This window comes from Catharus ustulatus, chromosome 6 (genome assembly GCF_009819885.2).
Source record: "Catharus ustulatus isolate bCatUst1 chromosome 6, bCatUst1.pri.v2, whole genome shotgun sequence".
In the NCBI taxonomy this organism is placed as follows: domain Eukaryota; kingdom Metazoa; phylum Chordata; class Aves; order Passeriformes; family Turdidae; genus Catharus; species Catharus ustulatus.
The window spans coordinates 32,807,202-32,928,211 of NC_046226.1; the positions used below are offsets into that span (position 1 = coordinate 32,807,202).

The 121,010-nt window shown below is 37.8% G+C and overlaps 2 protein-coding genes across 7 annotated transcripts; one reads left to right on the top strand and one right to left on the bottom strand.

The window, feature by feature from the left end:
- Positions 1-20,489: 20,489 nt before the first annotated feature.
- On the top strand, positions 20,490-36,239 carry THBS1 (thrombospondin 1). Its single transcript, XM_033063515.1, has 22 exons — positions 20,490-20,625; positions 20,780-20,874; positions 21,597-22,174; positions 22,642-22,717; positions 22,966-23,162; positions 23,334-23,459; positions 24,951-25,044; positions 25,401-25,574; positions 25,950-26,126; positions 26,422-26,595; positions 26,751-26,878; positions 26,994-27,146; positions 27,629-27,847; positions 28,337-28,444; positions 28,817-28,976; positions 29,364-29,482; positions 31,133-31,367; positions 31,747-31,974; positions 32,169-32,440; positions 32,896-32,993; positions 33,104-33,243; positions 33,893-36,239. Exons 2-22 carry the CDS (start codon positions 20,805-20,807, stop codon positions 33,898-33,900), a joined length of 3,534 nt encoding a protein of 1,177 aa, XP_032919406.1. The 5' UTR covers positions 20,490-20,625; positions 20,780-20,804; the 3' UTR covers positions 33,901-36,239.
- A 1,442-nt stretch (positions 36,240-37,681) lies between these two features.
- FSIP1 (fibrous sheath interacting protein 1) lies at positions 37,682-115,919 on the bottom strand. Of its 6 annotated transcripts, none has more exons than XR_004418308.1 (14): positions 115,702-115,919; positions 115,126-115,238; positions 114,599-114,785; positions 113,625-113,774; positions 112,095-112,267; positions 111,132-111,216; positions 108,900-108,998; positions 105,976-106,067; positions 105,194-105,301; positions 101,689-101,853; positions 98,606-98,743; positions 46,036-46,582; positions 43,164-43,226; positions 37,682-37,797 (listed from the first exon to the last, which is right to left on the bottom strand). XR_004418308.1 is itself a non-coding variant. In XM_033063495.2 (13 exons), the coding sequence occupies exons 2-13, from the start codon at positions 115,159-115,161 to the stop codon at positions 43,222-43,224; spliced, it is 1,749 nt and encodes a 582-aa protein (XP_032919386.1). In that variant the 5' UTR covers positions 115,162-115,238; positions 115,702-115,919; the 3' UTR covers positions 42,741-43,221. The 6 variants fall into 6 exon arrangements, 4 of the variants coding, with proteins under 4 accessions (XP_032919386.1, XP_032919388.1, XP_032919385.1 ...); XR_004418307.1 differs by lacking the exon at positions 37,682-37,797 and adding an exon at positions 42,302-42,700; XM_033063495.2 differs by lacking the exon at positions 37,682-37,797 and having other exon boundaries at positions 42,741-43,226; positions 114,599-114,749.
- Positions 115,920-121,010: the final 5,091 nt, after the last annotated feature.

A 121,010-nucleotide genomic window follows, 5' to 3' on the forward strand; every position in this document is an offset into this window, starting at 1 on the left:
CATGCCCTATTAGTACATTTTTTAAAATTAAAAATATATAGATGTTTTTAATTTAAAAACATTCTTCCAAAAAAATCACAACTAACCCAGATCTTCTACCATAAAAACAAGCAGCTACTATGGTAATTGGATTGCACCAAAATTTGGCTTTAGCTTGTTTGTTCTTATCTTCTGCCCCCCAACAAAAACAGCCTTGTAGCCTCTGCAGCACTGTAAAGGCTGGAAGTAAAATGCAAATCTGATGCAAAGATCATCAGTGTGCTGGCTGCAGAGTTTTGCACTGCCACATCAAGAATCAAACCCAGTTTGCCCAGACAGAGCCTCAATAGTCAGTCTGCTGCTACAGACTCCATACAGATCACATTTTGCTCCTCTAAGGACTCTGAATCATCCTATTCTTTTGTGTACTCCTCCCACATGCAAGGTCCCATATGAGGCAGCTTATCCTCCCCAACTAGAAAGGCTGCACAGAGGTTCCCTCATGAGCATGTGTAATATTGCTGCTGAATTGGCCAAGGATGTCATGCAAGCACCAAGAGACCGAGCACAAAGCCAGCCTAGGAGCAAAGAGCAGAGCTTTGGACTGCAGTTCCACCAAACTCTATAGTGTACCATGGGACAAGGTCAGCTGCTTCAGAGATTACTGACATGATCTGCAGATGATGGGATGCTAAGCAAGCAAAAAAGCATAGTTTTCTTGCATTGGATTTTCTCTGTCCTTTAGAAGGGAAAAGTTTTCTAGTATCCCTTATCATGCTGATTTTAGTGATTCTTCATTTGTTCAAAATTATTTTGGATCACTTTTAGAAATTGTGACCTGTGTAGGAAGGAAAATCCAAAGTTGTGGGGTTTATTTCAATTTTGTAAGAGTAATTTTGAGCATATATCAACTAATAAAGACAACTTCTGATATTATCAACTTACATTTTTTCTAAGATGGTTCAGGCTTTTCTATAAAGTATCTTTGAATCACTCAGGAATCGATTCACTAAGCTAGGGGAGGCAGACAAATGGTATGGAAGATGGTAGCACTGTCTATCATTGCACAGTAAGGACATTTTCCATGATACACTCGTATTAAATAAGGCATTTTACTGAGCCTTAACATTTCATGCAGGGATTGTGCTCATGAGTTAGTCATGGTAAACTGTGGGGAAAAAAAAACAAAACAGAAAGCCACCAGAATCATTACTCTCTTCTTCTTAAGTGCAGAATAACCTCTTTAAGGACTTGCCAAATAATTGAGATCATGCTTTTGTTTAAAATCAAAAGAAAAATTCTTTTAACTCCAAGGGAAAAATGTGTTAGCCATACCAAAAGCACTGCTTTAAAGCCATGTTGAAGGACAGGGAAGCACGCACTGGATTCCTACTCCATTTTAGTTTCATACCTGTGGTCTCCAAAGTTATTAAGTGAATCAATCTGCGAGGTCATTACTGATTTTCAGAGGGCAAAACAAATTATTTTTAGAACATTTGTTTTAAACCATGCTGCATTAAAAGGTGAAGTGAGTCTTCACCTTTTATGGTGAAGTCACATGCATTTTCAGTCTCAGGCGTATAATAAAAATTGGACTTGAATTTTCATGTTTTAGAGGATTAGTAACTTCAAAACTAAAACCAGAAGTAAGTAAGGTTTTGCATCATGCTGGGAAGCAGGCGCAAAAATCCATTTAGTGTGGCTTTTAATAGAAAATATTTTTATATGTCCATTTGTATTGGAAGAGTATTTGGTTCTACAACATATAGGTAAATCAGTAAAATTTCTTACAGATAATAAATTTGATATTATTTCCTACTGCAAGTTTATGGGAAACTAAGGTGGGAGGATTTTTGGCAGACGGAAGGATTTTGGGGGGTTTAAGGAAAGTTCATTTAGTCATCAGACTTGTTGAAAATTCCTGTTTTCAGAAAGCTCAGTGCTCATTTGGTTTTCCAAAGGCTTGTCCCTATTCAAGGGAGTACCAGAATTCAGCTGAGAATCTGATGAGCTTTAGGGAAGTCATTGTCTGATTTTTATAGATATAAAATGCAGTGTCCTAAAAGAGAGAAAATTAATAATCTTTGCATTATGGTGATGTTAAAAGATGACTTTGTGCCTTTAAATTCAAAAATTGTTGTCATACAGAGAGAATGTAATCTGGAAATAGGTTTATTAACTCTTTGAGGAGCAAGGATTCATGAATACATATTGAAGACCTGTATCAATCCATTCTAAAGATTTGCATTAATGCATTCTAGGAGCCCTTCTGAATGACACAAAAACAAAAACATTCTTTCCTCCAAGATATTAAAAATGTGAGTTAAATTTTATATATCAGAATGGAATAACATTAGCTTTTCTAATATTTTATAAATTTCTTCTGTTTTTTATAATTGCAGAGGTTTTGCAACAAGTTCATAATGTCCCAATATTCCTTTCTGTTACAATGAAGCATATGATAATTTCACTTGTGGATATGACAATCCTATTTCATATATGTCAATGTATACACATTTAACCTTAACAAGCCAAGGAGCCAATAAACTTTAAAAGAGTTTCCATCTAAAACCTTGTCAGACACCATTTCTTCTGAGCCTCACTCAACACAGCTGAATGCATTTAGGCTTTTAAAGTTTCACAGAAACTTTAAAAGCAGTAACAAACTATGGACTTCCTCAGTCCACTTAAAGTGACAATAGACAGAGAAAAAGAAATTAACATTTCAGGACTTGAACTTTTGCACTGGTGTCTGACTGATCGTTAACAGCTTTAACATTTGTTTAAAAGTAAGCAGACACATACCATAGATTGTGAAACAGAAAAAAAAATCCTGGGTGAGTAATCTAACCTGTAAGTTAGAAAGAAAGAAAGCAATGTGCTTATTTCTTTAAACCTTCAGCCTATGTTTGGTGTAGACACTAGATTACTGATGATTGGCAAAGGATTTGAAATGTATATATCTGACATTGCATAAATGAAAGGAAATGAAAAAATGAATTTTATCATAAATATTTTCAATTGCAACATTTCTTCTCCCTATGCCATCTCAGCGACTAAATGATGAATGGATTATGGTCATGGTTTAGAAATAGTACTCCCCAGTTTAGTGTTCCCATGGAGCCTCTCCAAACCATGCTGCTGCTCACTCACTCCCCCTTCCCCTCTGCCCTCCGGCAGGGTGGAGAGAGTTAGAAGCACAAAAGGTAAAGATCACAGGTTGAAATAAGAATAACATACTGGAAACAGCAATGAGATAAGAAAATGAATGGTAAGAGCAGCAATATTAATAACGAAATTGTATAAAAGAGATAGAGTGATTCACATGCAAAACGCTCAGTGTGGAGCCCAACCTGACCACAGGCATGACATGCTGACCTCTCCAGCTCAGAACCAGCACCAGCCAACTGCTCCCCCTGCCACTCTTACATGACTGGAAGAAACCCCTGCTCCCCATAAGAGACACCCTGCCCCTGGCAATGATGTACCCAGGGGTAGCACAGAATCACCTCTGGGCCCTGGTCACACCCCTCCTGGCTACAGCAAAAATTAACCCTGTCCTGAATGGAACCAGGACAACCACACTGTGCAAATGCTTTCTCCCAGACCCACTTTCAAGGAATGTGCAAGTTTGACTTTTTGAAAGATCAGTGAAGTCTTTTGAATCAATAAGCAAGGAGAAAGAGAAATGCCTGAAGTGAGAAACACTGGTTCCCTTTGGAGTCTGACTGAAGAGCCTTAAAGATGCCAGGGGCTAACTAGAGTTTTATGAGATGCTGTCTGTAGGAAGTGTTCTTTGGTTTTGTTTGGTAATCAAGCTCTTGCTTTGATTTTGGTACCTGAAGAAAAATTGGCACAGGAGACGTGTTGGTGCAGATTGGCCGGATTGTATTTCTGCCACTGGCAGACTTGGCTCAAAGGGACAATGTGCCCTGATCCTGTCACACAAAAATGTTATCTCTTCCAGCTCTTCACAAATTCTGAAACAAATTTTCTGTTGCTTTCTCAAGAAGCAAAATTAGCAGATTCACTGAAATAAAATATGTGATCTAGTTGCTAGTGCAAAATCACAAATGAACAAGAAATTAACCAAGCCAGCTACACTTAAGGTGAGAAAAGTGCAAGAAGAAACAGGTCTGTCAAACCTTTTGCAGAAGTTTAATACCAGTCTAACGTTTGTTCATGTATGCCATATACTGTAGCAGTTGCTTGACAAAGAACAACACTGGAACCATGCTATTCATTACTATACACTTGGTAGCTTTTTCTTCTCCTTCTTTCATAAACACATTGGCTGAGAATCATTGTTTTGCAGCTGCCAGATGCAATAAATTTCCAGCATACTCACATTCCTAGCTCTAGCTTGTTCTCAAAGAAAAGGCAAACACTGTAAAATTTGGTAAACAACTAGCCTGCAAACTGAAAACGCCCCTAAGTCCTGACTGATAATGTCCCTCATAGAGGATTGAAATCAATTTAAGACAACAGCTCATAATAAGATATTTGAGATATTTTGGCCAAGGAATGAAGGGGTACAGTGTGGTTTTCATTTCCCTGAGAAAAAAAAAATGAAGACTTTTTAAAATTAGACTTTTGATTTTGTTAGTTTTGTCTTTGATAGGCACAATGGCTAGTCAAGGGCATCACTTTTCCAGAGGCAGAGATGGACAGATACAGTTATGGCATGAAGGAAAGGATTTGGTGCATCCATCAGAGAACAACACCAATGAAACTTAGGAAAGGCTGAATTTGAATCCAGCATTTAGTGTTCAAGCTCATTTCTAGAACAAACAGTTCTGTTTTCTGTGGATGCTGAAAAAAATGGAAGATTCACTACAATGTGCTGGCTAAACCAAAGCCTCTTATTCTGCTCAGAAGTGGAAGTTCATTCAGGAGCCTTCAATAGTGCTGAATCCTGATTGAAAGCTCATAATAATGAGTGGGAGATTTCGAGTGGCTGGGAGTGTCTTTCAATCCAGATGAATTCCACTCTGTGCTTTAAATACTCCTCATCCTTCCTCCACACCTGCATATCAGCAAAGAGTCATGTTGAGGAAGTCCAGAGGAGCTCAACTGGAAGAGCTCAACAAAAGCTCTCTGAGAGTCCTCTTCCCCACCTTGTTAACAGTTTTCCTTTCTTCCTCAGTGTTGATTTTCCTTCTTGTTTTCCAGATTTTCCTTTGTTCATGTAATTTGGATTTAAAACATTCTGGAATTGTAATTCTTCACATTCTTGCCTTGAAGAATAAATAAAGATATGTTATTAAGATTCATACTCAAATGGACTAAATAGGGAAATCATGGGACAAAATGTGACAGTGATGCAAAACCCACTGTGTGAAAATCTACTGGGTTAGATGACTTTCAGAATTTCCTACGAATACCCTGAAACCATTCTTTAAACTAATGCTTTCATCCAACAGCTGCTCACAACTGGAGAGTTTATAGGTCTATTATAAGCCTGCCAAGAGTACTGTGGTCAAAGGCAAGTCCAAATAGCCTCTCCGAAAAAATCCACATTGGGAAAAAAAAGAAAAAAGTTTGATGTGTTTGGACAAAAAAAAAAAGCAAAAGAAAATTTAGTGCATAGCTAACAATTGCCATCTGCCATGCTAGAAATTGGTATTTTCACTTCCCAAGATAAAAAAACGATAGGCTGATATGAAATTCTTAGTCATGGCTGCAAATTACTATTTTAAAGGTAAAGTTGGTTCTGAGTTTAAACATTAGAATCTAACCTCAAATTAGCTGACAAATCACAACACTCAGAGTAAGAATTCAAAGAGACAGGAGGAAAGATGCAAGATCCTGACTGAATAGTAGGCCTTTTGCACATTTCCTGGCAAAGAAAAAAAAAGATAAAATGAAAAAAAATCCACACTACAAGTACAGGAAATGATTCAGCCTAAAAATTTAAACAACAGCCCAGAAAAGAAACGGGATAAATAAATATGCCAAATAAACATATATATTTCTGTAGTTGCTATCAAAACTTAAAATAAAACTCTCTCCATATTGAGGTCTCCACATTGAGAACTACCCATTATATAATTTCCAGTGAGGTCCTCCAGGAGCTGGGATCTGCCAGATCAGGAGGGGATTTGCCTAAGAGTTTTACATTGATCTCAGTTGTACTGAAGACCATATCCCCCATCATCCAGGTTCAATGATTGGACAGTGCCTCTTGGAAAGAGATTTTCTTCTGCTTTTCAGAACCACTTGGACTAGAAATCGGGATTACTCCCAGTATCTAGCACAGGAAAGGTGGACACAGCAGTTTCCTCAGGCAGGTCGTTCTGATTTTTTTCAGAAATTGGTCTCTGCAGGGTTTTTTGGCAGCAGCTCTCGATCTGTTGCCAGCTCAAATAACTGCCAGAAGCCTTTGACCATTGCCATTCCCTGTGCCAGGCTAATAGTCCCGAGTTTCTCTGCCTAGTGCTCATTCCAGGCCTTTGTGCTCTGTGACATTGTTATGGGACTCAGATCAGGCTCATTGATTCTTGCAAGGTAAACAGGTCCATAGACAATATGCTAAAGAGCTCAACTAATCCAGAAATAATCCCACTATTAAAGCTGTTTCTTCACAATGAAAATTAAAGGAGAGGGGGTGGGTAAAGGTCAGGACCAAAAATGAACATCTAATGAACGTAATCCTGCCAGACTGACGTGACATGCTGTGCTGATTCTTCTGGAGGGTGAGTAGGCAGTTGTGCATATGTGTGTATTTGAGAACACACACATCCTGAAGAATTCTTGAATACAGAAATGCCACCATAAATTATATATACACTGAAAAAAAAAAATCGAACATAAAAAACCCCACAGGACTGAATTTCACCTTTTTCTGGAAATCTCAGCCATGACATCTTTGGCACCACACCAAGAAAACCTTTACTTTACATGGAATTTTGTGATCCTAATTATTTAAACTTAATTTTGACCAGAGTTAAGATCCTGCACCAGTCTTCCCTGCTTGTCTAAATACCTAGTTGAGGTTGTTTTACTTCTGAGTCTATCACCAGAGTAGATCACTTTCTTTAATAGGGATAAAAGCCAAGTTTCCTTGCTGTCCAACGTCAAAAGCCACATGTAATTTTCACACACTTAAAGCAGAAATGTTCAGCAGGTTCAGAGTGTCACATTGGGCCTCTGCTCTAAAATCCAATCTAGGAAAGAGATCAAGGTATCTTGTCTTAATTCACATACAGAAGATACTTATAGTAAGTATTTGCTAGTGTTAACACATTTAGAAATTTAGGAAGGGAAATTCAGAAATTTAGAAAGTTAGGAAGGGCTTTTACTGAAAGGAAATTTTTCAGTGGCAATATGATGACAACTGAAGGATGGCATTTTGTCCATTGATTATCCCATTACAAGGTTATCAAGAATTACACACTGAAGAAAAAAATAAAAGACCATTTATCTTGTCATATGGAATGATAAATTATAATATTTGAAATAATTATGAGTGTCAGTGTGTATTTTTCAGTTTATTTCTGGCTAATCAAGGTCAATGACATTGTAAAAGACACAGCAAAGACCTCCCTTTATTATCCAGGACATACAAATACCATATAGATAAGCGTGGCACTCTAGAACATTTGCCACAGAGAACATTTGCCATAACTACCCAGAAGAACTTTAGAGCCAAAATTTTCATCTCCAGAAAATATGTTGACTTTCAGTTTGTCTGTGATTTTGAAAGTCACGGAATTACAGCTGTAAGTCACATTATACCATCAATGCTACAGCTAAATGTCCCTAAAAACCTGAGGTTGACCATTGTTTGAAGTCTTCTTTTACCAAAAGGTATAGAGGAAAAAATTAGAGAAAGTTTCTCTAACCCCTTGTCAACCTAAGATGTTTCAATCATTTTAGATATTTTTACTCTTACAATCTTTTCTCATTTTATGTGTTCCCGTCTCCTTTGAATGGTTACCAACTTCTGACCCAAATAGAACTTCAAAACAGACTTTTATTTGGAATAATAACCCTGCCTCAGAAAGCATAATACTATCTTGCTCAATTTACTAACTGCAACAAAACCCAATTAATGATTGAATTTATGCCAAAATGAAAATCTGGGTTGGTTGAGGGTTTTTGTAGAGAAACCTGTTAATGACTTCATATGACTGCAAAATTTTGGTCTTTGCAGATACATTTAGCCCTCAAACAAATTATCAGAGACAGGACCATATTCTAAACCAGACAGAAGAAAAAAAATTTAAAAGACCACCATCAGAGGAAAAATTACCAGTATTGTTCTCCAGCAGCAGAGCAACTGTTCATTTTTTGGCCATTGCAACACACAAGTAACCACTACTCTTCAGATGATATGACATACTCATACTAACAGTGATTCTCCTCCCATCTCAAGAGGATAATTTACTATTTCTTTCTGAGGTCTTTTACAAACCAAATACTTGTTCCCATTCTGCACATCCTGAGTGCTGATCCCAAAATCTTTTGCTAGAAAAGTGTGTTCTAGTGTATGTTCTTTTGCATGAATAATTTGTACAGTAATCTCCTTTCCTTTCCCCACATGACTGGATTAAAGTTTTATGGGGCACAGGGTAAGACCAAACAATAAGAATAATCTTATTGTCATCGTCACCAAGTTTCACAGCAATTCTGTTCTCATGTTTTCCTCATTCTATCCTTTTCCTCCTCCCTTTTTTAGACAATTAATTCCTCAACTTGCTGTCCCTCAGTCTGAAGTCTTCCCTGCTGCTCACATGAAACAGTGTAAGTTACTGACTGTTGAAAACTTCAGCTGAAATGCAGCCAGGTCAAGATGAGGTTATATAAAAGTTTAAAGGCAACATTTTTAGGTCACATTCTCAGCAGCACAGATTCCAAATGTTTCACTAAGCAGACTGCACTTAACACTCTAGCTGACAGTATCAATTAAATTAATACTGTGCCAATAGACAGTTCATAAAGTGCATTTTTACCATGCACACCATATATGCACATGCTGTACCATTCCCAGACTACCTATACAGCCAGGCCTTTATTTGAACTCAGGCACAGAAAGGAAAAAAGTTTAAAGTAGTTGTTTTTCCCAAAATGCTTTAATAAAAAAAAGATGGCTTTTCTTTCCTTCTCTGTGTGAAGATTACCTAATCTTCGAAATTACAAACAAAATTAAAAGCCTAGTCATTCTAAATACTTTATACTGTGCATGCTTATTTTCCTTTCTTAATATCATTGAATGTGCCAACTCCTACCACTGTGAAGAGTCCCCACTACATAAAACCTCAGTTTGATTTTTTCCGTCAGTAAAATGGCTTTTATGGTATTTTGGTAATGCATACTTATGACTGCAGATTTATTTGAACATTTTAGACATAAAACCTCTTTGTAACTCTTGGGAATGTATTCTATTTGATTGCAAATCCTGAGAAAACATGTATTTTTTCATAGCTTCGATAAATTGAGTCTATGACTGCAGCCATGAACGGATCAGAAAAGAGCAACAATATAGCTTTAACAGAAGGGCAAAACCTATCTGTCAGAAAAAAATACTATATTTTCCTTGTGCATTTCCTTAAATTATTTTTGAAGCAGTTTTCTAGTGAACTAGTACAACACATTACCTCCTATTTCCTGCTGGCTTCTGACAGGAACGAAAAATTGATTTGGCTTCTACATGGCAACCAAAGCAAGGGAAGGGCAAGGCTCAGATAGGTAGGTAGGCTGCTCATCCTCTGTACTCCTACCAAGTGTACTTACAAATGTTCTCTTTCTTTCCTTTTTCCTTTCCTACTTGATTCTAAAGTTACTCATCTTTATGTGGAAATCTCTGTGGTTGGTTGATTGCTAGACAAGTTTACATTTTAATAATTGCTTATGCAGAATTATACAAGCTGGGAAGGCAAAGAATCAAGAACAAAACCAACATTCCACAACAGGATGAGCTTCCAACTGTAGAAATAACAATGGTAATTAAAAAGGAGTTTTGCAATTATAAAATTGCTTTAGCTATAAAAAGGAAATAAATGAAAATACTCGTGGTGTCGCTAACATCATTGCATGATGAAACAACTACAAGCTAGTGTCCTTAAAGCATCATTTACAGGAGAAAGAAATAGGCCAACAAACTCTAAAAATAGTTAGATTACCATACATTAGCTAGCATTCCTTCCATAAACATATCAATACATATATTATAAACCCTGTCAGAATTTTATGGTTAGAATTGATATGCCAGCTAAAAACCTCACAACCTTTATACACATAATTTCTGCATTTTGTTTTTATGTATTCAGTTATACAGTCCTCTTTAACCTATTAACATACTAGTAACTTGTTTATATGTGAAGAAGTTCAACACACAGAATGTGTCTTTTAAATAAAGAAAACTCATGTTCCATCTGAATCAAAACATGATGTGGCTACCAATACATTCCCCTTATTGAGGATGTCCTTAAAGGAGAAAAAATGTATTTTGACTGACAATCTACTACATGTGAAAAACATGCGGATCATCATACAGTCAACAGCAGCTAGCTCATTCAGGGCTAGGTCCCAAAATCATGGTCACAACTGGGACAGAAACCGCTGACAACTGGCACGTTCCAATCTGTTAAAGCTAGCCCTCTCCCACAACCTTATGGTCAGGTATGCTGGGGTGCAGAAAACCATGCAGAATATCCTGTTTCCAGTTCATATATTTAGATGCTTGCCTCCAAAATCAAGACCTGTGCTGCGCAGGGAATTTCTCCACAAACACCCAATTCCTTAACGCATTATAGGCAATGGGGTTTGAATTTATGTTTTTTCTTTTTTCTTTTCTCCCCTTCAGCCCTACATGGGCTACCTGACCTCTAGTAACACCTTCCAACAACAAAAAGAGGAAGTCGCCTACTTTTTCATGCCAATCCACATACCACATTCCACTGCCTTTTTAGTTTCTAACTCCTGAAAGCTCTGATTAAACCTGTCTTCCTACTTGTTTATAGAATGGCTATTTTGTGTGGGGTATCACTGGCTCAGAAATAAAACCTCAAACACAAAGCAACATAGAGTGATTTATTCAGCAACACAGGGGCAGTTTCTAGCATATGATGAACTGAAAAGCCACATGCAGCTTTGAACTCCAGAAACTAAACTTCTTTCTAATTTTTTTTCTATTTTTATCTAAAAGCTGAAATACTGTTTATCTCTCCCTGAGGAGATATACATTATTTAATTCAATATGCATATACTTTATCTGCTTATGTTTCTACAAGTGAGCTGGAGGCTTTTTTCTGGCTTGTGACTATTGGTCATACTCTGAAACATGTCCTAGCAGTTTCAGTTTTCTTGTATCTCTATGTTGAATACTATCCTATCTTTAGCATGATTTTAAAAATGTCCAGAGTTACAAAACCAGCATTTGGTTTTTTAGGCCTCTTTAACATATGGAGTATATTTGTAGGAAGAACCATAAGAGGAGAATATATATATACTGAAATTCACAGTTTTTCAAAGATAAACTCTGTAAAGTTTGAGAATTGTTTCTCAAACAGTAATTTAGTGATGGAAAAGAAAAGCAGAAAGATAAAATCCACAGTGTCCAGAAAGGACAGGCACCTTGGATCAAGAATGGCATCATTTAAATCTATATATGCCTGAGAATGTTTGCAAAGATACTGGATGTGCACAATTGCATGTAGCAGTCAGCAATTTTAAGGAGATTCTGCACTGATGAATTACACTGTTAATAAGTACATTTGGCACCCCTCTGCACTGGGAAACTACAGGTGGTTAAAAATTTCTGAGAGAAAACTGCAGCTGGTATCCTCAAATCTTTACTTTTATCAACAAAAAAATGTTAGGCTGCCAATGTGAGGCAGTACAGTGCTTTGTCTACCTGTTGAGGAAAAGACTGAGAACAAAGATTCAGTGTTTGCCTAAATGAACAATGGGGATAGTCTCGCATTAACTCTACTCACAGACTGAGCCAGCCAGACATGCACAGCTGTGGCACAGAGACACTGCTGGTGAGTGCTGTGCTGGAGTTAATAAGCATAGCTGCAAGGTTGTATATTTTACTTCAGACCTGTTGCCAAGACATAAGATAGTATGTACTCCTAGATACAGACACTCAAATTGCATTCCAGCTTATGCCTTGTTTATGCCTTGGCCTGATGTTTTCAGATAGGTTCCTTTGGACAAAATTTTCCAAATGGCCTTCAAGTTTGGACGCCTTTACCATTGCAGGAAATCAGGCTTATTCTTAGGAAGTAAATCGTTTACATTTGGCCAATACATCCAGGGTTGTTTTGCAGGGACACAATTTTGGACTGGCAATTTTTAAAAATCTTGTTTTCAAGAGCTTCCTTCATGCCTCTATTTTCCACCCCTGCAATTGAAAAATATAATTCTACAAATATTTAAAGAATATTCTTGAGTACTTCTGTAATAAATGCTCTAATACTGACAGTAACTTCCAAGACTTGCTGGCTTTCTCCATGCAGTTATTCTTGGTCTTCACTTACCTTAGCAAAGTTGGCTAAAACCATGTTGAGATGCAAACTGCTCTACCTTATAAACAGTCTTGTATACAAAAAACGAAGTTGAAATTCATCACAGGGAAGACCAACTCCTATATATATGAACAAGAAATTAAATATAATGCAAAAATAACTGGCAAGACAACAAAAAACATTGACAGGACTGGAGGTCTGTATTAAACCACAGGTAGCATAAAAACTAATGATATGACACTTTGCAAAACTAAAATTCAAGGAAAGAAAGAGGACACCACTGTCATACCAGTACGTGCTACAGGGAATATTCTATACAAAAGAGACTAAATTTTTCCCTAAGTCTTATAAAGGCTTTGGGTGGAGAATTTCATTGCATAAGAGTTTTTATAACCATGCTTTCCAAAAAAATCTAAAGAAAAGCTGGAAAAAGTCCAAAGTAGAGATGAAGAGGTTCAGAAAATATGAACTGTGAAGAGAGATTGAAGAAATTGACTTTGTTTAGTCTAGAAGGAAAGACATGATAGGAGGCTTTCATGCATACAAGATTGCTTGTAAAGGGATGGCAACCAATCTCTATGCCGACTGAGGGAAGGACAAGAAGAAATCAGTCATTTCCAATACACAAAACTGTACTGTGAAAGCAACTCTACAAGAAGAGAGATGTAAGCAAGTTGCGTGGGAAAGCTGTGAAACTAAACTGAACAAAAGGTTTACAAAAAACAGGTTGGGCAATTCGAAATGGTCTGCTGTACTTGAGCCTCTTTAAGCTCTCTTTAAGTAGTGGAAGGTGTTATAAGGTCTCCTTGGAGCTTTCTCTTCTCCAACATGAACATCCCAACTCTCAGCCTGTTTACATAGGAGAGGTTTCAGCCCTCAGATCATCTTCATGCCCCTCCTCTGGGCTTGCTCCAGCAGGTCCACAAATTACTTATGCTGTAAGTCCCAGAGCTGGATGCAGTACTTTGGTGGGGTCTCACAAGGGCAGAGCAGAGATGAAGAAATTCCTCCCTCAGCATGCTGGCCATGCTGGTTTTGATGCAGCCCAGGACATGATTTATTCTCTCTCCCCAAGTCCTTCTCCTTGGGGCTGCTTTCAATCTGTTCTCTGTCCAACATGCATTCATGCTTGGAATTCCCCTAAAACTGGTGCAAGGTTTTGCACTTGGCCTTATTGAACTTCACAAGGGTTGCATAGGCCAACCTCCCAAGTTTGTCAAGATCCCTCTGAATGGCATGCCAATTTGAGCTGTCTTTCTTTACTCAGAAGCCAATTTTCATAGACCATTCAGAACTTCCTCAAAAATGCTGCTTCTCTGCTGAATTTTTGTTTGACTGTGCTTGAAAACAGTTTCAAAGTTGTCAGGAGGATAGGAAGAGAGGAATTTGTTACACAGACATATCCAAACAGACACAGAGCATGATCACAGATGCCTCATCTCCTTACAAAATTCGGCTTTAAAAAAAAATCTAACCCCATTCAAATCATAGTCGAAATAATTTTTATTTATACATTCTCAGTTCCTAGGAGCTATTTTCCCTATCATGTTTGTTAGACTGAAGTGCTTGCTAACAAAGTGAGGCTACTAAAAGAATCTGCTAGGTTGAAACTCCAAGGCCCACGTGTCCCAGAGTAATTTCCTAGAGAACTTCCTAATATTGAGTGAAAGTATCCCTAGGCTGAACTACTGTTGAGCACTGCTTGTGCTTTTGTTCTATTTTTCAGGCCAAGTTTGGCACTTCAAAACGGTCATAAGAATTATTCCTCACTAAGGATCAAATTATTTGATGCCTCTAATGTTACAGGAGTGTCAGACTGTCCAATTTCAGTTATTATAAGAGGTATTATTCCAGAGAACGGAGAGGTGGCTGGACAGTAAAAAATATTAGGTTTGTTTTTTCAGGGGAAAGAGGGAGGTATGTGCTACACATCAGACTTTTTTTAGCGCCTGCCTGACTCTCTCCAGAACTGCTTACTCTACTCCACGTGCTGTGCAACTTGGCAATGCTACAGTATCAAGCAAGCTGCTAAGACAACTTTCTCAAAATTTCCTCCCATTCCCAACAATTAGAGTAATTAAAGTGGCACAATTTGGGAGACAACAGTAATTGATATAGATATAATGATATACATGATTTGAATTTAGAAAGCATGAGTCACAGCAGGCTGCACTTCTGTCATGGATTAACCCAGCAGGCACCTTAACTCCACACAGGCACTCACTCCCCCCATCAGTGGGATGGAGTAGAGAATCAGAAGAAAAACAAATAAAATCTGTGGGCTAAGATAAAGATTAAAAGGACAGAAAATCACAACAATACTGCTATTATTTATTACTGTTATAAGAATTAAAATATACAAGTGATGCCCAATGCAATTGCTCATCACTCACTAACCAATGCCCAGCCAGTTCCCAAGCAGTAAGCCACAATTCCCATGCCAATTCCCCAATTTTATCCTACAGCATGACACCATACTATGGTATGGAACATTCCTCTGGCCAGTTAATGCCAGCTGTCCTGGCTGTATCCCTTTCCAACTTCTTGTGCCCCCCCGACTACTCACTGGTAGAGTGGGGGTGAGAAGCTGAAATGTCCTTGGCTCAATATAAACACTACCTAGCAACAACTAAAACAGCAGTGTGTTATCAACATTATTCTCATCCTAATTCCAAAACACAGTGCTGTACCAGCTAATAGGAAGATAAATAATTCTATCCCAGACAAAATCAGAACTTCTAAGAAAGCCATGTAAGAACCTGATTCTGAAGAATTTTTGACTTTGTGTAAGCACATCAACAGGGCTAATGATGTATCTAAAATCTACAGGAATGGGAAAGGCTTTGCAGTATTCAACACAACTATTATGACCTCTGGGATAAAGAAAAGGCTAGATATGATATGTACCCATGTTATGCACCATATGCACTTTTCACCTCATGGATATACATTATATGCCTTGCAGTACCACTAAGTAGCAGACTGCTTGGGAGTTTCAGCTGGGGTGTGTCAAGGATTCTTACTCATAAATTTAATAGATCATTTTATTTGCTCAAAATAATCTCTTGGCAAGACATCTTACTTCCCTGCCCCCAAGGCATTGTTTGTAATAAAAGCCTGAAAATAACTATACCAGGCAATTTAGTTATTCAGTCTCCTTCAACATGAAATGGAATCTCTTCCAGTCTGTGTTCTTCCTAATGTGGTCATTCTTACTCTGTATGTGCATGTTGTGCAACTACTTCTGCATCAAACTGTGTAGAGACTTGTGCAGAATAAGGGAATGATTAAATGCCAGTATTCTTTATTTTACAGCTGAGTTGTGAAGTTCATCCTTTGTCTAGTCTTGTCAACTCTAGACCAAGTTCGTAAGACAGACTGTAATATAGATAGACCGCACTAACAGTTTTTGTGCAAGTAGAAAAAAAGCAGAGAGTTACAGATATTGTGATAACACAGAGAAATCAGAAATTACAAACCAGGCTTTTTATTTTATATTTCTGTCCCTTCTAGACACTCCATTTTAAGCTACTGGCCTTTAAGAAACTCCAGGCACATCACTTCCTAGCACAAAGTTAATCTTCCCCCTCATGAGCACATTACTGTTTATTCATCAATTCTCTTAGCTATTTTAAACACATATCTTTCAAGTTGTGTAATGACAGAACAGTTCTTTTTTAATATACAAGTTATTCGTTTTTTCTACCACATGACTGCCAGCAACACCCAGCTATGTATTGCACACATCTTTCAATGCCTTTTTTCCTGATGATTAGAAGACATTATGCAATATTAAGTAATTAATAACATTTTTAAGAGTGTTCTATCGAATCTACAATAATTGATTGCTTCTGCCTAATTAAAAGAAGAAAAGAATGGGGTAAAGATTTGTATATGATATGGTATTTTGCTAAAGTCTGGTTTCATGTTGTGGCAAAATGAGTATGTTCTGTCTTGTGAATAATACTGCCTGATTGTGTAATATGAAAGTAATGGAGATGAGAGATTCTCTGATAGGTGAACAAAAAGTTAAATCTCTTTTTCACTTCATCTGTGATTATGCTGTGAGGAATATAAGCTCTGCAGCTGCTTGTTTACAACTCACAAAAACACACTGGGACACAGATTGCTAACGGATGTAAATGAACAGCTTTCTTTCACTTCATAGGATCAAAGGTCCCAGTATATAAATGTACAAACATTTGGTCACCTCTGCTGAATAAAACATCTGAAAACACATGTCCACAAGTATGTCCACAAGAATTCTAATGAAAACCAAGGAAACTCTACCATGTGCTTGAATTTGAATATATGCTCTAATGATTCACTGACTAGAAATACTTCACCGAGGCAGGGACTAGATGCCTATATCTACAGTTACTTTTGATCTGTTACATACAAAGGAAGTACATGAAAAAGCCTTTTGATAGAGAATACTAGGGTTTTCCTTTTTATGCCTTCACAGACAAAAGAAACTAACTTGAACTCTGAAGTACAGTAAATGTTTTTAGTTTCAGGAATAGAGTTCAGGGGATTTTTTTGGTTCATGATGCAAATTCTAAATATTTCTTTAAAATAAATATTTTCTCATTCTATGGGAAAAAAAGGCTTTAAAATTACTGAATGGCCTCACTTTTTCTGGTGAAAAAAATGCTACTGGCATTACACTGGTACAAAACTATATGCAACCCTACAGGAAAATTATCCCAATTAATCCCTTTAAAGTATATGTTTCTCTTCAAATTGTAGTACACTTTGCAAATCCCAAAATTTGACTCTTACTGAACAAATGTGTTGCACACCCACTACAATTTGAAGAAATTAAAGCATTTCTCTTTTTCAAGGGGTAAGGGCTCAGCTCAATGAGTAAGCTATCTGTTAATCAGACACTGCAATTTCCCACTTTGGGAGAAGGTCTAATTTTGATGGAAGAACTTCAAAACCAAAAAATATCCAATCTGACTTGTGCATGCAGACAGATTACAGCTGTGATTAGCACACAGAATAAGCCTACAAAAAATAACACTGATAAGCAAGGTACTCTTGCATGGCACAGATTTGCCAAACAGCAATGTCCTGGATTCCACTCCAGAGGGGAAAGGTTATGCCCTGCATTGAAATCTACACTCCTCCAACAGGTATATACCTCCCCTTGGGACACAACCATTATCTTCCTTACTGTCAGGACAACAAGCACCAACAGAAGTCATGCCACAGAAAGTCATAAAGGGTGAAAGCCTTGTCATCTGACTTTAGCCACTGCCCTAGTTTCAGTCAGGACAGGGTTAATTTTTCACAGTAGCCAGGAAAGGAGGTGTGGCCAGGTCTTAATGTTATTCAATACCATCTCACAGCCATTTCCAGGAACTGGATTCCCATCAGAGGGAAAAATTGTGGCGGGCAAAACGCTTCAGTATTGTTTTACTTTCCCTCTGTCATGGGCAGGTACACCTTCTACTAGACCAAGTTGTTCAGAGCCCCATCCAGCACAGCCTTCCAGAGATGAAATAAAGAATTTAATCCTAGTATCTAATCTAAGTCTAGTCTCTTTCAGTGTGAAGGCATTACCCCTTTCCCCCACCCCACATGCCCTTGTATAAAGTCCCTCTCTAGCTCTTTCAAAGGCCCCCTTAAAGGTAGTGAAAGGCCACAATAAAGTCAATCCACAGCCTTCCACATGTTGAATAATCCCAATTCTTTAAGCCTTTCCTTGTAGGAGAGGTAGTCCATCCCTCTAATCAACTTGGTGGCCTCCTCTGGAGTCACTCCAGCAGGTCCCTGTCCTTCCTGTGCTGGCACCCAGAGCTGTACACAGCCCTGCAGGTGGGGTCTGACAGAGCAGAGCAGAGCAGAGGGACAGAATCCCCTCCCTGCCCTGCTGCCCACACTGTTCTGGATGCTGCCCAGGACACTCTTGGCTCTCTGGGCTGGCAGTGCCCATGGCTGGGACATGTCCAGCCTCTCAGCCAGCAGCACCCCCAAGTCCTTCTGGGCAGGGCTGCTCTCCATCTGTCCATCCCCAGCCTGTGCTGATACCAGGGGTTGCCTGACCTGGGTAGTCTTGTGGCCTGGGTAACCATTTGGCCTTGTTAAATCTCATGAGATTTCCATGGACTGGTTCCTGAGCTTGTCCCAGTCTGTCTGGATGGTATTCCATCCTTCAGGTGTGTCAACTCCACCACTCAGTTTGGTGTCATCTGCAAACTTGATGACCCCTTCCTCCACGTAATTGAGAAAGACATTAAACAAACTGGTCCCAGTATGGACCCCTGAGAGACTCTGAGCCCTTAACCATCACCCACTGGATGTGACCATCCAACCAGTTCCTCATCCAGCAAACAATGAACAGATAAGCTGTTCTTTCTTGTACCATTATACTACAGAAGCAAAATACTCTGTGATATATGATATTGCACTGACTATGCTTTTCAGTTTTCTGCTGAGAATACTGACTGCAAGAAGGGAGGAAAATTATCTCAACTTGCATAAAATATTAAACCTGTCTGGATTAGGGCAGTCCATGTATCTTACACGCTCTCTCTCTTGCTGATCTTTTAGGGTTTTTTTACAGACAGTGCTCTCATCATCACCATCACTTTTCTCTCAGTTCTTTATCTTGAGACATTTTAGGTTTTTCTTTAGTGAATCACTGTACAGTAAGGAGGCCTACTTCCGATGGTATACCTTCTAAGTAAAAGGGGCAGACAATAATTTTGGCTTGGCCCTAATATACACAGTTCTGCAGCTATCTCATTCTTTGTGTCAAGAATTTCCCAGAGCATTTCCTAGGATAATCCGTAGTGCAGTAATTCCTCCTCATACATTAGCCAGCACAATTGTCTGATGCATTTTACACAGTTCAGTCCAACTCAGTCACTGTTCACTCCAATTTTCCCTCACCACACACGCAATTGCCTGACTAGGTCCTTCTCGTTCACTGACACTCCACTTTCCACAGAAGCACATGCCAAGCATACAAAGGCCAGGGAATGCAGAGGAATTGACCATTTTTGGAATTCAATTACTTCAAAGCCGTTTCACACGCTCAAGCCACTTTTAATCATTCAAAATATGACATGATGTAGGGAAGCTACCTTTTAACCTTTAGATTTCCTGTTACCTGGAATTCATATTACGTGGGAAATTCTTAGCTGAAGAAGTGTTAGTCACTTTGTTCATTAAAGAAAGCTACTATGGGAGAGTCTCAGCTGCAGTACAGTGACAGTAATTTCATTCCTAAGGCGAAGTCGTTTGAGGGTCATCCCCACATACCTCTCTCCCCAGTGACAAGGAGAGGTGGAGTGGAAAGGAGACGGCAGGTCCCCGCTCCTCCAGCCTGCCGTCCTCTCTCCTTCCCCCTTGGCTCTTCCAAGGCTGGGCTAACGGGAATTCACGTTATTCCCCTTTTGTGACCCCAGTGTCCCGTGTGCTGTGTATTGGAACCAGTGGGCAGGCACGGAAGGTCTCATTAAGTGAACTGGGTTAATTAGGTGAAGGATGCTTTCACCAGCGCCTCGGGACAGCCGGAGGCAGCGGCGCTGGGCGCACCTCTCCTCCAGGGCCCCGCCAGGTGCCGGCGGCGGGACGCGCCCCCTGCGCCGGTGCGCAGGCCGGCCGCGGGCCGGAGGGCAGGCTCGGCACGCCGAGCGGGCGGCGGGACAGGCGGGAGCGGGTGCCAGGCGGGGTTCACGGCCGGCCGGGGGAGCTCGGGTCCCGGCGGCCTGGCCGCGGCTCCCGCTGCCGGCGGGTAAGGGATGGGAGCGGGCGGCGAGCGGGACCGCGGCCGGGAGCGAGGGAGGCCCCGAGGGCCCAGCGCCCCCTCGCGGCGCGGCCGGGCGGCAGCGGCCCCGCGTCCGCCCGCTCCCCCGGCCCGCGGGGCGCGCCCGCCCCCGCCCCCCGGCCCCTGCGGAAAGTTGTCCCTGGCCCCGGAGCCACCCGGCTCCCGCCTCCCGCTTCCTGCCCCGCCGCCGCCGATTGGCCCGCCGTGCGCCCAGGAATGCGAGCCATCCCTTTATAGCCACGCGCGGCGACCGGCGCTCGCAGAGTCCCGGCAGCGCCGCCACAGCTGCCTGCCGCTGCCAGCCTCCCGCGCCGGGACAGTCGCGGCACCCGCGGATATTGGCCGCCGGTACCCAGAGGCCGGCGCTGACCGCCCGGATCGCTCTTCCCGCAGGTAAGTGCTGGAGCGGCTCCCGCCGCGCTCGCTGTCCCGTCCGAGGGACACCTGCACCGTGCCCGCTGCGCAGCCTCCCTGCCGGACGGAGCCTCCCTGGCGCCGGTCCTGGGTGCGACGGCAGCGCGGTGACCTTCCTCGTGTGTGTCCCCAGGCTGCTGCACAGACAGACCTTTGCCATGGGGCCCGCGACTGCTCTCTGCCTCCTTCTCCTCGTGCTCGGCGGCTCAGAGACCAAGCGCACTGCAGGTAAGGCTCTGTGCTGGTACCCGGGGCAGTCAGGGAAGGGGGGACAAAATTAAAAAACTTCGGTGCCTGTGTCGGCAGATGAAGTTGTGCTCCGTGGTAAAGAGCTCCAAAGCTCTCAATGAGCAAAAGCGTTTTAACTTGAGCATCAGGTAGTTGGGAACAGGAAACTTCTCTCTGGTGTGGAATTTGTGTAACCTTCAGAAACAGGAACGCGGAGTCTCCAGAACTAGAGCATGTAGCTTGTCTACCTCTGCGCTGAGCAGAGGAAAGGAGGAACATGATGTAGGAACCGGCTGAAGAAGGAATGGGGTAGTAGCTGCCGTCTTGGTGGCATGAGAGAAGCTGCTACCGTACTGTTGTCACTCAGCTGAATTATGCCATGTCTGGTGTCCTAGAATATTGCAGTCTGGGCTTTGCTGTCTATTTCTGTGCTGCTAGAGTGTAATGAGGTGCCAGAATGGCTGCTACCTTTGTGTGTCAGTCAGCGGGTACCTGGCACTCCTGTGCCGACTGGCTCCTGTACAAGAATGCACATGTACTGCTGCACAGCAGCTCCTGGTGGGACTGCTGCACCATCAGAGCTACTGTCTGTGCTCTGATGTGAGGCACTGTGCCTTGCACGATGTGCACCAGGAGCCAAAATGTTAAGCAGTCCTGGGAGATGTGCACCTACTCAGCCTCTTGTCCTATTCTCATTATATTGTCCTGATTTCTCTCTGCAGAGTCCAGGAATGATGATAACAGTGTCTTCGATCTCTTTGAACTCATTGGCTTCATGCGGAAGGGAGCCGGGCGCCGGGCCCCCGGGGTGTACCTGGTGAAGGGACCAGAATCCTCCAGCCCTGCTTACCGCATTGAAGATGCCAGTCGCATCCCTGCTGTCCCTGACTCAAAGTTCCAAGACTTACTCGATGCCATCCATGCTGAGAAGGGCTTCATTCTCCTGGCCACTCTCCGGCAAGCCAAGAAAAGCAGAGGCACCCTGCTCTCCGTGGAACAGAAAGATGGCTCTGGTCATGTCTTCAGTCTAGTATCAAATGGCAAGGCAGGCTCCCTGGACCTGAGCCTTTCTGTTGATGGCAAGCAGCAGTTAGTGTCAGTAGAGGATGTCTTGCTAGCTACAGGACACTGGAAGAATATCACCCTGTTTGTGCAGGAGGACCGAGCTCAGCTCTATGTGGGGTGTGAGAAAATGGAGAACGCTGAACTGGATATCCCTATCCAGAACATCTTCACTAGGGACCTGGCCAGCAGTGCCAGGCTCCGTATCGCCAAAGGGGGAGTCAATGACAACTTCCAGGTAAGACTTTAACTTATGTTTTTGCCTAGGATTTTCAGTTATTTATACTCAATGATCCTAAATAGTGACAGAGACCTCTAAATCTACTAAACTTTACTGATGGAGTTTGAAGGGAAAAGCATTAGATTTGCAGGGATGGAACTTTGTGCAGCAATAACAAAGCCCTGAAGCTTCCAGACAGGTGGTTTCAGCTTCATTGCTCAGCTTCTTATATGAGATGCAGAAATCCATGGGTTTTTTCCTTCCTGCCTGGAGAGTCGCCAAGTCCTTACGCTTAAGGATAAGACTGTTAGAAAGCAGGGTTGGTTTTCATTAAGGAAAACAGAGCAATGTGTTTCACTTTTCTGTTTATCTGTCATGAAATTGCTCTGTAAGATCTTGCGTGGCCTCCAGTCTCTCCAAGTGCAAGTGGTGCTTCTTCCTCTTGCAGTTGCTGCAAGTAGCTGTAATTCTTCCTCTGTCCACAGGGTCTGCTGCAGAATGTGCGGTTTGTGTTTGGAACAACTCTGGAAACTATCCTGCGGAACAAAGGCTGCTCCAGCTGTAAGTTTACAATCTTCTGAATCCAGTGACCTATTAAAAATAAGATTTCTCATTACATTAGAAAGACAAGTTGAAACAGACCTCAGAAGTATGCTGACATGCAAATCCACGTTGCATAAGAAATAAGATTATATTTCTGCAGGCACCCTGATGAATCTGGTGGCAGCTGTTTAGCAGGTGTTAGCCTGAAATGATAAATGCATGTGGTATAAAATGCATTTACTTGATGTCTGGTTTTTTTTTCTTAGCCACTAGTGCAATCATTACTTTGGACAACCCCATCAATGGTTCCAGCCCAGCTATCCGCACTAATTACATTGGCCATAAAACAAAGGACATCCAAGCAGTCTGTGGATTTTCCTGTGATGAGCTGACTAATATGTTTGTGGAACTGCAAGGGCTACGGTCCATGGTTACAACACTTCAAGACAGAGTTCGCAAAGTGGTGAGTGACGGTTAACTTCATGGTACCTTTCATTAACTAGCACTTAGTGAACTAATTATAACCGACTTGTGAGAGCCTGTGTAAACAGCAAAAAATTTACTTTGACTTTTTTAAAAAAGGGTATTTCTGTATTTAATTCTAAATATCATCTTTTTGCTTCTTACCCCCAAGACTGAAGAAAATGAAATTATTGCCAAAGTAGTCCAGATCACTCCTGGAGCATGCATTCATAATGGAGTCCTGCACAAAAATAAAGAGGAGTGGACTATAGACAGCTGCACTGAATGTACTTGCCAGGTAAGATTCCTCATATTCACAAATCACCTGACTATAAACTCATAAATTGGAATTAACAGATATTTCTAAACAGCATGGTTTGTCAGAAAGAGTGAATCATACACAGAACTGGGCATACTAGAAAAGCCACAGAATTATTCCATTTATTTCATTCTACTAGATCTCTGCTATAAAGGCAGCTTCCATACCTTGTCTCAACAGCAGTATTCTAGAAAGTGATATGAAACATCACTCTGATATAGCTATTAACACTTTTAGTTTCTTTGATTTGGAGAATCCCTGTGTTCTTTACATAAGTCCATCAGTAAACTAAAAGTCAGCATCAACAGAATAAATGTATAGTACTGTCAGCTTTCCTAGATCTACCTTCTGTCCTCACTGAACCTTCTGCTGACTTAGTAGAAAAAGACATTCTAGTACTCAGTAAAGGCACTTAAACTTGTGTTTATCTAGAAGATACTTCTAGGTGTGTCCTGTTAGCTTTTACAGATTATATGGAACAGCAATCCCTTTTGGTTTTCAGTTTAGCTGTTTAAATCCCAGAATCACCTGGAAAGATACTTAAGCTTTGTGTTTCGCTTCTGCTGAATGTTGTAAATATATACAAAACATGCAGTTTCAGGGTTTCTTTAACCTATTTGCTTGTTCTATTTAACTATACCTTAGCAAAAGCATTTTGGAGTACCAGTGTACCAAAAAGTGGGTTAACTAGCATGCCACTCTTTAGAAACTAAAAGTCGACTATTTGTGTATGTGCAATACAAGGCAACTCATATTCTGCATCTGCTTCTTTAGCTCTCTACATCTTTTGTCTTGTAGTCACCAAATGATACTGTGACTTGCATTTGCCTGTTCCTACCAACCTGCTTACTCAATGTTAGCTGTAATTGCCTTAATATAGTAATTTACTTGGGAAGATTAAACAGTAAACATGAGAGCATTCTTCTGACCAAGCTGCTACCTTCAAGAAGCAAAACTACAGAATGCCCTTTAGCTCTTATTGAGATTGGAGGTGGGTGTTCTTACCCTGCCTGTTTGGCTTACAGATCAAAAACCTCTAAGTATAAGTTCTAAATTGCATGGTGCTTGAGCGGAGTCCACTAAACTCATTTTATCTTTGCCATATAATCATCTTAAATTCATATTAACTGAAAAGGAAGTTGGCTTCTCATTCTTGTTTCGTTCCTTTGAAGTCTGACCTTGTACTTTGGGTATCGCATAATAGCTGTTTACTCCAGCCAGCATCTGCTCGCTGATGAACTTCTGCAGAACCAAAACATTTCTGCTTTCGACTAAAAATAATGGGTGAGAATGCAAATAAGATTAAGTTTGACTGAAAATTGGGTTTTATTATCTCTAAATACAAGGGTCTCTGCTTTAAATATGCCACTGAGTCTTAAAGTTCTGCAGAAAAGGTCTCTGTTATTTACCCAGATTCCAGACATTGTTTATATTCTACTTTCTAACTGTAATTCTCTCAACTCTTTACAGAACTCTGCCACTATATGCCGGAAAGTGTCCTGTCCTCTCATGCCTTGTTCCAATGCCACCGTGCCTGATGGGGAGTGCTGCCCTCGGTGCTGGCGTAAGTATTTAATACTTTCCCAGTTCTGTAGCAGTTGGCCACATCTAACTAGACACATGCTGCTCTGCAGTATACCAGAACTGGATCTGCAAGGGTAACCTTGTAACCTTGTACTTCTGAAGTAGGTTAAGCTGATGTGTCTTTGAGGCTAATCACTTACGTGATACATGTTCAAATATTTTCTACAATATGCAACATGAAATGTTTGAGTTCATGGCCTTTATCTCATACAAAGAAGGAAGATGCATGTGGCTTCTTGAGGACAGTTGTGTCCTTTTTTGCGGAGAGAGGGGTGGGAGAAAAGATACAGAAGAGCATGTACCTGGAGTCTTATTCAGAACTGTATCCCTCTGCAGCTAGCGACTATGCAGATGATGGATGGTCTCCTTGGTCTGAATGGACCTCGTGTTCTGTCACCTGTGGTAATGGGATTCAGCAGAGAGGCCGTTCCTGTGACAGTCTCAATAACCGCTGTGAAGGCTCCTCTGTACAGACTCGGACTTGCCACCTTCAGGAGTGTGATAAGAGATGTAAGTACTTAGCTACTCAAACTGGTGGTAAAACAGAGGCTGCTTTTATTGGATGAATTTTAAAAGTAAAGATTACCATGTAGCTCTATCACTGGCATGGATCCTGGGTTTCTAGCTTTAAGGACTTGTATTAATAAGGTAGAGGGGAGCAGATAGTTAATGCAGTAAACAGGCATGTTTGGGCACTGCTCCCAGAACGAAATGTGATGCCAATTTAGGTATGAAATTTCCCTAGTTGCAAAACTTGATCTATGATAGTCAGGAGGCTATCCATTACACATGGAGTCTTTGGTACAGTCCTGGTACATGCTGTGTCCTAGGTGCTGTACAGCTGAAGTCTTCAGAAGCTATGAATAACAGAAATCTCTCTTATAGTTAAACAGGATGGTGGCTGGAGTCACTGGTCGCCATGGTCATCATGTTCTGTCACTTGTGGCACGGGCATCATCACTAGAATTCGTCTTTGCAACTCTCCAGTGCCACAGCTGAATGGCAAACCTTGTGAGGGTGAAGCAAGAGAAAACAAACCCTGCCAGAAAGATCCTTGCCCAAGTAAGTGTGTCCTGGTGGTAACCAGTAATTGGTAGCTTAAATAGGGAACATCCTGAGTAGTTACTAAATAAGCTTGTTCTGGTGTTCTCTCTTTAAACTTAGAGGTGGGCTATTTGAAATCTCACAGGTGTTTCAGATAAAACTATTTTTATGCCTTTTCCATGCAGTCCATTAGTTCTGTCATTTTTGTCAGAACAGTATCTGAACTGCTCTCACTACAAAGTCCTTAGTCAGGTAGAAACTAGTTGTAGCACTGAATTTAAAGCTATGCATGTTTTCTAACTTCTCCCTTTAGTTAATGGCAACTGGGGACCATGGTCTCCATGGGATGCTTGCACAGTAACATGTGGAGGAGGACTTCAGAAACGGAGCCGCCTCTGCAATAATCCCGAGCCTCAGTATGGTGGGAAGACTTGTGTAGGTGAAGCTAGAGGGACTCAGGTCTGCAACAAACAGGACTGTCCAATTGGTGAGTATCCATTTGCCCATAAACATCTGAAGGTTGTTGATAATCTTTAAAATACCTCAAGTGCTAGAGTTCTAAACCAGGATATCAGCCAAATACAGTACTGTAGAGCATGGTAAAGCATCCTTTATCATAACATTTCCTTGCTTGTTTCACAGATGGGTGTCTGTCTAATCCCTGCTTTGCGGGGGCTACATGCACCAGTGCCCCTGATGGTTCCTGGAAGTGTGGTGCCTGTCCTGCTGGCTACCATGGTGATGGTATTCACTGCCAAGATATTGATGAGGTAAGAAGATGATAGTTTGGCCCTTGAAAGGGAATGAAAGAAAACAGAAAGGGAGAATAGAATCACTCTTTTACAATGCTAACTGTTTTTCTCCCTTTTCTCAAACTCATTTCAGTGCAAAGAGGTTCCTGATGCCTGCTTTGTATTCAATGGAGTGCACAGGTGTGAGAATACTGAACCTGGCTACAACTGTCTGCCTTGTCCACCACGTTTCACTGGAACACAGCCATTTGGCCGCAGTGTTGAGGATGCTATGACTAACAAACAGGTATTGTCAATTTGAGAATTGTTCTGGGTTACAAAATCTCACAAAGTTTCTAAAAAACAGAAAACACCATGTAAAAAGACTTGAGGCATCTAATAAAACACCATCTTCTGTGATTCAGAACAGAAGCATTAACCAGTTTCTTTTGAAGATCAAAAGCAGTTTTAAGTATCGAGATCCTCCACAATTGTGGAGGGTTCAGAGGTTGCACATAATTTTAGGAGTTATTCAGGAGTAAATCAGTATTCACTGATACAGTTGTATGTGCCTCAGATATCTTGGTGCTTGGTTCCATTTGATAATACATAAGGTTTGAACAAGACAAATAATTAGTGCTAAGACTGGTTCTGGAGTTTAAGACCAGAAGAAAGCCAGGCATTTTTTTTCTTCTTTCCTGATTGATTAGGATGTCTTTGAATCTCTGGGGGAAAAGTGAGGGATAAAACAATGTTTTCAGTGGGTTTGATTCCTGTGTGGTCTTCTAGGTCTGCAAGCCACGCAATCCATGCACAGATGGAACACATGACTGCAACAAGAATGCCAAATGCAATTACCTTGGCCACTTCAGTGACCCCATGTATCGCTGTGAATGTAAACCAGGCTATGCTGGCAATGGCATCATCTGTGGAGAAGATACTGACTTGGATGGATGGCCAAATGAGAACCTGGTTTGTGTTGCCAATGCTACTTACCACTGTAAAAAAGTAAGTTTATACTTTTGCCATCTGACATTATAACAGCCTATTAAACTATTCTCTCTGTAAATAACCTTCTAGGGATAGAGGAGGTATAGGGATACCATATTCAGGACATTGTTAGGAGGCTCTTGCTGTTGTTGTATTGCTTTATATATTCTTGTGATGTGGGAGAAATGAATCCTGATTGTTGGAAATGTTCTAGGAAGATTCTAGTTTAGGCCCATACCTATGTCAGATTTGTTCTGATAGTAATCTCCAAGGGGAAGAAAAGCAGGATAAGATTCTCAAAAGCAACCTTTATTTTAAAAATTATTTAACTTTGACTTTGTAAGACTTACCACTGTAATGATTAGCTTTAATAGAGTGAATGACAGTAAGGTTACTCCTTCCTGATAGAGGTGTTACGATTTTGCCTCCTGATTAGATTTTTCCTACTCAAATCCATATTGTAATAATGCCAGGAGTAAACATCTCTGTGTACTTGTTTCTTTGTAGGATAACTGCCCTAATCTGCCTAACTCAGGGCAGGAAGACTATGATAAGGATGGGATTGGTGATGCCTGTGACAATGATGATGACGATGATGGCATTCCTGATGACCGGGTAAGGAAACAGGAAAGAAAAGCCTTGAATGTGGCTTTCCCATTTCCCTTCCCAAAGCTGGGGTCTAGCTTCTGACCTTGAGAGGACCATTGGAAATTGCTGGCACTGACAGCTATCCTAGAAACCTTAGATATGCATAACTATGCAGGCAAATTCTTTGCAGCTGTTTGAGCTTTGGAAGTCAATTTTCATTTTTCATTCAGCCATTCACACACTCATGCCAGCAATGGGTGTCTTGAGATAATAGCATCTGAATTTTAACTGTTTCCCCACCTTTCATTTCTTCTTTCATATAGCAGTACAAGCATAAGCAGAATCTGGTTAAAGCTTTAATTTAACTCTTTTAAAACTTGATTTTTCTCACTTTTGCAGGACAACTGTCCATTCATCTACAACCCACAGCAGTATGATTACGACAGGGATGATGTTGGTGACCGCTGTGACAACTGTCCCTACAATCACAACCCCGATCAAACTGACACTGACAACAATGGAGAAGGAGATGCATGTGCAATAGATATTGATGGAGATGGTAAGTGGCCTCTAATCACTGATGGTTTTCTAATCAGCCATGGATCAAATTAACCCAATGTAATCCTGATTTCCCACCAAAATTTCATTCCTGAACACGCAAAAGTTCCTTTGTGGTGATTTCAGGACATGAAAGCTACTGAAGGAACAGTTAGGGCTAATGGAAATTCACTTTGGAATATAAATGCTTTGGCACAGTTCAATTCTAGCTCCACTCTCACAAGGCAGTAGGAGCAGAAATGTGTAGCAGAGCTAATGATGAGTCATTGTTCAAGGCTTTTAAATGCTGTTCAAAATGCTTTATAAAAGGTCTCAAGAAGTGTGTGGTGGCTTTATACAGTCCTTTGAGGCATTTAGATGTCTGACTTCCATTCATGAACTTTTACAGGGGTGCTTAATGAAAGGGACAACTGCCAGTATGTCTACAATGTAGACCAGAGGGATACAGACTTGGATGGTGTTGGAGATCAGTGTGATAACTGTCCTCTGGAACACAACCCTGACCAGGTAAGGGATTTGAATTACATAAGTAGAGGACTGGTGTGCTAAAAAGTACAGCACGTTGTATGTTGTAAAAAATATTTCAACAGGTTACACCTGAAATTTGACTTGTCAAAAATCATTCTTATCACTTTCCCAAATGGTGCTTTTAGCAAATAACATGCTCTGAGTTTGAACCACTGCTAGGTATTTTCTGAAAAGTAGCTATAGTGAAGCTCTGTGAGACTACTGCATGTAGTTGTTGCCTAAACATTTCTCAGGTTTGTCAGCTGTGGTCATCCTCACAGTAAGAATATGCAATGCTTTGGGAGCATTGTGTAAAATGTGGGCAGTGAAACAATCTCTTCATAGCTGTAGTGCTGTGTTCACTTAGAGACAAACTTGTTCTTTAAACTTTATCCCTGAGATTGAAGCCAGCTGCATTTCAGAAGATAACTTTTTCTAGCAGTAAGTAGAAGGCAGCACAAGTTGCTCTCTCCTAAGAAAAAGGCATATTCTGACACTTCTAAAATTCACCTTAATAAAAATCCAGGGGGATCCAGACTCTCAGACAACTTACTGAGTCAAAAACTAAAAGCAGAAGTATATAAAGCCTGTGACATCCTTTCAGTTAGAAGACTAAGTTTAATAGCTTCAGGGATATAACTGGAATGTTTGAAGGGTTAGAAAAGCTGTTGCAAATCAGTGGAATGTAGTGTAGTGTGGCCATGCAGCCTAAAAGCAGTGTTACTTGAAGGATTTAAACAGATAATATAAAATGTTGTAGTCATTGTCACTTGCTTTACTACTTCCCCACTTGAGGGAGGGAATCACCTGAAGATCCTTGGAGGCAGCTCCTTTCAGGAAGATCCTTTCTCTTGTGACTTTGAAATTGTAATTATAGACTCTAATGGCTTTCCAAACACTATCCTAATCAAGTTCTAGAAGTGGAGATATTAGATTTCAAGTGCCAGAATTAGTAAATCCCACAGTGTCTACACCAGAGTCATCCACCTGTGTTCACAAGACTACTGGGCTAAATGTGAGGCGACCTCAGGGATGATGGGATTGTTTTTCTTAGTTCAGAAGCTGATTATGCAAATGACTGGCCAAAATATGTGATCAGCAAGCACACTAGTTAGTGCAGTCTATCACCCACCAACAGGGAACAAATGTCTTGACTGATGAATCAGGGGCATGAAGAGCATTTATGATAGAGAAAATTAGGCTGTGGTGCAGAAAATGTAACACCAAGCATCGGTAGACTGTTTCTAATGTTACAGTCTCTACTGACTAGGTACAGGGTAGTCCAACCCTGATTTGGCCCCTGAAACCCCACTGCTGCCAGGGAAGGGGATAAAGTACCCTGCATTCAGTATGGTAGACCAGTGACAGAAGAGGCATGTGGCAAAGGCACAAGATAGCTGATGATCACAATACTTTCTGATGCTGTGAATTCAAATTAAAACCAGAGCAAGACTAAAAAAAAAATAAAACCAGTTAGCACAGGCAGTTTTAAGTGCATATTAATCCACCCACTATATCCATCTTAGCTCTTGATAAAGCAAGCAGAAATCCCAATTAATTCTATGTATTAAGACTCCTATTTCAGAGACTCCTATCTCAGCCTTCTTTAAGTGGCTTTTTTAAATGTTGGGGTTTTTTTTCTTCTGACAGGAAGACACCGATTCTGATCTCATAGGTGATCAGTGTGACAACAACCAGGACATAGATGAAGATGGCCATCAAAATAACCTTGATAACTGCCCCTATGTGCCCAATGCCAATCAAGCTGACCATGACAAGGATGGAAAAGGTGATGCCTGTGACCATGATGATGATAATGATGGTATCCCTGATGACAAAGACAACTGCAGATTGGTTGCCAACCCAGATCAAGCTGATTCTGATGGTAAGATAGCCAGTATCATAATAACATTTTAAGATTATCTTCGAACAGTTTGATGCTAATTTTTTCCATGCTATTTAATGTTGGACAAAACTAAGTGAAAAAAAATCCCAGAATGTCTGTACCAGAAAAAACCAGAATGTTGTTAAAGTGCTTCTCAGGAGTAAAGATCAATGTAAAAATGACCACATATCCAACTTATTCCTAAGTCACACTATCAGGTTGGAGTGAAAGAGCATTTATGCAGTAGCTGCTTCTGTCATGTGTCTGCCAAGTACCTAGGCAGTCAGAGATCTGCAATTCAGACTTCAGTTCCCAAGCTGTAAGGCTCAGAAGCAGACAGTGGTGGTAATAAAATGGTAAAATTACTTTTATCCTACAGGTGATGGACGTGGAGATGCTTGCAAAGATGACTTTGACCAAGACAATGTGCCAGACATTGATGATATCTGCCCTGAAAATGTGGAAATTAGTGAGACTGATTTCCGAAAATTTCAGATGATTCCCCTGGATCCCAAAGGAACATCCCAAAATGATCCAAACTGGGTTGTTCGTCACCAGGGTAAAGAACTGGTTCAGACAGTCAACTGTGACCCTGGCCTTGCAGTCGGTAAGCGGAAAAATTTAACAGGCACCGTTGTTTGGGCTGGCTTGCTTTTTGTTTGTTTGTTAGTGGGGGGTTGTTTTGTTGGTTTTTTTAGTTGGGGTGGGGGAGGGGAAGAGAACCTGAGTAACTATTAAGGAGTTGTTTGAGAACTGTAAAAAAAGTAGCACCTAAAACTTTATTCCTTAATGTCCCCATAGGTTTTGATGAATTCAATGCTGTGGACTTCAGTGGTACCTTCTTTATCAATACAGAAAGGGATGATGATTATGCTGGCTTTGTATTTGGCTACCAATCTAGCAGTCGTTTCTATGTTGTCATGTGGAAGCAGATCACCCAGTCTTACTGGGACTCCACACCAACCAAAGCTCAAGGCTATTCAGGTCTCTCCATCAAAGTTGTGAATTCCACCACTGGTCCAGGAGAACACCTTCGTAATGCTCTGTGGCACACAGGAAACACTCCTGGCCAGGTAAGAGTGCCACTTACTATGTGCTGAAGTACTCTTAATGTGATGAGTACTCCAGTGTTATAACATACTCTTCTGCATAAGGCAGGCTGTTCTTCCAGCAAATTAGACACTTAGAGGGGGGCTGCACATGCTGATCATGTAGGTTTCTTGGCAAAGAGCAGTAGCTTTGTAATTTTTCCTAACCAAGCAAAAAATTGTATACAATTAATGGGATTGCTTGCTGCAGACAGGCTTTCCAGCAGCAATGAATAAATTGTTGCTGGAATTCTGCTGTAGGTTCCAATTTACATATTTAAAAAGTAAATTTAAATGCAGTTGATTTCTATATTTCTATCTTTAGGCTATTACAGAGCCTAATGACTTATTTGCAGCCTTTAATAATAAGGCACCTTCATGTCAAAATAACTGCCGTGTTATCTCTGGTCTTTGGTTTATAAAAAAACATTCTCTCATAGGTGAGAACTTTGTGGCATGATCCTCGTCACATAGGCTGGAAAGACTTCACTGCTTACAGATGGCGACTTAGCCATAGACCAAAGACTGGCTACATCAGGTAAGCATCATCCTTTTATCTGAAGTAAATATCACAGGAAAAGTGGGTGTCTGTGAAGATGAACCTCACAGGACCTTGTCAAAGATGGCTGAGCTGTTGTCTCTTTGTAGGGTTGTAATGTATGAAGGGAAGAAAATCATGGCAGACTCAGGACCAATCTACGACAAAACCTATGCTGGTGGTCGGCTAGGGTTATTTGTCTTCTCTCAAGAAATGGTGTTCTTCTCAGACCTTAAATATGAATGCAGAGGTAAGGATGACATTTCTTTTTAGAGATCCTATATAAATGAATTGGTGCAAGAAAGCTCAAGACTTAAGAGCTGAGAGTGAAAGTTCAGCTGTGATCTTTCATGGTTCAGGTTCCAACAAGTTCTGCAGGTAGAAACAGGACACCTGGATAAACTGTTCACACTTAAAAATTTAAATATGTAAAATCTAGTATCTTTCTGTTGTGTTATCTCAAAGTATCAGAAATCCATGTTGAGTTCCAGAAATGACATATATCTTGAATCTTCTTTGAAATCCTGACTAGAATGAATGAGCACATCTGACAAAATTTAGGGTAGAAATGCAATATATTGACTTTAGCAAGTAAAAAGCTTATTTGCTTAAAAATAAGCAAATCAGAAAGTTGTTCATATATTGCAGTCTTGAAGTTCAGTGGAGGTAAGTGCATAGAACTAGTTTCAGAAGTCCTGATCTTCTGAAATTGTCACTTCATTATGTAATGGTACTTCTTTGAGTTGGACTTCATTATCTAATTATGAAGTCCAACTCAAGGAAGTACCTAATTGAAAGTACTTCCAGTTTTCTCTACAAGTGTCTCTGGGCATTAATGACTTGGATATAATCATGCATAATACATGAAATATTTAAATATATATTTTCTTTTTTCACAGATTCATAATCACAAGATTGTTGGATTCAGAGACTATTTAAAAATGCTGGTAATTGCACCTTTGAAACGTTTAGCCTTAAAAATCCTGGGACCATTATATTATTCCTTCCTTTCTTCTTTCTGCGTAAATGTGGACTCGAAACACATGACCTGCCTCAAGAGAATGCTTTTGAGAGAATGAGAGTGAGAACATACTTGGTATCTGACCTCTGCTGAAGTGGAAGGAAACAAATGTGTCTTGCAAATGAGAATTGTTGTCACTGAACAAGCACACTTCTTTCAGTAGGAAAGACTTTTTTTGCTGTTTATCACAGTGCGGTGTCACTGCCTCTCTAACTGGAGGTCCCATGGAGTAGCATTTTGTAAAAGAACATCTTTGGATGTGCTGTGGACTACTTAACTGAAGACCTTTCATTATGTGGGGGAGAGGGGTTTTGGGTGGGAGGGGGAATTCTATGTCTTTCTTTTTTTATGGGGGAGAGAATTTTTTTTAAGTAAGGCTATGCTAATGTGGTTTACATCCATTTAACTTGGAGAAATTATTGTTTTTTATGTCATACCTTTCAGATAAAAACATAGCCTTACTTTATTTGTGGTGAGCTAGATCAGCTGCCGTACTAGGCAGGACAAAACAGATACCCTAAAACTAATTTGTGTCATGGCAGGGGGAAAAGAAAACTGGTACACTGGATCACACCAGCTTTGGGAAAACTGGGATTTATGATTAGATTCTGTTTTTTCCTGATTTAAATGCAGATCTTGCTTACCTTCAAATGTATTCTTTCAGCTGTGGTGCCAGAAAGCACCACCATCTCAGCTAGCACTGTGCTGTCCTTCAGGAAACCAGCACATGCTTCACTTTTTATGGTTAAAGAGGCACAAAAATAATGTAATAAAAACATTCCTTTTCTACATGCCATAGATGTTTTAAACCCCTCGCTTCTTTAGAGGGGAGGAAAAGGGGCCTGTAGATAAAATTGTAAAATATTTATTTTTGCCTATTCTTGATGTTATGACTGAGGGATTATTGATTAAAACAACAAGAAATGCGTCAAGACTATCCATCTAATCATTGTTACAAGTCTTCATGACTGTAAGATTGTAAATACAGATTATTTATTATCTCTGTTCTATACTGAAACTAGAGAGGGTTTAGTTGAGAAAAAAATCTTGTCTGGAGCAGATAGTGGTGATGTATTTGTTACAAAGAGCAATTTTCCCATAAAGGCTTTGAGGCGCAAGGAGAAGTGAGGGTGTGGGCAATGGGATGTTTGTTTTTCTCAGTCTGAGCTCAATGTTGGCTTTTCCTTTCTTTGTGCAAGGCAGTTGGTAGCCTGGCAGGCAACTGTTCTGCAGTGCTAAAATTGAAGTCCCTTTAGGTGGTAGCAGTTTCTGTCCCATCCATAGCACTAGAGATGAGGGAACACCATCCACCCTCTCTGTTTTCTCGAGTGTTGGGAAATGTCTGTGATGCTTTACCACTGGTCAGTGGGCCTAGCCCAGAGCCAGGATAGCTGCCCTGAGGAAATTGCAGTGAGAGGCACAAGGACAGCCCTCAATAACCATTTCATGGGCTCTTTGGGCCACTCTGTGCTCAGTTTGTAACTAGCGATGTGCAGCTACAAAGGAGGGAATTCATCACAGACTAGACAATTTCAGGAGCTCCTTGCAAAAGAGGGAGATGCCTTGATGTACATTAAAAGACTGTTTTCCCCAACAGAAGGGGCAGCATCCTTATACCTATAATATTTCCTTGTCTTTTCAAAAAACAAAAAGAAATGAACATGGTGAAAGTTTTACGTACAAATATTACCTCATTGTTGTGTGACTGAGAAAAACCTTTGGAGCAAGCAGAGTTCAAATGTCTAACAAACTTAAAGCTACTGTAGTACTAAAAAGTTAATGCTGTACATAGTCAAAGTTTCTTTGCAGAAAATGTATTCCCAGAAAGGAAATGGCATTGGAAAAAAAAATAGTCAAATACGATTTCTAATGTTGTATTATATTTTTTTCCTGTCATCTTGTATACCATTGCTTGTATTTTTATAAATTATTTTTCTCATTGCCATTGTAATAGTTAATCACATAATTGTGTAGATAGGCTATTTAAATAATTTATCATGAAATGCTACCTGTAGAGTTAGTATTTCTATTTTTATAAAAGGTTTGCACACTGAAGATTTTTTTGCTTCCCTCCTCCCGATGTTTTTTGCTAGCATAATTTTCTAAGAACATGCTTTTTTTTTGTAAACATTTTTAACCATTTTTCCATTCTAAAGTTGTGTAAGTTGTACAATAAAGCTTCTTACATACAAAGAACAATAAACCACCAAGGACATTTATATTTATACCTTTGTGCTCTGGTTTTATTGCTGTTTTGTAATACATCTCTGGATCACTGATCTGGTTTTTGTGCCAAATTTGGCTTGGATGTCTGATTCTGAAGGCTTCACTTGGAGATTTTGAGCCATGCTGCCCTTGATGCAGCCACAAGGCAAAACAGCCTGCGTGCCTGCAATCGTGCCCAGCCAGGCCTGCCCCCTTTCACACAAAAAGATACCTCAAACTATTGGCTATTTGCAGGGGCTGGTGCATTAGACTCTCACAGCTGAAACTGCTGGTGTGATCAAAGAGTGGGGCCTGGGCACACAATTGACTTCTAGAACATGCTGCTAAAACTAAGAACAGTCAAGGCTGGCTCCTCGATCTCTGCTTGCAGCAGCAGCTTGTCCTGTGCACCCCTTAGCAAAGGCAGGTGCTGTAATAGGAGGGCAGATACCCACATGAGAAGTGTAGTTAGGGGGTCCTGCAGGTGTGGAAATTACATCTCCTGAGGATGAAGACTCCTGTTCTATGTCACTATACTGTTGAGGGCAGTCCTGCATGTTTGATTTTTTCCCACTGAGAACAAGGAGAGCAAAGAACTCTTGGCTTGTTGTAAGGGGCCAAAAATTTCTGTCCTCATCAGTTACAGAACTGTCTGTTACAGAACTGTCTGCTTGACTTCTCTGGAATGAGATGGGGCAGTGGGAGTGCACTGTCAGTGTAACCCATCTGGTCTTACCTGGGCCTGCAGTACCCTATGTCCTGCAGGTTTGGTCTCTTAATTCTTCTGGCCTCCAAAGGATGCTGAGAAGACTGAGAACTGCAAAAAATCAGGATGGTTCCAAACTGGAGAAAGCTCTTCATTTTCTTGCAAGAAGGAGGAGATACCTTAAAGCCAACCAGTTTTCTGAGCATATATCTATATCTGAACATATCTATATATGGATATATGTGAGTTTAATAAAATTTGAAACAGAAAACTGCTGCTGCTGTGGGGAAGCCTTGGCAGCCCATTCCAATGGTCTTGTCTAAACCATGCCAAACTTTCATGCTAATTTGTTGTATGCATTTGTGGAGCTCTTCTTGTCAATACAATAAAATGGCAAGCCATGTGCTTTGTGGTAACCCACAGCTTAAGTCCACCCTGTTTTTGCTTGGTGGGTATGAATACAGCAGGACACAAGAAGGAGCTATAGTTGAGGTAAGTTAGGCCTTTACTTGTCTAAAGAAACAACTAGTAAAGAAAAGCTAAAGAAGAAGAACATGGAAGATTGCCAAACTTCACAGAGCAGAGAAGCCTGTGGGAGATTTGCTGTTCCCAACCTCCCTGGAGACTCATCAGTGGAATATGTAAGTGTGCCAACCAGTGCATGCCACTTCTGGAATTACTTGGTATTGGCCATCTATTTTTGCATAAGTAATCTTTTAATTTCATGCTATTGTACAGAACACAAGGTTTTCCTTCCTCAACAAGGTCTTCACAGAGCCCATGCAAATGCAGGACCTTAAGTTTTACAGTGGCCATCCGCATCAAACCTCTATTCAACAGGTGTAGTAGTTTAACCAGTAGGCATTCATAAGCTGTGGAGATAAAGACTGAGATAAGTATAGAAAGATCTGCATCTTAATGACAATTGTGCATTTTTCACTGACACTGGCATGATTTTTGCAGGGAAGTCCACAGTAATGGGTAGATTTTAAACATAAATTCATTTTGGAAAGGACTGTTGAGATTGCAGAAGTAAACATCTTTAAGTATTCACAAGGGGAGTTCTAGTTCTTATTTCTCACCTTTTCCAGAAAGCAAAAACAGGTGCACAAAGTTGTATGAATATATAAGCAGAGATATAAGAGCAAGAGAACTCATTAAAATCAGTGTTTGGCAAGCAAAAGTCTTAAAGATAAAATCTTCCCCAGGAAATCCATAAAATCAGACAAGAATCATAGAGAAACTTGGAATTTCAAATTTAAACAAATCCCAGGAAGCCCAGACATCATTTGTCTTTCATTTTTCACCTGCTTTCAAAGTGAAGAACTGCTAGCCTTGGCAAAACCTACCAGGCTAAACTGAGGGCTGCTTAGACTCTGAGTCCATGTCCCTTGATGGCTCTGCTCACAAAATGTGTATGGAGAGACCATTTTAGTGTTATTGTAAAATTAGGGTAGAATGCCTCCAGCAATGCCCTTCCCACCAAAACTATGCATACCAAATACACAAAGCAAACAATAAGAAAACAATGGCACAGATCAGTATTTCCACAAGAAAACAGCAGATTTTTAAGGGAAAAAACATTCTGAATACAGAATACCTGCCTACAAAGCAAAATTGTTCATGCACTTTAACACTCTGCAAGTTACTGCACACTCCAGAACATTCCAGTTTTCTGGGGGTTTTTTTAAGGATAAGAAGTATTGCAGATTCAGTTGCAAGTAGTGAACTATTTCACATAGACATAAATGACAGGGAGCCTTTTATTCCAACTACTGCATCTGGACTCCAGCCAATCCCTCAATGAAACGTATAATTGGATAAATGTAGGTTATGGCATTAGTAGTATTCAAGTGCCTCTATTCTATTTGAAAAGGAAACAGTTTTTCTGACCTTTAAATCTCACTACAAATAAAGGAGCAATTATTTCTCAATAAGTGCATCTGTTGAAAATTAAATTAAATTAAAGAAAAAAATCAGTTAGTATTTTTCCTAGCTTTCATAAACCCTCCTAACTTATCAGCTTCCTGAGGATCTGCCAAACCACCTTGTCTTGTATCTATCCTTCACACTGTGAGACTCCCAGAGGTGAAGCTCTTTCTTCATAAGTGAGGGAGGAAACACGTTTGGAAGTGTAAACTCTGGCAAATTTTTCATGTAAAAACTAAGAGAGAGGAGATCTTTTTCAAAGCTGTGCTTAGAAAGCCTTTTTAAGAAGCGTAACAAAAAGCTGCATTCTGGTATTATTTCCAGAAATTTTATCCAGCAAGTAGAGGGTTATAATAAAGTATAAAAATTCTTGCAGTTACTGAAATCACAGAAATTGAGCTGCAAACAACTGCCTCTCACATACCCATCCCTGACATGGAGGTGAAAAGGCACCCTTTCCAGCACATGAATCTACTGGCATACTTTTTCACATTTCTAGACTAGTCCCTGTTACTCTGATGACATGTTCAAGCAGCCCTTTCCTCTCTGATCTATGCAGCAGATAATTTTTGCACAGCCTGTTTTCACTCTGTGCTCAGCATGCCCACTGGCTCTGCAGGAGTTCTGCTCGGGAAGTGAGAAGGAAAGCATGCACTACAGATCCACTGAGCAGACACCAGCCCATGTCTGTCTTGGAGAAAGGCATTAGGCTGAGGATTTTTGTGGGGAGTTTTCTTCTTTTTTTCTTTTTTTATGATGAAACTGAAAGTTTCTTCACCCCTTGGTAGAACTACTTTAATTTAAACTTGAATTCTGGACATAAAAGAACAATTTCATTAATTTTATTGCTCTCTAGATTCAAGAAACTTTTTGATCTTCTTTTTTTTTTTTATCAGGATATTTAGTTTGTCACTTCTCTTTGAAATTAAAATCCCTCAACCACTCTAAGTCTGCACAATAACTTTAAAGCTGAACTTCTGATACTATTACAGAATACAGAAATCAATGTTATAATCCCTTAAAATATCCCACTCAAATGTGTATTTTCTATATTATATATTCAATTAATACATACAATTTATATATGCATATATACAAACACACAAACATAATGTTCACGAAAATTATTGAGCCACCTTAATTTTCCATTTTCATAGGAAAATATTACTAATTTTGTCATTTAAAAGGGCAAACTATGGCAGCATCAAAACCTACCCACTGGAGCACTGGCCACCATGAACACCAGCATTGTATGTGTATCACTGAGGGGGCTCTGTGACAACGACAGAATGATTTGGTCATGTACTGCTCAGCAATCAGATGCAAGCACACCAGAATCTTTTCTTCATGGCTATGTTGCTTTCACCAATATTATTTTTTTGGAACAAAGCATCTATCTGTGCTGTAAAATCATTGTGTGAAAAAAGATAAGGAGAACAGCATAAATTTACATGCACACAGGAAACTTCTTGTTCCTCAAACATCTCAAAGCCCAAAAATCAGAAGGATAACTTTAAAAAACAAACTCCTGTGCTCTGCTATGTTTTGGATTAAAGGAGCTAGAGAGGACAGTAAAGAAGTTCGTTATCAGAATATTTTGCCAAATACAACTTATGCTGAATGAAGGTATGTATTTTAAAAAACCTGTTTCCAAATCCCAAGTTAGGCTGAAAAAGAAAATTAATTTAAATATCTTAATCATCAGTGCTGCATCACTCCCTGAGGAGAAGCTGCCACATTCCAGTGCAGCTGGAATTCAAGTGGCGGCCCCAGTCGAGGGGTTATTGCAGGTCACAACACAGTCACTGGAAAAACAAAGAAAAACCCATGAATCCTCCTGGGCTCAACTTTCTTTTTACCCTGGTACTGGTGATGTTTTAGCAGATGACCTTATCACTATATTTTATACAATATCTCTGTTATCGTCCACCTCTGACCAATACAATATTTTTTCCAAACAATTTTATTTCTAATGCTTTTACTTAAAAGTGAAAATACAAAAAGAAAGGAGGGATTAAATTGATATTTCACCTGTAACATCAAGCAAAAAATAAAATATTCTCAAACAACTTGTTGTTCAATATAATGCAGTAGAAACCAAGCACAGATAAATATTAGGTCACTAATTTTTTACAGTCTCTGACCTTTGGGTACTGACCCAACACACCTCTGGAATAGTAAGCCACGAGTGCTAGGTCCCTGTGGTTTGCAATGACTACAACTGGTGCAGGGTGCTCAGCACTTGCCAAGATTAAAAGTTAGGTTACAGAGCTCCTGTTGGAATATATACTTCAAGCCAATACTGCTTATCCCTGAAATGACAGATGGGAATAAAAAGTCGTATGGCTTCAGGAATGTTGTCAGTCTGTGTTAGCAAGAGCAACCCTTAAGCAAAAGTTTTATTAGAGCAGCAAGAGATTCAAGATAAGAAAATAAAACAGGAAAACTATGAATTATTGAGTATTTTTCTTAAAGATCTCTACCTATTATACATGTAATCTTTAAACATAACTTAGATTTCTTCAAAAACTTCCCAAGCACTTGAAACACTGTTTTTGAAAACACAAGTTCCTTGTGAAAATAACAGGACTGTGGAAAGATTAGAGCCAGTAGACAGTTCCAAATGAATAACATACAGGCACAGAAAATACTCTTAAAAATACTTGTCAGTATTGCTTTAATCATATTTATGCTATCAAAATTACGACACAGCATTAATATTTTAAGGTAACAAATACATGTAGGGAAGATTTGAAAAGTTCCATGAAATGTGCTTACAGAAATCCTATGCAGAACATCTACTATCCAAAGGTTTGTTACTGCTGTTGAAGAACAAGTAAAAATATCAGAAAATAAAAAAAAGAAATAGGAACTGTTTGTTGCAAATATAATATCCCATTCAGATTTTTAACTAAAAGCAAGTTGATAAGATTCTGATCTCTGTTATATCCACACAACTACAACTTCCCCAGAAGTGTGCATCCACTCCTACTGGCAACTCTGTAAATTAGATTAAAATCTGGGCCATTATGTGCATTAATTTAAACATTCATATTAGATCAAGTAAATCCTATGCAATAACAGCCCATGAATAGTAGCTACAATTCACTATAGTTAATATTCTAGCCATACACCTTTTCTTGGTGAATGTTAAATGACTATAGGTGTAGGATCTGAGAAATAATTTGTTCTTTCAGGTCAAGTCACATGAGAGCTTGTGAATGGGATAAATCTGTTGAATCTTCTTTGTTAGAGTATCTCTCCCGACTTAAAAAAACTTTTTAAAAATAACAATTTTTTAAAATAATGTTTTCTTATTCTGACATTGCAGCACATGAAATGGAAAACTGACCATCAGCTGAGTAAATAAGACAAAAATCAGGAAAAAATACTAGTTAAAGACTAGACAATCAAAAACCTGTAATGAATTGTTACTATCTTCTCAAACCCAAACCAGCTGCATTACCCTTCCCCCATCACTGTAAGGTTTCACAATCTAGTAGCTGCTATGGCAAACTTCTAAATGCCTCCACAGGGCAAACTTCTGAATGCCTCCACTTTTACTCCCACCAAGCTTTCCTCAGGGGCTGCCATCCTTCCTCATTTAATTACATTTCTTAAGTAGAAGATATGAATGTTTGCTGTGGTTACCATTTTCCCAGACAAGAATCAGGCAGACCTGAGCAGACTAGTGCTGACGTTCTGATGCAGCAGAGCACTTGTGCAATTCCAGCCTTCAACCAAACCAGGGTCCAGCCAACAGACAGCCCCGGGGCAAAAAAGTGAGTAATGGGATGCTTCACTGAGTCAGGACTCTGAGTCAGGCAGGCTGCAAGCTCCTGCAAACTGCAGTGAGATAACAGAGGCCACGATTTAGCTAACTTTATGAAACAGCTAGACTCTATGTGTGTGTGTGAAGAAAAATGAAATTATTATATATATTTTATACCCTCTCTAATACAGCCCCATCAGTAAACACTAAACTACAAGTTCGGTTGGTTTTTTCATTTGTTGGGTTATTTTTGGGTTTTTTTTGTTTTTACAAACAAAGACATACATCAGACACACAGCTACACAATATCTGTGTACATTTCTTTATTAGGCAGAACACTCCCAGGAAATTCAATGAAATGCAAGAGTTTGTTTTGAAATCAAACTGCATCAATATATGATAATGACAATAATAATTACCTCTAAAGAAAAAATCAACTCATGAACATTTTCAATTATGATAATTTATTCCCATCAGGTGGCTTGATACAATATTGTATCAGTGTAATAACACTGATAGAGGTTTAGCTACACTTACAGAAAACAGTTGTGCAGAGAAGCATACAGCTGCTCTCGCCTCAAATTTCAATGTTCATTTAATCTGAAAAAAAGAAAAGAAAAAGATGCTGAGCTGCTGTAAGCACAACATTATTTGCAAGAAGAAAACAGAATGGTTTGTGATACAACTTCTGCTTAAAACTTAATATAGCCCCTCAATATAGAGGTGGAAATAATAATTTTTTGATCATACAAATATGAGATATAACAGATATTTCATATCTGCGTGTGGGCAAGTCTGAATTCTGTTAACCTCAGTAAACATCATCTTTGTTTACATACATATGAGCTGGGAATAGATTAGTCCTTCTTTCAAGAAACAGGAATTATTTATCTTTGAAGGCACACGAGAGTTTCCTTCATATATATATATGCATTATGCTAATAATTATGCTTTCCTTAAAATATATTTTTTTAATGTATTACAGTAACTGTATATCACAGACTACAGTACCATAAGGAATGCAAAACTGAAATTGTGATAAACCAGTTTCACACTCTTTTATTTGCCTAACCAGCACTACAAAGAATTTAAAACATATATAAAGTGGGCAAGAAAATCAAATTAATTACAGAAGATTATGCACACATATTTAAATATCCTTCAGAATTAAGACAATAACAAAAGTCAACGATGTAAGTATCACTTAAAAATTAAAATAACACCTGACACTTCTCATACCTTCATCTGCAGATGTATTTGCCTTAAACTGGATTGCACTGGGATCTCCATTTCTCAATACAATTAGCATATTTAATCATGTCTGAACTAACAAGCAAATTATCTACAGAATACGTTGAGCAAGTTTACAAATGTGATAAATAACACACCCTTTGGCCTATGTCCAGGACTAATTGCTTCAGACAGACTGAGTCACCTTCGTAGGAAACCAATTAATTAGCTTCTTAGTAAAAAAATGAAAAAAAAATTAAAAATATTTCCCCTCAAAAAAAGAATTGGTAAGCAAAAACATCATAAAACCAAGATGCTTATTAACCATATAGATTTCAGTTCTACATGATTAAACATTAATCGCTGTTTCAGTCACTATTGAAAACAGATAATCAAAATACCCCATTACATTACTCTGACACAGATGATTTTGACTCAAAGATATTTGAATTATTATGTGATAAATGATAACACATTCACCTTGTAGACTTCTACAATAAGATGTCTCATATGGAAATTCACTTAATAGTGAAAATCTCCTTCCTCTCTTGTGGAGTTAAAATACCTCACAGTGACTGTATCTACAGTTAATTGCTCACTTCAGTACCCAGTGGCCACCGTGCACAGTGCTTTCCTTGATTTAACATATCCCTCTCAAAACACACTGCTAATGGGAGCTGGGAGCTAGGTCACGCTTGGCTCTGACCGTGCTCCATCTGTTCGGACTACAGGAGAATTTTAATTCAAGTGAAGGTAGCAAGTTACTGAGATTTTCTCACTGCTGGTTGCCAAAGAAGCCTGGGGTGTAGTATGCAATCATGTTACTCCTGCATGAGCTCAGGTTGTCCCTGGCAGAGGGGATCTCTGTGGTGTTCCCCATGACCACCACTGCCACCCTGCTCTCCACTGGGCAGACCACTCTCTTCCCTTGTGAAGGGAGTTGATAAGTAACCTACCAGGAACAAAAAGCACTACAACCACTCAATTTTTTCTACAGGTGCTATTTCTATTCTCTTCACGTAGAAGCTATCACTTAAATCTCATAAGGGGAAAACAGTGCCAGTAAGTATGGATATTGACTTTGTCTGGAAGTGTAAAAACAGTAATAACAAGACTTCCTGCATTCTGATAGGCAGATTAACTTTGAAAAAATATTAACATTCCCCTAACTGCAGACAGATTAAGTACAAAGAATCAAAGAAAGTGTTGTGATCCTAATTACAAAATTATAACATAGCAGAGGTATATTAGAATGTTCTTCTAAATTACTGATGTATGTGACAAAAAAAAAAAAGTTTCTCTAAATCCAGAACAGATTACCAGTGTAACAAAGATCAATTGACAGACATAGCAAAAAGTATTGATTTCTAGTAAGATTAGATTGTAGCAGTATAACCACAAACTTCATACTGTCAAAACTTTTAAGAAAAACAGAATGGTTTACCTGCTTAAAATCTAGCTTATTTGAACAGTTAGCCTTCCAGGAAGAGAAATAGTTTTAGGTTAAAAATCTAAATATAGATTTAGATTACAATATCACTATGTAATTACATATAAGTAAAAAACATTAAAATGAGACATTTTCACAATCTTTTGATAATAGCAGACAGAGACAATATTTAATTTTTTGCTGGTTAAAGTCTATTCTTTTACCAAACTAAAAGTAATTTATAGAAATTGTTCGGTATTATTAATTCTGGTATCTTATGTGTGTAAATTTGAACTTCCAAAAAGCAGTTTAATATAGTCAGGACATGTTTGTTTTTATATGACCAAGTCTACCTTATTAAAAACTTTCATGAAACACATGGATTTTCATGTGCATTTTTTACCAGCTACTGCAAGAATATTTTCTCTCCACAGAACAGTGAACGTGACATTCTACTACCAAAAAGGTAATCCATATGTATTTTCAATACTGTTTTCCAGTTGACAGAATTAATCAACATCAGTGATATATTTCATAAAAATCCTAGTCAATTATTTCAGGGTAAGAATTTTAATAAACACTCTCTTATTTTGTGTGTATTACTTTTGGCACAGTTTTATGTTTTCTGAAAGAACATTCTTGTCCCCCCATAATAATCAGTGTGTATTGGTGCATACCTTTGGTGAGAACCTGCTTAGGTTTTTTCATTATAATCAAAAGCCTATTCTAAAGGGTTGTTAAGAGTCTCACCTCCTTTGGTTTGCAGTGGTATGCTGAGAATGTCAGCCTCTGTGGATGGCTCATTGTTCATGCTGATGCAATATAATGGTTCACCCAAGAAAGAAGGTTTCTTCAATCTTTTTATGTTGAGTGCTCTTGACATAAAGTAACCTTCAGTAATACTCTTATCTTCCATCTTCTGTAAACCTTCTAGGTCATCAGGTTCCTCTGTTTGGGCCAGTGAATCCTTTGATAAGTGACTACCAGCCAATGCTTTGCTGATATAGCAGCCAGGGATTTTGCTCTCTGCATTAACACACAAGCTTTTGTCTTCAAGTCCAGCCTTTTCCTGAGCCATTAACATCCCTACAATATGGTCTTCAACTAACATTTTGGAAAGACTAGATGTGGAGTGAAGAGTGGAGTCTTGACTTGTGTAACAAGGGGGACTTAATCCAAAAGAAAGAGATTCCTGAGACTGTGGCATGGTAACGTTACTTATTGTTCTCTGAGGCTGCATACATTCTTCCAGAAGGGTCTTAAGCTGCTCTTCAGAGAGGCTCGTTTGTTCTTCAGTCTGAAGAAAAGCAAAAAAAGGCGAGAATTTCTTCTGTCAAAATATAATTAATGAAAAGCAGTGCCATAAAACAGCTTGAGAGATACACTGGCAGAGTCCTTGAACAAATATCAATGTTTTTCAATTCAAACAGAATTTAAATATACATTTCCATAATCACAAAATTTATGCAGCATCCTCACTAGGTTCTAGATAGATTCTATGATGCAAGTTAGGAAAGAAGTCTGATGTCCACAAAGCACTGAGAGGTCTATGATTCTGCAGAGTCTTCCTTGAGATCTGACTGGGTTGTAATTACCAGAGCATGTAATTTTTCATATTTCTTGGTTTGTTGTGAATACATACAGACACATACATAAACAGACACACACACACACACACACACACACACACACACTCTTCAAGGTTTTAGTTAATGCAAACAAAATAGCACGTTGCTAAAAAGCTGTTGTGGTAATGCAGTTGGGGTTAGAAATGGTTTTAGACAGCACCAGCCCACGAAGAATGCCACATACTGACTGAAATATTCCCAGCAGAAATATTCTGAAAAATTCTCACGATAGAAATGCCACATAGTCTCTCTCAACCATGAGACACAAAGCACATCAGTTACCTACCATGGCAAGCATGACCCATGGCATGTGACAGAAGAAAGCTCCTGTCCTGTTCCGTAGGACAGTTTTAGTGCTTCCTTCAAGTTCACAGATGTATTTTTTCAGTTAATTTCTGATTCAGAGACTGGCACACTCCCATCATTTTTATCACACAGGTCTCCTTTATTAGACATTCCTTAAAATTTGATATTAAAGATGATGACAGATATTAGCTGGTTATGGTGAAGAATAGCAAAGGAAATTTTGCTTTAAGAGGTTAGCAATAGGCAGTTACTTCCAGCTTTTACAATCTTAATGATCCTGAAAAAAGAGTAGCACAATATTTCCTGACAATTTAAAGATTATAATGATAAGAACAAGACTATTTTTAGATATGTGTAATACATTTGCCCATTAAATAGGAGCTACAGAAGATATCATAATATATATAAAAAATGTTGGAAATGCTATGCAACATTTATTATAGAGCAAAATGCTTTGTACAGTCAAAATCTCAGTTTTACCCTACTTCCAAGACACAAAAGATCAGCTGGCACACTGATGAACCCTTAGGCTACAGTGATTTATGTAAACCAAAATTTTTATTCGTTGTGTAATGACTTTTATAGAGAATTTATTTTACATTGTGCTAGAGGATGAAGCTACTGTCATTTCAGAGCAGAGATCAATATTAGATGTTCAGCTGGTATTTTTTTTCGCTGAAGGTCTCTGATCCAACTACAGGATCCTGTTTGCTATATAAGACATGACTTGGTTACAGCCAAGGTACCACAGGGTATGTGCATTACACCGGAAAACTGATTATTCATGTTCATCAACGGGGACAGTTTTCAGTCAGGAAGGAAAGAATATTTCTTTGAAAAACTTGTGGCTATTAAAAATTACAAGAGGACACTAGAAGGTGAACAAGAACGGCATTTTAAGTTACCTTCAGTCACCATTCTGTCCTTGTATATTCAAACTTTAATAATGGCTAATAACCACTGCTACAGACCAAATACTGTACAGATCAGGCACTAACTGATGCGCATAAACTCAGCTCTATAGTGTTATTTAAGCCAGCAGTCTTTTCCTGCAGATATCTATTTCCTTCCCAAAGATATTCCAAGTTTCTTTCTTTCACATAAAACAGAAGGCAACTGCATTAAAGAAATCAAGATGTTAAGGGCTTTTAATTACTGGGGAAAAAAAGGGGAAGAAAAAGAGGATCGACAGATTATCATTACGGGTACAGATCTTTATTTAGATGAACACATAATCAGGCAATTATATTGAGATTCAAGTAATCTTGGTATCAATCTATGTATTTTTGATAATTTTTACTGAAATTAAACCACAAGCTTAAGTGCTTACATAGGAAGCATTCAAAATATTACATCTTCAAACTTTACTTAGTCTTCTCAATTTTAATCCCAGCGCAGAACACACTCACTGATGAAAATAATTAGGGAAAAATAATTAGCAGCAAAACACTATGATGAATGAAAAATGAAACATGAAATATTTCAAATTTTCACTTTTAATCTAAACCACTAGCCCAAGCTGAAGTCCTTTAATTTCTTGAAGAAGTATTTTAATTTGCAGGATAACATTTGTTTCCAAGCAGTGATTATCAGAATGGACTCACTGTAAGAAACAAGATGCATTCACACAGGAAGAGTATAACATAAGAGACCACTACTGGAAGCACAGCTGCATCGAGGGTATATCCACAGAGCAGATTATACTGTGTAAACATAACTATATTTGTAACACAGAAGATCCTCACATCTGGAAACCCACATGGATTCCCACATGGAAATGAGCGTGTGGTTTTACACTAACATATTTCAAAACTCTTGGCCAAGATCATTTGAAGCTAATTTTATGTTAATGACAGGGCAATCCACTCACTGCAGAAAGGAATTATGTATATGAAGCAAATGAATGATCAGTACAAAATTAAGATCGTGAGGAAGATTATCTTGCCCTGCCTTTCTTTGGTCCTTTTATTTCCCCTATCCCCACCCCATTTATCTGCAGTCCATTTTCCCTCATCCAAACTTTTTTCTTCTTTTTTTTTTTTTCTTTCAGGAAGCTCATATGGCTTGTATTCATAGATTTCCTTTATTATTACCAGAGGGAGAAGATTTAGAGCCTAAGGCATATGGGGTGGGAAATGAATATAAGAACTATAGAGTTAAAAGTTTGGGAACTAGTGGGCTTGTTTTTTCTCCACAGCAGCAGGCCTGCAGCCAAAGCAGACAGTGTAAAACATTTCTTTGTTCCTTCCTTTTTCTTTCTCCCTCTTTCTCTTTTTCTCCCTTTGGATATTTTGTAAGACATGCATGTAAAGATAAGGAAAGTATTTAATAAACCTCTCTAAAAATTACATTTTTAAATACTAAAGGCACACTGTTGTTTTCTTTTGCCAAACTCAAGCGACCATAGGCTTAAGGAAAAATACACAGTGGAAGAGAAGATAAATAGCCATCAGTCATCCACTCAGCAGCCAGGAATTTACATTGAAATGAAAGCAGAAGGCGCTGCTGTTAACATCAGGAAACAGAGTTTAGGGAAACACCGTAGGGAAAGACATCTCAGAAAAAAAGGCAGTGCATTTGCAACCAAATGAGTATTTGAACTCATGGAATTGCATAATACAACAACAGTATTAGGAGTCTGCAGAGTCTATATTTGCACACATCAGAAGCAATCCAGTCACAACCAACTGTAATAGTTCAGAGCCATGACCTGGAATCAGTAACACAGTCCTAGGGAGACACTGGTTTCTACATCTCCCAAGCTTTCACTCCCTTCATTGTAAATAATTTACAACTCCTATGCAGAATAAATACTTCAAGACATTTCTTTAAAAATACAAGGATATAAAATGAGTGTCATTCAAAATGCAGAAACAACCCACTAGACAAGGGAAAATGAGGTATCAGGTCTGGTTCCCATTAAAAACTAGAAAACCTTTTAATTGTTCTGGCTAATTTTTAATAGGACACTGAGTCCTATTCATTTCCTAGGCTTTTTTACCGTTAATGATCCAAAAAACTAATTCCTAGCCAGGAGTTTAGGAGCCTGCTAATGACCTTTACTGTTTATGTGTGGTTAGCTTTTCACACACTTGTGGCCCTCCTCTGACTGAAGATTTCTTGTTCCTTGCTGAATTCCTCTGTGACAGGAGTCTATAGAGAAAACCTTACTGCATGTGGTAGGAATGCAAACTTGTAGTTCGCTGTGGACAGCCCTGCTGTGACTACAAGTTTTCAAGTTCAAATCTTTAGGCTTTCTTTCTATATCCATACAGTAACAAAAACAGACTTACACAGAAAGCCTTTATCATATTCTACCATGGGGAGAAAGCTAACATGTCAGGATTATTCTAATTATAGTAAATAATCAAAAAATGACAGACAGTAAATGAGCAAGCACTACAAAGTCAGGATATTTAAGGACTCATGTATCTGGCACATGTATAAACATGGAAACTTTGTTCCTTAGTCTGAAAATGCTGCAATCAATAGTTCTCATGATACTTTGTTTGAAATATTTTACTTTGATGCTTAACTTGCTGACGTTTTTACTGGTGTGTGAGACTGCAACAGCCAATTCTAAGGTAATTGCTTTCTTCCTGATAAAACTGCTCCATTTTAAGAGAATATTGATCTATCAAGACAAAGTTCAGACTTTTGACTGATCAGCCCAGGGAATTTTTGTAAGTTTTAGTTATTCAATAACTTATTGACAGTTTCTTAAACAGCCCTATTCTGCTTTGAAAAGGCAATTCTTGTCTTCTATCTCCACATCACTCAACTCAGTGTGTACCATCAACTCCAAGGTCTCACCTTTCTGCATCATGTACTTATCTATGAACAGCATTGGTCAGTGCAACTGTGAAATATTATTGATAGGCTGCATACAAACCACACACATCATGTCCTTGTGGGAAGAGTTTCTTACAATTTCCAGAAATGCTGAAAGCCCAAAGTTCTTTTGCAGTTTGGCGTCCGTAAATTCTAAAATTATTTAAATTAATGTAATATGTCCATTGTGAATTAACCCCAGCAGGTAGCTAACCACCACACAGATGCTTGCTTACTCCCCACTCCCTCATCCCAGTGGGGAATGATAAAAGGAAAGGAAGAGCAAAAAGAGTAACAGAAAAGAAAGGAAGAGTAAAAGCAATAAAACCTCTGGGTTGAGATAAAAATTGTTTAATAAGTAAAGAAAGAGAAAGATAACAAAACAAACAATGCAAAGGCAATCACTCAGCATCTCCCAAGGGTAGACCAACACCCAGCCAGTTCTGAGCAAAAAATGGTTAACTTTGTAGAGTCCTCTTTTTCCCTTTTTATTACTGTATATAAGATTATATGCATTGGGGTGGAATTTCTCTTTGGTTAGTTTGGGTCATCTGTCTCAATCCCAGCCTGCTACACATCCTCAGTCTGGGAGGGCAGACTGAGAACCAGAGAAGGCCCTGATGTTGTACAAATGCTGTTCAGCAATAGCTAAAACAAAGGTGAGTTATCAGCACTTTTTGGTCACAAATCCAAAATACAGCACCCTATAGGCTGCTAAGAAAACATTAACATCTCAGCCAAACCCAGAACAGAGACCCACACATCTGCTTTCACAAAGATATTAAGAGTTCAGCATGTCATTTTACTGTTCCTAGTGGTTGCTTGTTTGTTTTACAAACACTATGTTAAGAGAAAAAGCTTAATGAATGTAAGAGAAAAAAGAGAAAAAAGTTAATCTTTCCTCTGTATGGCTGCTTCAGAAGGGTTAGTTCAGAATGTAATGACAGAAATATTAAAGGGAGTAGACCAGAAACACAGTCATAACTCAGTGAGCATGTTTTTGGAGAGGTCAGTAATGTGCAGGGATTAGACAGTCTTAAAAATTGAGGCTGAAAGCTGAATAATGGATTCAGAAATTCAGAGCTCTTTACAGTCATGATTTACCATTTGGTGGTTCCGTGCTTATGTCCAGTGGGTTTGGGCACTTCTGTAGTGCTTCAGCAATGACATGTGTCTTCAAGAATGAACAGGACTCCCAAGCCATAGGAGAAAAACTCCTGCTTCTGTTTTTCCCTCCTTCTGCTGTATTTCCTTCTGTTAGTTAAATTTTCCCTTCTCTTATATTTTCCACTGTTTCTGTTTGTGTAAGGGCAAAATGAAAAGGTCTGCTAGTTAATTTTTGGTAGCTGCTGCTGTTGTGAGCCAAACTGCAGAAACGACTGAAGTATCTTGGCAAAAAAACCAGAAGTACCAGACAAAAAGAGGAGGAGATTGTTGGGCATCTGGTAACACCGCTGTCTGAAAAGAAAATTCAACTTGTAACATTATGAGCATCAGAACCTCAACATCAAAGCAATTATCAGCCTCATGGAATAATATAAAATCTCCAATAAAAAAAAACAATTTAAGAATTTTAGAAGAGAAAATTAATTTCATTAAGAACTTGAAGGAAAATTAAAAAAACAAGAAACAGGTTCAATGACAAAAAGAGCCCACACATGGAGGAGACTTGATTTACTGAAGTCCCTTTGGCTTCCCCCGCTGGCATCCTGCTGCAGCCCTCTGACTTGATGGCAGGATCAATGTGGGGCACGACACAGCCCAGGCACTGGCAGCTGTCAGATGACTCAAGCCATACAGATGAGCCTTCCATGTTGGCTAGCACCGGTGCTGGCAGCTGAGCCACTGGCAACAGGTCACCTTACCCTACTGTCAACATGCCACCTCTGAGGGTAAACTGGGGCAGGGGAGGGAGGTTGGCGTCTCTCCCAGCTCCTAACACAAGGTGAGAAAAGAGAAACCCTGTTACATATCAAGGCCTTGGACTGACACATAGTAACAGAGGAAAGAGAGGGGCAAAGGCAAAATTTTAAGTTCCATCTAGGCAGCACCGAGATGGGTCCACTCAAATCCAGGTAACCAGCATTGAAAATGTCACAGGTTTTCCTGTAGGGGAAAAGGCTGCACACCAAAGACAACACAAACTCCAAACCCAAACAGTATGGCTTGACCTTTCTGTGATTGATGGTTGAGAAAAGCTGCTGTGCAGTGCTGATGGTTTCTGCACTGCACATTCCTTGTCCTTGCTCGTCTCAGGGGTCTACAAAGCCAGATGAGGGTTTCTTCCTGCTCTTGCCTGTGCTGAGACCAAACAGCCTTGGGGTGCCCAGTGCTGTTAGCAGGAGAGCTGGTGAAGGTCACTGCAAGCCATGCAGCCTTCCCCTCCAAGGCTCCAGAGACACAAGGGCACAAAGCTGTAGCCTAAGCCTGATTGCGCAACTTGTTGAGCTTGTCTGTCCTCTGGCATCCCTCCTTCAGGCCGACCAGTGTAAATCTGAGCTGCTTTCACAGGGAATTCAGGGTTTGCCCAAACTGGGGCCTTGCTGAAAGCAAAGGCCAAGGAAGGGCTCTCACTTTTGCTGCAGGTGCCATGGAAGGCCCCAGAGCAAGAGGGATCTCTGTCTGCTGGGATCCCCTCTTCACAGTCTGGCCTTGCAGCTCAGCAAAATCCACATGGACATGTGGGGACATTCCAGCACTGACTTTCACTCCATACCTTTCCGTTTTCTCGTAGGAAAATTCTGATTTTTGCTTCTCCATGGAAGGGGATGGATTCCCTCCATTGATGTATTTGGCATAAAGGTTCTCTTCACATGCATACGATTCCAGGCAGAATGAAACTCTTCTGCCCACTGACAACCCATTTTGTCCCACTGGATGGATTATGGGAAGCACAGTGCAAAAACACCACCTTTCTCTCCTGTGGGAGGAGCTGGATTCACAGCCCAAGGGCCTGATACGATGCAGATGGTCCCTGTGTGTACCTATGTGGGGGTGGTTCCATTAGCCCAGGGAACAAAACAAATGACAGAGGAAAACGACCTCACGTTGAGCCATGGGAGGTTTAGATTGGATCTCTAGGAAATATTCCTTCAACAAAAAGGATACTATGCTTGGGAACAGGCTGCCTAGGGACAAGGTTGAGTCCCAGTCCTGAAAGGTATAAAAGTCATGTGGATGTGGTATCTGGGGACCTGGTTGATTGGTGCAGTAGGAAGTGTTAAGTTTGTTGTTGGACTGTGTGATTTTCCGGGACATTTTCAACCACACTGTCTCCAAGATTGAAGCGTAGCTCAAGCAGTGAGGAGTCAAAGCTTAGACTCAATGATCCTCAAGGTTGCCTTCCAACATGGGTATCTATGTGATTGCCAGTGGAGGGCAGATGAAAATCAATACAGAAGAGCAGCGGGAGATCTTTGAAGAAGCTTCACTCAAAGGTAGCTTAAGCAGTACACCAGGGCCACTCTAAAGGGCTGAGCCAGGGTGGGGACAAAGGGTGGGGCTGGCCCGGTTGTGATGTACTGTGACACCTGTGACATCACAGGGGACATGTCACAATGGGGGCAGCTGTAAAAGGCCCCAGCAGGTAACGGTGGCCCAGTGTTGCTTGGGCAAGCGGTGAGTGCACACGTGGTGGGGAGGCTGGGCTGGGGACAAGGGCCGGGGCAGAAACGCTGCACCCGGGGCTGGGTTCTCCCCCTGCAGGCAGGACAGACCCCCATGGGAGAGCCTTGGGCAGGGCACTACTCTTCTGCTGCTGCTGTTGCTGCTGCTGGGGCAGCGGGACAGACGTTGCTGCCTGCCAGCTGTCTGGGGCCGTCCTTCCTGCCCTCAGAGCCCTCAGCATTCCCATCCCTGCTGCCCCCACTGCTAGTTGCCTCCCTCACAGCCCCACTCAAAGTTTTCTCTCTATCTTCCTGCAGACCATGAATTCCATAGTACTGCTTTTTGTGCTCCTGAAAAGCCTCATCCAGTACCCACAGCTCGTGGGTGATGCTTGGGATGAGGAAACACGATTTCGCATGGAAGTCCATGCAAAGCAGCTGGAATGGGAGAGGATTCGGTTGGAGCAGGAGGTGGAGCAGCGCACCCTGAAGCAGATGCAGCTCTTGCAGCTCTTAGCTGTTGCTGTGCTCGGGTTCCTTGTCTTGGTCCTATGGCTGATGGGGTGCAAAAGGAGTCTGAGGAGAAAAGGCAATGAAAAAAAGAACAATGGTACAAATGAAGAGGAAGGTAGAAACGGGGATGCAAATGAAGAAGTTGATGTTGGAAACACAGAAGGTGATGATGATGCGAATCGGGAGGAAGATGGCAATGATGATGGCAATGTACAGGAAGTTGGCAATGTTTCTGCAAATGGAGAAGATAATATTGAAAATGAAGTTGTCAGTGAGGCTGCAAATGCGGAAAACAATGATCTTGCACCCTCAGTCTATCAAGGAGACAATGATTTGGACGACAACATTGGAAGAGTTCTAATGGAACGCATACAGTGGCCTGTACAGGACCTGCAGGCAGGCTGTGAGTGGACAATGAACCTCATGGATAATTTTGCAATTTACTTCAGACATGTCTTATCAAACAGCTTCTACCCAAGCCTGCAAGGAGCCATTGGGGTGGGCAGTGCCTTCGAAGGTTGGAGTCCACGTGAGCATGATTTTGTGTACCAGGTGCTCATTCCCATGACTCCTCCCCAAGGCCACAGCTTCCACCTGGAGCTGCACTCTGTAGAGCAGACACACAAGAGGAACTTCCGTGTCCGCGTGCAGCTGGAGTGCACCTGCACGAAGGAGCAGCAGGCTGAGAATGTGCTGTGCTTCCTGCACCACCCCAAGGAGAAACTGAGGAGCAATCAGGAACCCAGCCTCCTAGACACCCTGTGCACTAACTCCTACCTGGATGTGCACAAAACTGCCCGCTGGTTCTACCAGCTGGTGAGAGCCATCTGGCCAGTTTTGCCTCAGTCACAGAATTGGCATTTAATGCTGCTGCCCTCCAGACGCTCCTGCCAATTCAAGGTGACCAATGGCAGAGAAATCTTCAGGATTCAGATCCTGTTTGGGGTGCGCAGAGGTGACTCGGACATCTTTGTGAGCAGTGAGCCTAGAGAAGCTCACACCCAAAGGATAACCTGGCCTGAGACTTATGCTGTGGCAGAGATGAAATTCTTCAAGCACATCGCCAAGCAGGCACCCCCTGACAGTGTGCATTTTAAATGTCTTCAGTTTTTCACCCATCTTCTGCTGTCTTTCAGCTTTCCCATCTACAGCATGAAGACCATTGTCATGCACCTGCTCCATGTGGTGCCTGTGTCGCGGTGGCGCAGGAGACATTTGCTGAATCGGCTGCTAGATATCAGTGAGAGCCTGTGCTTATGTGTGCTAGCAAAACGCCTCAACAACTTCATTGTGGGCAACCAGATGCTGCCTCAGGACATCCATTTACCTCCAGACGTTCAAACTGCTCCACCATGCAACCTCTTCCATCACCTGGTAGAGGAACCAGCTGCCCACAACCAGGCGATAAATGAGTACCAGGTTCTGAGACAGTGGCTCAAAAGAATCCTTCTCGGTGAGCATTGAATGAACACGCCAATGCAAAGAGCTGTACTTGTGCTGCTCACAGCTGGTAGCAGAGAGCCACCTCATAGTACAAACTTGGTGCTTTAAAGAGAAGAGGATGCATTCAAAGGCTCTGACAAAGGTGTCACAGCCTCTGCTGCCACCTCAGCAGGTTGAGGGCCATGGGAGGGTTTATTCTACCTCCTTGTATAATTTCATTTTTCAAAGAAGGCACCCAGATCTGCATAAAGCCCAGCTGGAATTTTCCCACTCCTATGAATGCATGTGAAGAGAGAACATGCCGTACATGCAGGGCCAAAGTCACCAAACCCCACTTGTAACATGCACTTATGCCTGGCCTTTGAAAAACAGCAAAATTTAGAGCATGAAAGAAGCAGGAACGTGGGGCAGAAAACGAAAAACGAAACAGGACAAAAAAGACCAAGAGGAAAAGTCAGCACTGCTTGGCTGGCCTCAGCCAATGGATGGTGTCTCTCCTTATCCTTGAAAGGGACAACTTTAGGTCATCGTTGGACAAACTGCCTTGGAGCTGACCTGAAATTTTGTGTATATAGGAATCTAGATGGTTTTTTTCATAGATATATATATTGTGCATACCTATTATATACTGTAGAGTATAAATTATCATATATATAGAATAATAGAAGAAAACAAAACAATATACTAATATCTATTATCAAAGATATGAAATATGTAGATATTAAATCCTGATAAAAAATAATTTGGGAGAGTTCAACATGTAATAGAGCACATATTAAGTGTCACTATCTGTTGTGACACATACTTGAGGTGTTAACTCTCCAATGCTCTAGGCATGCTCTCCAATGCTCTAGGCATGAACTTCATCAGGTTGTCTTCTTAAATGAGCAAAGTAGCTAGTAGTTGCTATGAAGCTGTTTATTATAAAGGCATAGCAGTTTCGAAAGGCACAGAGTTACAAGCGTTAAAGTCTATGCTAAGTTTTGGTATATAGTCTCACACAGAAGCAGAAGGTGTTCCTGGAGCTCCTGCAGGACTGATGTTGCCAGGCAACTCTTGTCTTCTTCTCAGTTGTTGGTGATGGTAATGAGCAAAGCAAAGCAAAAGCAAAAGCAAATATTTTTTTGTTTTATTTGAAAAATGCAAGCAATATTCTTACTATAGTGCTTTTATGTTTAAAACAATGTTTCTGGAGCCTCTACTGACAACACTAGTATCTAGGACTATGTTTTTCAACTTTCACTAGAACTCGCACTGCTGCTCTGGCATCTGAGACCTTTTCCTCACTAAAAGCACCTAAAACTCATTCTAAAACTTACTTACTAATTCTAAAACTTAAATTTACACTTTCATGTGTGACTGGCTTAACATATTTCAATTCATTCAAAGGCTTTCATTTAATTTCTGCGCTCTGTTTTCTCCCTGAAGAATTCAGAAAGACTCCTGGCTCACTGGCTCCAACACCTACTAATGCTCTTTGTACTCTTCTTATGCCTGGAAAGATTTTTGTAAAGTCGATATATTTATAACATATATAACATAGATACAGATATACTACAGTCATTATATATTAATCTAACTATATAATATTTATTATATATCATACGTATATGATATATTATACATATGATACTATTTTAAATGAAAGCAAAGCCATATCTAGACTCAATATCACTTGTGACCCATATTAATGCTCTGTAGTTAGTGCATTTATGAACAGCAACCTGGAAACTGCTTTGATCTTGATTAATAAAATACAATATTGGAGAATATGGATTGTGCAAGGTTTTATTGATCTCAGCCAGACCTATAGTACTGGTAAAAGTCACACAGTGAATGTGGAGTTGAGAACAGACTCCTAGATTTTTTTCCCTTCTTTCTCTGACAAAGAAAAATTTTAACAGAAAAAGAGACATGAGTTTGTACAATTTTCATCTTATTTAGAGTAGCAAAGTAGGTGAAAACTCTGGAGACAAGACATGATAATTGCAACAGTTTTTTAAAGGAAGCCTATAGGTTATACAGGTAAAAACAATTAAGTTTTGCCTCCAAGAACTTCTCATAAGCACGCCTATTTTAGTCATTACAAAGCGGGGCAACACTTGTTTTAATTTTACCTTTCTCAAAAATATCAAGTCAATAGCTTCTGGCTTGAATGTGCCAATAAAGGAATAGTGTGTTTCATCAGCTATGCCACACTCTGTAAACTTTAGAAAGAGAAAGCAACTGGTTGCTAGAGGTAACAGAAGTTGGAGAAAATTACTTTTCATGTGACACTATAGACACGAAGCTGCATTGCTCACAGCTGTAGAGTTTACATAGTACTATACAAGGATATAAGTAAGAAGTTTGTAAGTGGGAATTATTTCTTGGAACAAACCCTATGGAAATAATTCCATAATTTTTAAAGACCCAAAATGTAGTACTTCTGAATTGCTACAAGTTGTACTTTTTATCCTAACTTTAAATTTTAACTTTATTTCGTGGTAGCTTTTGACCTACAGGTTGCATAACATTTTCTAGATACTTACATATTACCAAGCTCTCACCCATGGGCACTAAAATGTAAATTTGTATGTCCTCATCAAGTTTTAAGGAGGTAACTTTAGGAAACAGAACCTGAAAATGTCATGCAGGCCTAAAGTTTCCAGCATTTCTATCAGGCACATATTGTAATAAATAAAAAGTAATTTTGAACTAAGTGAAAATGACTCTGTATCATAATTTTTCTCAATTGAGTATATACGACTGTGAAGCTCTATTTTCATTATCTGAACCAAAAGGGTATTTTTAACCTTTAGACCCTAAGCAGTATTGGATTCAATCTAAACAGTTAAAATATCAAATATAACATATTAAAATATGTATTACCATTAGCATGATGGTTTTTTCTGTAATTTTGGAGTTAATATAAGACCTATGCATCATGTTATAATGTACTATTCCCCCTAAGGTCCAAACACCAGCTGTATAGCATATTTTACTTCTCTATATTCACTGTATAATAAAAATTTTTCTTAGTGAAGTTTCAACATTGTCCTGTTACTCAGTTTTACTCCAGCTTCTATCATTAGCAGCAGGGCACAAATTACAAGTAAGCAGGAATTAACAAAGGAAGCAATTTTATTCAGCATCTTTAATTGAACAACAGAACTAAAATTCTAAATAAATATATAGTAAATTCTGTAATTAAATGAGCATAGATTTTATTTTCCTGGCTAGGACAAAGAGATAATGACTTGATGTAAAGAGCCTGTCTAACTGGATATCCTACTAGCCCCTAAACAATAAGAGTTGAGTGTTTCTTAGCGTTCCTTAATAATGTAATTTCAAAGTTTAAGAATTTTAAAAGTTGCATAAATCACGATGTAAATCCCACTTCATTTAAACACTAAACTATGAGAAAATTCTCCAGTTTAAATCACTTTGAATTTGAAAATCCATCTACTCCAAGGCTGTCAAAATTGTTTTGCAAGAATTCAACTCTTCTCACTCCAGATTAGTTCAAAATTTAGCTCTTCTACTGTGTTTGTAGATAGGAAAAATCTAAGTATTTTTCCATATACAAGCCACTTTAAAAATGTTCATTTCTAAAATCTTTCTCAACAAATGGATAGGTCCCTGTTTGTAGAGCACTTGATTTCATACAGTTTCAAGAGTTCTTAAATTAGAAGCAAGATGGTTTTAACTAAACACACTGACGGTGTGTGAAAACATAAGGCACAAATGCCTGAACTGGTATTTACAATCCATTACTCAGAATAAGACTCTCATCTTCTAGCCTCTACTGAAGAAGCAGAACTTCTGCAATCTAGACTATTTAGCATTCAAAACCAGTTTCCTAAACATCCCATTTTGTGTTTTTAACTGTTTGTTATTAAGCATTTAACAGATTTCATTCCACAGAACTCTCTTCCTTGAATATTAAATTGTGGCTTTAATTTTCAGCAAAGCCAGTAGAGCAGACAAAAATGCCTTGATGTGGTTGCAGCTGTTTTCTGTTACAAAACCCTTTTTTTTTTTTGTCATATTGGCCTAATACTGTTTTCCAAAAAATAGTGCAGCATAATGGGATCACACTCACATATAATGAACTATCTAGAGATTTTAAGAATGCTTACAGGTCTGTAATCTACAGAAGGAACAGAAAAAAATGTTCAAGAACAGAAGTATTCAAGCATGTGGCTCTGAGCACTCTGGTCTAGTGAAAGGTGTCCCTAGCTATGGCAGGGCGTTGGAATTAGATGAGTTTCAAATCCCTTCCAACCTAAACCATTCTGTCTTTCTACAATTCTATGGAAACAGAGAAACCACAAACACGTGATCTAGGTGACCTATGCAATTAAGAGTACTTTAGTCTTACTAAATATGGAAAGGACTGGCCCAAGGAGCAGCAGGCCACGACAACTCATTTAAAGCAATTAATACAGAAGCTTCAGGCTTGATTATCTTATACTCTTTAGAGATATCTTTTAAAGTGACTCTAAAACAACTGGTTGGTCTTGTGTATCCATAGCAACTGGCACCACTAAATACTGACTTTTTCTAAATAACACACTAATGTTTATGGTAAGTCTGCTGTACATATTTTAAAGGCGTAAATATTCTCTTCTGATAGTAGAAGTATTATACGAAGGAAGGTCTGTTACATGTAGAATAGGAAGACACAGAAACCCACAGGGCTCTCCAGTGAAGTAATATAGGTAGGGTACAATCTCAGTTATCCAAGTTAAGGTAGATCAAAGTCTCTTACGAATGGAGTTTTCTTACAGAGTTTTGGACATACCCCCTTTGCTTCACATTCACACCACCTAAATCCAGAGCCTCAGCCAAGTGCTAATGTCAGCTGTAGTCCTTCAAGGTCCTCCCAGGCAGCAGGGAGACACCAGCAATGGGAATTGTAATTCAATTCTTTAAAATTTAAAGACAACATTTAGAATTTTACTTACTAATTACTGTTTTAAAATTGAAGCCTTTCTAACAACACCTTTAAAAGGCTATTCAACCTAAAGAGAATAAATGGGAAGAAGTAGAAATCAGTATTAAAAAAAAAAATTCAAGTCACAGAAAAAGCAATAAAATAAACTACTTTTCAGAAACTTGCTGTGAAGAAATATGGTGAAATATAGAATTACAAATCTATTATCTAGCTTTAAATAACAAAATCCATACTGTGTCACACTTGTTTAGCATTTCTTTGTCTTGCTCCTACAAGCTTAATATAACAGCATGTACAGTATTGTCAAGTATTGGCAAACGCAAGAATTCAAACACTGAGAGATACCATGCCTCTCCAAAAAATACCTGGTCTAGTACAGTTGAAACTATTTTTTTTTCATATTTTGGTCTTCTAATTGTTACAGTTCTAAAGAAAGGCTTGGATTTGTCTCTTTTTTTTTATAAGGAGAGAAGATCTTAGTGCTATTATGGTACTGCTAAAATCTAGAGCATTAACAGTACCAAAAATTACACAACTACACAACTAATGGGAATAAAAAAAGAGAAGTTGTCAATCTTTGTAGCTGTGAATTGCAAGTATGGAATCCTTACAGAACTATGAAATCTCTTTAAAAAAAGAAAAAAATCAAGTCCCCATTCACTGCTTCTGAAATGTTTCTTTGTACATTTCAATTCATGGCATGATTAATTACCCATAAAGGAAGATCCAATCTAAAATCCAAGAAACTGTCATTGTCTTTAAGGGAAAGATCCCTGTACATATGTATAGATAAGCGAGTAAAGGTATGGATAGTTGGGCCACATCTCTGTATCTGCTTGTGAGAGGCCAGAGAAAGAAAATTCTTCATTAGTTCTGTTTGGTGGCGCCTGTTGCCACATGGCAAGTGCAAAGTCTCTGCAGGTTGTAGCTGTGTTGTCAATGTGGGCGTATATTTTATGGAGCACTGAAATAACATTTTTTTAAAAGAAAGAGAATAATAAAAAGCTTTTACTTTACTGAAGAATGGAAGGGTATTTTGAAATGAGGTAACTGCATCTGGCTCTTTTATTTCCATTCAAAAGGAAAACCCAAAAGCCTTTAGGAAGAATGTGATGAACAATATTGCCCCAGGCAAAACATTTTATTTGGAGTTTCAAGCCTTCCTGCATCCGTTCTTGATTTTGGATGGGGAGCAGGGCACAAAACCTTTCAGTAAGTACAAGAACAGGAGTTAAAGCTTGAAACATTCAAATATATATTACCAGAAAATTCTCATTTACCACATAACAGTAACATTAAAAAAGCTGAGACTAAGATAATACAAGCGCTAATCTAATGTTTCCACTTGATGTTTGGCATCTGTTTTTACAAAGACGCATAAAAGAGCAATATTATAACATTATTTTTTTTTCTTAACTACAAAAGGAACTGCACAAAAAGTCTAGGTGTTAGAGTAAACTTCAGTTTTGATTATTTATTAAAATGCACTTTTTCGTCAGGCTTCGCTAACAAAGTAAATGTACAATAGTGTCTACATTCCTGCTGGCATGATAAATTTAATTTATTATTATAACCAAAACCCAAGTATTTTATGTCTTTGCCAAACTACAAACACCATAAACATTTTAAGAACAGGTAAGAGAGCAAATCTGGGTTTTTTCTTCTGAGGCAATGAGGGAAAACCTCAGCTACTTTCTGCCACTAACTTTATAATATCTTTCAATTCCCTAGGCCTTAGCAATAAAAACTACTTTCAGCATCTTTGGTTGCTCTGTTCCTCATAAGAAAGTACGTGCATTCCAAGTGTTGCAGTTCCTTATTGTTACTATCCTGGTTCATGCAATCAGAAGCACAGGCATCTGCATACAGATAAAAAGCAAGAACCCTTTACTCAGTTTAGAGAGAGGCAGTAAGTTGGTTTGGCCATGGAAGCCATAGACCAAAAGGTTCACAACACATCACTGGAGTACACTTTTCCCTGTCTCCCCTCACTTTTCCTGGTAAATCCATGCCTGGGAGATAAGAGATTTCTGTAACTAGAAGCAACAATGGCATTCAACAGGTCACACAATCACACTGGGCAGGTTCCTGTATTTCTTCCTTCTCACCAAGGAGCATGCCACAAACCAAGTGAAAGAGGTACAGGAAATCAGCCAAAACAGCATATCCTATGCATGAGCACACCAGCCTTCCTGCACCAGGCACAAAAAATTATTACTCCCATGTAGAAAGTGTTATAGTAAAAAGATTCATGGTTTAAAAAATAATGTCTTGATGACAGAAGAATATTTTAGCTTTTGAATTTTTCAACCATTTTCTGCAGAATGTGTTCACATGTAAAATGCAATTCAAAACAGCTGAGTAAATATTGATTCTAAGAAATTTTGCTTTTAGAGAAATTAAAACAACTCTAGAAACAACAAACAAATTGCAAAAATGTAAAATGATACAGTCGCACGTAACTCAGAGAAAAGTTAATATTTTGCATTTTGAAATGTATACTTGCAATAGGAATAGCTAAAATATATTTTTTAATTAAGCTTGTGACAATCCCATTTATACTCAAAGATGTATACCACAGCACAAAAAGGGGAAAAAAGTACAATATTTGCCCTAGTAAGAGACATAAAAGCACCAAAAGGCTCATGTTTTTCAAAAGAAAGTTGTGTAAATTTATCATGCATTTGAGATACAGGTAACTCTGCTGAAGCTGGAGTCTTTTTTTTTGCCCATAAAGTCAAAGTTCATATGTCACTCATAAGATCCGAAAGATTAATTTACAAAAAGTCTGTGTGATCACATTACAAGGTCAATGGCTTAAATACAAAGCACTGTGCACCCCAGTTGCTTGGAACTTTCTTTACTGCACATTGGAATGTTTTTGCCCAGTTGCTTTGGCAAAAAAGAACAACCAAAGTTCACAGTTGTGTTTCTGACGAATTAATGATGACATTGTTGGTTTTAGAGGACACTATACTACTCTCAGTTATCTGGAATCACAGCTACCAAATCACCAGGCAGTGACAGTCAAGCGTTTTATGTGCTTCTTCCAGGCAGTTAGGGGAAACCTACTTATTCAACAGGTTAATTCAGATAGAGTTCCTTTTAAAAACACTAAGCAAATAACTGATCATATTTTTTGAAACAAAACATAGGCGTTTAGGGCGAATGACAAATATTTAAAAATCATAACTTCTTTAACCAAGGACACCCACTTCTTAGATGAACATGATTTTCCATTAGGTTTATTAAAATTTCCAACTTTTAGAAGACTTCCAGAATAGATGGGCAAATTATTCAAATGAAATGTACCAAGAGCCAGATTGAAAAACAGTTTATATATCAAACTAAGACAAGTATAACATATGTTCATAGAAAGACAAAAACCTCTGAAAACACATAGAGGAGCCACAGTTTCCAGCACTATTATGCTGCATGTAAGATGCAATAAAAGGAAATTAGAAGAGATGGAAGTTCCATATATTTAATATTTTTACACTAATGGCCAAAAAAACTCCACATATAAATATCTAACCTGTTGTTTCAGACATAAAAGTGCATGTAAATGTCAAGGTTGTATACAGCTACAATCTGGAAGGATGATGCTGTGTATTGTATAGACTTTACAATGTGACTACATGTATGTATACCAGTCTAGCTGGCACAATTTGAGAATTACATTTAATTCCTAAAATGAATGAGTTTTAATTAAGAAAGACACATAAGGAATTTGAGCCACACAATTATATTGTATCCTTTCCAGAGACATCATAAATTCATTCCTTCTGGAATTTTAAGAATGAATTGTTGTGGATCTCACTGGTCTGCCTGGCAGGAGACACCATCAGCTTGTTCTTGCTTTATGGAATCTATTCACACATGTATCCCCTTACTGTACTAAGCACCACTTCATACAGGAATGATTTAAATGCACTTGATGCATTTGACACAGTCTATGTTTTATTTTATGCATTATTGGAAGAATATTCCTTACATGGGTGAGTCATTGGTAGCTTTATGTGAGTCAGTTTAATATTGGCTACTGGGAGTTACAGGTTGTCAGGCACCATAGTGAAAAGCCATAAAATGGAATATAGAGAAAATAACAAGGCAAGGGACATGACATAAGTACTTTTGTATTTTAACCTAAAGTCACTCTTTGGAAAGATGATTAAGGCACTTCAGTCTCCCTACTCAGTGCTGGAAGTGCTAAGCACTGTATCACACCATCTTGCACCTTTTTAGGTGTCTTTTTAGGCACACTCTCTTTGGCTTTCTCCACATGACAGAGCAGTTTCATCAACAGCCATAACCAGTAGTGCACTGAATCTATTCTACAGCATTCTGTCGAGGATGGAAAGGTTTCTCTTAGAAGACCACACTTTTTGTTTGAAACAGCAGGCTTACAAAGAACTAAATTTAGCTCTCCCATTGCCACGTGAATGTTTGAACCATGACATACATTGAGTAATTAGAAAAGCTCTTCCTTGTTTGAAAAGAAAATGTTTTTAAAGTGCCTAGCTTTACAAAATTCCTCTAGGTTTTAGATCTTAAGAAGACAAAGGCACCTGACTGGAGCCCACATAAAAATACCCAGACTCCAGAAAGGGTGAGTCCACAGATGTTTGGGTTCTGAGTTTGATTTTTTTTCCACTTATAAGTTAGCCTTAGGCTGTTCCCAGCTCAGTAAACTGGCTGCTCTGAATATTATTCTAAACCCACATAATCCTCACCCTGAACTGCAGAGAAAGCCCAAGAATTAACATACATTCACTCAATACAACTTTTACTGACTTGCCCAAGGTGGGAGGGCAGAATGTGCTAAGCCACTCTACCTACCTGTCTTTGATGATGTTCCTAGGATAGAAATCCACATCTTGTTGAAAAAATAAAAAAGAAAGGCTCAGTAATGAAAAGGAATCAGTAATATGAGTCTCTCTCTCTCTCCCTCTCTTGATTTATATCTCTGAATGTGGAATGGTGTAAGGGCGTGCAAGTATGTATGTACATACCCACTATGCACCCTACAGAATTAATTAAGTAATTTACTGGTCTATTAACAAAACCAGAAATAAGGATGGGCACAGGAAAAGTTGCAAATGAAACCAGTACAAAATAATGAAGTATTAAGAATAAATTATTAAGTGAAATGAATGTGTAGAATGCAAATTCCTACTCAGCAGTTCGTAATTATAGAATTTTGTAAAATCCCAATATTTGACTCTAGGACATGCAAAAAAAAAATCTGGATCGCTGTATATTCCAAAACCACAAACCAGACCCATATGCTCATGAAACAAACCATATGGAAAAAAAAAATCAATCTTTCTAAAATATTCAGGAATATTTTTAACAAGACTCATCAAAGAATTCTAATGATTTCTATAATGAGAAACGTAAGATTTATTCTTCTCATGACACAGGAAAAAAGTTCATGCTGAAATCTTTAAAAGGCTACTCTGGGAAAAAAACAAAACAAACAAGAAGTGGTGGATATTTGGTAATAAAAACAAATATAATGAGATAAGAAATAAAAGGACAGCTTTCTTTCTCCAAATGAGGTCTCTTTATAACAGATGAGCAGTACTAGGTTGAGAGCTTTACCAGGAGGGAATCTTCTGGCTTTTGGACAGCTGTGAGGGGTGAGTACTGTACTGCCCATGTAAATAGGGGAACAGTGTGACAAAGAGGAGTGAAAGCCTTGCCACACTCCCCATGCTCACATCTGGTTACAGCTACAATATAAAGTCATGCCTGTCTGAAGTTAGAGCACTGCAGAAAAGGTGTCAACAGATCCTGAGACAAGAGCAGTTGTGCAGTCAAGGAACTAATGATACATCTTATTCAATCTCTGATCCTAATACAAAAGTGAACCTGATCCTAAATTTAAGAAACACCTGTGGCTATTCTGAAGCTGCTGCAAAGTAAACCAGAGGAGTTTAACCTGCTAAGCTTCAATTGCTACTAGAAGTTCTACATCCAGTTTCTATCATGAAGGAAATAAAGACCAAAGAGATACTGTACACCTAAAAGGATATTTTTGCAATTTATTTTTACAATCCAATTTCTATTCCTGGTTTTACTATATAATTTTTTTTCTGTTCAGCCACTTACTGTATCTTGCTTTAATCTATTTGAAAAAGATTACTATTAAAGGGACAAAATGGTTCAGTCAAAAGCTTGACTGGAAAATTCTGAATTCCTTGAATAAAATATATTATATGCTGCACAAAAGAATACTAATATGGGCAAACTGTGCAATATTGTATATGGTAAAAATGAGAAATCAGACCTATAAGTCTTATGGGTGTTTTTGTTCATACAAGTGATCACAGAACTTGTATGAACAAGTGAGCAAAAAAAAAAAAACTAGAATTTGAGAAAGGCAAGCACAAAAAATAGTCTGACACTGAAGAGAAAATCGCATTCTATATTTTTTCTGAAATTAGACACAGCATGACACTTCAAGTGAATAAATTTTACATTATTTGAACAGTAAAGAAAATTATTTTATTGGCAACCATGTAACAGTAAGATTACTACAAAATATTGTAAGGATGTTCTGATGAACAGAACAAAAAACAAGAGGTGACATACTTCAGAAAACTGAAGGAATGTTTAATTTAACCTCCTCAATTATTATGGCCTTTATTACATATTTCATATTATCTAGGACCATACTCCTATACTACCATTTTCTCTTCACTTACCTCACACAAAGAAAAATAACATAAGCAGAAAGTCTATGGCCTATTCATGAGCACACATCTTCTAATCTCTGCCTATGCATTGACACAGACTGTAATCACGCCTGATTTATTAGTGCAGTTCAGTGACTCTTTTATCGCTATTTAATCCTGACTGCTATATATCCTACAATTGCCAACTATCTACACAGCACCTATTGCACAGTATGTCTGGCACTATAAAAGTACTGAACTGTAATTAAAATTACAGCATTACTAAGCATACTAAAACCATTGCTAAAGATCAGTGACAAAGGTAGCTTTCTGAAGGGGATTAGCTTGGACATTCTATAGCACTACCTGATAAGAACATTACATTTCAAGCATATGAACATTTCAGACAATAAAAATATCACAAGGTAAAGCCAAGGCATACTGATATGCTCTTTGCACCTGCATATTTCAGTGCTCTTTCTCATATAACTACAAGGAGTTTGAGTAAAGCCACAGACAATATCCAGATGTGAGATTATCTGATGCATCTTTTAATAGCACCAAGGAACTCACAGCCTATAGAAAGTAAAGGACAAAGGAATTTTTAAAAAATATATTTTCCTTTTTAATTTTGGCTCATTCAAAGGATTGCTCGGGGGCAAGGTGCTTCAAAACCACTTCAGGGTGGTCCACTGTAATTCTCCTGCTCATCACTCTCCTTGGCATCTAAATATAAGAGAAATTCTCGTAAAGCGGTATTAAATACTTGTTTGCATTTCCCTGCTTCAGAAGATTTTCTTCCTGTAAATCACAAGACCTTTAGAGTTCATCTATATCCTCCAGCACCTTTACCCAGGGTATTTTCCAAAAAGATAAATATATCTAAACAAAATTCCTTTCTTTAAATTTTCAGACATGTACCTTACTCCAACCTCCCAAAAGTCAAGGGCTATTACCATGTAATTTGTAGTTATAACATGGGAAGCATGGTATTCACATGCATGGTAACCAAAAACCTAATTTATGCTTTTAATGGATTTCCTCATTTCTTCATAAATATTAAGATTACTCGTTTTGTCTGGTTTTGTTCAGTGTGAGACAGTAAACCAATTCAGTAAATCAAATAAAATAATAAAAAAGAAATAGATAAATAATTTGGTTGAAAGAAGTTAGTATACTTAGTTTTCTTCAAAGACATGAACTCATTTTATTAAATATAGAATCACAAGATCATAATTGAGGTTGGAAGGGACCCCGGGAGATTGCCTAGTCCAATTACTCTGCTGAAAGCAGAATCAGCTAGAGTAGGTTGATCAGGCTGTGTCCAGTCAGGTTCCAACTCTCTTTGGGGATGAAGACTCCACAACCTCTTAGAACACTGTACTAGTGTTCAATCACTCTCAAAGGTTTGGGGTTTTTCCCCCTTATGTTTAAAAGGAACATCTTGTATTCCAGTTTGTACCCATCTCCTTATTTTCTGAAGGGAAAGATATGAAAATAATGCTTATGAAACATGATTTATGAGCTAGTTTCTACCAATTGCATTCTGAGTCTAGTTAAACTTCAATAACCCTGAAATACTTACAAAGGAGTGTCTGAAAAACATTCACACAATGCCAGGAATTTAATACTCTTAACCAACACAAGATTTTAACGCTCTTTCTTAGAAAACTCAAACAATATGTGCCACCACCAATAAGTACAAGGAAGACTCTCTATCTCACATTTCATCTTCTAATACCAAGTTAATTAAGTTTCTTTTAACAGTCTCGGTAAATCATCATAACAGTTTAACAACACATTGTTCATGAACACCATCTTCTGAGCTGGCTAAAGTCATTATTTACTTGACAGTTCTAAAAAAGCTAAAATCATCAGCCAGTTGCTGGGTTCCATATGATGGCTGACAACACAAAGATTCAAAAAAACCAGACAAACATGAAAGAATGGATGAAATTCATCTGAGTTTTACACGGGAATTTGTTCTCAAGTCAAACATTTACCAAGACCTTTTTAGTACACAACTGTTCTTTGTCAAATGTATAAAATAAATGTCTGAGTCTAAAGCTGTGTGTGGATAGCCATCCAGTGTGATGGCTGCTATTTTTTAAACCATCATAAACTATCTTGAAAACAGCTGTTAGAAGGAAAACCATGGCAACAGAGAACTCAATGTAGGCTAACTATTGTGGAATCTACTCCTGATGTCCAGAGAGCATGTGCAGTGCAAGGTGAATCTGCTCTAATGATGGCTCCATTATCAGTACGAGCACCACTGCTGCCGTCATATTCCCGACATCGACTGAGAGATGGCACAGGGTGATATATTCATTGTATTCCTAATGTTGTATTAACCCCTACAGAAATTGCATACTTCTGCTTTATCTCTCCACTCTTTTGGGACAAGGAGTCTTCTCTGCCAGTCTTGCTGATCACTACTCTCAAATATAGCTTTTTTCCCATATTGTTTTAGAGGCAGGTGATTCACCAAGTACCTACTGGGTTTGTGCTAAATATCATGTCTGTTTCCACAGCATACAGGTAAGTGACTTAAGAGCCACAACCTCCTCCAGTTCACAGTGTCTCTTTCTTCAACCACAAAGAACAAGCCTCAGATTGCAAGTTAGGAAAAACTCCAGAGTTTTTTAGTATGAGAGTCTAGACATACAACATCTGCGCAATAAAACTAAATTGATGCTTGCTATATCCCATCACGAAATCCAAGTGAATCACAGAGCTCACAAAGATTATTTTAGGCCTCTCAGTCTTGGCTAGAAACTCTTATTTTATTCATGAAACTGTAAATTAATATTAATACTCAATCATTCCTACCCAGGTCTTTCCATATTGGTGTAGTTATTTTCTAGGTCTCTGATCTAGGCATCTAGACAGGGTTTGATGCTCTCCTTTGCTCTCTCACCAAACAGTCCACTGCTCTTTTACTAAGGTTTGCCTGACAGAATATGGGACTCTAACTGAGACCCAACACAGAAAACCTGCACAGAACAGAAATTTATCTTTTTTATATGATTGTTTACAGTTCAGGATCTGCCATAAACCTGAGAATCCTTCTGCATAAGCAGGTACTGTCCCTTGTATTTGTGCTGTTATTTCTAATCACAGCACCTTGATGAACTGCATTCTATTTTTGGACCACTTTTATGCAATACTCATTTTTAAGATACTGACATATCTGTCAACTTCATGCTACCAAAAAATTAATAAGCCTACAGTTCATTTCAATTTCCAGGTCATATGAAAATTCAAAATAAAAATGAGCCAGGGAAAAAAACCCTGTCACAGACGTGTTTCACTGACTTTTCCACAATGAGCATTTAATGTTTCTAGCCTGCACATGTACATTGATTTGGACCCAACTTCAATCTACTGCTTCTATCTAAATTGCCTCTGCTATACTGGCATAGGAAGAAGTCCTTTTTCATGATACTATTTTTCTTGACAAATCCGTTTTCTGTTTCATTGTTGTTACTTTTTCCTTCTTTTTAAAAAATAAGCACTTTTTCCCCATTTGCAATCTCTCAGTAACCACTCTTGTGACCACTTTCAATTTTGACTAAGACTATTTCTGAGATTTCTTCTCACAGTGATTTAAGTCTGATGAAGTCCATCAACCAGATAATTTGAAAACAGGTCGTGCAGAGAATCTATCCTACATTTGGGGGGATTTTTTGCTATGGGTAGAGATGCTAGTTCACTGATATTAGAAATCGTAAGGTTAGCACTTGCATACATTTATTTTAGCAAAGTGTGATGTGAAACAATTTTACAACTAAGAACTTTGTCCCTAACATGACTTAAAACAGGTTTGGTCCTCCTTTTAGCAGAAGTATTTTCTAAAATACAATATTTCTTTCTTTGACATACTTTGCTCATTTAGGGTCTATTAACCTTAGCCTTTATGAGATTCTCTTTCTAACCTGATATTTTTCTTTTATATTTATCCATATTACTTTACAAATGCAAGATTATTTTCCCTTTTCATTTACTGTCTTAGTGTGTTTGAAGTCAACAAATTAGTTCCAAGCCTTCTTTTGCAATTGGATTACCTTCACTTCTGACCTTTCACTTTTAAAATGAATTTGAAAGTTAGTGGGGGTGGGAGGTTTGTTGTTTTTTAAAAAGCTCTCCTTTCAATCCTTATTCCCTTGAGAAGTTTAGTCCTATTAGTTCTCAGAGTCTGCTTCTTGACATCCACTGTTTCTATTTTGTTTTCTTTACTAAACATTGTGAGTACCATCATTTCACTGTCACATCAATCAAGCTGCCATTCATTTAGCCATTTCTAGCATGTTTCTCACTCTTTAAAACTACATCTATAGAAACTTTCCAGCAAGTTGCTTTCATTTTCCTTCTAAAGAAACAAAAACCAAAACACTGTGACATTACTAAAAGGAAAAAAGTCACCAGTGAATGCTTGTTAAACTTACTCTATTATACCTTTCTCAAAGGATATCTGGGTAATTAAACATTTTGTCACACCGCCAAATCCTAGATTGCTTTGTTAACTGCTTACAAAATTCTGCATACATTTATTGATCTTCTGTGGTGATCTGCTCATTTTGACTTCATCTTCTTTTCCTCACAGACCTTAATAATTAATTTGATAACTATAGATTCCTCAAAATTTTTATATGTTATAAATTTTTTCTCTTCTGATTCTTTGGCCTGACTTGGAGAAAGCTATACCCCATTTATAGTACCCAATCTCTTTGTTGCCCTTCCTTGGACACACTTTCATCACCTCAATGTCCCTCCTGAATTGAAGGGCCCAGAACTGGACACAGCACTCAAGGTGTGGCCTCACCAGTGCTGAGTAAAGTGGAGAATCATTTCCCTGCTCCTGCTAGTTACACTATTTCTGACACAGGCCAGAATGCTGCTGGTCTTCTTGGCCACCTGGGCACATGCTGGATTAGGTTCAGCCAACTGTTGACCAACATTCCTAGATTCTTTTCCACTGGGCAGCTTTCCAGCCACTCTTTCCCTAGGCTGCATGGTTTTTGTGGTCACACTGCATGGGTTATTGTTGTCAAATTGCAGGACCTGGCACTTGGTTCTGTTGAACCTCATGCTGTTGGTCTCAGCCCATCTGGTCCTCTGCAGAGAACTACTACCCTCCAATAGATCAATACTTCAACTCAACTTGGTGTTACCTGCAAATTCGCTAACAGTAGACTCAATCCCCTCATCCAAACCATCAATAAAGTTATTAAACAGGTCTGGACCCAACACTGATCATTAGAGTGCACCACTGGTGACTGATCCCTAGCTGGATGCAGCACTGTTCACCACCACTCTCTGGGCCTGACTGTCCAGCCAGCAAAGAGTGCTCCTGTCCAAGCCATAGGCAGCCAGTTTTTCCAGGAGAAGGCTGTGGGAGACAGTGCCAAAGGCCTTACTGAAGTCAGATAGGCTACATCCACAGCCTTTTCCTCATCCACCAGGGGGTCACAAAAGGAGACCAAGTTGATCAGGCAGAACCTGCCTTTCCTAAACCCCTGCTGGTTGGGTCTGATCCCTTGGTCATTCTGTATCTGTTGTGTGATCACACACAACATGACCAGCTCCATAGCCTTGCTGAGCACCAATCTTGCATGCTATAAAAGCAGAACCGGATTCCACTCAGAATTTGTACAAGAGAGATCTAATTAACTTCTATTTCACAACTCAGGTGTTTTTTTGAATTAAAAAGCCCTACTTTCCTGCAGACATATGGGGGTTCTATAGCACAACCAGATTCATCAGGAATTAGATCTAAAACTGGGAGGTTTAACAACTGCACTAGAGGGATCCTTCAGCACTTTAAGCATATAGGTTTTAAATTTACCACCTAAAGTGCCCAAATATTCTTTCTCTTTAAATTCTTCCCATATTTTCCACTGGAAGAGATATTTGCCCTCATTTCCTGCAACAAAGCTGTTACTGTGCTTTATTAAAAAAACTGTGCTATAACCCTCCTAACATCTGGGAAGGGTTACATTTACTGGTTGGTATGGATTTTTTCTTAAATGTCGTAAGTGACAGTAAAAGTGATTTTAAAGTGCCAAGCATTAAGCCTAAGCAAGACAGAGAGTAGGGCTTATCAGTATTAAAAAACAGAAAGGAAGGGGTAAATGTTTATATTTAAAACATGTTGATAAACATAAGGATGCAGCAATGTGAGGAAAGCCAGTCCTATTTAACTTGGCTCTCAGTTGCAAGATGTGTTTTCACATTCATAATGCTCCAGGCTGATACTCACTAGCTGGTCAACTAGCAAGTTTTATTTGAGTTTAAATAAAGTAGGAGTTGATCACAATTGGAGAATACCCAGTATAGATTTTAAATACCTGCATAGTCTCTCATGTTTATAAAAAGCACTGGCAGAGCCTTGCAGCATTCCTCAGCAACCACTTACTACGAGATGGACAAGCATCCAAACACAAAGGTTTTTCTTTTCAAAACACAAAACATCCACCACAATGGACTAACATCATGTAAACACCTCTTTTTCCCTTCATTTAAGATACAGACATTTAGAATAATAATTATTATTTCTGTGAGAAGGACAATAATTTCATGTGAAGAAATCCCAATTTCCACAAATCCCAACTTCCATGCTGAAATGAAGCAACACATTTGACATATATACAAGTTTACCCTCAAAAAGAAAGGAAATTTGCCCAAAGTTGAGGAAGCAAAAATCCGTAAAATGGATAGTAACAGAAATGGTAGCAGACAATGGGCTCATTGTTAATAAATACAAAAACATGTTAGGAAATTAGGATAAATAACATTAAACAACAGAATATTAAGTAAACATATGAGCCTCTGCTCCTGTAAATACTGTCCAAGATGCTGTTGGCCTGCTCTGCTGCTGGTTCCCATGCAGTTAGACCCCCCTATCCACCAGGAACCCCAGGTACATTTCAGTGGAACTGCTTCCCAGCCTGTAGGCCCCCAGAACTGTTGGCAGTTCCCCTTTCCCAGGTGAAGGGCTTTGGATTTTCCCTCGCTGAATTTCATGAAGTTTCTGTTGGCCCATTCCCCCAGCTTGCTGAAGTTTCTCTGGACAGCAGCCCTGCTCTCAAGTGAGCTCAGAGTCTCATCACTCTCTCCACCCCCCCAATCTGGTATCACCTTCAAACTTGAACAAGAACACTATTTATATTGTACTTTATAAACACTTCTCTAAATATGCTTCCCATTTTCATCTTATTCTGTGGAAATCATTACTCAAGCTACGAATCCCATGACTAAGTAAAATCTCAAGAAATCATCCATATCCCCTTCCATCTTCAGTCAGTAGCTAAAGTATGTTTAATTTTTCAAAGTGATGGGATTTTATGCACTAATCAAAGCTTTGTATCCAGCTTAAACCAACTTTGAATATTACAACAAAAGAACCTGAAGTTACACGCCTCCTCTGACTGGCTGGATTTCTGCCATTCATGCCTACTATACAACACAATACCATTAATTGATGTCACAGTGGAAAAATTTTCCTCCCCTGGAGTCACATATTCTAGAGACGCGAGCATTCAGGACAAATACCAAATTCAGTGCCCAATTACATGCTCATGGCAATAAAGACTCAAGAGAACAAGAAAAAAATACAGCTATATTAATAATCATAGTGGTACTCCAAATACAAAAATATTTCTCTGCAGTTCACACTCTCAACGCTTCCCCACACTATGAGGTTAGAAGGGACAATGGATCAACCCTTTCTCATTGAAGGGAACTTGGGCAGAAATAACAATGTGTGGTGCATTGAGAGCAATAATGCAAGAAACAACAGGGGTTGAAGGATTAAAAACAGTTTGAATTTAGACAACAAAGAAACAGACAAAGATACCAAAACAATAGCTTTACTTTAGATATATATATATATAATATTTCTTAAAGTATTACTCAGTGATCCATTATGCACTACTTAAATTCTTATTTCAATATGAAGAAAATAATCCCATCAGGGTAGGTATTGTGATGTAGAATTCAACACAGCGCTATTAAGAGACATTGTCTATTCATCTGTGCCACCTAGTTATGAATCCAGTCGTACTTAAGGCAACTAAAAGTTTCCTGAATTTATAATCTTTACACACTTCCCCTAGTAGGGGAAAAAAAGTGCTTCTAAGAAGATACTGAGAGTAGGGAAAAAAATTTCCCATTCTACCTTCTTCTCTTCAACAAAAGGAGAAAGGACTCTAAAAGAGATTATTATGCTCCCCTCTATTTTCTCGACAAAGAGTAGTTTCTACAGTGACTAAAAATCAGAAATTACTTGTAGGAGACATAAAATAGAGGAAACACACAGGGGTCAAAGAAGGGAGCTACATTAACTAAAGGAGAAAACACAAAGCATGAGACAGCACTAATGATGGAAAGATTTTGTAAGAAGGGATGAGTGGGTTGAAATTGTCATAATGGTTTGATAACAACTCAAAAGGGAGGATTACTATTATGGGGAAAACAGGGATAGAAAGGAAGAGGAAAAGAATATGAGGGCAGAAAAGGCAAACAGAAGTTCCTGTGGGAAATATAACCAAACCAAAATTTGAGGAAAAAGCATCAAGTAAAAAAGACAATTTTCTGCTTTATCAAAACAGTTGATTTTCTCAAAATTCTATCAAGAGCAATGAATCAGCCACACCTCCAAACATTTTATCAACTGCCCTGCTACATTACCACCTGAAATTACTGAAGGGAGAAAAGCAGACACAAAACCACCCTGCACTAAAAAGGCAACTCATGGTAAAAACAAACATTGAAACCCAAATTTTCAGACATCAGTAAGAATGCTGAATGTTCCCTTAAACAGCTCATCTCCTCCAAATAAATGCTTTGAGCCTCGTGTTACTGGTGTGGTCTACTTAGAAAAAGAAATAATATTACAAGTGGGTAGAGATGTATTCGTGTTCCCTTACACTCTGGCGAGTATTACGATGGTTTTAATGTGATTAAGTTATATTTTATAAGCAGAGTCAGTATTATAACTATGTTTGTTATTTCTTCCTTTATGGCACATTGTTTCTTGGATGACTTCTCATCACAACATCCTCATAGACATTTCATGCCTAAAATAACTTCTAAAATGTTCAATGAGAGTGTGTCCTCAGATACAGAGAACTTGTCAAAGGAAAATGTGGTGGACTGTTTGCAGTTTCCCCACCCAGCATGGCAGCATTATCTCCAAAACTCTTGTCCTTTATTTAAGGGAACCTACAAGGTACTCCTCTTTCTGGACTTACAGCACATTAATTTACTGAGCACAATTTATGGACATGGTAATATATTCATTGCTTAAAGACAGAAATAAAATAGTAAAATAAACTTACTTCCTTGAAATAATCCAAAAAGCCAAACCCCAAAATCTATGGAAGCAATCAAAAGATGATAAATTAAGTAAGAAAAAGGAGGCAAACCGGTAAACATGCAGTCCCAACGCAGTCATCCTTATTAACTGCACAAAGAAACAGGTCAAGAAACCTAGTATTTTAACCATATATAATGAGATTTATAAAACCTAATTAGGAGACTAAATTCCAACTATTTCAGCATGATCTCACCGCTACTTCAGAAGCATGAAGTATTTGACTTTAGTTATACAGTTGTCACAACTTAAGTACCATACTACTACTCTGGTTGTCTGTAAAAATTAGCTCTCCCAACATAAAAAAACAAACAAACAAACAAAAACAAAAAAAACCCAAACCAAAACAAAATACATCCCCCCAATTAATTCCACTTGCAATTACTAGATGTCCCTAATAGATTAACACTGTGATTTCAACAACCAGAAGGTTGTAGGGAAAAAAAAAGTGAAGATTCTTGCAGTTATGCAAATTCTAAGTTACAGTAATTTCACGATTATAAGCCGCACGTCCGGGTGTCAGCAACTGTCTTGGGTTAGAATACAGAGTGTGATAAAAGGTATCTATTCTATCACCATCTGTTGAGGGTGGGGGCAGTGATCCTTATCTCAATGGCAGATAATCTGCTAATGGACCATCCATTGAAACCAGGCAGGGCATTGTTCTTTATCTTTTCACACCCCATCCTTCCTCCAGCGAGTCATTTTCTGCTAATGGTCATTGAGTCCCACTGTGGGACTGATAAAATTACTGCATCCCATTGGAAGTTGCTCCAGTCAGGGGGATGAGCCCAACATTTCTTACCAAAAGAAAAACAGAGGTTTTGGGACACTAAGGGAGCCCTTTCTCCACTGGACTCCAGACGAAAACGGGACTCCTCCACATCACCACTGGACCTCTGGAGGGAAACTGCACCTTGTACAGGAGCACTGCTCCAACTGAGCCACATCTGTCACTGCAGGAGGATGCAGCCACCATTTAATGGGACTGCTACCAACACCCTGCCTGACGGGGTGTCAGGTTGTACTCTGACTTTGGCAGGGTTTGGAGTTTGTTTCTTTGTAGTACTGTATTTCTATTTTAATTTCCCTAGTAAAGAACTGTTATTCCTAATTCCCATATCTTTACCTGAGAGCCCCTTGATTTCAAAATTATAATAATTTGGAGGGAGGGGGTTTACATTCTCCATTTCAAAGAGAAGCTCCTGCCTTTCTCAGCAGACACCTGTCCTCCAAACTAAAACAGCAACTTTTCGTTCTTTTTCCATATATAAGCCACACCTGATTTTAAGCCGCACTTCTGGGTTTGGACCAAAATTTCAGTCAAAATGGTGTGGTTTATAATCGTGAAATTAGTACTTTTGATTATTTCCTTCTAAATTAAAAAAAAAATATTTTATGAATTGTACATTTATATTTGTAGTTTTGAAGAGCAGTCAACAAAACAACTTGCCAGTCTTTTTTGTTTGCCTCTATTTGTCACAAACAAGCACTCAAATGTCTTTATGCAGAACTTTACATTTAAAATTGGGTGTCTGTTAACAAAAATGGCATTCAATTAAATATTTTTAATGTTGGTAACACAGAGACTGCTCATATCTCTTCACCTGCCAACCCAAGCATTTTATTGAAGAAGAAAATTAAGAGTTAATTTATTATAAAAATAACAGTGATTTTCTAAAATCTTCAGATCTGGGGGCTGTACTCATAGTTATACATGTACAAACTATTACTATTACTGTTACATGTAATAGTTAATATTATTCAAAATACACAGAAGTAAAGAAAGTATAATTGCTATTTTATCCCCACATATCTGCTTAAAACTGAGGAATGGCTTGAGGTTCTTTACATTTATTATTTCTAATGGCTTCCTCTTATTACAATACTTCTCCTCAGAAAGAAGGCTGATAACTAGGAAATAATAATAAAATGTTATTAATGAAAGAAATGTCAGGAATATTTCTGGGTAAATACAAATTATCATCTCCTTAAAATAATGATACACTTCCAGCCCATGAAAGAAGGTTATATAACTATATGAATATATATATATATATATATATATATATATATATACATGCACTGCTTATCTGTATTACAATTATTGATGAAAGTGAAGCAACATTTTGGTTCATTGCTGTTTTCAGAAGTGGTTGATGTTTAAGTCTTAAAAATAATGTATTTAAATTTCATAATAATATATATAAGCTGTATCTTTCAGTTTCTGAGCATCTCCAGTTTCTGCTGTCATCAACATAAGCAAAACACATTTATTGATGTGTTGCCATCTTATTTGCCCCATGTATTTAAACTTGGCAAAGTCATGGGAAGTACACATGCATGTAACAAATGCTTACAAACAGCAATATATACATGAAATAAAAAATACTAATACTATGAACAAGTGAAACATTTAAATCCATTACTTTTCTTTTTCCTTTAAGAAATATATTTCTCCAACAAAAGATTAAGCTACCTCTCTTGAAATTAATCCTACAGCCAGATATACTCCTTATAGCTATGTAATTTAAGTTACAATATTAAACCTTAACAGTAAATCACCTTCAATATTTTGCATGCCTTTGGGTATTGAATTTTACATCTGCAGCTGGGAAAAAAAGACAACCGTCTTGCTATTACTCAGCAGGATACAGATTCCTTTTTGTAAGTGGAATTCCAGACATTCCGTCTGTTTCCCATAAAAGTAGAAAATAGCTGGTCTTTAAGTAGATCAGTAATAGTACATTTAAAGAGTGTAGGTAGAAACCACGGTCCAGCCAAACATGCTATAGTAGAAAAGTTTTATTCCTTTATACAAAATTCATACAAATGAACCATTGCTCAAAAAATTACATGATTTACAGATCAGAAGATTAGTGTTTCCTGACCAGTAAAGAGACAAAACAAAGTTTTGAAAACCAATTCTACAAAATTATTAATTATGAGACAACTACCAAGGTGGGAAAAAGGAATATCTGTCCTTTTTTTCACTGACTCTTTTCACAGCCAGCCATTTCAAGGTGTAAAGCCACGTTGCAATGTCTCATCTGGTCATGCAAAAAACTTTCCACATGATTAGAGCTACGCATCTAATTTATTATGTGCACACAATGGGCACTTTCCTACTGTGAAAGCAAATCTCCACATTACTATTGTAAAAGCAGTAACTAGATATGCAAAGAATAATTTGCATGAGAAAATGACTCTGCACACAGTCTATGCGCACTATGCAGAGTTTACTGATGCCACAGTGTTTTGAAAATGTGGCCCTAGTTTCTTGCCTGACTTGGCAAGACAGCACCTAAGCAAGCATACACAACTGAATACACAAGTATAAACCTCATCTAACAATAATTTAAAAATCACATAGAAGTCAAACTTCACAGATAGGACTATCATAATTTTTTCTGCCCACCTTTTAATGTAGCTGGAGAAAGTTCATAGCTGTTATTGCCCTAAAGAAAATGCAAAAAAGTATTCCACTTACCAGAAAATTGCACTTTTATCCTAGAAGCATGCATTTTTGCTGTTAAGAAATCTCTGAAATAGTCTAGACATATTGTTGAATTATTTTTTAAAACTGTCTCACAGGCAAAGGCCAGAATAATGAATTATGTTACTTTTCTGCCACTTTCATAATTTCCAGTAATGCACATAAACACAGGAAAAGAATTACATTATAGATATTTCTTTTAATTCACATTACAAGCATGGACCTGCAGGATCAGACCTTTATAGTAAGAATTTAGTACTGAAGACAGATTGACAAGATAATAAAATAATTAACAAGTAGACCCTTAAGCATGCACACCTAGTTATGACAAAGCCACTCAATTTACTCCTTCACAGTAAATGCAAGCATATAATTAAAATATCTGTGAAACTTCACCACTACAAAACCATCTAAATACACAAATACTGACGACATATTTTAAACAGAACTAATATGTTGGTTCTGGAAAGGGAAAACAATAGAAAACAAAAGTGAGGAGATGCTTATGTCCAAAAATATTATTATATGTCTTTCACGTATGATATGAAAGAGAAATCAATAGTATGTCTCTGAGGTAAGACACTTTGAAATTCAATATGAATTCTTGACACTTAATCACCTTTACTGTTTAGTCTACTTGTCACACTAACAAAACCCTGCTTACAGCAAGGTTTCTCATTTTATTAAAGATTGTTGTGCAGGTATATGCCAATAAAAGCATAATCATAATTAAAGGATGCCAAAAGTTAGAGATAAGGTACTGACAATTTGGACACCCTATTGTTATAAACAATAATGTAAGAGTAACACATTTGTTATGTGTATACATTCTCCTTTCACAGAAAAAAAGCCTAAGACATTTCCTACTATTTCATTTTTTTATACAAATGGTCCTGATAAATTTGTCAGAACCGAAAAATAAATATGCAAAAAAATTTACAAAAACATAACAAAGAATATGGCATTTGAACATTGCCAATAAACTCTGTTCCAAAAGCCATAAATGTTACGGCACATTAAACAACTGCCTAGTTTACCTGTAAAGACTATTATGCATGCATATTCATATATAAATAAAATGTTCAAAAGAAGCAATTCTGAATTGCTAATTTACAGAGTTATTTGAAAGCCCAAGAAGTAGCACAGTATCAGGCTATTCTCCCTCCTTGCAAAGAGATAGTCAAGATGATACTATTTTAAAATCCATGCCACAGGTAATATATTCTGTTTGATTCATTCAAGATTTAGGACAGGAAATAAATGTTGAAGGAAATTACCACATAAATGACATTCCTTGAAACTAGATGGGCCTGAGAATGAAAGACTTTTTATTTTATCCAAGCTATAATGCTCATCCTGTACTCAAAATATAGAATAACAGCATTCTGCTCAAAATGAAAGGACATCTGTCTACTTTCTAGTTTTTCAGAAGGTAAACTAGTAAAAATCAGTCTAACAGACTTTTGAATTTTAATAAGGGCAATCATGAGCATAGATTATGACTAGCTTTAGCTTAGAACCTTAAACTGACTTAAGACTTCAGCAGACTCCTTAAACATTTAAAGTGCAAACTAAGAAACTGCATGAGGGGCTTTTTAAAATATGTTTTAGGCAACCTGACACCCAAGCACAAACAGCGTTCACAGAGAGCACATGAATGCACATGCAGGACTAAATGGATTTCATTTAGGTGAAAGTAGCCTTTCTTGCAGTGTACACTTGTTTATATAATATCAAGTATCTAAAGTGACTGGTCTTGACATGATTTAAGCACTTATATGTATCTTATTTGAAAGAGATGCAGTGATCTAATAGAATATGAATTAGCAGATTATTCAGGTGAAAAAAATCTTAATTACCTAGAGAAAAAAATTAATGTTAGACTTATAAATTAACTTATACAAGTAATCTCCCTCTCTGAATTTACCTGGCACCTGCCTAACTGCATCTACAGTTAAAACCTTCAGAGTAGAGTAATCTGCGTAAGCCACTGTGCTTTCTGTACACAGGCATTCTGTGAAGGATTTGGCAGCACACAGAGTTTTAGAGAGAGTTCCCCTTTCTTAACAAAAAGAAACTCAAAAGACTGAAAGAACACCAGTAAGGTCAGTACTAAGAGAAATAGAGCATATTTTTAATTATTGTTTAATTATTTGAAGACTGTATTTTTGGGGGCCAAAGTAATACTTACTAGTTCATCAAGGTGAAATACATATTAATTGTCTTCAGGCACTTTGAACTAGACAGCTATGCAAGAATGATTTAGAGTACATTCATACAATCTCACTTCAAATCAAGTGTACCTTTACTTTTTTTCCTTGTATTTTCTTGCAATAACAGGTATCCAAAAATTGAATGCTTTTCTTCAGAGCAGAAAGTATTTGCAATTTTCAGCTGTGGCTGACAACTGGCTGCTATGCAGATGAAGCAAGCTCTTTGCAGGGGGTATTTATTTCACAAAACTGCATTAATGATTAATTAGACTGTACTTTAAATGTTCTCCTATAGAGAATGTTTAGCTAGTTCAAGCCAGACACATTGTTAAAATCACTAAATTAAAAATTTAGTTTGCTATAAATCCCTCAAAAATGGGATTTTTCAATCTTGCACGTTATATCTTCTTATACTGTATTAATTTATTAGCTTTTACACTCTTCTAAAACTTCTGTTAAAGACATCAGGAGTTTTGTTGTAGCAAAGAGCTGAAAGTCATTCCCATCTTTACCTGGTTTAGCTTGTTTCCTTTTGTCTACATCACATTTGGACACCTTTAGAAGAGTGTAGGTTTTATTCAGGCAATAATTTTTCCCTTTTAGTGAAAAAACAACCTAGTAAGGTTTAATGACACATGGGGATTAATCAAGACAACTTGACTGTTCTCTCTAGCTTTGCCCAGAATATAATAATATTTCTGAATGAGATTCTGGTGTTCTGTACCAAAACTACACATCAACATTACTTAATTTGACCTTACTTAAACTTCATATTTATTTGCAGTTAGCAAATTTGCACATCACCTGGCAGTTTATAGTTTCAAATACATAATTGTGAGGTAAACCACAGAAATGGTTTTAAATTGAGAAGACTAAGAACAAATTGAATTAGAAAGTGTTTGCCGCATGCTGTGTCCCAAAAACAAAATGAGAGAAAATTATAAATCAGGATTAAATTGCACATTAAAATCTGTTGTCCTCACAGCGCATTTGTTTTCTGTTATTTGCCTGCTCAGTGGAATTTATAAAAGTAAACTCCACATTCAAAACTCACTAAACATAAGAGGAACAGTTGTGATCTACATTACCCTGCTTAACACGGGTAGTTCACTCACACACTATGAAACTCAAAGAAAAAACACTACAAATAATAGCAAATAGAATACAAACAGGAAGCCTGAGAGACAGTAGAGAAGGAAAAGCTAGAGCCAAGAGCTCCATCCAAATACATAATCCAGTATGTGGAGTTACTGTAACAGGTTCTACCAATGTCTTAGATGCTACATAAAAGAAGTATTTTACTTTTAAATAAAAGTATTTTTTGTAATGAAATCACAAGTAAAGTTGTGAATGAATAAGGATGGAAGTGGAATTAAAGTTTTCAACAAGCAATATTAAGTTTGACAACACTTAAGCACATTTTTCCCCACAAAATATTACTTCCCATGGGTTTTGGTTGAGTTTTGGGTTTGTTTTTTTGGGTTTTTTGCCTCCTCTGTGGGATTACTGGGAGGTCAACTGTGAAAGTACAAGCAAGATTTGGCCTAATCATTTTCTACCTGGCAAAAATCCAGATAATAAGTCATGTAGTATAATATAATTAGTAGCTTGGAGTTGTTTTGTTGTATGTATTTTCTTATGAAGCAAGCTCAACAGTTTATCAAACTTTAACTGCAACACATCTCTACTGATTAACCAAGCTCTTTCCTTCCCATATTCTCAGCACCAATTACTGTTTTTATTCACTATTACCTGTGTTCTCAGATGATATCTGTAAAGCACAGAAAATATTCTCATGAAGGTCTTACCAAACTAAGCATTTACTGAAAAGTCTGAGTATCAAAACCAAGTAGTAACTTCAGCATCCAATATTAAAATTATTCTGCCCAAACAGATCTCTACAGCCCGTCATACTACTCTGTGACTTCTCAAAGGTTTCTGTGGGATTTTGGCAGGTGTTAATTGACGTAATCCTTTAAGAAAATGCAAACAGAAGAGATCTAATAAAGGAAATTATATAATAAGAATTAATAACAATTAATAGAGTAGATACACATGCAGAAAATGTGTGTTTTATTTAAATTGTTGATCTAATCCTATCTTCAGAACAGGTTTACAAAAATGAGGAAAAAACAGGATTCTTCAAAAGAGAAAAAGTCATTTAATGTCATGGACCATCCATCTGGTAGATTGGAGATACCTCCTCTAACTATATAAAAATGTATTCAATAAGCTCACAGAAAGATTACTCCAGTATTAAACATACAAGTCCTTAGTAATTCAAAATCAAGCTTTTCAAATAAGAGCTTATTTTTATGCACCACCTTTGTTTCTAAAGGCCACTGAGGTGCTGCATGAAACTACCTAAACTGTTAGTCAGAAAAATAAGTCAAACACCTGTTGAGAAACGCCTACTGAAGGACACTGGACAAGAGGAAAAGGATCCTAACCAAACATCATACCAGAGCAGAAAAAAGAAATACCTTACACCAAAGAGGAGTTGAAATAGGAATAATAAAATTAGCTGAGTTGGAATTGGTTCTGACACTAGTGTTTATTTCTACAATAGTCAAATACAATTCTGATATTTAAAGATTTAAATTCTTACTATTTCAGTTTTGTTTCCCTGTTTATACTGCCAGTTTCATGTCAAGAATGTAAAAGGAAATCCATCTGCTCTACTTGAAGAAAAGGAACAAAACAGAGAAAACAGTTTTTACTCCAAAAGTACTTGCAAATTGAGAAGATAGGAAATTTAGTATCTTTCGAATGCAAAGATAGTTCTTATAAATTTAATAACTTAAATATCTTGCACATTATCCCCCAGAGGTGAAAAGTAAGCAAATTTTATTTTCTATCTAATTAAAAGACCAGAGAGTATCTCCAATGCATCACTTTTGTGGATTCATATTTCAATATAGAAAAAATAGTCCAGTAAAGCAAAAGACTAGACAATTAACTGTAGCCTAACACTGATGGCACAAGTTTCTGCTCTTGTTCTTTCCATGACACTGAATTTAAAAGAAGAATTTAAATCAAAAGATTGCAGTTACATCATCAGCTTTGTCACTTGCTCACTGAAACCCTGGCTATGTTTTTTTGTGTCCACTACACCATTCATAACACATCCAGTTCTCTAAAATGCTTTGACTTCTGTAATGCAACACCAGAAAGAAAAAAACTTTATGTAACAGACTATTTTTCTTTTGAGGCTTTTATTTTCCAACACAATTTTTCTGATTTTAAAAAGCATCAGTAGCCCACATCATCTTTATTTTCTTTGCCCAGTCTTGACACGTGTGGTTACTTATCACATGGAGAAAAATATCTGGTTTACCACTATTATCTGAGAAATTTGCATTTGGACTCTTAAATTAACAATTTCCAAAGCTTCCCAAATGAGCAGAATTAATTGCATTGGGTGGGGGGGGGAAGCACAAAACAAAATAAAACAAACCCACTAATTTCAGCTTACTTTCCTAGATTTTCCATAGTAGCTTAATCCCATAAAATCCAAAGTAAAGCCTGTTAGATATAAAAGAAAAGTGCAAAGCTCCCCATTTAAGGACTAGTTACAACTCATTAAAGTAGGGACACATATAATTTGAAGCACTAGAATGCATGCTGAAATATAATTAGTGGCTATGAATCAAACCAGGATGGATTGAACTAATTCCTGGAATGCTATTATAGAGAGTACCTTGTGGAGAAAGAATGATCCTTCTGTTTGCACAGCAACTAAACGGCTTCAATTTACTTTTAAAATTGACTCGAATTGGGATAAAGGTCCAGAATTTCAAAATGTGGCCTTCTAACTATAATCAGCCTGAATTATGCCTGTTTCACACTGTGATACTTGCAACCTGGTTACCAGCAGCAGGGATAAGGCTGCACTCAGCTTATTTCACTGCTTAATTTATATGGTAATTACCACACCACAGCCAGAATGGAGAGCATCTGCCAAAACTGAAGGCCCCAGAATAATAAAACTGACATGTGCTGTGATATTGCTGAAGTGCTGACTAAGAAACTTCTTTTATCTCCTCTTGAAGCTATAAAATGGTATTCGTGTTATTACTAGCAGGGAATTTTAACAGCCTTGCACTGACAGCAATTATGTAACACATGCACAAAACAATAGAGTTTCACATCACTTAATAAATCCTTGAGCTCTCTTAGCTCCAGATCTCTCGCTGGCTGGATTTTATGGTCTGGTAGTTCTATCCGACCTTCAGAACACTGAAGTATACAAACCACAAAAGCACTAGAAAATTATTAGAAACAACTGGCTTTTCTCCCTGCTACATCTATTTAATGAAGAGGGCATGATGTATAATGACGGAGGTTAATTAAAAGATTTGTCCGCTCACTTTACTCTGTAGCTAAATGCTGTTATGAACCCCTGGTATAAAAACAAGTAAGATACAGATATTACTTTTCCTACTATGATCATCCTCTTATTAAGCAACACTCGCACTTAGAAATAAAAAAAGAAAGTAATTTCTTTAGCATGTAGCAATAAAACAGAATTAATCTAATTTGGTTTTATTCATTTTTATGAAAATAAAAACACAACATTAACATAAGGAATCTAAATTTGCAGCTGATTTTCCTGCTAAAGTTACCAATTCTGTTTCCAGTAGTATGCTTTAGTTTTTTAGCTTTCATATACTGCACCTGAAACCCCTAGTGACAGTAGGAAAGTTTCATAAAAGAACTAGAACTACTGCACTACAAACGTTTAAAAAGCTAACTGTCAGATAAGGAGATACAGATAAATGAAAATAAAGAACACAAAGACAAGTTAAAAGGCCATTTTTGTATTGGAACTTGTATTACAGGACAGTGTTCACACTTCTCCAATCAAAAAGTGCTTGACAGGTAGATCGATTAAAAAGGGAGAAATGTTGTTACACTTTGAGAAAACTACACAGTGACTGGAAGTCACTTGGTAATGACACACAGACTGAAAAACCAATCAAAGTTACTCATACAGTAATTTCAAACACTGATAATTCAGTTTTTATACCATTCAGGTGGAAAGGCATTTGTTTGCATAATGACTGTTGGCATGAATTCACTATGCATCCCTAATTTATCTCCACACTTCATACCTATAATATTTAAAGCTACAGTCTATGTGTATCATTCATAAAGAGTCTGAATAATGTATGCATGATGAATATTTCTTTCTCCACAAATAAGCCCATATTCTCTACATTCTATACAGTTCTTATTTCTGTCATTCCTTGAATTAACATAACTCAGGTTTATTATTATTGTTATATAAGTTCAGGTTAAAGACACGCCTTTCTGAGAAGTATGATCATCACACCATACTTGAAATTTCTCTCAACACATATATGTAACAAATATAGGTTACAAGGCCTCACTTCACATACAATACCAAAAAGATCACCATTCTTTTGCTCCTTTACTAAATTAAAAATTCTTAGTTGGTTATTGCTATCACTTTAAAGTCACTCACCTCACTACTGCTTTCTAGCTTTGCCTCTAGAAATACTAGCAATAAAAACACTTGTTGGTACTTATAATAGGTTTAATTTTGTCAATAAATTATCCTGAACAAAAAATAAGTATAAGATATTGTATATGAGTGACAATTCTAACCATAAGCAACTCTAATTATTTTCCCAATTAAACACATATACCTGTTAAATATATAATAAATGAAAAAACTGTAGCAGTGTGTCATATTTACATGCAATTTCACTGAGAAAGTAATATATATGGCTTCAACAGAAAAGCCTCTGTAGACTGCTCCTCACAAACCAGAAGCTTCCAGCACACTCTTAATAGGCTTCTATTACATTTAAGCCAATAGCAGGGGACAGGCACAAAATGTTTGTTTCCTGCAGAATGAAGACTCCCTGCTGAGAGACACCACTCTTCCTTGATATTTCTCTGAAGGAAGGCTTTGATTTACAGAAACAAAAGCAGTTAGGAAGAAAAAAAGAACAGCTATAACCACATGTTCATGTTTGTAGAAGCAGTTTTAATCTTCTTTTCCACTAATATCTCAAAAAGTGAAACTATTCAGAACATTGAGTTAAATATTCTTCTTAGCAACAAATATTGTTTAGTGTTCAATACATATACATACCACACTATAGTTACATTTTGTATTGAGGCACTAGGGAAGATGAATGCAATTAAAAGAAAAATACATAGATTTAAACAAAGAACATAAATAGTCCAGGCAGAAAAGACTATATGATAAAAATAATTACTAGATCCCATCAGAATGGAATGGGGAGTTCTCTGCATGTCAGAAAATTAAGACAACCACAGAAGGAATAGGGAAGTGTTCAAAAAAGGGCAGTGACAGAGCACATATAAAGAGAGATTATTAGCATGGAGGTGTGTTTAATTTTGACTGGGTTTTGTATTTGGGAAATACAGCTAACTACACAACTGGTTTACTCTTTAAATTATAATGAAGAGAGGGGAAAAAGAGTCTATGAAGATAAAGTGCAAATACTGTTGAAGGAATAATTTAAAAATATGAAACTTCTACTACAGAAGGAATTCAAATAAACCTATTCACGCCTAAACATAACTGGCAGAAAAGAAAAATTAAAATTTCTTACAAAGTCCAGTCAGTATCTTCTGTCTTCCAATGTCAACTTCTTACAATGGGCTTGTTTTTTTGGTACTACCTGAATAGTTGAAACTAAACACCCTATATAGAAAGCATTTCTCCATAAGTAAGGCATACAGAACACATAAAAAGTGGTAATCATGCAGTATTATGTAGCAATGTACACTTCTCAGTATCTCCTAGCAGAATAGTGCCAAAATGAAGAAATAAGGAGGTGAATCACACATTCTGAGTTGGAAGGGAGCTACAAGGATGATCAAGTCCAACTGTGAATTGAATGGCCTGCACAGGGAGCAAATCCACACCCTTGGCGTTATTAGCACCCTGCTCTAAGGGGAAATCAACGCAAAACCAAACCAGACAACAGAAAAAATACCCAGAGAGAAGATCCTACAACCCTGCTCCTTTAAGAACTGGAAGACTGTGTTAAAGGTTAGGATTTATCACAAAGTGTGTGGCCATGCTTCTTACATTGACACAATCAATTTGTGTGATGACAATTAGACTTGCCCTGCATAGTTACAAAAGTCGTGCCCAGAAAGCAATTTCTAAGTCTCAGCCTAATTCCCCTTTTTATAAGGGAGACCTAGGACATGGGTGAGTCTGTAAAATTTTCATCACAGCCATGAAAACAAATCACTAGGACACAAAAAATCATGGTGTTAGAAACCATTAATCTAGATCAACGATGAGACTGTCACCAGAAAAGGGAAGTTCCTAGCCCCCACACAACAATCTGTTCATGCATTTTGCATGAGATACAACCAATGCACAATATTCCACTCATCACCTGGACAGAGAAATATCATCCTGCTAATTTATGCTGGTTTGCCTCTGAATTCTTGCTCCTGGATGAATATTGTAATAGCACCATGGGGAAGATTATGTCCTTCCTCCTCTAAATCTTAGAATTATGTAGGGTTAGGTCACCCTCTTGCCTGAAGCAAAGTGGAAATAAAGCTACTGAGAGATGAAATTGTGGAGGTTGAATAAAGTGAGGGAGTACCTTAAGATGGGTTATGTTTCTGAAAGAAAAGAGGCATCATTTTGTTCGTGCCTGATAACATGCTTTGTACCTATGGCTGCTTGGGTGTACTGGCATACTCTGAGCATGGGTAGCAAACAGAGGCCATAGACAAAGGAATGCTCAGTCCAGCATCAAAAAACAGACTTAAGCATGAGACAAGCCACGAGGTGCCCAACCCTGCCAAACTGGCAACCAGTACAAATCCTCAGTAGCAGAATGCTGGGCATTTACGTATTTTTCCATCAAAAGTTTATATGCCCTTAGCTCTAATGAGAGGGAATATTTTAAGTGCAGATTTTCTGGAAAGGGACATCCCAGCCTCCTAAGTATTTTTTGATACTGACCTGTTCTGTGCAGCACAACTGAAAAATATGCTGTATAATTAGACTATTTAGATACATGAGAAAAAAACTTACAAAGCTTTTCTCTAACCAACTTTGTTTGACTCTGTAAACAGGATTACCCTGTTACTGAGAATAAAATTACTACATTCATGCTAGAAGTACTGCTGTTGTCATCACAGGAAACTTCTTCTGGAAGCCAAAATTCCATCAGAAATACTTCAAGCTTTCAACTAAGCTTTGTCATAAAACTGTGATTATCAGATCTATCACAGTATGCTATCAGTTTGCTTTAAAACATTAATTGAAGTATCCCTTTTATCTATAAATTCGATGGGATTTTTATATTCTTAGGAATCACATTGAAAGTAATTTCTTGTTTACCACTACTGCCTTTCATAGGTGAAAATACATAAAATATTATATAGCTTAAACTAAAAAAAAAAAAACATGCCATCAGCAATATTACAAATATTTATAGAAGTCCCATATTGCTAGGATATTAAAGAAAGTTTTGGCCTATGAACCCCATGTGACCATCAAATAGTTTGATGTCGTTTACAAGAGTATCTCCAACCTGTGCATCTGCTATATGCTTTATATCTTTCACCTTTAGAGATGCTGTATGATTACACTTCCATCCTGGCCTGGTAAGCTAAAGTGTCTCAAGGAAAAAAACAAAGCTCTACTACACAGTTTTTACAAGCACACACAGGTATAAGATAAATTTACAGCCAAAATTTTCTATGTTGACATTTATCGCAGACTCAATATCAAACAGCCACCAACTATAAGATGAAGAGATACATTTATATGCTACTTATTCAAAGATTAAGATGCTAATACTCACCCACAAAGGATAAATTACACCTAAGTAGTACATAGGATAACAGCAGCCCTGTTATTTTTCGTTTCTCATTTTGAATGGGACATCCTAAGGCAAAACAGAAACAGCCTTCCCCAACAACATTTGCAGAGAAACAGGGTTTTTTTCCTGACTATTTTGCTTAGAGTACAGGCTCAAGCAGGCCAACAAAAATAATGCTTATTTTCTACAGAAATTAAAGAACAGTGCTAACTTGCATCAAGGAACAAGGAAGTCCTGCATTTGCCAGTAGAGATGTGTGGCAACGGGTAAATACCTTCTCCTTGCCTCAGAGCAACATGCACACTTCAATGATGAAAATTTTACAGTGTTGACACCTACTAACCAGAGAACTTTTAAGCATTACTTCAATATTACCACAGCTAGAAACTATAGCTATTGCATTGAAATGTGATGCTAGATGTTGTACAAACAGGGAAAAGAAAGGAGAAATGAAAAGCCCAAATAAACCTGGATACATTAAGTATATCCATACAAATGGTACATGTACACAGACAGCCAAGTACCTGGGAAACACCAAAGTTCCACTGCTCTATATGCTTGACTGTCTTTTACCAGAAGGCTTCAGGCATGAGAAGAGCGATATGCAATTTTTAAAAGATACAACCATTGGATGAAGGGCACCATCCTGCTTTGAAGCTATGTATTTATCTCAACCATGAACTAAAGATGACAGGTTGAAAGGTAAGTTTAGAAGGAATGAAAAAGAGCCTCACAAGTACATACATGGAAGCCAGGCTAACATGATGAGAGCTGAGAGGAGGCACAAATATGGATGGCAGAGTAAAAAAAAACTAATAGGCAAACACAACAACACTGTTATATTTGTTGAGGTTAGAGAGGACAGCAGTGTGGCAAAGATATATGGAACAAATAACACAGGCACAGAAGCAAGTCAGTTTTCATGGACTCACCATCTAAGGAAAAGCACATTACCAATAAAAAAAGGTTTGATGGTGTTAAATGCCATTTATAAATAAACAAAACTAAGAAAGCAGTGCAGTTACACTTAAGCCACGTTAGAGACACAAAATGGGAGGAGATCAAATAATGATTATAAGTAGCACTACATGAATTTAGAGATGGGTGAGTAGTCAAAGATGCTTTGTTATTTTATGACAGCAGACACAATATAGCAGAGTTGTAAACCAGCAGAGTTGTTGTCTTAACTGGAAATTACATTTTGGCAGAAGAAGGATCAGAACATTGAATTGACAGAAAATTTGACGACTCTTACCTAGAAATCCATTATATTTAAAACAGGTCCCATTATAGATATCAAATTCCAGCAATGATTTCTCATATAGAGTATCATCACATAACTAATACTGATGGTACAACTGGCAATATTAATTATCACCATCATATGGATGCAGTTCAACTTAATAGGCAATTACGTAAATATTATCTTAATTTTCTATATAAACTAGAAGCATCATTAAGAGTTTAACTGATCAATATTTTAACATAATTTAATTTTTAAAATTTAACATGCACACAAAAATTATTTAATTTTATTGAATCTTAATGCAACATGTAGTTTTAAAATATTTTTTATAAATATTTTAAGCAGGCATTTGATTCTGATCCACACTATAGTGAAAAATAATACACAGTAAATATATTTAAATCATGAGTGAAATATAATCTTATTGCTCTCTTCTTGTGTGTAGTAGCTGCTAAATGAAGAAAATAAGATTTTCACATTGATATTTTCTGAGGTGGACATGCTACCACATTTCATTCTGAAACAGCTCTGTACAATCACATAATTAGAATGGAGTCTTGTAAAACCTGAATAAACAAGATATGTTTGAATCTTAGCAACAGCATGACAAGAAACTTTAGCACCTGGTAGATACTTTTTGAAGAAATAACATAGAAAGTGGCATATCTCAACTTTATTTAGATAGGTTGTCCTTTTTCCCTTTATTTGGTGCAGTATTTTATGAAAATGGTTTTTTAAAAAATTTCTATTTTTATGGACAAACACATGTTTATTTAGAAACTAGACACCATATGATACCATATGAATTAAAACGAAGATGTTGGCTATTTATCTGCTATAGTCTACAATGACTACCAATGCACAGAGTAGTTAAAAATATGGCTGTGTTTCTGTGTTCAAGAGTATTAGTTATTGATTTCTGGAAAGACTGTGATTCAACAACATATTACAGTATAGTCTGCTTGACAAATTACTTTCCAGATATGTGGTAGGGCTTTATGTTACTCTCTTCTTCCCTTAGAAAGGGAAGAAAGGAACTATGGCAGAGGTCAGGAAGAAGTTCTTCTTTTTTGGAAGTTGCCTAATACAGACTCGGGATCAGGTACACTGAATTCAATCACTAGGGCAAAAACTGGAACAAGATTATGTGTAACAACAAACCTCATCATCACCCTGATGAACAGTATATGATGCAAGTGATGTAAGACCTTCTCCAGGATCAGCCAATAATTAATTTGATTCTGAGATGTCCCCACATTTATACTTTATTTTGCATCAAAAAGGTAAGAATTGTGCTTACTAGAGTAAGCTCCTGTAGGTAATCAAAGCTCTTGCCAGCATTGTCACATTTATTATTTTTGTTCTTCATCATCCTCACCAATTTCTCACCTGTCTGCAAATTTTAGCTACTTCAATAACCAAATGTATATTTTCCTAGAACTACCTGGTATTTAAAAAAAAAAATTAAAAAACCAAAACCCTTAACAACTAACAATCACAAAATGCATTTGGCCACAAGGTTGTATGAACTTATGAAAAAAATGATTCCTAGATGTGTACAGACATCTGATAAATTTAAATTTAAGCATAGGGTAACTATATCTAGCTTCTGTTTTAAAAGCACTTACTAGAAGCAAGGGAACACCTTTTTTTTCAAGTAGGTATCAGTACCTCAGTCATGCCAAGAGATAACTGGCATTTATATGTGTGCATGCACACTATTGCATGCATACATATTCAACATGCATTTGAAGTATTTTTGATTTTATATACCTGACCAAAACCCCAAACCAGACATGTGTAGGTAGACTTTTGGCAGGAATTAATCAGCTTCCAGAGTACTACATTAGAAATCAACACACGTAGAGCCAGCAAAGGTGAAGCTATCTTACATAACAGCTTGCTTTGATGTGCTTTTAAACGTACTGTCTGCCATGAAGAAATTTAACACACCATCAAACATGCCACTAGATTATCACAAAAGGCCAATGAGACAAAGCCACAATTGAAAAAATAACTAAATTTATTATTCTTTCTATATGAAATTCTTTTCATTAATGCTCAGCAACACGCATTTGGCAGCTGAACTGGGTATTTTTTGAAGCAGCAGTTAACAATGCCATCCACAAAACAAAGATAAGCTCAGTGGTTTCCAGGAAACTGAAAGATGAAAGAATGCGGAGAGAGTCAGACATGGTTTCAAATGAAGAACAAGTGAACTAAGGTCAAACTGAAACCTAAAAGAAATTCAGCAAGGGCCCAGATACCACGGTACAGATACATTTCAGTTGGATTGAAATTTCACAATGCATTTCAACAATGCATACAATACATTCTTTGGGATATTAATTCACTAGGGACAATTTTTTTCAAAGTAAAGGAGGAACTCAGATTCCAAAGACCTTAGTTTCACTAATTCAAGTGAAATATTTAACAGATTTTATGTGTTTATATTAATTATAAATTAGATTGAAGTTTTATCCTCTGGCTTTGTGTTGTGAGTTTACTCTCAGATTTAGCTGAGACCATGAAGTCTTACAGCACATATGAGGTTAACTGTAGTAGAGGAACCCATAAATGTCATAATTTCAGAAACCAGCACCTACTAAATAGCCTCCTTCAGAAATATGATTAATGTATTTGTTCCCCTTGAAGAGAAGGTCATTACCATTATACAAATAAATTTAAATAATCCATTTTACAGTAGTGAAAAAATACAGCATCCTACGACACACACCAAAGAAAGTTAATAGAGTTATTTTTATACCTACTGCAACCAATGTCCTAACACTTAGAGCTAAATTCTGTTTTGTTAAACTATTCATAATTTCCACCTAGGAACCAGAAACAAAAAATATTTTGTCCAAGGGACTTTTCAAAATTTTAACATAAGTTCTCTCAGATACTAAGTTCGTAAAATATTGTATTTTACAACTAATAACACTCATAACTGCTAGCAACTCTGCCCTCTACTCAGAGCAGAGAATTTATTTATAATTTTACATAGCAAATTACAGTGGTTTAGCAAAGAGTAAAGGAGAAAATGAAATGCAATATGAATTTTTAAAAAAACATGGATTTTAAATACACAATTTTAAAGAAAGCTAGAAAAGTAACAATGCTAAAAGCAGCACACATGTACTCTTGCCACAAGTGAGATGCAAATCTCTCACAGCCTTCATTTTAAAAAGCAGAAATGACCACTTTATTACCAGTCGAAATATCCCCTAGAATTATGCCTCGGCATTCCTCTTCTGATACACAGTGAAGAGTGCCACCTATTGAATAAAAACCAGTATTTCCAGAAATTATTAAATTACTCTGAAAACATGCAGTCTATGTACTCCTTTTCCCCAACCCAATCTTTCAGTTTAGTTTTTCATCACACAGTGTCTTGGCAGAGACCAGATTTGCCAAAACATTACTTTGTATAGAAACAAAGTCCAAACAAAACTGCATATACGTTATCTGATTTAAGAAAAAAAAAACATTCAAGAAAAAAAAAGGCACTCTGCACTCCTATTTTAAGGAAATTCTTTCTTCAAACAAGAAAGTGTATCCTTTCTATATATTTAACTGTACTGTTAGAAGGAAAAATCTACTTGCATTCAGACCTGAACACTTCTTTACCTTCATTGAGAACTGAAGTATCTCAAGAATCTAGTACTCACATATTTCACATCCACATGCCATGACCTCAGTCATGCTACAGAGCAGCAACTGATCAGAAGACAGAAAGAAGCCCTGCCAGGTGCTGCATGGCAGGCAGCAATGTTATAGGTGACATTCTATATTTATAAACAGTGTAAATTAGCATTACAGTCTATCAATTTGGAGTTTTAAATACACACAATCTAGTCAAGGAAAAACGAGTGGTATATTACAAGAGTCTGCATGTAATGTGATACCAAACAAAACTTCTACAACCCAACCAAGATTTGGAACTGACCCATTTATACACAAAATACTTGAATGAGTCAGTGGCCCACTGCATTTCCCAGGCTTGCTGTAGACTATCATACAATTCCCAGACACACTTCCTTAGATTGTGCTTGCCTCATAAACAAGGTCAGTAGTGACAAAAGTGATATAAAGGTCAATGAGGAGAAAAATATGACAATATGCAGACTTACTTTATCTGATTGCCCATTAACCTACTAAATACACTGAAGTTCACAGATTTCCCCCATTTATTTGTCTCTCTCTTTTAACTGTTTAAGACAACAGCTATAACAAGAATAGTGTATTAAAATGAAGTTCTATATTGTTTTGGTACTGTGAATAAATAAGAATTAAATATGCTTCCTTAGTCACACACACACACACACAAATGAACAGCCTCTAAAACAATCACTGTTTCCTTGTCCCAAGTCTTTGTTCTCTCACTTCATATATACTCCAGCACTGCCAGAATAAACCTTGCTAATGTAGAGTGGCTGAAGCTTTTGCAACTATAGCAACAGTGCTATAAGTAATTGAGATTATACCACTGTGGTTATGTTGCCACCTGAATCACAAAGCTTTTGATCTGCACTGGAGATCCTTTTTCGAGGGTGATAAAAGATAACAGGAACAATACTTTTCCTAAGTCTGATTATTTTGGACAGTAAGCCTACTGCTGAATAAAGACCTCCAAGAGAAAAAGCTACACTACATTTTTGGTCTTACAAACTTACACATTTATTTTTTTCTTACTAAGTGAAAACTCTAAAATCAGCTACACATGAGAAATAAATTTCTACAACACACAGACATAAAAACGCCATTTTTCTTTCAATGTAGTGATAATAAAGAAAGATTACCACAATAACTTAGTGTATGCAACATTCCTAACAGACCTGGTCCTACAAAGAATACTGAAGTACATGAGCTACTAAAAAATCAGTTTAGAATGTATTTACGTATTATTGTTTATGCTATGCCCCTCTGGGGAAGAAGAGAGGAGGAAAATGTCTTTGACTTTGAAAGACCCTATATTAAAGGTGAGTATGCATTACAACTGAAAAAAAAAATTCCCCAGATTAAGAATAATTATTTGAGACTTTTGCCTGCATATTTCTATGGGGATTCCTGCAGAAATTCACATAAGGTTAAAAAACTGGATTTTATTTTAAGACATATGGAATTATAAACTCCAATGTCCCCAGACCGAGGGAAGAAAAATGGCACAAAAATAGGAAACTTACAGGACTTCTCTCTAGGGATTCCAGTTGACAATCTATTTCTTTCAGACGATTCTGTTGATCACGTTTTTCCTTACTGTCTCGCAGAACCTTTTCACCTGGAACCGTTTCTAGACTTCTGCTTGCATAAACCAGAGACTCCTGAGAAAATAATTTATAGAAGTTAAGCACGTAATTTTATGTTGCTTCATAGGCAGATGATTTTTTGATTTCTACCAAGAAAATAGTGAAATGCTTAGAATAATACAAATTCTGCAAATGCATAGTTTTGATTATGCATATTTTCAAATAAAATAGCTAAATATCAGGCAAGACATATTTCAATAAAAGAATTCTTACCCTTTTCATTTTAAGAGGAATTTCTTAGTCTCCAGATCTAATACTTGGATGCTGAACTTCTACAACAATAAAAGCACTCTGAGAATAGGGGTGACTGAATGAGTGGTTCAAAGTTTGCTCTTATTAACCATACTGGGATCAGAATTAAGCCAGAAGGAAAAGGAAAAACTGAACCCAAATGAAAACAGCTTTTGTTTACTAGGTATCATGGTAAACAAGGAATGACCCTCTCTCTGTAAGGTGGAGTTAGTTGCCCAACCTTTATCAAAGATTTTGGTTAAACATTCTCACATCCTTCAACAATTTTGGACTCGATTTGGAAGTTTATATCAGTCCCAAATACATTCAAGTCTCAGTATTACATGTAATTCAGTTCATTGAAATATCTGAAATTATTTGTTCGCTCCCTTTTCTCCAAATTTTAAAAATAAATAATAAGAAAATCCCACATAATGAAGTATATTAGTATCATATCATCTTGAGGCATAAAACTGGCTGATCAGTTCATTAGCCTGCTCTCAAACAGACATCATCTGTGAAATTCATCTGTTTTGGCAAAGCACAGGCATAGAGCATAGGCTATCAAGGAGTTAATTAATTTAAAAATTACTGTATCTTCTGAATTTTGAGTATTTATTAGTTTTAACCTGTTAACTCTAGTCCACTCCTACAATAGCAAAAGGGAGTATTTGTCTTATTAAAAAAACCCAAAACAGTTACGAAAGAACTTCTCATAGTAACACACATTAATTATGATTTAAGACAACCAAGCCTACAAACATTATCATTTCTTTAAGTACCATCTCCATTTGCTTTAGTTTTCAGGTAGTTTTCCAGTTTTTGAAGCTGGTAACTGTACTCATCACATGCAGTCTTACATTTCATATCCATCAACCTATCATTTTCCTGTTTCTTTCAGGATTACATTCAACTTACTTTATTCTTCCCCAAAAATATTAAGTAAGACAGAAATGTTTTTGAATATTTAGTTAATTTGGCACCAGAGTAAAGAAACATTTCAGAGAGAAATGCAATTCTGATGAGAAACATTTCCATGTAAAAGAGAACATTAGTCATGGAAAAGCATTCTTAATCCAGCTGGACTCCTTGCACAAAAAGGTGAACGTGTCTGCCTCTCTGTTACAGCTCAGCCATGGTACTGCAGGATAATTAAAGCCCATTATTAAGATTTCAGAACAAGAGAATAGTTCTTGTATCCTGTGAATGTATCCATCAGTGACAAAAGGGACATCTCCCACTGAGGCAACAGTGATTAAGTGTCTGCATTTTGAAAGCTATATCTAACACAATTCTTGGAAAAAACCAATGTGCAGCTTCATAATATGCAACTCTAAGCTAAAACCATAGAATTACAATGTCTGAAAGCCTTTTACATGCTGCAAAACAAAACTGAAAGGCAACTGCATTTCACTGGGGAAAGGTAATAAGGAATTAACTGCCTTTTTTTGGTTGTTAGGTTTAATATTACTCAAAAAAGATAATATATTACTCTTTAATTAGTATACACCTAAATGTAAGTTTCTATTCAAATACTTCTGAGCTATTACCTGAAAGGAAGAAACAACAATAACTTGGACAAACATTTCCAAACAGAGCATTCACTATCAGAGGCAAGTCACATTAACTTCAAGCTGATGTTTTGCAACACTGAACACAAAATCAAGCAATCATTGGCAAGCTCAGGGTAACAACTGCATTTGTTATGTGATTACCACCAAGGGGAAGGCGCTTTTTCACACATTAGAGCCCACCTGGTAAATAATCAACAGCAAAATGTGACTCTTCTGGAACTGAGCTACAGTAAATGCTGCTAGAGGTAAAACAAAACCTCACATTCAGAAAGAAGCCAATTAAAAAAATGACATTAAAGTGCCCTTACAGAGGGAGAAAGAAACCCTAAACCCACAGGTATTTTAGCCTTTCAAAGAGATGTTTCTCATATACTGGTAACTGAAAACAGTTTTGTGAATGAACATTTTTACAGATATTCTCTGATATATCAGTTCTGGCCATAAAATGAAAATATTACCAAAATCAATAAGCTTTGTGCAAAGAAATGCAAAATAAGAACTAGGGCTTTTTATTTTAAACCCTGTTATATTACAGGCAACAGTACTCCAGCATGGGATAAATTGAAGTCTTCTAAGTAAAAAATTCAAACAATCATTTCTCAAGGCTGTGACCTTGACTCTTAATCTTCAAAACTCAACATTGCTGGCAATGAAAAAAAACCAAAAAAACAAAGGCCATTAAAAACATTAAAAACAAGGGACGTACAATTTCAATCTATCTTCTACAGTCTTTAACATTGCTTATCGGTCATTGCCTTATCCTTCAGATCATAAGTGAACAGGCACTTTTGGTATCCTGAGATAAGAAGAAACCAAATTCTAATTCCCAAATGTAAATGATCATGGATAATTTGTTTCTATGCTGAAAAAATCATCCTCATGCAGTTAAAAATTTATGAAGTATCTTGGAAGTGTGGAATCAACAACTGTTAAAAACTCGACAGTTCTTGAATTAAATATGACTCAAAATAGCAACAAATTATTTTTTCCATCATTTCTTATAGCTAAAATTTCTCACTTCATTCCTTAATACACTGACTTTATGAATAGAGGATCTTAAAGAAAAATGCAAAAGATACAAATACACACATATGTGGTATTGATCTCAACACTTCAAATAAAATATCTGCAGATGAGCTCTGATCTGCAACCTACCTGATATGTCTGGCTTGGACATTTTGAGCTAGATTTGGAAAGAGCAGCAAACTCCCCATCAGACAGTAGTAGTTGAAGCTTACTGTCTATCTCATTCAGGAGATGAAATTCCATTGGTCCAGGTGTGTACCCTTCTCCTGATGCCTGCCAGACAGACACATTCTCCTGCTGGAAGTATAGAAAATACTTAAGCCTCATTCGCAAAGGAAACAGACTTTATGGGCAGTTGCATATCAAGTGGATTTATTTTTCAGATAAACCATACGAATGCATAAAATTTAAATTTTCATCCATCTCAGTATACAGCTAAAATCTCCCAAATATTCATGTCCCTAGCACACCTGAGAGAAGCTATGGACAGAACAAGCAGAGACATTCATACATTCACTGCTTTTAAATATAACCAAGGAGCAACTTAAATGGACAGCCACTTTCCATCTGATAAACAAGTCATAAAGTGAGAAAGCCTGACCAAAACTTGGCTTGGAATGAAACTGCAAGGTTGATACTATGGCAAGAACCACCTGGAACCAAATCTCAAAAGGACAGTATGAGATGTAATGTGACACAAGCAAGGTACCACCAAAAAAGAAAACAAGGCATTCATAGGAACTGCTCAGTAGCTGCCATCCTTCTTGAGCCCCTGTATATTATCACAGAAACTCTGGGAGAGACAGAAAGCAGAGAGTTCTTTTCCTGATCATGATTTACATGACCTTTTCCTCTTGATAGCAGTTAACATCTGAATAACACATATGAATATATACTCCTACATACAGTTGCATATTATGAGTGAGCTAGGCCACTTAGCCCAAGTAATGAGCTCATACCTACAGACAGATGCAGGCTCTCCACATCAACTTGTCACTCCCTGCTTCACATTCAGGGAAGCAAGTCTGCACAATCCCCATTGTATCAGAGTAGCAAATTACATCTCTGTCCTGACCACAATGAAACATTAGACAGGAGTGCAGAAGAGCAAGGGTGTGTGGAAGGACATGAGTGTATTGTTGGTTTCCTTTCTTTTTCCTACCAGAATAGGACCAGCACCTTGTCCTAAGACTCTAACATCTGTCTTGCAAGAAATTCATGTCCACCATTTGTTTCCAGTTTCCAGATTAGTCCTCTGGCTATTCAAGCAGTTGCATCCATACAAGAGGAGGAGATACCAGCTTCCAATTACAAACCACTGCTATGAGGTCATTCGTGGTTCATCCTCATTACCCTAAAGCACACTAGTTGCAAAAAGAAAAAAGAAGCATACCCCAAACACCTGTCATAAATTATCTTCATAAGAAATGGAAAAAAAAACAAATAAAGAAAAAAAGAAAGTCAAGAGAGAGTAATCCTTTTTTCTGAAATGAAATCAGTTCTAATGCTTTCTCATACAAGTATGATGCTACACAACTAATGAGCCTGACCACACCTGAGCTGACTCCAAAACAGCCACTCACAATTGTCTTAGATGCTTGCCAGCTTTGTGGAAACATCTGTTCAGGTGAGACAGTGACCACCAAAGCCTAAGTATCCATCATGGTACAACATTTGTGCGTCACCCCTAATCAGAGAATGAAGATCACAGTGCAAAAACACAGAAATGAGTCTACAGGAGTCCAGTAAGATGAAACTGGGCTCATTAGCTACAGCTCAGTGACTGTATGCCATACTCCAAATATCCAAATTACCCCAGTAGTCATTTTTCTCCAGGATGAAATTGACTCACACATTCTCTTTTGTATTTCAAGATAGCTTTGCCTGGAAAATAAGCTTCTGTCCTGTCAATGTTTCCTGTGTGTTAACTCAGAACAATACTTTTATAACAGCACAGTCAGTGCTGTCTGTGGAACATCTGAAACAAATTATACTCCTGTAGCTTTAGCTTTGACAATTAGATTAGCATGAATATGTGTACTCCTAAAATATTTTAAACACTTATAAAACATTCTTTCAAAAAGTGAGAAGTGCTGTTTGGATATTTGGCATATATAGTACTACAAGTCAAATGAGGTTATCTAATCCACATTACACCATACAGAGGAATTCATACAACATAACCAGATCTGCCTTGATTAACAGCTTCCAAAACATTACTTCAGCCAATATCATTGTACCAGTTTTTTAAAAGTCAGAATAAAATAAGATGAAAGAGGCCATCAGCTGGATAGTTACCTGGGCCAGCTTGAAGTTGTCTAGATTACTCATTAGCTGATAATTTCCTCATGATTTTTGTTATGAAGTAGCCACAGGAAATAAAATTCAAATGTGGGAGAGGACGAATCCATCACTAGACTAGACAGGTCTTAAGTAACTGCTATCCTTTCTTTTACTCTACTTTGATAGGCGAGTTAGGAGTTCTTTTCTTTAAAGAAATGATCTAGTACTGACTAGAGTAACCCACAAACTACCATTCTTGCCCATGGTACTAAGAACATACAGCAAAACACATGTCCTGTGAGATGATCTACTTCATATCTAATAGTTACAATAAAATCTTGATAAATGCATGACAACATGATAGGGACATATGCCAAATACAAAATGTGGACAAATGTTACACTTTTCCATTGCCTTGATGCCTTGAGAATTGATGCCAAAAGAAGTTCATGCTGTTAGTTGAAATTTGTATTAGCTACTCTGCACAAATACCTCTGAATTCTATGACAGATGCTAGCTTAAAGAGAAAGAAAACCTAGTAACTGCACATTTTGAGAGAATACTTTTTTAAACAGTAAAATAAATTATAAAAAAGACACTATTCCCTGGACAGAAAGTTATGATTACTAACAGAAGGTTGTTAAAATATCTTCAAATCTTTAAATTATGACATTTATCAAACTGAAGACCCTCTCCTAGAAACAGTGATTGATGGGACAATCAAATACTCTTTGTTACTCTCCATGAAGATTATTTTTACTCAATTCAGCTCCTGTTAGTCACTGAATTATGCAGAATGTATACTGTTTAACAACATTATGTTAAAGCATAGATGTCTAATGTTCAAGCAGACATTATATACTTTTAAGACAGACTGAACTGGAAGTCACAAAAAAGATGCCACATTGCCTTTCTAAAAAGACACACAAACTTCACAAATGTGTATTTCCCCAATTGCTGCATTATGACATCTATTTATCAGTAGTCAAAAAACTGTTGTTGGAAGTTTTTTGCAAGCAGTTGCTGACCTTTCTCCCTGAGACTACAGCACTAACCACTCAGATTAACACTCCACAACTGCACATTTTATGTAAAAAAAATAGGTAATTTTCTCAAGTGTAGTTCTAAGGTTCCTTCCTCCTGTGCCTAACTTTTCTTTCATGTTCTGCTGTTAGTAAAATTAACAAATAAACTAATGAGAATTCGTTTTTGGAGACAAATTCAACAGGATTTCTCCATCTTTTCTCTCATATGTCAGTAGGATACTTCATGGTAGGACTAAGATCAAATTTAGATTTACTGTAAAAATAAGCCAAATGCAACAGAACAGTACAGATTAAACTTGTCATACCTCAAGATCTTGCTTTTCAGTTTCATCTTCTGTATCTTTCAATAGTTCAGTTAGCCTTTTCTTTTCTCCCTCAAGCAGAACAAATTGGTTTCCTGAATCCTTCGCTATCTGAAATATTTACAAAAAGAAAATACTTTAAAACTCCACTAACTCAAACACCTCCTAAACAAAGTTTTTAGACTCTATGAAATTAACATCCAGATCTTGTTTATTTCCAAATACAAATAATCACTCTGATAGACAAATATAGCAGCCTACATATAGTAATGGTCTTATCTTAGTCGTTGTCATAGCAGGGGGGCAAATATTTTTCACTGGATGAAAAATCATGATACTTACTAAGTCCTCACTAGAAAAACAAAAGCAAGAAAATCAAGGTATGTATTTTCTGACACAGAATGGTCCCATCCAGGCTACTCATCAACAACCTGTATATCTATCCCTTATTTATGCATCAGGACATTGTCTTTTAAAATAAAAATTCTTAGGATATTGCCTCTAAAAAAATCAATATCCAGGCACAAACACAACTATTCAGTTTCTAGTGCTCAATTAAATGCATAGCAGTATAATCCTAAACAATATGAGCACCCAAGTTGAGAATTGCCTAACACAGTGCTCTGCCATAAATAGCAGTTTTAACAGAAAGGCAATGTTTTCATTTATGCTTAATTAACTTCAAAAGTTCCTGATTTTAAAAGAAAACTGTCTTCAAAAGTAGTTATAGATAATTTCTAGCTAGCATTTTAAAAATGTTATTGGTTTTATGCTTTAATGCTTACCTCAACGTTCTTTTTAATGAAATGCTGGCTGGTTTTATTTTTGCTGTGAACTTTTTCTGCTGTTTTTTCTGTTTCTAATTCACTTGGATAATCTGATGTTTGAGGAAGAAAGGTTGCTACATTATAATCATTGCTATTCTCATTCAACAAGTACTGTAATAACATAAATCCCATTCAAATCTTTAGCAAACAAATAGAGTCAATAGACAAACCTTTTGTATGTAAATAATATTGTTATATTTAAAACATACTATTGCCAAAATCTAATTTCATTTTCAACTTTTTATTATATGAGATCACCCAGTGTTACAAAGGCTAAAATACTTTTGGATTTCTGACCTCAAAAATCTTAAACACGGTGGCCTTAAAAGCCACGGCATTCCTTCAAACCCTATCATCATTGCAGTTTTCTCATCATTACAAAACCAGACAACAATTTTTTTGAAAACCACAGAACTATCTGGAGACATATCAAGTACATTTTTCTAAATAAAATAGCTGAAAAACAGATGATATAGTTGATATTATTATAACACAGCTTATAAAACAAATTTTGTTAAAAAATAAAACTAATCATAGAGCTGTAAATCTAATAAACAGACACATGATATTCTAGTAACAATAGGTTTCCATCCATGACCAAAAAAAAAGGCATGATTATGTTCTTCAGAGACTTATACCATGCTTAAAAAAACAACTCCTCTACAAACAGCAAATATTTGTCACATTAAATAACAAGTCTAAGCAAATGCAATCAACTTCCAACTACTTCAAAAGCAGGCATGGTACTTTTTGCTTTTCTGGAAAGCAGAAATTTTAAAAATGAGTGGCAGAAATTTTTAAAAAAATTTTTAATTTCCCTACAAAAAAAAAGAATTTGACATTAGATAATAGAAGACAGGCTAGATGAAAAGAGCTCTTTTTCAGAGTGAACAGAATGAAAGTAAACTCACAAAGATATGAAATAAATTCCATGCCTCCTTTACACACAAACCTTAAAGGACTGAGGTGCTGGATCTGACCAAGAAATCCCCTCACAGTTCAAATGCACAACTGTTTTCTGAAAGCATCCTAAGCTTTCTTTACTATTACCATGCAACATCATGTGCCAAGGAAATGGATCATATAGGAATTTAACAATCAATATAAACATGACAAGCTGCATCCTGAAATGAGTAGAACACACCAAACACCAACATAACACCCAAGATATACATTACTTTTAAGCTGTATCTTTCACTTGACTGTAGAATAGCATTTTTGAGAGGGAACTGTCACATAGAATATCTCAGAACATAGAAGTAAAGAAGGGACAGACATGGATCACTGAGACAAAGAATACACTGAAGACTGCCATGGGTAATTAGAAGAGAGATTGCAGTTAAACAAATTTTGCATATGTGTTTTGGTATATTTGGCACATCTTTCAAAGATTTGGTATAAATCTTGACGAGACTGATGAAGTAATACCATAAAACTAGAGCGTACATTTTCCTTCACAAGCTCCTCTCGTTTAGGGTCCGCCTTTATGATAGCTGTGACACAGAAATCCAAAAGCAACCCAAACAGAGTCTTAGCTCTTCAGACACCACATCAAAAGCCTCCAGCTGAAATAGTAAAAGTCATTTAAAGCAATATATTGCTCACAAGCTGTGAGCAATCTCTACTTCATGAATTCCCAAAGAAGGAACGTGCAGAACATCTCAAAATAGTGCAAGTGATAGCAACTGCCTGTACATTGGCTCCAGAAGTCAATGCTGTAGTGAATACTGGTAATGAAACCTGTCATTCTTATTTAAGGGCACTCCAGTACAACTCAGAAATTTTGAAGAAGGAAGCGGAGGGTCAAGCTTTATTTTAAAGGAGGAATGAAAACACAGGGTAGACAGAGAAATTAAAAGCTCCAGCCCACAAAGTTAAGGTCACATACTGGGGAACTAAGACAAGTGATAAAATCATAAAGGAACTGAGTTCCATGTTTAAAAATTAAAACATGCAGTCACATTGTACAAACTGCAGAGATATTACTCCCATTGATGCTTCAGCCTTGAGAAATGCACTTCTATTATGTCTTTGTCATCTTAGCCATTCACCAGGAAGATAGATTCCTTTTGTTTACATAGAATGGTAGTTGACAATGAAATAAAAAATTGCAGTTCATAACAATGACAGTCGAAGTCATTATTCTTATATCACAACACATGTGAAAAGTTACTAACCACACAAATTTAAATTTCGAATAGGGAAAGAACAGAGGCATACAAGCACAATTCCATTTATTTTGACATGCTGGACACACCACGTCACTAACAGCATTTGAAATGTCTACACAGTGCATAATAATACATGGTCTCCAAAAGAATGAGCAGGTGTTTCAGTTTTGCCAGAAAGTAGTTATTTCATAAAAGCAATGCAGACTTTACAATTACCAGCATAGCAAAATATAAAATAAGTTTTCTGGAGATTTATGTTTGACACAAATTCATACAACTTCTGCTGAAAACAAAAAAAATACAGAACAGCTGCAGTTAGATTCAGCACCACTTGTCATTTCTAGATGGTTTCTTGAATATAAACCTACTAATAAAAGCTACCATGCCTTAGAGTAATAGAAAAGATAAGTTTTTAAAGGATTGGCATGAAGAATCAATGATACATTTTACAATATATTAGTTACACACCTCTTTCTTTTGAAATGAAAGAAAAATGATTGTATAAACCTACACGTAAAGATTTTCTTAGCATGTTGAGTAAAATGTAAGTCACAAAGCTGTTCTCTTCTTTCAATTGCAAAATGGTAAGAACTGTCACTGTTCCAGAAACAACCTTGCTTTTTTCACATTTCACTGGCCTTGCCACAAAGGCTGAGTCTTCATTACCCTGCCATTTCTAAAAGCACAAACTTTACCATTAATAAAGCTTACCCTGGTTTTCTTGGGCTTTATGGTAATCATAATCTTCAGGATTCATGTGTGTGTGAAATACAGAAGTATGTATTTCATCTTCTTTAGCATGGGAGGGATCTGGAAGGAAATATTTCTAGTAAAACTTAATTGAAATGTATTTTAAGAAGATCTAGCATCATGTCTATCATACTATAAGACCTCACACTTGGAAAGTAAACAAATTCACTTGGATAAATGACATAAGCACTGTATTTCTCAAGAAAAAAAGAAGGGGAGAAGTGTAAAGTGTGAGTCATTTATATGCTGTTTCTTATAACTATGTCCTTGTTTTTAACAACTACTGCCCATAGAAGACAATTCATCGCATTCTTAAAGATATAGCCCGAGGCCCTAAAGTTCAAATGCCTCTGCAGACACCATGTGGCAAGACATCTAAAACTTTGAATGAGAATAAAGCATCCAGGTTTTCACAGCTGGTATCTGCCCGTGCATGAAATATTAGACTTCCAAGAGGCTTAGGTCAAGGGCATAGTCTAGAAAAACGGTGTTCAAACATCCTAGTTGTTTCAGTTACTCAAAGAAAAAAATTAATCAATTGAAGTATTCTTATGTGTCAACTGGAAATGCAAGTCAGAGCAGTAAGTTGCAGTCTATACACTTAGTATTCACAGAAAAAGACTCATATTGCAAAGAACGATATGAATTACATATGATTTTCACAATGAAAAAACTACAATAACCAGTAATAATGAAGTGTAATGGACTCCACTGAACAAATGGTTTTGTTAAACACAGCACAGGGTAAGGAATTTAGGGCTGTTTCATTAACTCCTGATTTATACTTCTGCTGTGTGTCAGAAGGTTTTGTTATGCCTGAAAGGCTTGGAACACTTAAGTTATTAATGATTTTGTATCCAAACTTGGGCTTGATTTCACAGCTACATTAAAAGCTATAATAGCTCTCATTTATAATTGACTTAGTAAAGGTCTATCAAATTCAAGGTCTGAAAAGCAAAATATATTAACTTTATTCCATTTCAGTATCAACCGTGGTAGTCATCAAGACATTTGTTTAATTAAATATATACCAATATAAATACAGTAATTTCATGATTATAAGCCGCACCATTTTGACTACAATTTTGCTCCCACCCCGGAAATGCGGCTTACACTCAGGAGCGGCTAATATGTGAAAAATTTTCTGAAATTTCCAACCCCAGAAGTGCAACTGAGGTGCCGAGCCGAACACCTGCCAGTAAAACCCGGGATTACGTGATTGTTACAAATTGGTTACTATGTTGTGCAGCGGGTGCAGGCGGGCTCTGTGCCAGCAGTGAGGGGTGGGGAGCAGGCAGGGGCTCCCTCCTTCAGGCAGCGCAGCCCAGGGTAGAGGCGGGGGCTCCGTGCTGCCATCCCCGCGGCTCGGGAGGGAAGTGGGAGGCTCCCTCTCCTGCCTGTCGCCGCAGGAGTGGGGGGGTTCCTTCCCCTCCTGCAGCCCCGCCAAGCAGCAGCGCTGAGCTGGGGCCACCTGGTCCTGTTGGCAGCCCCAAGTGGGCCGAGCCCACACAGCCTGATTCGAGCCAGTAAACCCCGCGATCCCGCGATTCTGTTACTACTTGGCAACTTTGTTGCACGCGGGTCCTCGCTGCGAACGAGAGAACAGCTTATAATCAGGTGCGGCTCATGTATGGACAAAGAATGAAATGTTGCCGACATCCGGAGGTGCGGCTCATAGTCAGTGTGGCTTGCAATCGTGAAATTACTGTAAGTAAGACCTGAAAAGTAAGGCATAACATGATACAGAAAAAATGAAGATCAAGCTGGAGGAAAACTATTTATCTAAACTATGCAGTTTTGTCAGTGCAGGTTACCAGAAACCACATGATGCACATGGTCTCCACAGCAGTTACTTTTGAAATAAAGGAGTTAGTAGTCATATAATCTTGCTTGTCTGCTGTTATTTTAATATATGCTGACATCTACTGGAGACTGTCTGAATATCACCCCTATCAAATTGTTTTCTTCCCTTAGCAATCGAACTTTAGCATAGAAATAAAAGCAGGTTACATTATAAATAGTAAATTTTGCTGAAATATTTTAACTATGCACTGCTACCATTATTATGTATGTACTTCCAACATTCAAGCTGAGATTTTTGCTCAGCAATAACCATTCAGACCTCAAACCCTTATTCTCTCCCCAAAAAGAAAAAATATAAGATGTACCACAATTCTGTTTCTCTTTACTTACCATCTGTATCATGCCATGATGAGAACAAAGCTAAAAACTGGTTTGTGTTTTCCACCTCCTCGTGGCTTCCTGTGGTTCTGATAGACTATTCAAAAGAAAGAAACTGTGTATCTATAGATACATGCATGTATTTAAGGTAAATTCTTTAAAGTGAAATACATTGTCTGCTTATCAGATCTAATGAACTTCAGACTCTATTAGAAATTACTTTTCTCACTTTATTTTTTTCTTGAGGCTATCTGAATATCTCCTGAAGTTATGACAAAAGTATGGTGAAATTTTAAAGCCTCTTTTACATATTGTCTTTTATGTGGAGACCCACTTCACCAGACAAAGAAGTTCTGTAATTTCTATGTGGCTCCAAATCCAAATCCAAATTCAATGAAATTATGAAATGCAGTCAAATCAATCGTGGTTTTTAGCAACTCACATTTCTATTAATGCAAAACAGAGGAAATACTAACTTGTTTCAAGGCATTTAACTCCTAGAGGCCAGGATAGGAATAGGGTAAAGGAATTTGTGCTATAGCATTCTTACGCCTTCTTCGGATGGCATCTCTAATTTCTTCAACAACAGGCAGTACTGAAATAGCTGGGCCTAAGAAGGATCCCACTTGAGCAGAATAAATGCTTTTCAGCCAGGGTTCACAGATATTACCTCTTGACACACCTTACCCTCCCTGCAAATGTGAACTCAAGCATAATACCATGCCAGTAAACCACACTCAGACAGCTATATATTTGGCAATTTGTCTTACCAATTTTTAAGGACCATGTCCTTCTTTCAAAGCCTGCCTAGCCAAAATGTATTTAAAACTATCCAGTCTTACTTTTTAAGATTCATTTCTTAATTTTAGTCAGCCAACTGTGAGTTATTTAATCATAAGGCTTCTAGGAAACACGATAATTCTGTAAGACAGTACTCTAATATACGAGACACAAAATTGGCAGAAAACTTCTAACCTGAAGTTCTTCCCAGAGCATTTTCCTCATTTCTCTGCCTTGCTTTTTAACTACTTTTTCCTTAAAACGCTGTTGTTCAAGTATTGTGTCAAGTTTATTCATTTCCTTTATAGCTGCTTGAATCTGAGCATTTATATCTGTGTCTTCAGAACATTCCAAGACAGAAGAATCTTCTGGAGAATATATTTTAAATTAATGTTAGCTTGAAGCATGTAAAAAAAACCAAACAAACACTAAAAAGCAGTTCAAGTAATGTATGGGCAACATCCATAGACAAGAGTACAACATTCTCAAACGTGTTAATTTCTAAAACCTGTTTATAGAAGGGAAAATACAGAAGTCTTTGCAACAGAGTGCTGAAACAAACTCTGTGCTGTAGCAGTTGGATATGGAGGTGTGGGAGAGGAAAAGTCACCTATTTTGGGCAAGTGATTTGATTCAAATTTATAGTGGAAGAGTGACAACATATCCACAGTATCAGCGAAAATAATTGAGTTAAACAATATAAAATAATTTTTTCAGCCTGACTGGTAGAATACATTTTGAAATTAATAATTCTGGGGTTAAGAGAGACTCTATAATATGTCTTCCTTTAAATATTAGAGAAGTTATGTCTAGCCAAACCAGATTCTGATACTGGTTCTAGAAAAATATTGCAATAAAAAATGAAAAACAATGAAACATGATGGAAACTACCGTTACTTAATTAGATTACTATATTGCCTCCTTTTTTTTTTCCTAGATATGCAGATTAGAATTATAACTTTTACCTTTTCCCCTTCCTATGGCATCCTTGTGCTCTGTCCTGATTTATGGCTTCCATATTAAGAGTAAAGGAAACACTCGTAGCACTGTCCCTAATCCCACAGACTTACAGGTTTTGGAGTCCTGTAACACTCTAGTTCATTTTCTAATCTTTAGAGGTCAGATGCTTTACATAGCCATTGATCCATGCATTTACTGTGACGCATTGGTCTATTTCATGCCATAAAAAGATGAAGGATACAACAAGGGGAAAGCTATAAAAGTCTAAGTGAGCTACAGAGGACAGATGGACCCAAGGACAGATTGCAAAAGAAAGAGGAGTTATTTCAACTGGCCTGAACTCAGCATATTGATATAAACCTTAAATTACTGAGTGAAGCTTTAGGTTGAGTTCTATCCAGTTTCCGTTTGTAGCTATTAATACCATGTTTGGTGACCTGCATTGGTGCACTGGACAGGATAAGCACTGAATTCTGCCTTATTAGTCTGATTGAATGTATGGAAAACTCAAATTATATTACAGCATTAAAGAAAATTAATATCCATTAATAAAGCAATCTCTAAATAAAGAATTCACCCAATTCATCCTGAATAGCACAATTCATACACATATTCAATTGGCAGTATTCTTTCATAACTGTAATAATATACACACAAATACATGGCCATTACAACCTCTCTTAGAAGCATTAATAAGATAAGGAAAAAGTTTTATTGCACAGCTCATCTTATACACCTGAAAAGTACTATCTGATTTTGCATTACTTGGATTTCCTGGGGAAGTTACACAGGATTTCGAAGTTTGTAAAGCATTGTCTGACTTTGCATTACTTGATGGTCCTGGGGAAGGTTCACAGAATTTTGACATCTGTGTTTCAGTGCCTTCATCTCCAGAATCTGAATTAGAGCTACATCCTGAAAAACACAGGCAAAAGCCTTTCACAATAAACCAGATACATTTTTGTCAATTAGGAATCACCACAGAGCCCTTGCAGTGGGTTAGTTTAAAAATAATAATACCAAAATACAGTAAGTACTACCATACCAGAACTCATGTTAAAAGCAGGAGCAGCAATCAAGGGATTTCTTTCGACCCCGATTCTGTCATGAAACCTTAACTAAATTTCAAGATGGTATCCAAACATCTGCTTCACTTACTGGCCTTTGCATCTCTATTTTTAAACAGTGAGACACCCCAGAACATTAATCCATTGCCATTTATAGAATGACAGAAGAATGCCATGAAACACTTCTGTAAGTCCTTAAATTAAAGTTATACACTGCATACTTACATTTAAAGTATTATATTAATATTAACATTGTTCAGTTACAACCATAAATTGCAGGTTTTTGGACAGGTGGACCATTATTAGGATACAATGTTTCTAATTAGTCATCATGATTAGTCTGAAAAGTTTGATTAGACTATCTTAATGAAAACAGTTTCTAACATGATTCAATGGAACACACACAGAAAGGTTTTCCTGATCTTTTAAGCCAGATCACAGCTTACGATGCCACAAGACATTTACTGTACTGTGCTGACAGTAATAACACATTTATTTCAAAGGTAGATTTCAAATAGTGAAGAGAAGTGAAGGTATGGATTTTGACATTTTCTTTTCCAAAATTTTGCCTATTTGCAACCTCTGTGCCCTCCATCAGTAGAATTTTACCCAAACTATTAAAACTTGGTATTTGGTCTAGTCACAACACAAGAAAGTTTTAGTCATTCCCACCTGACAACTCGTTGGGATTCCACAAACACTTCTGAAGAGAGATGGTCGTACTCTCCACTGTTTGCTGATCTGTTCTTACTTCCTGGACATCACATTTATCTCTGTCATCACCTTTGTTTTCTGCTGGACAGCAATCTTCTACACGGCCTCTCTGACAAACATCAGCCAAACTGACAGGTGAATCAACCTATGAAATGCAAATTATTGCCACCACGAAAACAAGGATGTCTTGGGTGAAGAAGACAGCACTCACATGCTATCACAAAGGACAACAACAATTCTGTACAATACTGCAGTGTACTTCTTAAATAAAAGAACCATTTTCAGGCCTGATACTGATACTAAGAAAGAGCTCTCTTTTTTAGAATTCACATTGATTCTCAAGCTCATCATTCCCCAGACTGTCAGACTTGGGATTGCCTGTAGGGTACATGTGAAACTGAAAAAGCAGAATATTACTTCTTTAGCATTCTACTATGAAGAATTAGGCATGGAGGTTTTAACCTGCTGAAGGAGAGAAAAATTACCTTTTGAAAATATGGTTCTGGTGTTAATAACTCCATAGATGTATTTAAAGATCTACAATTATGTATTGAACTAGGTGCAGGCCTTGAAATTTCATCCAAGCTCCCAATGTTACCTAAAATTGGGAAAAAAAGCAGAAAAACAACATTTCAAATGAAGTTTCACAATAAAGCACTACAAGCCCTGCAATAGTTCAGATACAGATAATGTAAGCTTCTAGCAACTTTCTAGCAACTCCATGTTGCAAGGTTTTTCCAGTTTAGACTGGCTTGCCACTCAAGTATGTTCTTTTTAATATACATACAAATATATATTTATATCATCAAGCCAACCAAAGTATTCAAACGTGCTTACTATCAAATTATGTACTTTGAATGATGTACATCTTATAAGTAATCTCATGACAGGGGAACTACCATGGGTCTTCTTTTTCTTTTTTTTTCAATCATTGGACTGACAAAGGTAGCACCAACAAAATAATGAGGCACTTTAGACACATCTTGCACACAACTAAACCAGCCAAACGCTACTTATGTTCAAACGAGAAGTTCCTGAATCTAAACCTTCACATTCCCAACCTCAGTTCAATTCTGAGTTTAAACCACAGACACGAACGTTGCTCTGCAAAAAAAACCCTGTGTGAATTCCCGGGAAATGGACATCTCAGTGTGAGCATTACGACACGTGCTGGCGATTCTCAGAAGGCTCAAGTGAATACAGGTCTTTATTTCAGTAATGAATACCAGTATTTATTTAAGGAAGGCAGGGAGGAAGATAGGCAGGGAGGCAGGGAGGAAAGAAGAGAGGAAGGCAGAGAAAAAGGCAGGCAGGGAGGAGGGCAGGGAGGAAAAAAGGCAGCGAGGGAGGCAGAGAGGGAAGGCAGGGAAGGAGGAAGGCAGGCAGGCAAGCAGGCAGAGAGGAAAGCAGGGAGGAAGGCAGAGAAAAAAGCAGGGAAGAAGGCAGGGAGGAAGGCAAGGAGGCAGAGAGGAAGGCAGGGAGGAAGGCAGGGAGGCAGAGAGGAAGGCAGGGAGGAAGGCAAGGAGGAAGGCAGGGAGGAAGGCAGGGAGGAAGGCAGGGAGGCAGAGAGGAAGGCAGGCAGGAAGGCAGGGAGAAAAGCAGGGAGGAAGGCAGAGAGAAAGGCAGGGAGGAAGGCAGGGAGGCAGAGGAAGGCAGGGAGGCAGAGAGGGAGGCAGAGAGGAAGGCAGGGAGGAAGGCAGGAAGGCAGAGGAAGGCAGAGGAAGGCAGAGAGGAAGGCAGGGAGGCAGAGGAAGGCAGGGAGGAAGGCAGGGAGGCAGAGGGAGGCAGAGGAAGGCAGAGAGGAAGGCAGGGAGGCAGAGGAAGGCAGAGAGGAAGGCAGGGAGGGAGGCAGAGGAAGGCAGGAGTCCCGTCCTTACCGCGGGAGGGCAGCAGCAGCGGGCGCCGCCGCCGTTGCCGTGACGACCGGGCCGGGGAAGTCTCGCGATAGCTGCGCGCGCTGCCGGCGGTGGCGGAGCCTGTCCGGGCCATGGCCGAGACCTTCCCGCTCGGTTCCCGCTCGGTTCCCAGGGATCCGGCCGTGGCCGGGCTCTCCCTGTGCCCCGCTGCAGCTCTGCCCTCTCCGTTCGGTAGAGAGGAGCGCTGCCTGCAGGGCGCCTCCTTCTCCGAGTCTCCCGCACCCGCTTGAGCAACAGGACAGAAAAGTTCCTCTGCTGGCCCTTCCCAGCAGTGCCTGTGCTGGGAATTGCTGGTGTTCACTGCCTAGTCTTGGCTTCTGCATTCATTGTGTCATGCTCGCACACAAGGATCGTGGAATCACTTTTAAATAAACCCGTTAAAACTTGAAATTATTACTGTGGTCACTTTTTACATGAGTACTCACTGTTAATAAGAAATTGGTAAATAAAGTGTGATAATTGATAAAAGATTCGTGTTAATCATAGTAGCATTGAGGTTTGTATAAACCAGAATACTAAGGTCTGAAGTGACACTTGATAGAGGAAAAATGTGATTAAATCATTCTGTTTTAAATCCCCCTGTTACGAATATTATCTTTCTAAATAATTGAATCTATTACCAGTTTGTAAAATCAGACTTTCCAACAGTCCGATTGATTTTGCAAAATCAGACTTCCTGCCTTTGCTTTATCAATGACTGCCTGTCTACAAAGACCAGAACTTCACAATTTCTGCCGGTTTTATCTACCAAGACCAAATGGTTATCTATGAGACTGATCCCAGAGACTTCACACAGATGTTTATTTTGGCCATCACTGCTTGCCTGGCAAAGTTATGACAGCAAGAAAACAAAAATTATTGATGACCACACTATAAGAAGAAGCTGCAAACCAAGATTTGGTGGAGCATGGAACAGGCGGTCACCACTCATGCCCCCCCAGTGCTGCTTTGCTCTGTCTATATAAAATAAAGCAATCTAAATTTTGCTAAAAATTGAGAGTTTTGTTTCTCATTTATAACAAAAGGGAGAGTGATTGCCTTCTTAATCCTATCATCTTTATCTTTCCTGCATTTAAACAAAATGTGAGGACTAATTCCCATGGTCCGATTAACTTAAAAAAAACAACAGCAGAGACAATTCTGGGCTCCTACTGCTTCCTTTGATACTCATGTGTGTTAAAACCAGGTTTTCATTGGCAGCAAAAAATCACAAGAAACACTTTCTTCTGAAGAAACAAAGTGCATCTCATTCAAAGTAAGGTTTTGATTGACAAATTTTTGTGCCAAAATAAATGTTACTTACCTAGTGGTATTATGAATGGCAGTCTGCAGTAGAGCTTTTATTGATGCTTACAGGATATGGCATTTTACTGTCACATAGGTCCCTAAAAGAACAATTTTTCCTGGTAGCAGGTGTACTTATACTGAAGCTTGAACTGGAAAAACAGAACCAAGGGTGTGACTTCTTTTTTTGCCTTTCCAGGAACAGGTCAATTTTGTTCTAAGATAAAGTAGATGGTTCTTTGAAATATGACAATTATATATAAGTAAGTAAGTAAGTAAGTAAGTAAGTAAGTAAGTAAGTAAGTAAGTAAGTAAGTAAGTAAATAAATAAATAAATAAATAAATAAATAAATAAATAAATAAATAGATAAATAAATAAATAAAAGGTTGGAATAGAAAAAACTCTTTGTGTCTTGGAAGTGGACAGCAAGAGTGCTTTTCATCCTAAAACATAGGTTATAACATGATGAAATCACATTTAGACAAGCCGTTTTGATGCTCAGAACACAGTTGTCATAGTAACAGAGTTTTTTTATCCTTTTCTTCCTGATCCAATCAAACAAAAATACATACAACAGGGGACATACAGGGAACTTGTTCCCAATTACTACTGCTTGCCTTCATACTCCTCTTCTGAAAAGCTTTTTAATATGCAAATAGGCAGCCAAAACACTTTTATTTCATTGTCTCATGCAGGTTGGAGAAAAAAAAATTACTTTTTAATGCTCATTAGTTATTTGCCTTTGATTATTTTTTGTATCTTTCTGTGTACTCACTGAAGTACCTTTTATTTACCATAGGCAGTATTTCCAAGGCAGACTGTAGCTGTTCTAGTACTCAGGTTAGGACAAGCACAGCTAATATTCACTATATTAATTCCTCTAAAGTTTAGGGCAATAAACAGACTCCTCTTGCAAAGAACAAGTGATTATGTATTAGCATTTTTTGAATGGTATGTGCCAAGTCAAGGGCAAAGAGCCATGAATTTTCAAATTTTCCCAGAAACCCATGGTGTGGATGAGTAGAGTTCTGCAGTGTGCTCCATGAGCAATAGTGACACAGCACAGTAACCTGTCAGCTGAGGGAGACAGGCCAAACTAAAATGCTAAGTGCAGAGCCAATGGTAAAACTTCCATTGTTTACTAAAGCCAGCTATTAATCCTTTGACTTGCATTGGAAAAGCTCCTGTGTTGACAAGACTGCCTTCCATGTTGCCACACCTTCTGCTGCAGGACAAGAGCAGAGTGTGGGAAGCAGGAGCTCGAGATGGACTGTGCTGTGCTGGAATCTCTCCGTGCTGTGGGGTGCAGTGTCTTGGAAGTTTGCTACCAAACAGGTGCAAGGCAACCCAAAAAATTTGATCCTGCAAGGGTCTCAGGAACTTCTGTGGCTTAGGGAGTGATCCAGGCAAAATGTAGAGGGTTTAGTGTTACAGAAAAGGAGGACAAGAAGTAATAATACTGTGTAGTCAAGTAGTGTGCACAATGGAGTTTCTGGAGAAAATCATCACCACAGTGCACTACACTTAGCTGTAGCGAATCTTGGGACACAGAACTGCTGATGGAGAAACCCTGATTTGCATTAATAAATGGATATTCAGGAACTGGATCTCATTTGGTATTTCTTATGCTTCCTTTAAGAAATAGTCCACTTTCTCTTTACAGAGAAGAGCCAAATACATTTTTTAAATATTCCACCAACATAGCATTATTCAGTACTGAAGGACAGTTTTGGTTTTTCATTTCATTCAGATTTGGGTGTTTATTTTTATTTTACATGATGTTTGTTTGAATTTAACAATATTTCTTAAGGATACCTCAGAACAATATATGGAAATTGTCCTTGTATTTTTTAAATAGTTTTTAAACTATTTCCTCATTTGTTTAACATGAGCTCTATTTTCCTCCCTTAAATGCTAAAATAACAGGTCCTAACTTTCCTAACTCCAAGTTTATTTTCCAGTAGTAAGATTTAGCCTTTAAATCCATTTGTGCTGACGAAATCACCCCAGGCTTTTTCTTCTTAAATTCCCATTGCTTTGCTTAGTATTTAATCTTTGTTCTTCAATAATGTAGAAAGAAACATTTCCCTTACCAACACCTGTGGTGGTTGAAAAAAACCACAAAGAAACAAAAAGACCAAATAAAACTCCCCATAACTCACTTCTACATAACTTTAAAGTGATGCTGTAACAGGACTTGAAATTTTTTTGTGTGTGTGTTGGACACTGAAAAACATAAGGACCAATTTTTTCTGGAATCTTTTCTTCTGTCTGATTTCAGGCAAGCTCTTTCTGTCTTCTCATCTCTGTATCTAGGAAGGGCAGCTCAGGCTCCCACCACCCATCTGTACCCCTTGAAGATTGTTCCTCACTCCCAAGCTGGGAAGCTCTTGAACTAGCAAGAAATGCACTGAAACCAAAGAAGAAATGGAGAAAAACATATTTTACACACTAATTTATACACTTTTCTTTAAATACATTTTTATTAAAACATTTGCTTTTAATGACTTGTAGAAATCCACAACCTTGGAGCCATCAGAAGCTGGTGACTTCCTTCAAACATGTGAAAGGAAGAAAAGGTACATTCTGCTTTAGCAGAATTTTTTCTCACTTTTAAGATTAATTGGTTGGATTTAGTAGGTTACTGTGAACTTTTCAAGATTCTTCACCTTGTCCCTTTTAAAGTAGGATTGAAAGAAAACTACTTTCATAAACAGACAGTAATCACAGATACAGGTTCAGCATGCACCAAAGGGCTGAAGGACAAGAAAACCACAAGGAGCAAACAAGTGTTATGGGATTGTGCTTTTAAGAAACTACCCACAGAGACAACAGTGAGCGCAGATGAAAGACTGCTTGAAACTGAACAAGAAATAAAATGCCAGGGCTGCAATAGTTTTAGGTCACCTAGCAGACAACTATAATTTAAAGTTCACATTCAGTATAAATGAGAAAATATGCTTGTCAGTATGTAGAGAGGCAAGCTGCAGCACAATGCCTGAACTCTCACAGAAAGGGAGATAACCAGGGTTGGCATGACTGACTCACTCGGGAATTAGGCACCAGATTTGAAAGTCTTGTGTTCATACACTGGGTGATCTGCTCTGTGAGATGAGGGGAGCAGGAGGGTTGGTATCTGTGTCTGTGAAGGTAGAAGGAAAACTTCTCT

What these genes read in the sequence shown, in the direction of transcription:
- THBS1 (XM_033063515.1), top strand. Translation starts at nt 20,805, where the DNA reads ATGGGGCCCGCGACTGCTCTCTGCCTCCTTCTCCTCGTGCTCGGCGGC. An exon ending in GAGTCAATGACAACTTCCAG is followed by an intron (nt 22,175 to 22,641) that starts GTAAGACTTTAA and finishes CTCTGTCCACAG; the next exon opens with GGTCTGCTGCAGAATGTGCG. An exon ending in GAACAAAGGCTGCTCCAGCT is followed by an intron (nt 22,718 to 22,965) that starts GTAAGTTTACAA and finishes TTTTTTTCTTAG; the next exon opens with CCACTAGTGCAATCATTACT.
- FSIP1 (XM_033063494.2), bottom strand. Translation starts at nt 115,161, where the DNA reads ATGGAGTTATTAACACCAGAACCATATTTTCAAAAG. An exon ending in CAGAACCATATTTTCAAAAG is followed by an intron (nt 114,786 to 115,125) that starts GTAATTTTTCTC and finishes TGCATTTCATAG; the next exon opens with GTTGATTCACCTGTCAGTTT. An exon ending in GTCCAAGCCAGACATATCAG is followed by an intron (nt 98,744 to 101,688) that starts GTAGGTTGCAGA and finishes TTATTTTCTCAG; the next exon opens with GAGTCTCTGGTTTATGCAAG.